The sequence below is a fragment of the Aedes albopictus genome, chromosome 3 (assembly GCF_035046485.1).
Source record: "Aedes albopictus strain Foshan chromosome 3, AalbF5, whole genome shotgun sequence".
In the NCBI taxonomy this organism is placed as follows: Eukaryota; Metazoa; Arthropoda; class Insecta; order Diptera; family Culicidae; genus Aedes; species Aedes albopictus.
The window spans coordinates 157,235,439-157,379,617 of record NC_085138.1 but is presented as its reverse complement, the minus strand read 5'-3'; the positions used below and the strand labels follow the sequence as shown (position 1 = coordinate 157,379,617).

At 40.3% G+C, this 144,179-nt stretch overlaps 5 protein-coding genes and 1 pseudogene across 5 annotated transcripts in view; 3 read left to right on the top strand and 3 right to left on the bottom strand.

The window, feature by feature from the left end:
• The first annotated feature begins 29,556 nt into the window (after positions 1-29,556).
• LOC109422557 (protein Fer3-like) lies at positions 29,557-45,411 on the top strand. The gene is made up of 4 exons (XM_029872105.2): positions 29,557-30,253; positions 30,388-30,511; positions 44,773-44,972; positions 45,042-45,411. Exons 1-4 carry the CDS (start codon positions 30,203-30,205, stop codon positions 45,267-45,269), a joined length of 603 nt encoding a protein of 200 aa, XP_029727965.1. The 5' UTR covers positions 29,557-30,202; the 3' UTR covers positions 45,270-45,411.
• Positions 45,412-45,902: 491 nt separating this feature from the next.
• LOC109412330 (uncharacterized) lies at positions 45,903-57,791 on the bottom strand (annotated as a pseudogene).
• Positions 57,792-68,686: 10,895 nt separating this feature from the next.
• On the top strand, positions 68,687-87,120 carry LOC109415804 (uncharacterized). The gene is made up of 4 exons (XM_029872025.2): positions 68,687-69,503; positions 69,569-69,718; positions 85,264-86,755; positions 86,815-87,120. The coding sequence occupies exons 1-4, from the start codon at positions 68,814-68,816 to the stop codon at positions 87,051-87,053; spliced, it is 2,571 nt and encodes an 856-aa protein (XP_029727885.1). The 5' UTR covers positions 68,687-68,813; the 3' UTR covers positions 87,054-87,120.
• LOC115266099 (uncharacterized) lies at positions 87,107-115,951 on the bottom strand. The gene is made up of 5 exons (XM_062842330.1): positions 114,743-115,951; positions 114,516-114,684; positions 114,312-114,458; positions 87,593-87,724; positions 87,107-87,526 (listed from the first exon to the last, which is right to left on the bottom strand). Exons 1-5 carry the CDS (start codon positions 115,108-115,110, stop codon positions 87,107-87,109), a joined length of 1,236 nt encoding a protein of 411 aa, XP_062698314.1. The 5' UTR covers positions 115,111-115,951.
• Positions 115,952-126,150: 10,199 nt separating this feature from the next.
• LOC109412339 (uncharacterized) lies at positions 126,151-128,248 on the bottom strand. The gene is made up of 5 exons (XM_029872106.2): positions 127,781-128,248; positions 127,054-127,222; positions 126,840-126,986; positions 126,650-126,781; positions 126,151-126,595 (listed from the first exon to the last, which is right to left on the bottom strand). Exons 1-5 carry the CDS (start codon positions 128,194-128,196, stop codon positions 126,176-126,178), a joined length of 1,284 nt encoding a protein of 427 aa, XP_029727966.1. The 5' UTR covers positions 128,197-128,248; the 3' UTR covers positions 126,151-126,175.
• Positions 128,249-141,584: 13,336 nt separating this feature from the next.
• Positions 141,585-144,179, top strand: part of LOC115266173 (uncharacterized) — a gene marked incomplete at its 5' end in the record, with an annotated part of 7,208 nt that continues 4,613 nt past the window's right edge. The window contains one exon of the mRNA XM_029872142.2: positions 141,585-141,909. Coding sequence (XP_029728002.2) covers positions 141,585-141,909 — 325 coding nt within the window. The remainder of the gene's footprint in view (positions 141,910-144,179) is intronic.

Genomic DNA, 144,179 nt, shown 5'->3' with positions numbered 1-144,179 from the left:
GGCTACGAAAAATGACTAGAAATCGATATCTATATATATAAAAATGCAGTGGCATACGTGGGACCGCGCATAACTTGCGAGCGGATGGTCCGATTTTGATCGTCTAAGTTTTGTTCTGTTAGTTATACCGCATTTAGTTCACCACTGGACTGCGAACTGCGACTTCATAAGTGCGAAAACGTAAATAAAAGTGCGCGATTGCATCAAATCAGGTTGATGTCTTCGGCGCACTATTTCATCAATCTATGGTGAACAAGTGCTCTGAAGACACCGAGTTGATTTGATGCTATCGCGCACTTTTATTAGCGTTTTCGCACTCGTAAAAACTAGTGCGATAGTCCAGTGGTGAACTAAATGCGCTATATCACCCAAGGAAGGTTTATGAGGCAAAAACATGGAATAATTGAGCGTTTTTGAAAATCGATCTTCCATACATTTTGTGACCGAAGATTTGGGCTTGGATAGAAACTTGAAACGTTAAAAAACGCAGTAGGCAAAACAGTTCTCTACATGCATCCTAGAGGGTTTCTGTCTTCGGCAAAGTTTTCGGGACCGATTGGTACTACACTTTCACGTCTCTGGTTTTGGTCTAGATCTGCTGTAAATGATCTAGACAAGTTTTTTTTTTCGATATGACTCTCTGGAATTCTCGATATCCATCCTAGAACCAACCAATCGAAAAAGTTCACTGGATTGGTTGGCACAAAAAACTTCACGCTTTCGATTTTGATCTAGATCTGCTATAATTGAAGAAAATAAGTTATTTTTCTATATGATTTTCTAGAATTCATATGCAAAGGGTTGCAATCTTGCACAAATTCAGCACTGATTTGGTTGCTACCAATGTACGAAAAACGCAATCCAGCCGCAGAATTCCCACTATAATCAAACAACCATTTATTTTACCAAACATTTTAAATACTTCAGATCCATACGCGCCAACTTGTGACGTAGTTGGGGGGGCGAAGCTCTCCAAAATTGGCCAAAATTCAACTTTTTTGAGTTCAATACACTAGTTTTCACGTAAATAAGCCTAAAGGTGAACTGCGTCGAAATTTTCCGAATTTGATTGATTTTGAGAGGCCTCGCCCCCCCAACTACGTCACAAGTTGGCGCGTATGGATCTGAAGTATTTAAAATGTTTGGTAAAATAAATGGTTGTTTGATTATAGTGGGAATTCTGCGGCTGGATTGCGTTTTTCGTACATTGGTCCTTCAATGGCGGACATGCTTGTAATGCATCACCGATGCACTTCAAGGGCTGATGACAATAACGATGATAAAAGTAGTCAATTCAAGATTTTTTTCAATGAATGGCTGTGTATGTGTAGACTAGGCTAGCCTAAACTAGAATATTCACTGTTTTGAATTGGCATCCCTTTTAGATGAACACATGGCACTACACTCTTACTTCTTGGATTATGGTATTGTTCTGATGGCACTGATCTAGAAGGGTTTCATAATTTGAAATATCTCTTCAATGCTCTTGTAGGTTCATAGTTTTGGGCGAAGTTCCTAGGATTGACTGGTAACATGTGTGAATCTTTTGATCTAGATTAGCTCTAATTCAATTTTATCTTTCTGATTGTATCTCTAGTGTTCTAGTGTCCACTAGGGCTCCGGATATGCTTTCTGAAAGATTTCTTTGGCCTAGATCAGCTGTGGCTGATCTAGATATTTACATATCTTTTGTAATGACTCCCTAGTACAGCAACCTCCAAGTTATCATCCATTTATTATGCAACGCCAAAATACATTTTTTTTGAAATTCATGACAAAAAAACATTTTTATCTTCTCTTGACTAAGGAGATTCTGCAAAAATAAATTTAAAATGAAAACTTTTACATTAAATTTATTATTGTGATTGTGTTTACTACTGATATCATTTTCGATTAGCCACGGACTAGGCCACGGATGACTGTGAACATGATATATACGTATATGAGCATGAGCATGAGCATGAGCATAGCATAGATGACCGCACACTTCGTAGTTGCTACTCCGTGATTGACCAGAGCAATCGAAATTGCACAAGGAACCAATGAATAGGGCTTGGGACTAGCTTACTATTCTCAATGTACACAGTTCGAGAGCTCTCAACTTTAATAAGGTCAATAACGGCGCCGGCCACGTCCTTACGGTCATCGAGGATGGAAGGGAATGTTAGTAAGACAAACGTTATTATAAAGACCGCGACTCGCTGCATCTCCACGTTTGTCTCAGAAAGGAATTTTTTGTTAGTAGGGTAAGGTACATTGTCAGTCCGGGAGTCACCTATGGTTGGTGATATGATTTGACAATGGATCAATAGCATAGCATAGCATGAATACTTGCACAAATCTTGGATGGAGTTGCAAAGTTGAATATATCTATTGACATTGCTGATGTCGCTACTATCTACAATGTCATAGACCCACTCAGCTCCACACACCTGGCCAAGTCCTTGCAAGCATTTATAAATCCCTTCATCAACTTAGAAAGAGCCCAGAACTGAAGCAGCTTCCAATAGATGAAAGGATGTTGAAAATAGCGAATTTTCAACTTACAAGTAGTTATATGCCAATATAAAGTATAAAGAGTGTAATCAGAAAGGTCTCACCAAGTTCCGCGTAGTCCACTGATCTGCTTGAAATCGATCTCTTCCGGACCCGTCTCCGAGATCCGACATCCGAAACACACATCTTCAAACGAAGACGATTCTTCCAAATTCTGAACAGTTAAATGCACAAATTGACACACTAAAAGTGTTTACGTCCATCTCCACTAAGTCGCCATACATTATCACAGAAAAAGAGCACACCTCACTGATCCTCTTCGGTATCACACGCGGAATCTTTTCACCGGCCGAATTGAATTTTCAGCGGAGACGAGCAAAAACGTGACAACTAATCGAAAACACGTCCATCCGCGCGCACAGCTTACTACGATCGAATATGATTTGACAATGGAGCAATATACACAAACCGCCGTTAACACCCGACCACTTTTCGACGCAAGAACTAGGCAAATCTATCGCGCGTCTCCACTCCACTAGGGAGCAGAAACCTTTAGTCTATTCCACACAGAAATACACTGAACGCGACTCACTTGTCGGCGCCCGGATTTTTTTCTCGACCGGCGAACCCGAACTAACATTTTTCACTCTTTTGTGTAAATGCAAAAAATGAAAGAAAATATTTATTATCAACTAAAAGTGTATTGGAAACTAACGTCGATGGGAAGCGAAAAATTCGGAATCGACACAAACCACGGCGCGCCCAACGCACACTCGTCCCGTCGTCGGAGCCCCGCAAAGAAAAAAAAAATCGCAAAAATCTAGCAAAGCGAGCGCGCGAAGCTTTGCTGCTGCCGAACTACCGCACACTACTCTGTGAACGTGATATATACGTATAATATAAAAATGTACACGCAGAAAAATGGCGCTTGTTTAAAACAATAAAACGCATGGTTGATTTTCAAACTGAGAATTTACTTATTCCAAAGTTATATTTAATTGTTTTCATTTAGAGTTTATCGATAAAAACAACCGATTACCATCATTTCATATAATGTCAAAAATTTCATTTGTTTCAACAAAATAAAAACCATAAACATGGTCCGAAACTTGGTCCGAAAGCACTCACACACCTATAAAATGCTTACCCCAACATCGCCACAACGAAGAAGGTGCAGCAAATCCATCACGCCAACTTCCAAGTGCAGCTTTGGTCGTGATGGATAACGCGCAGGTACTCTCGACAGCATCCACAAAAAGTTGATCGGCTTCGCCTTTTTTTTGTCTTTTTTTAGTCGTTCTCCTCCCCATCCGCTCACAGACGGTCTAAAAATAGATTTCCGAGCTGCCGCAGGAGCTGCCGTCACCAACACAATCACATTCCGGCTTTGTTAGTCACAAAAGTGCAGTCGTTTAAAACAATATGTTATTTTATGTTGAAACTACCAAATCTCTGTTTGTTCTGACAAACTGTCAAAAATTTCGTCAAATGAAAACATTTGTATTATCAAACAGTTGCAACAGTTCAGTTTAAACTAGAAATCAGTTTGTCGCTATAGTAAACGGAAAAATCGGTTGATTTGAACTAGAATTTAATTATGTTTACAATTTATTTTTCTGCGTGTATGTATTTTATAAACGTATCGTCGCGAATCACTACGTACACGAAACTACAAATCAACCCAAATGTAAGTTTTTTTTACGCAATCTCGCCCCTTCTTGGAATTACTCAAAAATGCTTCAAACGGCGATAGTCTTTGCTTGATCGCGGAAAAAAAATCACCCTGTGGTAAATTATTTTCACCCATGTAGAGAATTCTACACACTTAGAAATTCTGGAATTTGCACGAAACGGAATCACCAAGAACGTAAACGTTTTCAAGGCTGAATCACAAATTGGACTCAATTTTACGCGCATCATGTAAGTGCTTGTTGGTTGCGTTAAATGTCAACAAATCCGTTTCACCAGAAACGTCGAATTAGTATCACGTTTATCAGCCACCTTCTAACTCGGTGAAATAGCCGAGAGGGAAGAGATGGGGCTCACGACCAACAGATCCGGTGTTCAATTCTAGTATGGACAGTATTTTATTGAGTTTCTCAAAATTTATTAGACTACTGTGCAAATATTTTTTGCACAGTGATTATTTGCACACCTCACTGAACACCTACGTTTCCTCACGGTTACCCCGACAACAACTTTTTTCCTCACTGTTAGGATTTTTTCACCCAACGTTTGATGAGTTCAATTGTTTTGATTACCGTCGAATACGCAGCCAGCGAAAAAAAAATCGAAATGGAGCTCATGTATTTAGGGTAAAAGGGTATAATGCGCCCCACCGGGGCAAAACGCCCCTCTTCATTTTCTAGCGATTCAAGCGCTTTTCGCATGCGTGATCGATTAGAAATCTCAAATATTGGAGAATTATTGCCATCAAGCTGGTCCGTTAGTGGATTGGTACAGAAAAGCAATAAAAATATCAAAAAGTCTGAAATGGAGGCTTTTGGCGTAATATTTTACCTCTTGCGAGCTGACTTCACTGTAAACGAAGCTAGTTCTGTTCGCTTGTGCTACTTTGCAACTTTTATGCAGTTAAACACTTGTTGAAAGACCCTCGTAGGATAAGCATGTGGTGGAATTATCCCCTGGGACAGTTTTATCACGGGGCTGGAAGTTTTTCTTTGGATGGGGCATATTGCCCCGTTTGTTTTGAAAAGGCAAATTTTGGAACGTTTTCGAAAAACGTTTCAAAGCTTCCATAGCCACCTCTCCGATGGCAAAGTTCGCATGCAACACTTCACTAACTTTAGTAACATCGATTTGCAGTGAACAATAGATGGAATAAGGCGCCAGTTTCAGATATATTGCCATTTCTGCTTAGGGGGGGCATATTATACCTGTTTACCCTAGGAGTCTCGGAGTAAATTGTAATGAATCTGGGCCTCTGTATAGTTTTGGTGAACCAGCTGGTTGAATTTGCGGCATCTGGAAACAATGAGGGGGTTCCAAGAGCCGGAAACAGCCGAGGGAAAGTTGGGGGAGGATGGATTTTAGATCGAAAGCTACTACTACTACATTCTTAGTAAACTTGGGGATGTATTCAGTCCGTGGAGGTATGCAAGGATACGTCGGGTAGAAACTGTTATTTTAGTTTTGCAAGAAGGCTCATGGATTCAGGAGGGATACGATTATGGGTCAAAAAACGGCACTTTATTAGTTGCATCATACTGGCCGGTTTAGGGTAAATAGGAGGCAATCAGTGAAGTACTAGATTGGAAGTAGTGAGCTGGATTTTTGTATGGTGAGATGTTCAATTCTCCATTTCTGCAATGAAATGGTGCAAACAGCGTGGGTTATATGATTTCTTGACTAATTTGATGCTGTTTGAGCAAAAGTTTGGGTAACTGTGTTGTTGAAGTTGCATGAAATAAATAATACAACAACAAAGTTATCCAAACTTTTGCTCAAACAACATCAAATTAGCCAAGAAATCATATAACCCACGCTGTTTGCACCATTTCATTGCAGAAATGCAGAATTGAACATCTCACCATACAAAAATCCAGCTCACTACTTTCAATCTAGTACTTCACTGATTGCCTCCTATTGCCAGCGCATACCACCCGGGCAAAACTACTCTTTGACTCTCGTTTCACTTCTGGTTTTACCAGGACGTAGCCAGACCGAACCCGATACACGAAAAATTTCCCCAAAACAAGTGTCGCTGAAGGTTGTCGTCTGTGAGCTCGCTTTTTTTGTGTTGTCAAATATTTTGATGCACACGCCTACTGATATTAGTGAGTGTGCAAATTGTATCTCATTCCAACAAAACTGCACTAGAGTCTAGAAATTCATGCAATCGTCAATACTTTTCTATGTTTTATCTGTCAAATCGGTTCTAGCGATTGCTAGACGCTATGAAAAAATATGTTTTTTTGAGTGTCTTGAAAGACGTACATTTACATGTTTTAACCTCTAAATTTGTGTTTTTGAGGATGCTCGTATATGTCAGATTCAGGACACTTGAAATTACACGATATTTTCTAGGTGTGTAGATACTAATTTAGACAAATTATAAATTACAGCAGATCTATATCAAAACCGATGAGGTAAAAGTGAAGTACTAACCAACGCAGACAACTTTGCCAAAAACTGCAACCCTCATAGCTAGAATTCCAGAAAGTCATGTAGAAAAATAAAACTTATCTAGATAAATTACAGCAGATCTAGGTCAAAACCATAGACGAAAAAGTGAAGTAATAACCAATCCAGAGAACTTTGCCGAAGACTGCAACTCTATAGGATGCCTATCGAGGATTCTAGTAAATTATATAGAAAAATAAAACTTATCTAGATCAATTACAGCAGATCTAGATCAAAACTGAAGACGTCAAAGTGAAGTACTAATCAATTCAAAGAACTTTGCCGAAGACTGCAACCTTCCAGAATGCATATCGAGTATTCTAGAGAGCCATATAAATAATTTAACTTATCTAGATCAGTTACAGCCGATCTAGATCAACATAGCATATGTGAAAGTGTAGTACCAATCAATATAAAACACTTTGCTGAAGACTCGAACCTTCTAGGATGCTTATCAAGAGCACTAGAATACTTGCCGGTCGGGAGCCGTGTTCATTTGTAGCTAGGGATGTTCAAGATAGCTACGCAAATAGTTTACTGCCTCTATATCCCTTTCGTGACGAACCAACACAATTGTGCTGTTGAGCGGTAACAGTTTTGCATATTTTTTTCCTCTGTTTAGACTTTGTTTTATATGATGTAAATTGTTCCACTAATTCAGCCATTACTTATACTTGTATGTGTGAAATAAACTTTTGTTTACGTTGCCTGAAAAATTTACCACAACAAGGTAAACAAAAAGTGGGCAAAAACGGTAAAACATGAAAAAGTTTTATCTGTCGCATATAATTTATTTCCGATTTATCTACGTAGTCAACGCTAGAAATCAAAAGATAAAGAGTAGTTCTTTCAAATGAGTAAAAATAATAATTACTTTTTTGGGAAATCTAAGAGTTCTGGAGAGCCAAAGTTGAGCAATTTGTATGGAGATTTCACTTTTTTGCGCTCCGTCACGAAAGGGATATCATGCCTTTTTTGCCAAGTATACCGATTTCTAGTCATTTTTCGTAATCACTCTTAAAATTTGGAACGCCAATCAAAAATAGTGAGGTTTTTTAAAAATGTTCCTTACTTACGCAAGTCTGGGGGAAAAATGAGCATCCCTAGAAACATATTTTTACAGAACACAAAAATAGAAGAGTTGGGTAGAAGATCCCTGCAAAAAAAATTTGAATCGGACCACAGACGGCTGAGAACGAGCTGCTCAAAGTATTGGGTTTCTCATTAATGTTTAGACTACTGTGATAATTTGAAAATCCACTGAATCATCATTTCCCAGCGAAATTTCACACTAATCAAACTTATTTTGTTTACCTGTTGTGCATCCGACGCCCCTGTCATGAACTCAACCGAACTTAAGTACGCCAGCCGCTGCGAAGTCGTGTGCGAAATTCCACTGTGATGATAATGAATTTCGGTCGAGTCTAAATGGGTGCAAATGTCGCAATAAAAGTTCCAACTTTTTTCTGATCACGGTATTCCGCGTAAGTTTTTTTTTATCACGGTATTTGGAGTGTTAAAGTTGCTCCCAGCCCGGCCCCCGGTTACGATATTTGCTGGGGAAAAAAATGATGACTTCAATGGTGTCTACGTATGGCTTACGCTACCAGAAAAAAAAAACCATGATCTGATCAAATTCGATGGAATTTACCATTATTTTTTTAATACTGATGACCCAGTCTATTAGGGCCCATATAGCCGAGGCGGTAAACGCACGGGTATTCAGCATGACCTTGCTGAGGGTGACGGGTTCGATTCCCGGTCGGTCCAGGATCTTTTCGTAAAGGAAATTTCCTTGACTTCCTTGGGCATAGAGTATCTTCGTGCCTGCCACACGATATACACATGCAAAATGGTCATTGGCAGAGGAAGCTCTCTGTTAATAACTGTGGAAATGCTCATAGAACACTAAGCTGAGAAGCAGGCTTTGTCCCAGTGAGGACGTTATGCCAAGAAGAGAGAAAGAGAGAGAGAGACCCAGTCTACTCTATTGTACTTTTTATAGTACTCCAGCAAAAATAATGAACCCAAATATGGGAACATTGATACCGTTTTCGCCACAACAATTTGATACACCGATTATATCAATATATACGCGTATGTTGAAGTTCTCACGCCAATTTGATGGCACAAAAAGTCAGCAGGGGTGCATCGTTTTGTTCTAAAGTTGACTTTCAGACATTTCAACAAGTTTAAACCCGTCCACTAGTCTATTTATCCACCCTTCTTGTAACCTCTTCTGAAAGAATCCCTCTTACCGGGTAGATTATCTCTTTCGAAGCGTATGCTCGGAAAATTGCTAATATCCTGTCCGAACAACACCCTCCCAGCTGGAATAATCCTCCTTATGAACATGTGCTCGGGTAAACTTTGGCTTTTCACCTTCCCCTATATATTCGGTTCGGTAGTTTTGTTCGCATTAAGGAATCACCCCTCCCAAATTAAGAACCAATTTGTCATCTGGGTGCAGCTCTTTTTTTAATAAAACTGTCATAATTTCTTCACGCCATAATTGGAATCTCTGTCACTGTTTCATAATCGGGGCAAACGAGGTTTCTCATTTTGTACCTAGTTGATTCGGGTAGGGTGATTTGATGTTTGATTTATTCAATTTCCACAGAGGTTACGATATTTTGGACTTCGTCTGTTAGCAAGTGTTCCAACCGTAGCGAATACGTCAGTCATTACGTGAAGTCAGGTGCATTAGTTCACATTGTGGGTGCTTCGATACTTCGTTATGCGAGGAAAAGGAGGAAAACGCCTAGACTATTGAAGCACACAAATTGACCGGATTTTGTGAAAATCGTTCCCCGGCTGTTGAGCCCGGCTCGTCGCATCACAACTTCCAGAGCGATGTTGAAGAATAAGCATGAGAGTCCGTCACCTTGTCTCAGTCCCCGGCGAGATTCGAATGAACTGGATAGTTCACCCGAAACCCTTACGCAGTTTTGCACACCGTCCATCGTTGCTTTAATCAACTTTTCTGGGCCCATCTTGATGAGTTCAGCTGCGATACCACCCAAGCAACCAAAAGTTCGGATAAAACAGCATGTTTGGGCTTGATCAGCTATTCGAAGGAAGATGAATAGCGTTCTATACAGCTCACTTTTTAAGTAGTTAACCGAACTTCAGTTCATAAAAAGTACACTTGTGCCGCTGAAAGGAACGCTATTCAGCTTAAAAATAAGCTTCCGTAAAATGAAAAAAAGCGCTTAGTCTTCAAAAGTAATTTTTGATTGAGAGACATTAGCATATGTGGAATCCTTATTGACTAATATCTTGAAATACTTTTTCGATGTTTTTTTAGTTACTGAGACTTGAACTCGGGTTCTCCTCGTTGAAAGCCGACGCCTTACCACTACTCCATGTTTGGATTGTTAAGCACTGAGGGATTTTACTCAATGTGCTGATATCGTCGGTTTCCTGCAATAGGGGCACAACTCAAAATTTGTCATTTTTGAGGTTTTGATGGCAAATGATGAAAAACCATGCAAACTTTCATCTGACAAAGACCCGTTCCGAAATTCGATGAGAAACGCGAGATTTTTGCATTTTCACCAATTTTCCGCAGTAAAGGCACAACTCAAAATCAGTCAACTTTTTCAATAGTCGATGAAAAATAGTAATCCAAAATTTATGAAAGAGATAGTCCTTCAGTCCCTTTCCATGATACAACAATCAAAATTCGTATACTTTTGTCTAATAATGAGAGAAATAAGTGAACTTGTAGGATGTGCTTCAAGATTGCAAATTTTCAAACGCTAATTCTGAAAATTCACATTTTTTGAGTTGTGCCCCTATTGCAGGAAACCGACGATATCATTTATTAGTGCTCAATCAGGTTCGCGTGTGAACTTTCTCTGAACTTGAAATACTCTGCGAGACAAACACTTTGAAGCCGAAAGTTCGGAAGAAGTTTACGTGGAACTTTTTGTGAACTTACACAGTTTGACAATTTCAGTTTGTTTTGGTCCGCAGTTTAGGCAAGTGCAAAGCAATAAATTAGTGCCAGTGTCGGTAATTCTAAAAAGATTATAAGTTTTAGTGACTACGATCGCGTCGTTCACCGGTGCGCTGTGCGCGACAAGTGAGACGGGATGGAAAACATCACCCAAAACTGGAAGCCTTTTGCCGTAGCCGAAAAAAACTCCGGCGGAACACTGGGTGGAGCAGTTGCTCGCTGAGAGGGCAGTCCTTGAGCCACACAACACGGATTCTTTGCGTGGATTTCAAGTAAGTACGTTGAAATATAATAGTGAAACAAAGTGTACTTGTGAAATTAACACAAGCTGTGGCTGCTAAGCTCGATTGCCGAGTGATTTAATTGAATGTGAATTTCTCCCGAGCTCCGCTGTCTCCGAAGTTCATTTGAAGTTCACTTTTGGTACGGTTAATATTTATCAGAACTTTGAGTAGCAAGTTCAAAACAAGTTCAAAACAAGTTCGGAACGGAACATTTCAAGTTGTTGGTATATGTCCATTTGAACTGTATTTAAACTTTAGTGGCACGCAAACGTTCAACATGAGTTCGGTTAAAATTTGATTGAACTCTGCCCTAAAGTTCAAAGAAAGTTTTTTTCTGAACCTTTTTTCGACTTCAATGTCGTTTTGAAGAGAAGTCAAAAGCTTGTATATGTACTTCCAAGTTCATAAACAAAACATGAGTAACTTTTTGGAGAATCAAGTTCAACGAAACTGAAATTGAACCAAATTTGAACTTCTGAGTTCGTTCTTCAAGTGGAATCCGAACTTTTGGTTGCTTGGGGCATCCTTACCAGCTGCTTTGTTGGTTTTGAGCTGATGAATGGCATCCTTAACTTCCCTCAGCGTGGGAGTTGGTTCATTTCCGTCCTCCGCTGCACTGGCGTCGTCGTTTCCTCCGTTGCCATGGGCTGCCGTGCCTACGTTCACGACGCCGTTCAGGTGCTGATCGAAGTGCTGTTTCCACCTCTCGATCACCTCACGTCCGTCCGTCAAGAGGCCTCCGTCTTTTTCCCTGCATATTTCGGCTCGCGGCACGAAGCCGTTGCGGGATGCGTTGAGCTTCTGATAGAACTTCCGTGTTTCTTGGGAACGGCACAGCAGTTCCATTTCTTCACACTCCGCTTCTTCCAGGCGGCGCTTTTTCTCCCGAAAGAGGCGGGTCTGCCGTTTCCGCTTCTGTTTGTATCGTTCCACATTATGTCGAGTCCCTTGCTGCAGCATTACCGCCCTCGCTGCGTTCTTCTCCTCCAAAACCGTTCTGCACTCTTCGTCGAACCATTCTTTCCGTCGATTCCGTTCCACATATCCGATGGTGCTCACGGCTGCGTCGTTGATGGCTGCTTTCACTGTACTCCAGCAGTCCTCTAGAGGGGCCTCATCGAGCTCGCCCTCGTCTGGCAATGCGGCCTCGAGATTCTGCGCGTATGCTGAGACGACATTCGGCTGCTTCAGTCGCTCTAGGTTGTACCGTGGCGGTCGCCGGTACCGTACATTTTGGGCGCAGTTTGACCATCACCAGATAGTGGTCGGAGTCGATGTTGGCGCCATGATAGGTCCTGACGTCGAAAATGTCGGAGAAGTGCCGTCCGTCAATCAGAACGTGGTCGATTTGAGATTCCGTCTGCTGTGGTGATCTCCAGGTGTAACGATAAGGGAGGCTGTGTTGGAAAGATTTTTGGAGGCGGCGAAATCAATGAGTCGTAGGCCGCTTTCGTTTGTCTACTGGTGGGCGCTGAACTTACCAATCGTCGGTCTGAATTCCTCCTCCTGGCCTACCTGAGCGTTCAAATATCCTATGATGATCTTGACGTCGTGGCTTGGGCAGCGATCGTACTCGAGCTGCGCGTAAAATGCGTCCTTGTCATCGTCAGTACTTCCGGAGTGTGGGCTGTGCACGTTTATTATGCTGAAGTTGAAGAATCGGCCCTTGATCCTCAACCTGCACATTCTTTCGTCGATCGACCACCAACCGATCACGCGCCTCTGCATATCACCCATCACGATGAAAGCTGTTCCCAACTCGCGTGTGTTGCCGCAGCTCTGGTAGATGGTATAATTACCATGGATCCTGTCCAACACACCTCCTGCAGCGCTACGATGCCGAACCCGCGGTCCTTCAGCAGATCGGCGAATATGCGGGTGCTCCCAATGAAGTTGAGAGATCGGCAGTTCCGCGTACCGAGTTTCCAATCGCGAGTCCTTTTTGTTCGCTGGGGTCATTGCCGTATGTCTCAGTTCGTATTATACACTCATTGCACAATTATGGGTCACTCAAGGAACAATCATTTCATAATATGAATCGTTTTACATACAAAAATAACACTTTCATTATTTTTATTTTATATTCTCTTTATTGAAACTCCTTTTTATTGTTTTATATAAAAATTTGCTTGTAAAATTCACTTTAGACGATGAAAATTACTAAAATGTTGGTGAATAATGAAAACCATAATAATGGGTCAAAATTGGCTGTGTAACAATTATGGGTCAATTTGTTGCCTATTATGGGTCACTCAAGAGGAATCGGCTCAACAATAATGTTTTGTCTTTTTTTTCACTGATTGATCACTTATTCTCGATAGATCAACTATAGTAGAATCTAAAACTGGTCTCAAACCTCTTAACGAAGCGTGTTTTCACGATTTGGAATCAATTTTTCAAAATTGGGACAAAATCTTCAACACAACCACCGGTAAACGCCTAAAAGTATGTAATGCCCATGTACGCAGAACTGTCAATATTATGCTGCACGAAAAGTGACCCATAATTGTGTGATTTACGGAGTTCCTTGGCACAATAATGAGTCACTAAAATTTTGACAGAAATAAGCTTTAATTAGCTGCAGTCACATGAATTTCTACATTTAGAACGTTTATTATACCTTTGTTCTGGTGACGATACCATTTTGCACTTGAAAATCACTGAAGCTCGCTTTTACAGAGCTTACGAAAGCAACGCACGCACTTTCCGATATTCACAATCGAAGCGTTACTTTGACATATGGTTTTGCGCCGAACAAAAAATATCGAAAAAATGTATGTTTTGACGTATAAGCCCGTGTGCGATACGTATAATGACACAAAACAAACCAACTTATGAACGAAAAATGATAATGGCTAACAAAAGCTTGCTATTAATTAGTATTTATCTATTAAAGTGGGAAGTGACTAATAATTGTGTTTGACCCATAATTGTGCTATGAGTGCCCGCATAGTAAATTACAGTTTGGATTAAGTTCCAAACAGTATGTCTCCTGTTTCTGTTAATGTTACTGTACCACAATCAGGTACTTTTCTGTTGAAAACTGTGAAACTCGAATCATTTGACCATCAGGAACGGTCTAAGTAACGCATACACATTTGTAACAGTATGTTATACTGTGCAGACATTGTCAGATATTATAGCGATGAAAACTTGTGAGACATGGTGGGAATATGGAATGGCCATTTCTCAAATGGTTTGTGATTATGTTTGCGCAACACACTTATACATGTGTATATCACTGCATGCAACATAAATTTAACAGTTAGCCAAACTGTTGCACACATTAGTATTTGTAAAGACCAAACATTTGCAGTTTGCAGTTTCTTAGCAGAAAAAAAACGAAATCTTTCGTGAGGTCACTCGTGTGTTGGAACTCAACTCCAAATTTGCTGCGGTAAACAAGCAGTATCTGGAGCAGCCTGGCATAGATAGGGGTAAGTTTTGCATGATTATTCTATCATATATTTTGGTGGTACATATAACTCATCGGATTTTAATTATATTGCAGAATTCGTCAATAACATAAGCCTCATTCCGCCTTACTCTGTGCGGGATTCCGCAAAAGGAAGGTGAGAGGGATCCCTCCTGTTGCATGCAGATATTGTACAGAATCCGTCCCCATCCGGACGAAGTTCCCGTAATCATCGTAGGTGCCACCGGATCCAGGATTGCATCGAAAGTCGTTTTTTTCCGGACACTATTATGCGTGGAGGGCGACAAAATAATGCGCTTTGTAGTTATAGCCGAGGTGGAATATTTTTTGAATAAAACATTCTCTGGTGAACGCAAAACAGACTTTTTATTTTAACGGTTTAATTGTAATAGAACCATATACCATAAGTTTAATTTACCATAGATGAGCATAAATCAACAATACCACATACATTGTTCGTTTCCGTTCTAGATTTATTGTTTAACTGTTCTCTAATCATTTGCCATGCAGTGAACTGCTTGAAAAACGGGATAGTAAATTGACCGTATCCTTAACTGTTTTGCGAAAAATTTGTTCGAGAAAACGAGCCATTTTTTATGGTAACCTATCTTAACCGCCTATACCTCATACTGTAATTTGGCGGATTACCATTTGTCAAACTGGCAAATCTGTACGTGGTATGGTTAGCTTACTGTCAGTTCGGACAGTTCGAAAAATGGTTAAATGACAATTGTTAATAGTCATCTACAGTATGAGAAACGTTGCATTTACAGTTCGTGATTATGCGGGTGTACTGTTGGTGATTTTCCGTTACAATGGTATTTTATGGCTGGCTCTTAAGGTTGGTGTACTTTCCGGAGGACCATAGTGCACAGTTGAACTTAGAGTCCTTCCCTGGCACTCGGACGTAGATCAGCCGCCCCTAACATGGGGATCAGACGCTGTTGTGAGCCGCTCCTCCTGGAGAACAGACGCTGAGGTTTGTCGAAGCAAACCCCCCTTTCCTTGTCAGCCTACGACCAAATTTCCCACCGGGGTTAGTTACCCGATCTTCCCTAAGGTTGCTCATAGTTTCCGGCCGATATCACGAGGAGGTAGGGATAGGAGCTGCTGGGCAGAGGCTAGTGGATCACAATGGGATCTGAATTGCGCAGCATACCCAGCCTTTACCGTGCCAATTAATAAACTTATCTCCGGTGATTTGTGCTCGTTCCCAATCAGTGGGATGAAAAAAGTGTAAAGTTTATACATTTAAGCATTGTTTTGAATAAAATGGAACACATTTTACACATTTATTTGGAAGTTTCAATTTTACATCATTTTAGAAAGAAAATACGGAACCCAGGGGGTGCAGTAAAGCAAAGCAAAAACAACAAATTGGTCGATCATTTCAACAATTAAACCCCGTTTAATTTGAACGGTATTCCGGTAAGTTCAACCGCCATGTTTTGGTTTGAAATAACTAATATTGATGTTCGTTTTCAGAGCTGTCATATCGAACAATATACATTTTTGTTGTTTTGAATGGATGTTTGTAAGAATAACTGATGATTATGAAAATCTATCAACATCAAGGGCGTAGCCAGCTTTTCGGCCAGGGGGGGGGGGCGATCACCCTTACACTGAAAACCACTTTGCAGTAACAAGGAGTTCAAATACTTCATCATTAAAAACAATAGTGAAGTATGAAATATGGGTGATTAACAGGAATGGTTCAATGGAAGAATCGTATATGATTATAATCCTGAGAAATTCCTCAAGATATTGCTTCAGGAATTTCTTAACGAATGCCATTATGAATTTGAATTTATCCAGCAGTTTCTCCAGATTTTTTTAAAATATTTTTCCAGGTTATTTTAATGTAGATATTCCAGCAGAAATTAACTTCGGAAAACTTGCAGTAATTCCTTTGGGAATACCTTCAGAAATTTCTTCAATAATTCCTCCAGAAGTTTTATTACGAATTTCACCATGCATTCTTTTGAGAATTTCCTCAGTAATTCTTTACAAATATCATTCTTAATTCCACCAGAAATTCGTTTGAGAAGCTCCAGAAAATACTTTAAGAATTTCTCCCGGAATTCTTTCAAAAATTCCAATCAAACTAAGATTCCTTTCCTTGAGGAATACCTTAAGAAATTTTTGGAGAAATTTCTTCGAAAAATCCTTTAATGAATTCCTTCGGAATTACCGGAAAAAATTCTTTGAAAATTTCTAAAGGAATTCCTTTGGAAATTCCTGGAGGAATATCTTTGGAAGTTGCTAAAGGAATGCATACGGACATTTTTAAAGGAATCAATTAAAAAATAATTTCAGGAATTTATTTCGAAAATCCTTGAGGAATTCCACCGGAAATTCCTTGACAAATTCTTCAGAAATTTCTTGAGGAATTCCTTCATTTCTAAAGCTCCTTGAGAAATTCCATAAGACATTCCTTCGAGAGTTCTTCTACGATTTCCTTTAGAAGATTCTTCGCGAATTCCTTGAGGAATTTCTTTGAAATAGATTTAGAATATTCCTTGAGGAACTATTTCGGAGTTTTCGTGAGGAATTCTTCCGAAAATTCCTTGGAGAATATCTTCAAAAATTCTTGGAGGAATTCATCCGGAAATTTATGTGAGAATTCCTTCCCAAATTCCTGAAGCAATTCTTTCGAAAATATTGAAAAAATCCACTAAAAGTCTCATGAGATATCCCTTCTGAAATTCCATAAGGAATTTCTTTAAAAATCTTTCAAAACTTCATTGAAACAATATTTCGGAAATTCCTGAAGAAATGCTTTTTGTGATTTTTTATTTCCTAGAGTAACTCATTCAGAAATTCTTTGAAGAATTCCTTTAAAAATGCCTTGATAAGGAAAATTCGGAAATTGTTAAAGGAGTTCGTTTGGAAATTTTTTTGACATATGTCAGAAATGTCTTGTGGAATACCTTCGGAAATTTCGTGAGAAATTGTTTGATAAGTTCGTTGAGGAATTTTTTCGTTTTTTTTTATAAATACTTCTTCAAACATTCCTTCAGAAATACGTTTGGGGATTATGTGAGAAAATCCTAAGGAATTTTTTTGAGGACAACCGTCAAAAATTTTTGGAGGAATTCTTTCGGAAATTTTTGGAGGTATTTCAAGGCAAATCCATAAGAAATTTCTTTGGAAATTCCGGGAGGGATTTTTTGGGAAATTCGTAGAGGAATTCCTTCGGAAATTCAGGAGAAAATCCTTTAAAAATTCCAGGAGAAATTCCTTTGAAAATTCCTGGTGGAATTTCTACGGAAATTCCTGGACAAACTCCTACGGAAACTCATGGAGGAATTCTTTGGGAAAATCCTGGAAGAATTCCCTCGGAAATTCTTGGAGGAATTCCTTCGAGAATTCATGGAGGATTTCCTTCGGGAATTCCTGGAGGAATTTCTTCGGAAATTCCTGGAGTAATTCCTTCGGAAATACTTGGAGAAATTCCTTCCTGAAATTTCCGGAGGAATTCCTTCGGAAATTCATGGAGGAATTCCTTCAGAAAATCCTTGAGCGATTCCTTCGCAAAAGTCCTTGAGGAATTCCTTCTGAAATTTATGGAGGAACTCCTTCGGAAATTCATGAATTCCTGGAGAAATTCTTTCGAAAATTCCTGGTGGAATTCCTTCGGACATTCATGAATGAATTCCTTCGGAAATTCCGGCAGGAAATGCTTTGAAAATTCCAGGTGAAATTCCTTTGAAAATCCCTGGAGGAATTCCTTCTAAAATTGCTGGAAGATTTCCTTCGGAAATTCTTGAAGGAATTCCTTCGAAAATTTATGAAGTAATTCCTTCGGAAATTCATGGAGGAACTTCTTCGGAAAATGCTTTAGGATTTCCTTCGCAAAATTCCTGGTGGAATTCCTTCGGAAATTCATGGAGGAATGCCTTCGGTATTTCCTGGAGGAATTCCTCCGGAAATTCCTCGAGAAATTTCTTCGGAAATTCGTGGAGCGATTCCGTCGGAAAATTTCTGGAGGAATTCCTTTGGAAATTCATGTAGGAATTCCTTCGGAAAATTCTTTAGAAATTCCTTCGCGAAATTCCTAGAGGAATTCATTCGGAAATTCATGGAGGAATTTCTTCGGACATTTATGGAGGAATTCCTTCGGAAATTCCAGGAGGACATCCTTTAAAAATTCCAAGAGGAATTCCTTTGAAAATTCCTAGTAGAATTTCTTCGGAAATTCTTGGAGGAATTTCTTCGGAAATTCGTAGAGGAACTCCCTCGGAAAGTTTCTGGAGGAATTCCGTCGGAAATTCATGGAGGCATTCCTTCGGAAAATCCTTTAGAAATTCCTTCGCAAAATTCCTGGAGGAATTTGTTCGGCAATTCATGGAGGAATTCCTTCGAAAACTCATGGAGGGATTTCTTCGGACATTCATGAAGGAATTCCTTCGGAAATTCTAGGAGGACATTCATGAAGGAATCCCTTGAAAATTCCTGGAAGAATTCCTTCGGAAATTCCTGGAGGAATTCCTCCGGAAATTTCTAGAGTAATTCCTTCAGAAATTTGTGGAGGATTTTTTCCGACATTTCCTGGAGGATTTTATGCGGAAGTTCCTGGAGGATTTCCATCGGAAATTCCTGGAGGAATTGACACGGAAACTCCTGGAGAAATTCTCTCGGAAATACATGGAGAAATTCCTTTGGAAATTTCCAAACGAATTTCTCCAGGAATTTCCGACAGAATTTCTCCTGGAATTTCTGAAGGATTTCTTCCTGGAATTTCAAAAAAAAAAATCCTTCAGGAATTTCCAAAAGAGTTTCTCCAGGAATTTCCGAAAGAATTTCCAAAGGAATTCCTCCAGGAATTTCCAATGAGATTCCTCCGGGAATTTTTTAAGAAATTCCTCCAAGAATTTCCGAAGGAATTCCTCCAGGAATTTCCGAAATAATTGCTCCCAGAATTTTAGAAGGAATACATCCAAGAGATTCCGGAGGGATTTCTCCAGGAATTTCCGAAGAAATTCCCCTAAGAATTTCCGAAAGAATTCCTGCAGGAATTTCCAAAGGAATTCCTCCATGAATCTTTAAACGAATTCGTCCAGCAATTTCGGAAGGAATTCCTCCCGGAATTTCCGAAAGAATTCCTCCAGGATTTTTTGAAGAAATTGCTTCAGGAATTTCCGAAGCAATTCCTCCCGGAATTTCCGAATGAATTCCTCCAGGAATTCCTAAAGAAATTCCTTCTGGAATTTCCGAATGAATTCCTTCAGGAATCTTCAAAGGATTTCGTCAAGCAATTTTCGAAGGAATTCCTCCCGGAATTTCTGAAAGAATTCCTCCAAAAATTTCCGAAAGTATTCATCCAAGATTTTTCGAAGGACCAAGGAAATTTCGATGGAAATCCTCCTGTAATTCCAAACGAAGTCCTTCAGGAATTTTCGATGGAATTTCTCCAGAAATTTCCGAATGAATTCTTCCAGGATTTTGCGAAGGGATTCCTCCTTGAATTTTGGAAGGAATTCCTCCAGGAATTTCCAATGGAATTCGTCCAGCAATTTCCGATGGAATTCATTCAGGAATTTCCGAACGAATTCCTCCAGGAATTCGTAAAGGAATTTATCCTGGAATTTCCGAATGAATCTCCGGGAATCTCCAAAGGAATTCGTCCAGCAATTTCCGAAGGAATTCCTCCAGAAATTTCTGAAAGAATTCCTTTAGGATTTTTTTGAAGGAATTCCTAATGGAATTTCCGAAGGATTTCTGCTAGGAATTTCCGACGGTATTCCTCCAGGAATTTCCAAAAAAAATTTAAAGAGAATTTCCGAAAAAAATCCTCCAGGAATTTCTGAAGGAAATCCTCCAGGAATTTCCGAAGGAATTCCTCCAGGAATTTCCAAAAGCATTCGAACAGCAATTTCCGAAGGAATTCCTCCAGTAATTGCCGAAGAAATTATTGCAGGAATTTCCAAAGGAATTCTTCCTGGAATTTCCAATGAAATTCGTCCAGCAATTTCCGAAGGAATTCCTCCCAGAATTTCCAAAAGAATTCCTCCAGGAATTCCTAAAGGAATTCCTCCTGGAATTCCAAAGGAATTCGTCCAGCAATTTCCGAAGGAATTCCTCCCGAAATTTCTGAAAGAATTACTCCAGAAATTTCCTAAGGAATTCCTCCTGGAATTTCCGAAGGAATTGCTCCTGGAATTCCGCTAGGAATTTCCGAAGAAATTCCTGCAAGAATTTTAAAAAATATTCAAAAAGTATTTCAAAAAAAATCCTCTACGACTTTCCAAAGGAATTCCTCCACGACTTTCCGAAGGAATTCTTCCAGGAATTTTCAATGACATTCGTCCAGCAATTTCCGAAGGAATTCCTCAAGGAATTTCCAAAAGCATTCCTCCAGGAAGTTTGGAATTATTTTGTCCAGGAATTTCGTAAGGAATTCACGTAAGGAATTCCTCACGAATTTCTCTATGGATTTCTGAAAGAATTATTCCAGGAATCTCCGAAAGTATTCATCCAAGAACTGCCCAAGGAATTTCCGAAGGAATTCTTCCAGGAATTTGCGAAGGGATTCCTCCAGGAATTTTGAATGGAATTCCTTCAGGAATTTCCAAAGGAATTCCTCCAGGTATTTCCGAAGGAATACCCTCAGGAATTTTCGAAGATATTGCTCCAAGAATTCCCGAAAGAACTCCTGCATACATTAAAAAAAATACGAGGATGCAGGAGAATTTTATTTTTACTAGTCAAAAACAGCTCTGATCATCTAAGTTTTTCGGTAAAGTTAGAATATAGTTGCCCGGTCAGGGAGGGGCCACGGCCCCCCCCCTGCCCCCCCCCCCCCCCCTGGCTACGCCTTTGATCAACATGATATTTTAGTTCGTTGTACAGCCGATATAGTTTAACTCCGATTGTCGTGAAACTTGGTGGGTTTGTAGTTCTTCGGAAATAATTAGACCCGTATTTTTTTTTATTTCATCATTACGTTGCCCAATTTTCAGATAGGGTGGTCTTGAAAACCAAGGTTTTTAAAAACTTAAAATTATAAAAAAAACATAACTTTTAAACCAGTCAACCGATTTCAAACTTTTTTTTTGTTCGAAAGCTATTGAAAACTGTTTTCAGGAAAAAATATGTCGAATGGGCCAAATTGTGTATTTGTGCAAAAAAAAATATGCAAATATATTATTTTTTTCACGTTTTCATGGTCAAGGGACCAAAGAGGTACCCTGGTTTTATATTTTTATCAAAAAGTTCAGGAAATTTGGCGTAACATATTAAAAATCAGAGATGTATGTTTTTTAGTTTTTGAGATATGATTTTTTGAATATCGAGAGTCATATATTTTAATACGAGCTGCTCTAAAATTGCCTGATATTAGTGATATTGTATTGCTTCCTGGTCTTTTTGGTATCCATACATGTATAAGGATTCAATATAAAATATATATACTACGGTTCTATTTTTTATCGTTGCATGAACTTTAGAATATTCAACTATTAGAAAAGTCCTCACTGTACTTCTAGCCCAACAACACCAAGTATGACCCACTAATGTTTCCACAAGTTTTGCTCCAGAAATTAATCCCATCAAATGATTTACTTTTCTCCCGCTTTAGCAGCATCCACCCACCCCAACCTAACGCCACGCATTGCATCTCCGCAACCAAGGGCAACAGATTGGATTCCATACCTACCTACTTTCGATAAACTCCGCCCCCACAAGTAGCACATTCCGGCGAGCTGGCGGCAGCCAATGGCGAAACGTGTTCACCATCCGTGCCCAGTGAAGCGCAGACGGTGCCGATGTCTGTGCAATATGGTTCCGGTATCCTCTCCCTCTGTGCGGATGGGTGTTTGTTTGTATGAGTTTCGCGATATGCGGGTTTCCAGGACACTGCGAGAGGAGAATGATGAAATTAAGGTGAAACAACTGAAACATGGTTTCATAGGACTTATTATATAGCTTGTACTTTTTCTCTTTTTTTAATTAGAGTGGTTCTTATTTTCGAAGAAATTAGAAACCAAACTTTTTTTACGGCAAATAAATAAAATATTTGCAAAAATATTCATAAATCATTCTTCGGCAAAATTGTAGATCTATCAATTTTGAGAAATTCTGCTGAAGACAGTTAAAACTACATTAAGCTTTAAAATTAGCCTATCCAGAAATAGATTTCTGAATACGCTTGGGGTCGTTCACTTGAACCGTTCACAAAACATCGGTTTTGTGGCTGTAACTTTTTCAGTTCCATGATAATAGTTCTTAGACGACTTTGATAAGAAAGAATGAAAGAATTAGATAAAGCGACAAACGATTTGTTCAAGTTCCATCCAATGAAAACTATGGGAAAATGCTCCACATTTGGTCAAAACAGTGCTGTCGCTATATATATTTTTTTTATTTCAAATTTCTTATTAAAGTGTTCTAAGAAACACTTTTAGAGCTTCCAAAAACGTAATGTTTGTGCGCTTTCTGAGTCATTCCGTTGATAAGATATTGACGATTTTCTTGAAAAAATGGGCACTTTTCAACTATACTTTTTTTTTCTTGAGTTACATAAATAACACCACTCAATTTTTTAATATGTTTTATAACATTCTTCTTGCCGGGACCCGTGGCGCAAAGGTCTCACGTTCACTTCATAGCGAAAGAACGCCAAGGCCGCGATAGAGCGACCGAAAACAGGAGGAGCCAAAGCCGTAGCCCGCCAGCGCTATTCGGCTCTCGAGAAGGAAGTGAAACGCTCATGCAGACGGGACAAAAGAACGTGGGCGGACTCCCTAGCCGACGAAGGCGAGAAAGCCGCAAACACCGGCGACATTCGTCTCCTCCACAATGTTTCACGTTATCTTAGTGGGACTAAGATGAATGCTACGATACCCGTGAAAGACACGTCTGGACAGTTACTGACCGACCCGGCTGACCAGCTGAAACGCTGGTTCGAGCACTTTGGAAACATTTTTCAAGTGTCGGTCACGACATCAACACCTCAGCATGATCCGCCAAGGGTTCGACGCATTATCCGTGTCAACACCGAAGCTCCATCAGTGCAGGAGATAGAAACAGCCATCCGTAGCATGAAATCGAACAGGCCCCAGGGGTCGATCGCATATCAGCTGAGATTTCCGGCCGACTGAATGCAAGGCGTCTTAGTAAAGGTACCCAAAAAGGGTGACCTGACTATATGCGGGGCATCATGTTACTGTGTACCGTTCTCAAAGTCCTCTGCAAAGTGATCCCTAACCGGATACAAGAGAAGATTGACGCAACTCTCCGACGGCAGCAAGCAGGATTCCGTGCCAGATGATTCTGTGTGGACCATATTGTCACGCTCCGTATCATTTTGGAGCAAACCAATGAATTCCGAGAGTCTCTCTACCTGGTGTTCATTGATTACGGAAAAGCTTTCGACAGTCTCAACCACGAAAACATGTGGGAAGCCCTTTGGCGCAATGGTGTCCCTGGGATAATCATCGCCCTCATTGAAGCGCAGTACACTGAAGCCTCCATTTAGGTAGGATCCATTTAGGGAAAATCTATTTAGGTCCCTCCATTTAGGTAACGTTACCTAAATAGAATTTGATTGTGTTCAGAGCAGTTGGAGTACAAATAAAGTTTGTTTACGAGAAAAAAAAGCAGAATTAAGAGTTAATCAGTGATCTATTGGAGCATTGTGAATGGAATTTATGTTTACACAGCCTCATGTTGCGTTGTCTAGTGATGAGTTCGTTGCTAGTATGAGGATCTCCAAGAACTTCCTTGCGTATAGGTCATCGGATCTACTAATGATTCTTTAAGGTTCTCCAAGAACTCCGTTGAGTATAGGTAATCGAATCTACGAGTGCTACTAGTTGTATTCAAAAGCATTAATAATGAGGTTTATACTCACACAGCCCCAGGCATCTATGTTCTATCAAGTGGTGAGTTTTATGATTGAATAGGAATATCCGAGAACTTCCTGGAGTTAAGGCCATCTGATCTACAAGTGTAATCAGTGATCTATTGGAGCATTATGAATGAAACTCATGCTTACACAGCCTCTTGTAGCTATGTGCTCTGAAGCCCCCTAAAACCCTCCTAAAACCTCCTGAGACTCCCTGAAACGCATTGAAACCCCTTGAAACGTTTTTAATATGCTTTGAAACGCTCTGAAACGCCTCTAAAATCCCTATAAAACCTCGGTAAAATTACACTGAGAGCTTTTGAAGCCCCCTAAAACCCCTGTGAAACCTTCTGAAATGCTCTGAAACGCTTTGAAACCCCTTGCAACGCCTTGAAGCGCTTTGAAACGCCTCTGGAACCTACGTGAAATTTATCTGAGAGCCTCTGAAGCCCCCTACAACTCTCCTGAAACCTCCTGAGACGCCCTGAAGCGTATTAAAACGCCCTGAAACGCCTTCTTCTTCTTATTTATGGCTCTATGTCCCCACTGGGACTTGGCCTGCTTCACCTCAACTTAGTGTTCTTTGAGCACTTCCACAGTTGTTCATTGAAGGGCTTTCTTTGCCTGCCATTGCATGAATTTGTATACTGTGAGGCAAGTACAATGATACACTATGACCAGGGAGTCGAGAAAATTTCCCGACCGGAACGGGAATCGAACCCGCCATGATTTCAGTGTGCTATCTTTGGCGCCATATGCAGCAATGTTGCCTGCAGGGAAGCTGGAGGATCATAGCTAAAGTTTGCCCAGTTGGATACAAATCGATAACTAATTAATGAGGCGTCCGATTTGAATGCGGTATTCGGCAAAGTTGTAGCTAATAGAGTAGCCTAGTATTACCAAGGGTCGACTAACGCAATAGGGCACTTGTGGAAATGCTACGGTTGATTGAATGAAAAACATCGATTTCTCATAGTAATTCCCATACAAACTTTGGCGGGCTTGTGTAGTCTCAATTTTCAACCAAATGAACCGACCAAAGGAATCGAATAAGCGGTGTGGAGCAAAAACGATTTTTTGAACCACGCTAGTATCTACTAGCGAGAAACTTTATCATTAGGTACCATTTCGAGATGCCTCAGGAGGCCATGGCATATTTAACGGTTATGTACTGACAATGGTTTATACGAGCATAATACACAATCAAACGCACGGCACATTTTCTATATCATTTAGAAGGTGATACATTTCGCAAAACATGCCGTTTTGGTTTTCAATGATGTTGTTCAAATCGTTCAAAGACATGAATAAATCGTTCTAGTAGTCCCTATCATTTTAATCAACATATAGGACGATAGAAATGACGTCATTTGTTTACGTCCAAAACTGTTGTTTACCAATAATAGCCTACCTTGTCTTATTGTATGCCGTGTATGTGTTATGGTAATCAAATTGTTCTAACCTTGGTTAACATTACGTTAACTCGCTGGTTCATCTTATCCCACCCGTTTCAATTTGCCTCGGTGTATCTTATTTTCGGTGTTGATAAGATAGTTCAAGTCAGTAAATGTAAAAAAGACATGCTCTGCTTTTTAGAATGTCTTGAATTGGAACTTAGTATCTAAAAATTGGTACCTATTCTTACGTAAAATGTTCGTAATCGCGATTTGAATTTGGTATGGATCAACGTATTCGCCTTTATTCACTTTGCCACTGTTTCCTGGGCTGTATCACTGATCCAGGACTCATACGTCTTCGTGTAGAAAAATAATTGAGAATAACGACAGGAAAGTGAGATAAAGGCGAAAATATGGCTCAACATTTTGTGGAGAATATCTTTAAAAAATCAATAGGCAGTACGAAACTTGTCAAGAGAACTAGCTTTTTAATAAATTCTGCTAGGTAATTTCTATATGAAGGGATTGAATAACAAAAAAAAATCAATTAATGATGTCACCATAATTCCATAACACAATCGAGACAAAAACTTGTTGATCATACGTGATTTTTTTACTTTGTATGTGTTTTTGAGAAGTTCTTATGTGACATTTTTAGAAAAAAATATCTAAAAATTCAAATTTCACCAAATAGTAAATTGTGGATAGCTCTCAAACGGATAGAAAAAACGCCATGCTGTCTTCGGCAAAGTTTTTCCTCATAAAATTTCCTATCTTTTTATGGAAATTGTTTTAAATTAAAATTAGATTCAGATACTTTTTATGATGGGTCAAATGCACAGTATATCAAAAAATGACAAATTTTAGTAAATTCAAAAATTCAGTATCAAAAATTTACCTGCAAAACATGTCGTTAATTATTTTTCCCAGATAGTTTGGATCTATATCAAGGTGTAAAAAATATAAAAATAATGGGTATTGCCAATTTTTGTACGGTAAAAAATATTTGTATGAAATTTATTACGAAAAATGGGCATTTTTCAAAAATCTCGCCGGGGCGACCTCTAAACGTCATTTCTGAAAGTTGCCGTCATACAAAAGTTTGTTTCTAACACTCTTAGCTATCATTTGCAGGGTGAGCCCCCAAGCTTTTTGACCATGTGCAATTTTGGGACAACCTACTGACCACCCACCTCCCCCCCTCTGACCACCGCCCACCACCCCTTTACATCTGAAAGCCTTTACCCTCCTCTCCTTTGCATCTGCAAGCCACTTGCCCTTCTCAAACTTCTTTGCAACCTTCAAATTCATTTAGGTAATGAACTGAATCCATTTAGGTAAAAATTCTATTTAGGCAGTCCTGACTCGTTACCTAAATGGAGGTTCGGGTGTACAGAGCATTTTCGTGCAGAGTACTGCACAACGGTGTTTTGTCCGATCCCATCCGGGTCGTTGCTGGAGTGAGGCAAGGATGTATACTATCACCGCTACTGTTCCTCATCGTAATCGATGAGATCCTGGTTGGTGCGATTGACCGTGACGCAAATCGTGGATTGCTGTGGCAACCCATTACCATGGAGCACCTAAATGACTTCGAACTGGCTGATGACGTTGCTCTCCTTGCTCAACGGCGCCCTGATATGCAGAGCAAGCTCGATGATCTTGCCAATCGCTGCTCAGCGGCAGGTCTTACCATCATCGTCAACAAGACCAAATCGTTGAATGTCAACACGGTCAACCCTTCCAACTTTACGGTAGCTGGGCAATCAGTGGAGAATGTTAGAAAGCTTCCAATATCTTGGTAGCCAAATATCGGCCGATGGCGGCACCAAGATTGACATAGGTGCACGGATCAAGAAGGCGAGGGCTGCTTTTGCGAGTTTAAGAAATACATATATGGAAAACCAACCAGACTTGAACGTGAAATCTGTGCTGCTATACGCCAGTGAAACCTGGTGTGTATCAGTGGAGAACACTCAACGGCTGCAGGTCGTCATCTAAAAATGCCTGCGGGATATAATTCGTGCATGGTGGTCCATCCATCGTCGATGTCATCAAAAGCCGATAGGTAGCGATAGAAATTCGGGAGTGAAAGTGGAGGTGGGTCGGCCACACTCTACGCAGGGGCGGAAACGAAATCTGCAAGCAAGCGTTAGATTGGAACCCAGCAGGACATCGCACCAGAGGCAGACCCAGAGGCTCGTGGCGGCGCAGCCTCAACAACGAAATCAAGCAAGTCGGCAGAAGTTTGACCTGGCCATAGGTCAAGGCGATGGCTGGCAATTGCCCAGGATGGAAATCTTTCAATTCGGCCCTGTGCACCACCGTGGGTGCTTAGGACTGAAAGTAAGTATGGAAATGGTTCATTCCTGCAAATGATTTTTTGGCGATTGGCTCTCTGGCAAATACCACACAATCCTGGTTCACTACGTAAATCGCACTAACGTTCGTTCAGATCGTACGAAAGCTTCAAATTCACTGTAAATAGACACAAATAAAATGTAACGAAGTTCATTTGGTCACCCTACTTTCTTTCGCCAAGCAGAGCGTCATATTGCGCCCTGTTATCCTTCATGAAGCGAAAAATCCCCGAAAAGGGGTGGTGGCCTGGTGGCGCAGCATCACACAGGGGATAAAACACATCCAAACAACCTGACGCCCATTGGCGCATCCCGACCTGGTCCTTGCTATAGTGGTTGCTGTTGTGTGAGTGGAGTGAACATCACCTTGTGCCATGCTGGGCTCTGTGTCGAATCGGGAGCAAGGCACAGATGGAAGGATATTTAAATTATATTACCATCGGGTTTCGCGAGGACGAGCCACGGGGATGAGAGGAGGGTGGGTTTTGCGTGAAATCTCTGGGATGAGATTTAATATCGCAACAACCGTTTGGTGCAGCATCCTGCGTATCATGAGGTGCCGCATAGAATGAACATTTATGTCGAATTCGTTTATTTGCACCGCCTGCACCGCTTTGCCACCGGGTGTAGCAAACTTGCACCGAAACCGTTCGTTTATTCGCAGGTACTGTTCTGTTTTGACACTCGATTGGCACCGGTGCAAGAAAATGCTACACCCAGATTGAGCTCGGTGTAGCAGGTAAAAAGCTAGTTTTACCAATACATGCATATCGCTGAACTTGTATCGTGGTTTTGTTTTGGTAGGAATGATGATTTTTTTTTCGGCATTAGGTAAATAATTTTCTTGGATTATTTGTTTATTTTGAGATGTTTTGATTCCAAACAGCAAATCTGTGCATTTAAAAATATTTAAACTTGATCGGCTTTCAACTTCTGAGGAATCTTCAAAATTTATCGGTGCTACAACGTATGTTTTTCCCATCACTTTTTTTTTTGTTATCGCAAATATGAGGATGTTTTTTTCAAGGGAAATCACATTTTCTTTGCTAACCGGAAAAATCCGTATTTATCCGTTGACAACCGTCGTTAACCGCGTCTAACTGCTGCTCAGTTAACAGCGGGTAACGACGGTTAGGAACAAATAAACGCGGATTTTCCGGTTAGAAAAAGATATGTCATTCCCCTTGATTTTAATGAGAAATGTGAAATATTTTTACCATTAGAATTTTCTGTCCCAGGGTGATCTATTAAAATTTTGACTCAATAAAATTTTGATAAGCCTAGAACAGAATAAAAATCTTTTAATTTAAATTGGACTAAAATATTACTGAAGTAACATTTTGTAGCTACAGAAAATTTCGAAAACCGAAAATTCTATTTTTTTTTTCAAATACATTGAAAGTCAAACAAATGCCACAAAAGGATGGTTAAAGAGTTTTTTAAATGAGTTGCGTTTCAATAACGTTATGTTATAAAAAGCATTATTTTTTTTTCTTTTCACGTTGTAGCTAACCGTTTTCTATTGAACTGCCTAAGGTGAATGAATATATAACGAAGCCACACCTCCAATTTTCAAGAGCACAAATCTGAGGAACCAAAAGACGGATTGCGCTGAAAAGTTAATCGTTTGGTAACCCGCTGGTGATGACCAATCGATTAACTTTTCAGCGCAAACCAATCCTCGGTTCTATAGATTTGTGCTCTTGAAAATTCGAAGTGTGGCTTCGTTATATATTCACTGTTAGTGTTAAATTTGTGTACGTTTAAAATTGTATGTTAGCAATTTTTAATTGGCCAACGAAAATGTTTAAATTCTGTAAAGTTGCTTTTAATTGCAAAAGAGTATTAAAACATTGGATAATAATTTTCAAGTATCATTGATCCACAGACAATTGATCATTATAAGTTTATCATGTACAAGTGGATTACTAAAACATTTTAAAATTGTTTAATTGGATATAGGAAGTAAAAAATTAAATTAATTGAAATAATTTTGTTCATCACTGAATCATGAAAACATTGATTATGTTTATTTTCGACATTTTTCATTATGTTCATTGACGCTCTCACCCGCTCTTACTAATACCATCATAAGCTATCAACAAATTGCACCGAAACCGTTCGTTTTTCCGGTGTCAATTGCTACACCGGTGCAGTGCACCGTCGGGAATAAACGAATTCGACATTAGTCCTTCGGCAGATTCCGAATCGATAGGAACGGTTTCGGAGTGGAAAACTATTCGTTGTGAGAACGCAATCGGTGGATAGAGGAAAAGTGATGACCACGTTCCCCAGTGATCCTCATCATCATTGGGAGAGTGCCAACGGTGTATGTGATCAATAATTGATAACTTCATGTGCATGTTTCCGTGAAAGATTACAACAAGTGTTACAGTCAAGTGCAATAACCAAACTATCAATAAATTTGTCTATTTTATCACTCTGGATTAATTCTGGCTGAAGCATATGGAGCCACCATTCCCGCCGGAGGTTTCACCATTTACGCCGATTTGGGGACAGGAAAATCCCTCTCCGATGGTACACTATCCTGAGTTGATGGCTGCTGGATTTCCTTGTGCTGATTTAGGTAATTCATTGAAAAAAAACATGTATGTGTAAAACATTGTGACCAAAGTATAACAAAAAAATATGGATAATTCTAGCAATACAATTGTACAATTGATGAATTACGCACTTGATATAATTCATTGAACAATGCATTAAGAGGAGATAAAATTTAAGATGTTCTGGCATTTAAAGATACTACATCTTCGAGGCCGGAGGGGTCATGTGATTCCAAAAGATGAATGGCTGTAGAAATTCATCCAATTAATAAAAGTAAACCCTACTTACTTACTTTCAGTCCTGAGCACCCATGGTGGTGCAGGTCCCGGACATGGTGGCCACGAATGTTACGTCGTCGCGGCGCCATTTGTTATATTATGCATTATAAGATAATTGCCTCTATCATAATTTCGTGACACGTTTATTGCAATCTGTGTTACATTTTTTGTAACAAAACTCTTTCAGAATTTGTAAGATTTTTTGTAAATAAAAAGAAAATCGCGTTAAGTACTGTCCCTTTGAATTCCACTAAGAATTTGCATCCTTTGACAGATACGTATTTCGACCTCAACTGTAAGGTCGTCTTCAGTGTCTTGTACTTGACTCGACAGTCACAGTGTCTTGTACTTGCATTCCAGTATAAATTCGTGCAGTAATCTATTGCTACTCATCAATTACGACGAGTAAGAGTAGCGGAGATAGTATACATATATCCTTGCCTCACTCCAGCAACGAGCCGGATGTGTTTGGACAAAACACCGTTGTGCAGTACTCTGCACGAAAATGCCCTTGCTTCAATGAGGCCGATGATTTTCTCAGGGACACCCTTGCGCCTAAGAGCCTCCATATGTTTTCGTGATTGAGACGGTCGAAAGCTTTTTTTGTAATCAATGAACACCAGGTAGAGATATTATTGGAATTGATTGATTTGCTTCATGGGGCTATATGGAGCATGACAATATGGTCCACAAAGGATAGTTCGGCACAGAATCCTGCTTGCAGCCGTCGGAGAGTTACGTCAATCTTCTCCTGTATCCGGTTAACTCTCCAACGCCCAGTGTCACCTCTAGGTGACACCTGTTTTGTTTTGATAGTTAAAAATCGAATCCTTGATCAAATCTTTTGCAACTGGTTTTAAATGAAAGCAATACTAGTCTATTTTAATTTTTGGCGGAAGTGGTCCAGGTCAATCTGGAGTGACCACCGGGAATCGACTACAAGCAGAATATGGCATTTTTCTATAACCTGTCATAACACAAAGACGAAATAACATTATGATTCAAACTAAACGTAATTTATATTGGCTTCCGATGTGCTTCAATTTTATCTGGTGTAGTTGAAAGTTTTTTTTATAGTATGTTCTCAATAATCCGATTTTATCAAGGAAAATTTTCGTTAATTAAATTGACTGAGCAAACTATATAAACTGATTCAAAATATTAACTGCAGGAAGCGATGCATATTGAATGTGGGATGTATAGAAAAATCATAAATGGCCATTGCCGCAATGGTTCTGGTACCTGGAACCGATTCCAGGAGCCCCCAAATAGTACCTAACGTGTTTTCGGTCAAACAGCAGTGATTATACTCAATTGTTAAGTGCAAAAAGGCCAAAATCATTTTATTTCGTTGCTAATTAGCTAGCACATTGCAAGACCAGCATGGCCAGTAACATGATCAATATGATACCCGCCGGAAGATCCGGGACATCCGTAAAAGTGGTCAATTCATAAAAAATGTACTAGAGCGTCGCGGTTTTGTCTAAACTGATTTGTTTCAATAACCTAAGGATGAAATCATGTTTGCGACTAGTTTGTAAGCCTGTGTGGCCACTGAATTGGCCTTCGGGATACTCGGAACATCCGTAAAAATGGCCAAACCATTAAAATTGTGCTACAGTGTCGCAGTTTTTTCCAAGCTTGTTTGTTTTAGCAACCAAAAGTTAAAATCTATATTATGACTGATTCAAAATACGGAGTGGCCGCTGGATGGACCTTCGGGTTATCTGGAACATCCGTAAAAGGGTCAACTCATGAAAAATGTGCTAGGTTGTTGCAGTTTTCCTCAAACTCATTTGTTCCAGCAATCTATGAATGAAACCACTATTGCGATTAGTTTGTAACTCAGAGTGACCACTGGATGGGCCTTTTGGGTTTCCGAAACATCCGTAAAAGTGGACGATTCATGAAAATTGTGCTAGATTGTCGCGATTTTTTTTACCGAACTCATTTGTTTCAGCAATTTTAGATTGAAATCAATGTTGCGACTGATTTATAAATGGGAAGACCCCTGGATGAACCTTCGGTTTATCCAGGAAATTCATAAAAGTGATCAATTCATAAAAAAAAATATGCTAGAGTGGCACGGTTTTTGCTGGTTTTGAAGACCCCGTCCGTAACGCTTTTTCTGTATGAAAGCCCTAAGGATGAAATCATTACTGTGATTGCTTTGTAAATCAGAGGACCCATATGATGGACCCTTGGAGTATCTGAAACATTCGTAGAAGTGGTCAATTTATGAAAATTGTGCTAGAGCGTCGCGACTTTTTCCAAACATATTTGTTTCAATAATATAAGAATAAAATCACTTTTGTGAGAATTTTGGAAATCAAAGTGGCCACTGGATGGACCATCGAGTTGTCCGGAACATCCGTAAAAATAGTCCATTTTTGAAAATTGTGCTAGAGCGCCACGATGATTTCCAAACCCATTTGTTTTAGTAATCTAAGGAAGGAAGCAATGTTCCGTCTGATTTATTAGGTGGAACATTCATAAACATTTAAAAAACGATCAAAAGCACATTTGAATTCGTACTTGGTGGGTGTTTCGACTCATAAACCTGTGCCCACTGTACTTGTTTGGTCCTCAGAGAATTCGGAATTTCCGTAAACATGGGTAATTCAATAATAAATAACTACCCAGCTAACACAAAGTCTTATATGATGATGTGCATGACGCTAAAGTGGAGGGCATATGCGTACATGCTTCCATTTACCCGCGTGTAAAGTGTACGTATATCGCCTCCACCGATGCATCCTATGCAACATCACATACGATCATGTGTTTGCTGGGTAGAAAGTCCTGATTCTTTTCAAATTGATTTGTTCTAACAATTCTATTTTCAAATTGATTTGTTCCAACAATTCACACTATGACGAGTACATAATTGATCAGATAGTCGTATAGTTGAATTACTGGCAAATCCATGGACATTATCAATTACTTTTTGTACATTTAATAAAAGAAAGAACATCTTTCACGTGACCTTTGATTTGACAGTTTTCAGCATTATGTTTAATATATTTCAACGTCAATCTCCCACCAACTCGAAACTAAGTTCGGGGCCTCGTGGTCGTGTGGCTAGTGTCACCGTAGGAAAAGATTTCGGCTGTGCCACTGGGCATTGAAGTTAGTTCGTTGTCTAGTATCGTGCTTCGTTCAAAGAATGAATAACTCACTGGAAGCATTAAACGTGTCCGTATTTTTTTTAAGTACGTTACTGTTATGACGATGTGACTAACCGGATAAAAATTTAACTAGCTGAAGTCTAAAAATTTAAACAATTAAATTTTAAAATACAGTCATAGCATAATCATGGGTCACCCAAAATTATGGGTTCCATTTGAATAGCATGGCGAACTGTCTGACTAATAATTGTTACAGAGTGACTCATAATTTTGCAATGACTGTTGTATCCTTTATAACGAACCGCATAAGCATAATTTCTTATTCATGGTATTTTTTTTAACTTTTATTTTTTTTTATGAAATTTATTCGTCACCACACAAGGAACAAATTTGCCGAGAACACCATAATGATAAGAAGTAACAATTTTTTGCTTTAGTTTTTTTTTGTTTTTATTAATGTGTATTTTAACTTATAGCTAATTCTACACTTTTTTGTATTGATGCATTGTCGAAATTCACCCTATCTGTGATTTTTGTATCAATAGTTATCATCAAAAATTTTCAATAGTTGTTGAAGATTAAAATGTGGAGAAATATCTGAGATATGGGAATCTAAAGTTGACTACATAGTTTGTAAGGGAAAACGGTTTTAAGGCATTTCTAATGTTCGATACTGTAGTTATAAGTGAAAATGTCTACGTTATGTTTGATAAAATAAATAAATAAATAAAATTACTTAAGTCGGTTCAAAAGTGTATCGGTCAAACGAACCGGTTCTTTTTGTCGTATGAACAATTACAAAAAAATACATTAGAGAACTTCAACGTTTCTCATACTAGACAATAGTGCATTTTAACCGATTCATAACTAGATTAGTATTACCTGCCAGTTTGCAAAATCTTTTAGTCTCGTTGATCTATCATTCTTCAAAATTTTTTTTTTTCAATTTACACAGCATAAGAGGGACATTTTTTTCTTTTCAAAAGTTCAATAGGATTAGCGAACCGGTTTTCCTTATCACTTTCTGTCCTATGTTTAATCGTTCATTAAAATAAATTATGAATCTCCAACGGATATCAAGCGGTACAGCAAAATTATTTTACCCGTTCACTATTTATTATTTTGATGAACCGGTTCCCAAAATCATGTTTTCTTGTCGAATGGGCATCCATTTATTACCGTAATACGCAAAATATCACCATAATACTAGTGGGATAAAATTCTTGATTTTACCGGTTAAAAAATGAGCCGTTTTAGCGAACCGGTTTTTGAAATCACTTATTTTATTATTTTTTTGGAAGGTCTGCCATGAGAAGTGATAAAACTATCGTGAAGCGATAATATTTAAATATTTTCACCGGTTCAGAAATGAATCAGTTCACCGGTTCCGAACCGGTTCAACAAATAATGTATTCTCCACTCTTTTATCATCATAATATGTAGAACATCAGCATAATACCAATTTCACGAAATTATTGATTTTACCGGTTCAAAAGTAAACCGGTTGAGAAAACAAGTTCACTCAAACACATATTTTATACAAGTGTTCAATCTCCCATGAGAATAAATTATAAAAACTGAACGATTCCTAATCGGGACAATAAAATATTTTTTACCGGTTCAAAAGTGAACCGGTAAAATGAACCGGTTCGGTGAAATGAACATTTATATTGTATGATTCACCTCCCACTCAAAAAATCTGGTTTCTCCATTGGTTCCTTTTTGGGCGTTGGAAGGTTAAGGATCATTTTGCAGAGGAAGAACGATGCGCAGCAACATGATACCCCGTCAATTATTGCATACAGTTAGGTCACCTTTACTAAGACTCCTTGCATCCAGTCGTTCGGAAATGACGTGATTTTCCATATGTTGCAGTATAATTGATGCAGTAATTGTCAGATACTGCGGGGTTAACTTTAGGCATTTCGGCTGATATGCGATCGACCCCCTGGGCTCAGTTCGGTTTCATGCTACTCTATTTCTGTCTCCTGCTGGGGCTTCGGTGTTGACATGGATAATGAATGCGTCGCACCCTTGGCGGATCATCAGGTATCAGGTATCAGAAGGCCGGCTCCAGAGGCACGTTATCCTCCATTTGGGACATTTGTGCCATCGCCAAAATAATAGCCTATTTCATCATCTCCCTGAGGGAAAAGGAAGAAAATAAGGATAAGGATGGGGATAATGACAGGTAGGGGGAAAAAAGCTGGAAGAGGGTACTAACGCATAAGCGTACCACAAAGGGTTGAAACAGCGCCCTGAAAAGGGCACTGAAATAACCCATAAAGCGAAAGAGAACCTATAGCTCTTTACCACAGCTGGTTAAGAACAACAGAATATCCTGAAGATTCAGGTTTCTGAAGTCAGTTTCACTTAACAAGTGTTTACCAAATACTCGGAAACGCAGTTGCGCAAAAACTGGACAGTTACATATCGAATGATACGAAGTTCCATAATCGGATTCACAGCTATCACATGCAAATGAATCAGCTTGCTGAATATTCGCCATGTGATAGCTGAGTCGGCAGTGGCCAGTCAATGCTTTGACCAGAATGCTGCAATACTGCTTTGACAGATTTGTAAGATACTTCGCCACCCAGATGGCTCAGTACAATACAATTTGGTTTGACGGCATGACTCCAAACTATTCCAGTATTGTCTGTGTCGAGTGGCAACCCAGGTGTGAATCTGAAGCTTTACCCAACACTTCGATATCGGAATAGCTGGCTCAGGGCAAATAAAGTCATGTGATGCTCCAGTGTGAGCTAATTCATCAGCCAATTCATTTCCAGCGATGGAAGAATGACCAGGTACCCATACAAGGTGCACAGCGTTTGCCGAATTCAGCTCCTCGATTTGAATTCGACAAGCGATAACTATCTTCGACCTAGAGTTTGCCGAAACAAGTGCTTTAATAGCAGCCTGGTTATCTGTACAGAAGTATATTACTTTGCTCATTACGTGCTGCTGAAGTGTCAATTGCACTCCGCACATAAGAGCAAAGATTTTGGCCTGAAAAAAGGTGCAGTGTCTATCAAGTGAGTAAGACTGATGCAGCCTTAGCTCACGAGAACAAACACCAGCACCTGCTCGACCTTCGAGAAGAGAGCCATCAGTATAACATACGATGCCGTCTGAAATACTTCTTTCCAGATATCCAGATGCCCACTCTTCCCGTGGATTTCGTGGAAAATGTCCTATATGGGAAATCACAAGCAATTGTCACTTGGAGCAAGGACAGTTTTATCCCAATTCACCAAAAGTGGAAACAACGAGGTGTGTGTTGATGTGCGGTTCACAGGAGTTTCCTCTAGTAGACCGAGTACTCGTAGCCGGTAGGTACAAGAAAGTGCTTCTTGTTTGAGATGAATGTGTAGTGGAGCAACGTCAAAGAGAACTTCGAGCGCTGCCGTGGGAGTTGAAGAGAACGCTCCAGACATCGCCATTAGGCACATCCTTTGGAGATAGCGTAACTTTGATTGGACCGTTCTCATTTCGCCATAGACATCCATAGACCAATATTGGCCGAACCACAGTTGTGTAAATCCATTTGATATACTTGGGTTTTAGACCCCAAGTTGTACCAAAGGTTCGCCGGCATTGCCCGAAGGCCATACAAGCTTTCTTGATTCTGAACTCAATGTGAGGTGTCCAGGAAAGCTTGGAATCAAGAATAACTCCAACGTACTTTACCTGTTCAGTCATATCGATTTCAAAATCAAAGAGACGCAAAGGTCGAACGCCATTACGGTTTCGCCTTTCCGTAAAAAGAACAATAGATGTTTTACTCGGATTATCCGAAAGGACATATTTTCGACACCAACCCTCAACTACCTGAGGGGCACTTTGCATAAGGTCGAAAAGAGTACTGATGCACATACCGACTAACAATGTTAGATAGTCGTCGGCAAAACCATAAGTAGGAAAACCGCTATTATTGAGTTGCCTCAATAGCGTGTCTGCTACGAGATTCTACAAAAATGGTGATAAGACTCCCCCTTGCGGGCATCCACAAACACTCAATTTCCTAATCGCCGCTTGACGCTATGTCGAGAAGAGATGTCGGTTTCGAGCATTTGGTGAATCCAATTGGAAATCATTGGAGATATACCATGACCCCGTGCGGCTTCCAATATGGCATTGAAAGGCACGTTGTCAAAGCCACCCCCGATATCTAAGAAAACACCCAAGCAGAATTGCTTTTGAGCGAATGCTTTCTCGATATCGTAAACAACCTTATGTCAAAGAGTCACAGTGGGCTTACCAGATTGGTAGGCATGTCGGTGCACATGAAGAGGCACGTTGACCAGATGAACATCACGGATGTGATGATCCACAATGCGTTCTAAGCATTTCAGAAGAAAAGAGGTCAAACTGATAGGTCTGAAGCTCTTTGCTTCTTCATACGACGCACTGCCCACTTTTGGAATAAACTTTACAGTAATGTCCCGCCAGGATTTGGGAATATACCCCGTAGCAAAACTGCAAACAAGTAGTTTTTCAAAACATGTTTGAAATAATCAAATCCCTTCTGAAGCAAAATAGGATAAATCCCATCTGCCCCAGGAGATTTGAAAGGAGCAAAGCTATTAAGAGCCCACTCAATCGATTCTATAGTTACAATACTCCGAGCCGAAGCTAAAGAATCATAACTACAAGAAAAGACATCAGGATCATCTGAAGATGTAATATCCACACATCCAGGGAAGTGTGTGCTGAATAAGCATTCCAGAACTTCCTCATCAGAGGAAGTCAGATCGCCATTTGGGAAACGAAGTTCGTTCACTCGGAAATACTTAGATTTCGCAAGGATATTGTTCAACCGACTGACTTCACTCAAACTGGAAACATTTGTACAAAGGTTTTTCCAGCCGGATCGTTCAGCAGACCGAAGAGCTTTCTGGTAGGCCTTGCGAGCCGACCTGAAAGCCTCCGATCCAGCCGAACATCGTCTGTTCCAACTCTTTCTACATTGTTTCCTAAGCTTCGCCAGATCGGAGTTCCACCAAGAGGTTTCTCTTGTGATCTTTACAGACTGTAGAGGGCATGCTTCTTCAAAAGCTTCCATGGTGAAGGTCGTTGTAGTATCAACGGCATGGAGTGTCAATGGTGAGTATCCAAGAAATTTGGCCGCAACCAAATCAGTAAAAAAAAATCCCAGTTTGTTGACCGGGGATTCCTGAAACGCAATGTTTGCGAAGTAACATTTAAATGTTCAAAAAAAAAAAAATGTAGCGATGGTCAGATAAAGATTCTTCATCTGACACATGCCAATTGGTCAGCTCGTGACTAATTCTGCTAGAGCAAAGCGTTATATCTAACACTTCCTCTCTAGCAGATACCATGAAGGTTGGGCGGTTGCCTATGTTAAGTAATGCAAGATCTGTACTACTTAAGTACTCCATCAAACTGGAGCCTCTCAAGTTAATGTCTGAGCTGCCCCAGATGATATGGTGAGCATTAGCATCACTGCCAACAATAAGCGGAAGGCCTTTTGAAGTACAGTAAGCAATGACTTGCTTGAAAGCATCCGTAGGGGATGGTTCATCATGCGGTAAATAAACCGAACAATAGACGTATTTCCTGTTGAGGTTTCCAACAGATACATCTATTGTGATAGCACATACATCTCTGGTGATTAGTTCAGAGATGAGTGTAGCAACTATTGCGTTGTTGACAAGTACACAGGCTCGAGGCATGACACGCGAATTTGCCATTTCATGTTTACTGAAAGTAGCAAAAACCGGGTTCACAAGGTTTCCTAGATAGAAATTTCCCTTACGAAAGTAAGGTTCTTGTACCAAAGCCACTTGGGCTGTACCATTTTGCATAAGTCTGCAAAGATTGATCGTTGCTGTTCTTTTATGCTGAAGATTGATCTGAGCTATCCTAACCGTAGCCACTACCCAAACTAGGTAAGATTAAACTCTTCGCAACAACAGCACAACAAGAAACAGCAACAATAAAACCAAATCGGTATCGATTGGAAAACGCCAAAGGCGAGGATACACAGAATACACTGTGTAAATCACATAATGCGAAACCATATAGGTGAAAATTTAAACTAGTTAACAACATCTTCATAATCCCGCCCTTATTTAGCCTCAAGTGAGACTAGAGAAGAGCAGCTGATTGTCTCGGAGAAACACAAGGTCCACTGCACCATTGCTCCGGTTAGCACAGTAAGGGCTACATACTGTGGAGGGCGCCCTGGTACTCCACAGGCTCCGTTAGCGGTTAGGTTTTTATTAGACCTCCCTAGCCATTCATTCCTAGGCACGGTAAGCATAAAGCCGCATCACACCATGAATTAGGGATCACCTGTTGGTGGATTCTTGCCACCGGAACAGGCGGTCCGTAGTGTTATTCTTAGCCAATTGAGACAATCGCTACCGACACTACACAGCTATCTAGGCTGATCGAGAAAAGAAATTAATATTGATGATCAACTTCATACGGACTCGAACAGCCGGATCATTATGTTGGGGCTTGATCCACCGACCCACAACACGTAAGGGAGTAAGGCCTCCGGAAGAACAATTCCTTGGGGGTAAGTAATTGGCTGCCTATCTCCACGATCCATATTTGAAGATAATTAAGCTCCCCTAGAGCTTCCTACTGGATCCTTCCAGCTTTTTCCATTCTTCCACCAGTCACATTAAAACAGTGAGTTTACATTCACACTACATATTTATTACACAAACTACATTTATTGAACTGGTCAATTATGTACATTTATTTACATTAGTCTTCTGATAAAACTTGGTGACCGTTCACCGTATAGCCTAAAACGACAAAATGTACGTTATATCGAATTCGCTATATCGAGGGTACGCTATATCGAGGGTACGTTATATCGAAGAATACCTGTATAATAAATCCATAATTGATAAACTGGCAACACTGTCATATTATTACTTTTGCATAGTTTTCTATTCTCCTTGGCCCAAATCAGCCTAAATCACCTTTAAATTGCTTCGAATAATGTTTTCTTAGCGAAACTTGTAAATTGGACTTATTTTATATATTAGAGAAAAACGGTTTTCAAGCTTAAAAACGTCGTATCTCTGGAACGGCCAAAAAGACCTCGGGGAGTTAAGCTTTTTCGATTGGAAAATGTCTGATAAACACGATGGAATAAAAATTTTTGAAATCAAAATATACTCATTCGACGAAAAATCGATTGTAAATTTTAAAATTCAAAAATAACATGTTTAGCAACACTGTATCGAAAAAATAATATTTTTTCTGGATTCCTCCAACAATTTTCTTCAAAAAAGCCGAAGGTCACAAATGTATATATACATTATATAGTTTCAAAGCTATAAATTAAGAAAAGGAATGAAAAACTTGGATTTTTCATGAATTGGCAAAGACGAGGGGTGCTGCCATGGGCCGAGGGGTGATCCGATCGGCACCAAAATTTGGCTTTTTTCTTCCTCCATTTGAACAAACATTTCAACAAAATTTGGTCAAAATCCGTAATGGATCGATAACACGTTTCCACTTTTTCTCGGTCACTTCATATGGAATGACCCATATTTATCCGTGGTTACTGGACCAATCTGAAGTCTACTTTTTTATTATAAACCTTTGGGACATTCAGGTTTGTCCAAACTGTTCTAAAATTATGACCTTCAAACCTATAAGAAAAACTTTGTGTTTCCACATAGCATAGCATAATCTGCTACGATCCGTGAAGCTCTTGAAATCTCAAATGTCATTTAGAGACACTATGGGAATGTTCCAGGTCAGCCAAACTATCTATGAGTTCAGAACTTCATGTCTACACTCGTAACATCAGATATATCTGACAAACTGAGTAACGTTCCATAATCAATCGCGGTGCCTGGACCAACCTTTGGGCCATTGAAGATCGTCCAAACTATCCTGAAGTATAGCTCTTGATAGTAACAGTAGTTAGTCCCACAATGAACTTTAGACTGGAATCTGTAATCTCCCTGGTATATCATGAGTCATTTCAAGATAGTTTTGAGATATTCCAGATCAACAACACTACTCTGGAGACCATAGCTTCAGGTCTACACTTGTGATAATAGTTTTTGCCACTACGTTAACTAGTGTTACGCAATCCACTATACTTACCAAAGCAGTTAGAGGAACAATATGCGTTGTTCGGATAGGGGAAAAGTCTAGTAGCAGCAATTGTGTTTGCAGCTCAAAGCTTGCAGCTTCAAAGGTTTTTATTAGAAAGTGCGTCGAGAGAGTCATGTGAAATTTAGTACATTTAGTCTTGCCTTTGCCGTTCGTTTCCCCTCGGACACGATGCTTTAGGAAAGCGTTTGTTACCGTTACCTATCGGTGGTATCAATCAATACAGGACACGATTTATCTATCATTCATAATTTGAACATACCTAGTGGTACTTAGTATACCTATATGCGCGGTCGGTTACCCTGCAAAACGAGCCTTCACGACTCTACAAATAATAATAGAACATTCGTCTGTTCAGCTAACCTATAAGCAACTGGAATATACAATCATACCTATATCCACTCAAAAATAAACGAATTCAAAAATATAATCGGCTTAAACCCACGGTGGAACCATCAATTAGCTAATTCATAAGCATTAATCCATACTGCACAATTTGTCATAAAAATATCAAATTTCAATCACGTTGAACAATAGCAACCACACGTTTATCGGCATCTGCGTCTGTGCAATGTCAAGTCATTGTTGATCGTAGACATCTGTCCGATGAGTAGGATTCTGTATTCGGCGCTGGCAATCGTCGTCCGTGCTGCCAGAACATGCGTTGTTATATATTTTAGGGATATTATGGGCTCCCTACTGTTATGAAGCTTATTTGATAAATACAGTCACTGTAACTTTCAGAAGACTTGGTGGACATGATAGATTACAAATCGTAGCTTTTAATGAAAGAAGTTACCGTTACACCCCACGGTGTCAAAATTTAGATTATTATCGAACTTTCATGTACCTTGGATTTTTCTTCATAGAATATTAGAATTTCGGTTATACTTTATAAATGCAAAATTTGAAAATATTCTATCGGGGAAAACCATACTAAAAATCAATAATTACTATTTTAGCCCAAAAACGTCCCATACAAAATGTATGGAAAAATTTTCTCCGATGAAATATTTTCTGGTTTTCCGATTATGAATATATAGCCCAATTACTAATCATTTTCGAAGAAAAATTCTAGGTACATGAATGTTCGATAATAATCGAAATTTTGACACCGTGCACCCGTAGACTTTAGGATTTAAACTCAAGAACAGTTTGGATGACCTAGGATATCGCGACTGACCTGATACTGTCTATTAGCCTTTCAGAAGACTTACTGGACATGATAGATTACAAATCGTAGCTTTGTATAGTGAAAGAAGTCACCGTTCCACCCATAGACTTAAGGATCTTAACTCAAGAATAGTTTGGCTGACCTAAAATACCCAGAAAAAAATATTTCGCATTATATTCTATCGTTTTTATACTATTGACCTCCAAAACTCCAGAAAAACGTAGAAAAACCTGCAGAATAACGCTTAGAAAAATTCCGGCTTCAAAGGGTTAAAGCATATCGAAACCCATTTTTATGAAAAGTGTCCTTTGGGTGTATAAAATATACATTATTATACCGTCAAGGCACCATTCACCGTGGATCTAAGAGGATTCAGGGCAAATAAGGGCTGTCATTTGACACCAGTCTTATAAACATTGTTGGTGCCGGTTTTAATTGCCTTCATTATAGGTTAAAATTAAAGCAATATCCACAGAAGTAGAAAATTTTTCACAAAATTTGGTGATATAGTACAATTAGTAAAGGGTAATAGGGTCGCCTAATTCCTTGGTAGGTCACCATTCACCGTGTATGAGAAATTTTTTCTACTTTGTTTAAAAATGATCAAAACAACCCAGCCAAGAAAATTTTCTTCGTTTAAATTCATTTCAAGTAATAACTTGCAAGATTTTATTAGAAAAACGCATGTTCAATTTCTCATTTTTTTTCTAGATATATGGGATAATATGGGGCACGGTGAATGGAGACCATTGATTTTTAGGGTACCCATTTACCGTGCCTTTTTGTTTCAATTAAAAAGTACGAGTAATCGTACTTTCTTGTTAAACTTACTTCGGTAATGCAAAATACATATCTGATATGTGAATTTAATTGCTTCTTGGTGGAATAAAAACGTTACTACATTTAGTTTATCGCTTAAATCACCTTAGCGCGGTTTTCGTTTTTTCACTATGAATGCAGTGAACGAGCAGAAACCCGCTTCATGTAAACACATTTTAGTGTCAAAATGATACTTTTAAATGTTTCTAATGAGCGTTTTGACATGGTAACAATGCATTCGTGTTGTATTGGTGAAATTGAAGGGAAATTGTCATATCATTCAATCATAATATGGAAATAATGAAAAAATATTCGAAGGCACACGGTGAATGGCGCCTTGACGGTACTTAACATTGACAAAAAATAGGTATAATGTTTTCGAACTTTAACATGCAAGCAGGCATATTTGAAAATTATCAATGGAAATTTCATTTTTATAACATAAAATGCTATTATTTCACCTAGTTATTTAAATATGTTACCAGTCAAATTTTAAGTAAAACAAATGGTTTTCCTGAGATTAAATCTACTCTTTTTCATATACTGGAAAGCTTGGCGCAAAAAAATCAGTTTGAAATTTCACATACTTGGCGTAGAAGTGCGTGGAATGTGTCTAATTGTAAAAGTAAAGAATTGTATCGTCCTTCGTTTGTTCTTTGCTCCCTTCCTGGTTACTCCGTGATTGACCAGATCAATCTTCTAAACCACCTTTTTACTGATGAACTAAACAATCCAGTTTTCCTAAAAAAACAACTCCATTATTTTACAGCAATTTGGCCCCGCCAGCAAGTGGGCAGCTTCGTCAGCCAACGCCTGTCTCCACGGGGCGCTCAACCGGCCCCTTCCCAATCGAGCACGAAGAAAACTCGCCGTCGGGTGGCATCGATGGCCCAACGCCGGGCAGCCAACATTCGCGAGCGCCGCCGAATGTTCAACCTAAACGAGGCGTTCGATAAGCTGAGACGGAAGGTATTCGCTTTTCTGCAAGGACATCTCTGTAGTTGATAGTACGTAACGCAGAATTACCATATATTTTAGGTCCCAACATTTGCCTACGAGAAACGACTTTCTCGCATCGAAACGCTTCGTTTGGCTATCACTTACATTGGGTTTATGGCGGAATTGCTGAACGGAACACCGACGCACCATGATGGGCGGTCTCCGGAGCTGTATCCGAACCTGGTTCATCCGCACCATGCAAACCACCTGCATCCATCCTTCCATCAGCGAGAATACATCTCTCCGTATGGGACTCATACCGGATAATTGTTTTATTTTTAGGTTTTGTACTATTCTAAACCAAAGAGAATTATGTTTGTGATGTTTCAATACTCAGACAAGACCCATTTGTTCTTCCATTAGATTAAGTCTTAACATAAACATGTGAATAAATTTGGGAAACTGAAAACTTGATGTTGTTCCATCCAGCGTTGCACGTATCATTCTAGTTAGTGTATGACAATCTAGAACAAAAGCTCATTTCATTACACTGAATCGAATGCTACTTCAGAACCAATGAACAGATGGTTCTTGTGCACGTCGCACTCCACATCCAGGTCTAGGATAAACTGAAGGGTAAATATTGTTTTAAGATATATTGTCTGGAGCTCGTTTATGTGCTCTTTAACCTAATCTAGTATATTGGTGATTTCACCCAACAACTATGTTAACCCTGCTCTTGGATATACCTTCACTGTTACTATGCAACAAATCTTCAAAGTGCTCCATCCAGCTGATTGCTGCCATTGTTTTGTTGACCAGCAAATTTCCTACCTGTTCATTGCACATGGTGCACATAGCGAGCACTGGCGCAGTCTTCTACTTCCCACCATTGACAATTTCATAAAACAACCGCATATCGTTCCATTCCGAAACTAAATACAACACTTTTTTTCAATGTTTGTCACAGATATATTTACTCAAAGTCCAACAACCCCCTCGAATCAAAAAGCTTCAAAAGTGCACTCAAATGTTTGTAATACAGCGGGTTCCCGTACACGTCTCGTCGAAACTTTTGATTCTCTTCGCTTTCGCCGAAAAATCCGTCCATATTGGCGTTCTCGCTCTTGTCGGCCAAAACCACCGGGAGAATCCCATACAGGCACTGCATTCCGAAGAAGCCCCGTTTCAACATGTCTATGTGCAAGTCTCGCAGGTTGGGAATGGTGCCCGGGTAGGCTAGCTTCTTCAACGCTTCGGCCAGTTGGGTGTGATAATACTGAACCATTTCATCGAAGCGGGTTGCTTTCACCTCCAGCGACGGTGAGCTCACAATATAGTAGAACAAATCCGACACGGGGGACCCGTAGAAGGGACCTTGGTAGTCGATCTGGAATGAGAAATGTGCACGTAAGGACAAGTTGATCTGTAGTTCTCGAAGAGAACAGAAAGCCATTACCAGTAAAGCGTCTTTGGGAGTTCCGGATGTGTGATAGCTGTACATGTGATTGTTCGTCCACATGTCTGCATGACAAATCGTAACGAAATCCGAATCGTCAAAAGTGAGAGCCGCAGTTGTCTTCTCGAAATCATTTTCCATGCTTTTTTCCTGGAAATTATACACAATAAAACGTATATCAGAAGGACTATAAAACCCCCGTTTTATGTTCTTCAACATTACTTGAATAAGTATAATCATTGCTGTTCCTTTCAATTTGGCCCTTTAATACTTTTGTTTTTTTTTGACAGATACTAGTATATCGATTACCACTTGTAATCTTCCTCAGTGTCAGTTACCCACGAGTGGACAAACCACGTAGACCAAATCTCAGACCCACCCCATCGTACAGCTTGGAGCTTGGATTTTGACCAGACACTCCCTCCCCCCAAAAAGAGGTTTCAGCGGGGTACCAAGAGATCTCAGTTAGGATTTCGGGGGTCTGAGGGGGTTTTCGAAAGCAATGTAGAGAGTTTCAGAGGATTTTCGATAGGTTCTGTAGGCGTTACAGGTACGTTTTTGTGGATATCGGAGGCATTTCAGGAAGTTTCAGAGCATTTTCGGCGAACTTCAGAGACGTTGCGGAGGAGTTTTCTGGGGTTTCGGACCGTCTCAGGTGCGTTGCATGGGATCCGAGGGTTTTAAAGGGGATTTTGGAGGCATTCCAAGAAGTTTCAGAACATATTCGGCGGGAGTCAGAGGCGTTACGGAGCAGTTTTCGGAGGTTTCGGACAGCCTCAGGTGCGTTACATTGGGTCCGAGGAGGTTTAGGGGGATTTTGGAGCGGTTTCAGGAAGTTTCAGAGCATTTTTGGCGAGATTCAGAGGCGTCACGGAAGCGTTACAAAGGATTTTTTTGGGGTTTCGGACCGTCTCAGGTGCGTTACATGGCGTCCGAGGGGGATTTTGGAAGCATTCCAAGAAGTTACTGAGCATTTTCAGCGAGATTCAGATGCGTTTTTTTCCTCCCCTGTTGGGGAAATTAAGATACTGCATCCAATAAGCTGATGTTTTGTGGCATTTCAGAGGCGTCTCGGAGGAATTTTTGGGGGTTTCATGTGCGTTACACGGGGTCCGAGGAGGTTTAAAGGGGATTTTGGAGGCATTTCAGAGCATTTTCAGCGAGATTCAGAGGCGTTACGGAGGAATTTTTTAGGGTTTCGGACCGTCTAAGGTGCGCTACACGGGGTCCGAAAGGGTTTCAGGGGGATCTTTGAGGCATTTCAGGAAGTCTCAGAGGGTGTTAAGAAACCCCACCACAGTATCTTTTGAAACACCCCTGAAATACCCTTTGTTTTAAAGATGCTCTTGAAACCCCTTGATACGACCTTGACCTGCAATGCCTCGAAACGCCACAGAAACCTCCGTAATCCCATTGAACGTCCTTGCAATCATCATAATTAATTTTAAATGCATCTGGAACCCTTTTGGAAGCCTTTAATAGGGTCCATAAGCCCCCTGAAACTCACCTGAAAACCCCTTAAAACACCCCTGAAATGCTATCAAACGCCCCTAAAACTTCTAAAAACGCCGTTTAAATGTTCCTGAAACACTTTGAAACTCTCTTAAATGACTGAAATATCTTGAAACGCCCCTCAAGCCCGTTGCAACGCCAACGCCCTTTAACCTTCCTTTTGCATCAGGTTGGGAACAGCTCGCTGACGTAGTGTACAGTTTGTACAGTATGTACAACGCTTCCCAAACTCGGATTTCACGGCGCCCCAACGTGTCACAGGCTTTTTTCCAGACCTTTAAGCGAGCCTGCAATAGGCTGGTGCGTTGCCAGAACGGAGTTTGGGAAGAGCGGCTTTACAGGCTCTTGAGATCTCGTGAATTGCCCTTAAAGCCCCTTGAAACGTACCTGAAGCCCCCTTAACCCCCTATTGCAATGCCCCATAATCCCATTAAAACACCAACAAATCTTGACAGAACGCCCTTAAAAGTTCCCCAAAACCCCAGAAACAGACCCTAAGAAAGCCCCTGAACCCCCTTGGAACCCTTAGGAGAAAGTAAGTAAGTAAGTAAGTAAGTAAGTAAGTAAGTAAGTAAGTAAGTAAGTAAGTAAGTAAGTAAGTAAGTAAGTAAGTAAGTAAGTAAGTAAGTAAGTAAGTAAGTAAGTAAGTAAGTAAGTAAGTAAGTAAGTAAGTAAGTAAGTAAGTAAGTAAGTAAGTAAGTAAGTAAGTAAGTAAGTAAGTAAGTAAGTAAGTAAGTAAGTAAGTAAGTAAGTAAGTAAGTAAGTAAGTAAGTAAGTAAGTAAGTAAGTAAGTAAGTAAGTAAGTAAGTAAGTAAGTAAGTAAGTAAGTAAGTAAGTAAGTAAGTAAGTAAGTAAGTAAGTAAGTAAGTAAGTAAGTAAGTAAGTAAGTAAGTAAGTAAGTAAGTAAGTAAGTAAGTAAGTAAGTAAGTAAGTAAGTAAGTAAGTAAGTAAGTAAGTAAGTAAGTAAGTAAGTAAGTAAGTAAGTAAGTAAGTAAGTAAGTAAGTAAGTAAGTAAGTAAGTAAGTAAGTAAGTAAGTAAGTAAGTAAGTAAGTAAGTAAGTAAGTAAGTAAGTAAGTAAGTAAGTAAGTAAGTAAGTAAGTAAGTAAGTAAGTAAGTAAGTAAGTAAGTAAGTAAGTAAGTAAGTAAGTAAGTAAGTAAGTAAGTAAGTAAGTAAGTAAGTAAGTAAGTAAGTAAGTAAGTAAGTAAGTAAGTAAGTAAGTAAGTAAGTAAGTAAGTAAGTAAGTAAGTAAGTAAGTAAGTAAGTAAGTAAGTAAGTAAGTAAGTAAGTAAGTCCTTTAGATGTACTATTGCTTAAAGTAATTGATTTTCCATAAACTCACCAATTTTGCTTTGTATCGCTCATCTTCCGGTGTCGAGCTAAGTATCCCAAAGAATTCCGGCTTAATTACTTTGTAATATTGGTCCATGAAATCTTTTCCCGCTGGATCAATCAGCATACAATCGTACAATGGTGTTGTCCGTCCATGCTAAAAACACACAAGATTTCATTTCCTGAATCACCTTCATCCCCCAAAAAAAAAACCAAACCTTCCGATACAGCACGGCACCAGCAGCGTGAAACTTGGCCAACTTCTCCAACAGTACGTGAACGTGCTCCATTCCGACACCTTCCTGCCGGTTGGCCACACTGTATCCTTCATCGCTCAGATCATCCAGCACGATGATATCCGTGTCACCTTCCACAGTTTTCCAGCAACGGGGGCCAAACCGGACCGATTCACCGGCCTCTGCCCACAGCTGCTCCATGGCCGGTAGCGTTTGCTCGTAGACGTGCTTCTCCCGGGCGAACACGCTGAAACTCTTCATCTCCGGCATGGTGATGATGGCTTTGATGATGACCGATAGGGTGTTTGTGCTGCCATCTAGGGAGGAATTTTTAGATTAATTATAGCTGATTATCAAGTAAATCATACCTAGACCCTCTTTGTGATTTTCCAGGAAACGCATAAGGAATTCCTACTAATGTTATTTAGGAGTTTGAAAATAAAAAAAACTTCGATTCTTGAACAATTTACCTAAAAATTATTTTAATGATATTTCATCCTAAAATCTCCCTGTACCACTTTATTTTTTTGAAAACCCTGTATACAAAATGTTTTTTTTTTCAGATTTTCTTAATTTTTTTTGTTTTGTTTTTGTTCTTAAAGATTATTTTTGGAATTTCCATAGTAGGTTTGGGGCGGTTGCGATTGGGATCTCGATCGCGTTGCGTTCGGAGGAAAAAGTGAAAAATGACGCGTGTTTGGGGCAGTTGCGATGGAAATTGCGGTCGCGTTGCATTGTTCGAAGGAAAAAGAAAAAAGTGACACGTTTTTGGGGCAGGTGCACATTATCCTACCTCGTGAAGTGACAAAAATGGATACAGATTTGGTCGCACAGTATTGCAGAAAATTGAAGGAGTCAAGGAGTGGCAACTTTGTTGAATACGCCAAGTTTGTAACTCCGTTACTTTTCAAGATACGTTACGTTTTCTATCATCAGCTCCTTGAAAAGGGTTCGCAAAAACTTTCTAATAACTGATTCTACATTTTCCTCATGTTCTACTAAGTATATGGGATTTATTTATATCTTCAACATATTTATTTGACAGTTCATGTCATGGGGGATTGATCAATTTCCATAATAGTTCAAAAGAAGCTCCTTATGATAGTGAAAAACTATCTCGAAGACACCATGACGCTAAACGCCTTAGTTGAAAAGTTAAGCGCGCTAAAACGACGAAATCAGCTACAGTGCAGCGTGGGTATTCAGCACAACCTTTCCTAGGGAGACGATTTCAATTTCCGGTCGGTCCAAGAACTTTTCGTAATGATGATTTTCTTGACCTGCTTGGACGTAGAGTATCTTCGTGCCTGCCACACGATATACACATGCAGAATGATCAATGGCAGACGAAGCTCACAGTTAACCCGCAAACACCCGGGACGATCTACTTTTGGCAGAAAGTAGATTTTTTTATAGTCAAGGGGAATAGTTGTGCTAAGAAATGCATGGTACCTCCCCCCTTTGCACCCTCCCCCCTTTTGCGGAGAGGCGAAAAAACGTGGCTTTTTTGTATTTTTTATAAATTCTGTTTTTGCTGAAATTTCATCGTTTTGCTAATCATCAATAGTTTTCACTGATCCTAGACATGCAATGTATTACTACCCATCGTAGTCTGATGAAGTTTTATCCCAGAGCTATTCTAAGGCCTCCAAAGTACTCCGAAGTTTGTGACACAAATCTAAGATTCTCAACCAAATTTTATACACGATGAATGATTACAGAACATTGTCTACGGTACTCAAAAAGCCCCAAAGAACCCCTAGAAAATTCATGGTACATGAATTGGGTGATCTAGGTCATCCAAACTACTCTGGAATTCATTTTCTTAAGATCTAAAACATCTACCATCGTTTGTGTTCACTCTGTCCAAGAAATTTAATCACGTTAATGTCCATTACACCTCACAATGCTATGAGCAACTTGATATTGTGGTAGTTGGACATTCCGTGAAATACAAATGGCCTCCAAAACACTTTGAAGTTTGGCTTACGATATCTACATACTGTCACATGCTTTAGTTGTGAAAATTTTTCGTGGAATGTAGTCTATAGTGCTGATGGAACCTCAGTGCACATCTATAATGCTTTTGGTACATTCATGGGATATTCCAGGCTTTCCAAACTATTCCGGAATTAGGAACTTCAAGGTCTACAGGCTCTACTCTTGTTTTTATTCACTCTATTGGCATAATTCTTTCACGATTGTGTCTGTTGCACCTCATTATATTACGAGTATCTGTATTTGTTGCTATTTGGGTGTCCACTGGCATACAAATGGACCCAATGTATTTTGAAGTATGGGTCACAATACAGATAATCTTAGGATATTTTTATTGCAGCGAATGCTCGCGGAATATAATCTACGCTACTGTTAGAACCTCAGATTGCAATTCTGATAACTTAATTAGCGACATTCACTTGCTGATCTAGGTCATCCAAACTATTCTGGAAATAAGACCTTCAAGCTTTACACTCTTATATCTCTTTACTTTATTCTTCCACGATTACCTCTGTTGAATCTCGTAATGTTTTGAGAATTTCTTTGTGCTGCTTGTGCATCCACTGACATACAAATGATCTTTATGGTATTTGAAAGTGTTGGAAATTACCCAAGCATTCCTCTAGGTGTTCCTCGGAAATTCCTCCAGGAGTCCCTCAGAAATTCATCGTGATGTTCTCCGAGAGCATCTACGAGTTCCTAGGGAATGCCTCAGGACTTCCCGTTAAATTCTTCAGGAGTTTCCTAGCAGTTTCTCGAAAGTTTATTCAGGAGCTATTCTGGAATTACTTCAGGAGTTCCTCAGGAATTACTTCAAGAACTTTTCCAAAAATCCTACAGGAGTTTTCCGGAGAACTCCTCCAGAAATTCCCCGAGGATTCCACAAGAGTCCTCCAAAGATTTCGAAGATCTCCAGTCATCCCCTTAAAACTCTTCAAGGAAATTTTTTCAAGAGTTCATCCAGAAATTTCTCCTGGGATTCCTCCAAGAAGTTTTCCAGGGATTTCTCCAGGAATTTTCTTAGGAATTCAATTCCTCCAAGAATAGACACAGACACGTTTAATGCTTCCAGTGAGCTGTTTGCTCTTTGAAAGAAGCACGACACTAGACAACGGACTAGCATGCAACGCCCAGTGGCACAGCCGAAAACTTTTCCTGACAGCTGCGGCGGGAATCGAACCCGCGCTCCTTAGCACGATGCGACTAAAGGCTTGGTGACCTTAGCCGCATGACCACGATGCCCACGAACTGCAGGAATTTCAACAGGAATTGCTGTAGGAATTACTACATGAATTTCTCCAGAAATTCCTTCAATTCCAGTTCTTGCGGGAAATACCTCACGTGAATTCGGAATTACTCGCATGAATTACTCCATGAATTCTTATAGGAAATAATTCATGAAATCCTCCAAAAATTCCTTCAGAAAAAAATTGAAAAATTGAAAAAAATTCTAAATTTTCTCGCAGTTCAAGGAAATCCTTAAGAAATTCCTCTAAGAATTTCCCTGGGAAATTCTTTAAAAATTCCTTCACAAATTACTACACGAATTCTTGCAGAAAGTACTCCAGGAATTCCTCCAGGGTATTCTCCAGAAATTCTTCAAGAAATTCTTGAAGGAATTCTCGGAAGTATTCTTGTAGGAATTCTTGGAGGAATTCCTGGAGAAATTCCTAGAGATTTTTGGAGGATTACCTGAAGGAATTCTTGGAGGAATTCCCGGGGATGTTCCAGTAGGCATTTCTGAAGGAAATTCTGAAGGTATTTATTGAAAAACCCTGGAGGTTTTCCTAGAGAAATTTATAAAGGAACTCCTGGCCAAATTCCAGGACGGATTCTTGGAGGAATTTTGACATAAATATTGGAGCAGGTCTTGGAGAGATTCTTATTAGAGTTCATGTTGGACTTCTTGAAAGAATTTCTAAAAAAAATCCTTGAAGGAATTCTCGGTTGAATCCCTGAAGTTATCCCGGGAGTATCTGCTTGAGGAATTTCTGGAGGTTTCCTGAAGATTCTAGGAGGTATTCATAAAGGAATTTCTGGAGGATTTTTTAAATGAATTTTCAAGGAAATTTCTTGAAAAATCCCTGAAGGAATTTCTAGCGAAATTCCTGAAGGGATTATTGGCAGATATCTTAAAGGGTTCTCTGGTAAAATTCTTGGGAAGGTACAGTAGGAATTTTTGGAATTCCTGGAGGGATTCTTGGAAGAAATCTGGACAGATGTCTTGGAGGAATTTCTGGATGAATCCTGAAGGAATTTCCGGAATGGTTTCTGGAGGAATTGCTGGAGGAAACTCTGGAGGAACTGCTGGAGAAGTTTCTGGAAGAATCTCTTGAATCCTGAAGAAATCCCTGGGTTAGTTGCTGGAGGAAATCTTGGAAGAACTTCTGAGGGAGCTCTGTAGGAATTCCTGGAGGAATCCATGGAGGAATCCATGCAGGAATCCCTGGGGGTATTCCTGAAGGAATCCCTGGAAGAACTTCTAGAGAAACCGCTGGAGGAATCCCTGGAGAAATTCTTAGGAAAATTCTTGGAGGAATCCCTGGGAAATTTCCTGAAGGAATTCCAGGAGAAATTTCTGGAGGAACTCTTGGGAAAACTTCCTTGACGAGTTTTAGGGAATGGATGAAGAAATCCTTGTGGGACTCCCGTGGAATCCTCGGGGAATTTCTGAAGGAATCCACGAGGAACTCCGGCAGGATTTTTCGAAAAGTTTTTGAAGTAATTCCTGAGGAATTCCTAAAAGAGTTCCTGAAATGCTCCTGAATAAATTTTCGAGAAACTGCTGGGAAACTCCTGAAGAATTTAACGGGAAGTCTTGAGACATTCTCTAGGAACTCGTAGATATATTCTCGGAGAATATCACGATGAAGTTCTGAGGGACTCCTGGAGGAATTTCCGAGGAACACCCAGAGGAATTCTAGGGTAATTTTCGACACTTTCAAATACCATAAAGAACATTTGTATGTTAGAGGATGCACAAAGTAACACAAATACTCAACAAATTATGAGGTACAACAGAGGTAACCGTGGAAGAAGTACATCGATAAAATAAAGATATACAAGAGTAGAGCTTGTAGAGCTTGAAGGTCTTAATTCCAGAATAGTTTGGATGACCTAGATCACCAAGTAAATATTGCTAAGTTATCAGAATTGCAATCTGAGGTTCTAATAGTAGCGTAGATTATATTCCGCGAGCATTCGCTACAATAAAAATATCCAAAGATTATTTGTATTGCGACCCATACTTCAAAATACATTGGGTCCATTTGTATGCCAGTGGACACCCAAATAGCAACAAATACAGATACTTGTAATATAATGAGGTGCAACAGACACAATCGTGAAAGAATTATGCCAATAGAGTGAATAAAAACAAGAGTAGAGCCTGTAGACCTTGAAGTTCCTAATTCCAGAATAGTTTGGAAAGCCTGGAATATCCCATGAATGTACCAAAAGCATTATAGATGTGCACTGAGGTTCCATCAGCACTATAGACTACATTCCACGAAAAATTTTTACAACTAAAGCATGAGACAGTATGTAGATATCGTAACCCAAACTTCAAAGTGCTTTGGAGGCCATTTGTATTTCACGGAATGTCCAACTACCACAATATCAAGTTGCTCATAGCATTGTGAGGTGTAATGGACATTAACGTGACTAAATTTCTTGGACAGAGTAAACACAAACGATGGTAGATGTTTTAGATCTTAAGAAAATGAATTCCAGAGTAGTTTGGATGACCTAGATCACCCAATTCATGTACCATGAATTTTCTAGGGGTTCTTTGGGGCTTTTTGAGTACCGTAGACAATGTTCTGTAATCATTCATCGTGTATAAAATTTGGTTGAGAATCTTAGATTTGTGTCACAAACTTCGGAGTACTTTGGAGGCCTTAGAATAGCTCTGGGATAAAACTTCATCAGACTACGATGGGTAGTAATACATTGCATGTCTAGGATCAGTGAAAACTATTGATGATTAGCAAAACGATGAAATTTCAGCAAAAACATGTAGAATTTATAAAAAATACAAAAAAGCCACGTTTTTTCGCCTCCCCGCAAAAGGGGGGAGGGTGCAAAGGGGGGAGGTACCATGCATTTCTTAGCACAACTATTCCCCTTGACTATAAAAAAAATCCGGGGTAAAATCTTTTGAAACAAAGAAGATATTGCATTTCTGCCAAAAGTAGATCGTCCCGGGTGTTTGCGGGTTAATAACTGTAGAAGTGCTTATAGAAGACTGCTGAGAAGCAGGCTTTTTCCCAGTTGATACACGCCAAGAAAAAAGAATAAGAAGAAGAATTGACAACACGGATTGGAACCGAAACTTTTCACTTTGAATATGCCAGGTAGCATTTCGATTACACAAGATCTAACAAAAATCTTGTTTAAAAAAAAAGCAAACTATGTCCTAGTTGCGATTCACACCATATATAATGAAAAAGAACAAACTCGAGAGCAAATAAATGAAACACACGTGTAGAAGACCAATTACTACTCTAACTGATATTGTCTCACATCCAGCAGCTTCAAATTAATCAAATAGTTGCCCTTAGCTACGGTGTATCAAACAATTGTCCGTACAGCAATTTTTTTGTCAAAATAATTTTTCATTCAAATGTTAATATTTTTTTAATGCGTCAATCAGAAACGCTGAAATTTTGACCAATCATGAATCATATATTTAAGCTCCATTGGTAAAATTTTGAGCGAGATCGATAAAGTTTTCTGAAAGTTATAGAACTTTTAGTAAAACTTACAAGGTTTTTGAGCACATTTTTAAAACATTATATCTCAATATGTACTCGATGAATTTTTTCCATTTTTTTTTTGCGTCACATCTTATACCTAAGGCTTTCATATGCAGCCATGTTTGGGGTTTTATATTCACTACAAAAAATATGAAAAATGTGCGTATGTAGTTGGCGATATTTTAAAATTTACCATATTTTGCACATATAATCTGACAAACGTTTTCCACCAATAAAAGTGCATTGACTGAACGAAAAATCCATAGGACCTACTCTTCATATGTTGTTCAGTAGGTCCTGTATAAAAATACAACATTAAGAGAGTTTAAAAAAGTTGAAAACACTTGGCACTTCTATTGATCAAAATATGATAAATTTCCAAATGACACTCTGAACATATACAGATTTTTCATATTTTTTGTAGTGAATATAAAACCTTAAACGAAGATGCATATGAAAGCCTTAGGTATAAGCTGTAACACGAAAAAAAGTGAAAAAGTTTCATCAAGTAAATATTGAGATATAATGTTTTAAAAATGTATTCAAAAATTCTATAAGTTTTACTAAAAGTTCTATACTGCCGTGAATCGCAAGTCAGTCCCATCTGCATTTTGGGCAAAAATGAGTTAATGACCGTTTTCGAGCTTTCTTCGGATGATCTTTCAGCTGCGTGCATAAAAATATATAGTTTGTTCAGTAAAATTGAAAAACAACACCAAGTCAGATTGTCCCATAATGAAATGTAATCGCAAGTCAGTCCCATTACGAACTTGTGTGCCCTACAGTACAAGATTTAACACTATTTTAGCTAGTTTTACATTTTTCACTGTTATGTTTTAACGTTTGAAACAATATGTGAAAGTTTCATGATGATCGCAAAAGTTTTCAATTCATAGCGATTTTTTAGAGTTTCGTATAGAAATCGAATTTGAAAACTTCAGAGGCCATTTTCTCAATGCCTACTTTTTACATATGGGACTGACTTGCGATTCACGGCAGTATAACTTTCAGAAAACTTATTCGATCTCGCTCAAAATTTTACCAATGGAGCTTTAATATATGGGTTATAATTGGTCAAAATTTCAGCGTTTTTGATTGACGTATAAAAAAGTTATAATCATTTAAACGAAAAACTATTTTGACCAAAAAATCGCTGTACGGACAATTGTTTGATACACTGTAGCTCGACCAACTTAAGTTAATAGATAACACTTACCATCGCAAACGGCGTCCACATTGGCGCGATACAGCGACGACGTGTAATTCTCTCCAGCGCCGCCCGTCGGAATGATACGGTTAATTTTAACCTTGAACTTGCCCGGAGCGAGACTATGCTGACTGACAAAGATCTCCTCAAAAAAACGCCTCATTCAACCAGTCCGGTAGCTTCACTTCTGCTGGCTGTTTCGTCTGCTGATCATCAGCTGTACCGTTGTCGTTTGGAGCCATTTTTTGCTCGGGAGGATGCTGAGTTCTAGTAGAGTACGCACTAGTAGAGACAATCGTCGAACCGCGCAAACACCCGGCCGCGTTCACTGCGAAAGATCAACTGCGCAACGTGCCGGGCAGTTCGGCGATATTTGTTTTGTATAAAACCTCATTCAAAGTTTTATCTAACGTCCCATTCATGACGACGGTTACTGTCTAGAGGCTGGCCCACAGAAGCGGAGGTTTGCAAATAGATTGATTGTGGCGAGTTTCAGCAGTAATAATGGGATGATGTGTGGACCAGGGAGGGTGCAGGCACGTCAAACTCGAACAAACTACGCCTACCTAACAAGCATCGAGCGGGCCTTCCCAAACAACACAATGCGATTTCGCGGGCCATCCCCATCGACAAAACAAACCGATTTCCAAGCAGGATTCGACCAGACTTCTGGTCGCATTGCCAGTCACACTAACACACTCGCAAAAGATGAACAGTACACGGAGAAATCAAACTACCTAATTTTTGGGTCGATTTTACTCAAAGCTGAGTATATCGAATATACTAGTTACCCAAAATTAGGTTGTTTTCCCTCTTTCCCTCACCGATGTTTTCAAAAACAAACAGAGATGCATCTACCCAACGGGGGTCCTTGAGCCCAATAAGCCAATTTTGGGTAAATGCAGGTTTACTCAAATTTGGGTTGAATGAGGGGGGGGTCTTGGGTTGAATTTACCTACTCTTAAGTAAATGTTTTTGCTGGAGGTGAAGGCAATTTACCTAGTGTGAGTTTAATCGATTTACTCAAATTTGGCTTATTGGGCCGAACTATGGGATTGCGTCAAAAGAACTCAATTTTGGGTAGTTTGGCGGTTCCGTGTAGGCCTACCTTGCCGCATGCGGGTCCCCTGGTGTGGACGGAGTCGTGTGATGATGAGCAGGGTCAACGCGCAAACTATAGGTGGTGACGTAATGGAGCACTGAAATTGAATAACTTTGTTCCCTTGATTGGTTGTTATTTTCTTACCGCAAGATTTATTTAAATTTATCGGGGGTTTTCCTACAAACCCCCCGTGAAATTTAAATAAATCTAGCGGTAGTTCACTAGAAGAATGCATTTTTTGTTAGTTGCATTGAGTGGCCTGGCCAGCCGTTCCGGATTTATTGCCATTTATGTAGGTGTTCCAGACCGGTACCCCATAAAGGGGTCAAATATGCAAATGCTACAAACCAATGCATGCGACACATCGAGCTGTGACATTTTCGATAACCTGATGAACGGTAAGCAGGAAAGTGATCTTTGACCATATTCGAACCGGTATTGTTCCGCAAACGGTTTTAGGTGTCCCGCTGGAATGAACCAAAGCCATCCATGCGACACACCAAATCGCGATTTTTTAGGTAACCTGATAAATGATTAGTAAGAAAGAAAAAATGAAATGGGTTTTTAGGTAACTTGAAGAACGGTTAACAAGAAAAAAAATCTAAGATCATATTTGAGAAAACAAATAGTGTAATGGAACCGGTTCCGGGTGTCCCGCCTGAGTGGTCAAATGTAGAAGAGAACCGAATCCATGCATGTGGCACATAAAATAGCGGTTTTTTCGATAACCTGAAGGAAGGTCAGCAAGAAGTAGTCTCATACCACATCTCAGACTACAGACAGTGTCGCGGAACCGGTTTAAGGTATCCTGCCGGAAGTGGTCAATTGTAAATGTAGACCAAACTCATATATTGAACTTTTAACATTTCCCAACTTAGGGACAGCCTAAGCACCATCTTCGTTGATCTTGGGCAATGTTCCTCCAGTTTCCCTGCACGTTTAGGGTTTCCAAGACTTCTTCAACCACGTGCAACCAGCGCGTTCGCGGCCACCCACGACGTCACCGATCGCTACCGGAATTCATCCTGAATATTGTTTTCGCTATTCTTTTTTTCGACATTTGGACACTAAAGTCTGCCGTATTTTACGCGCTTCACAGTGTTCGATTCCATGTATCCTCTAACTGTAGATCGTGATTCATGCGTCTGCGTCACGCACCATTTTATTTCTTTGAGAATAAAATTCTTCAGCGATTCTTTGTGGAATTTCTTTACGAATGTTCGACACATTTCTTTAAAAACTCATCCAGCGGCAGAATCTTTCCAGGTATTTAATCGAAATTTCTTTATAGATTCTTTGCGGAATTTTTACAGCGATTTTATGGATTACCTCCCGAAACTCCTTTGAGAATTCTTCCAGGTAAGTTTAACTTCTGCATAATCACACGTGCATAGCCCTCACTCCATAAGCACAGATAATGACAAGGACGCATTTGCCGCGCAACTTGAAGGCGAGTGCAACTGCTGCCCAAGCCGCGAAATCTAGAAAATATCATCATATGAGACGTAAACGCCCCGGCTTACGTTTCCTAAGGGTGATCCATAAAGCACGACGGTGTCTCGATAGTGTGACGAGCAAAATGTCTTAGGTATTGGAAAACCCCGTTGGAAAGGGCCAGCCTCTTTGGAAAATAACAGTGTGGCAAAGTTGAATATAATAATATTCAAATGAAGTGTATGGAAAAAGAATTATGATGATGAAATGCATAAACAATTTTGCTCCAAAACGCTATGGAAACCGTATTTATGAAATCGATGACTTGTTAAAAGTTTATCTTCTAAGGTATCAGTGCTCTCCAAAAAAGGAGGTGAATTGTTATCAGTATATGAACAGTTCAACGTACGCTCCATATAAGGGATGCTGATAAGGATGAGATTAGAAGTAAGTAGGTATTCTACAGTGGACAAAGCCTTGGTCTCTTTTTGTAAATAATGTGACGTTGTTGTGTGAACCAGGTGTTATGATTGATATTAACTGTCCAACGTTACAAAATATTCTTCAATATTGCGTCTTCTTGTGCTACGTCATTAATGGATGACGCTGACCAGAACTTGTTTTGGTCTATATAGTGGCTTGCGCACTGTATATTAGTATCTGTTTCTTTAAAGTGCAAATTACAAACACAAACTGTGATGTGTTCCCAAGTGGTCGGTGATAAGGCATCAATTAGTATGAACTCGTAATTGTTTTATTTGTTTTGATGGAATTATCTTTTTTGTTGATATCGCTAAATTATAGCGAAGGGCTGGATTGAGTTATATATGCATTATAAAATAGTTTTTTTTTCTGCTAAATTAGGGACGTGTTTCAAGCAGATAAAAAAGTATAGGGTAACGAACCACTTGGGCAGCGGCCGGTATTTTGGGCACTCTTCGCTATAACTCAGTCTTCCAAACCAATTGACTTGAAATTTTTGTACACGGCTAGATACTATACGTATCTCATCGCGTTCCAAAAATTATGCCAATTGGTTCAAAATTGGCTGAGCTATAGCAGAAAAGTGCCCAAAATAGGACCGCTGGCAGGGTAAGAACCAGTTGAAGATATTTTGATAAAAATGTATCACCTTGTTCATCACCCATCTCACCCTGACAACGCCTATGGTAAATTATTTTTTTTTACGAAATCATGTATTCATGCCTGTTCTGCCTGTTTCTACTACAATACATTTTGAAATTTGAGTTTTGATGACGTTTGAGCATTTTCAATAATTGTTGCGAATAGTTCCTATACGTTAGGCTCTTTGTGGAACTGGCAACCCTGAAGCAAGAACGTCGTGCGCCGCCGTAGCTGCCTATAGGATTTGAGAACGAAGAGCAGTGCATTTTAGTTCGCGATAGGTGGAAGAAGTACGACTTGTGCGCTGTTGTTGGGTGACTTGTCCGTGAGCTGATACTACAATGTATTAGTGTTTATATTTGAATTATATAGAAATTAATTATTCTTTAATAAATTTGCAGTTATTGAAGCTGCTTGAAATATAAGCTGCTCTCAATATGGTATCTTAGCTCCGAACGTACCACACGCCCCAACAATAATGTTATATTTTGCCTAACTACACCACTGGCCCATCACCCGAAAGCCTTTGGATTTATTCATATTTCCACATGTAGAATGCAACAAAAAAAGTCCGGACCGGATGAAATCCCCGGGGGACACCATCGTAACGTTCCCTTGTCAGACTAAATGGAAGCTCCAACGTCGTACTGTCGCTGACCATCACGGTTTTATCCCTCAAAATTCCGTTGAAGCTGGCAATAACTGGATTGCCGTGGGTTCCCTAGCTGAAGTTCCTTATTCCATGCTTCCGATTCCAGGATTTGCCGCGACTGGTCTGCATTTTTTTTTTGCCTATTGGATGAACTAATATGGGATCGTTGTAATATTCAGAATTGCAGTACCCAAAAGTTTTGCATCACTCAAAATAAGGTGGGAAAATATTAGAGTAAAGCTAGAATCAATTAGGTTGTGGTTACGAGTTGCATTTTCAAAGAGAATTAGGGAGATCATAAATAAGTGATTTGTGCCTCAAAGACCTGTAATAACCACATTTTAGGGTGAGTCAAAATGCAAATGATTGTGAAAGCACCCGGACCACAGTGGAAGCACAAAGCGCTTGCAATGATCGACAAAATAAAGAATAATATGAAAAGGGCGTAACAACTATTTTTTGCTCCTCCCGTTCCTCCTGAGCTCATTTTCAATTATAAATGCTATCTCTGATCAGTAACAGGTAGAGCAGACTTTCCTCTATCTGATAAGGGGAAAAGTTTTCATAAATAAGTTGAAATACGTCTTGGAGGGACGGAAGAAGCTGAGGCGTGTAATGGTTGTTCCGCCCTTTTCACATGTATTGCCGAAGAAGCGGAAAGAGGAATGACGTCCTGGATACACATTGCTATAGCATATGCTGTGGTCTGGAAATTATGCACTTGCTTTTGGTAGTAAGAACAACAAATGCTTGATTTGGAACTACTAATTTATAGAATTGTAAATCAACAAACGTGATTGTTGTTTCAAACTACACTGTTTTTTCTACGTATATGAGTAGGTCTCACACATTTTAGTGATGAGAGGTTTTAGCGTGTTTGATAAAATATTGGAAATTTCAACGCCAACCAATTCCTGGATGTAAAAACTAGAAAGATTAAATAATGTTAAATAGAAGGAAATGTTCATGATGATCATATTGGTAGTTAGAATGTCTAAAACTTCCTCAGAACTCTTTTGGTCATGACCTTTCGACCCTTCCGGCCAGATGGAGCTGGATTGTGATGCCACTGCTGTGGAAGTGGTCATAGAGCACTAAGCTGTGAAGCAGGCTTTGCCCCAGTGGGGACGTTACGCCCAGAAGAAAAAGAAACTGGTTGAATCCATTTCATGCAAGGGCGTAGCCAGCTTTTCGGTCAGGGGGGGGGGGGGGGCAAGCACCCTTACCAAATTTATGCCTACTTGCTTCTATATCTTTACGCAATACGATGAAATATGAAAATATAATAACATTAGGGTGCCTGTACCAGTTATCGCACCACCTAAGAAAAACTATTTCTACAAAAATAAGAAGAAGACCGACGAATGTAAACAATAAGTCAAATGAATGATAAGTTTTCATACTTTACAGGAAAAATATAAAAACGGAGCCAAAACTACTTTTAGTATTTATTACGGCGAGAGATCTCATAAGGAAATCCTAGATGAAATTCTAGATAAATTTCTGGAGAGTTCCTTGGAGGAAGTTCTGGAGAAATTCCTGGAGTAATTCTGGGAGGAATCCCTAGAAAAAAATCAGAATAAATTTCTTGAGGCATTCCTAGAGGAAATCTTAGAGAAATTTAAAAAATCCTTGGGGGAGTTCTTGGAGCAATCTCTGAAGGAATTCCTGGGGGATCCTTGAAGAAATTTGTGGAGAAATCCCTGAAGAAATACCTGGGGAAATCCCTAAAAAATTCCTGAAGGATTTCCAAGAAGTTCTCCTCCTGGAAGAATTTCTGAAGAAATCCGTAGAATCTTTGGAGGAACTTCTGGAGGATTTCTTGGAGGAATCTTCGAAGGATTTCCTGGAGGAATCCATGGGAAAATCCCTGGAGAAATTCGTGCAGAAATCTCGGAGGAATTCCTGAAGCAAATTCTGATGGAATCTCAGGAGAAATTCCTGAAGAAATGCCAATGGAATTGCTAACAAAATTTATGAAGGATGTCCTGGGGTAATTTCTGGAGGGATTCCAGGAGGAGTTCCTGGAGAAAGTCCAGTGTAAAATTCTGGAGGAATTCCTAGATGTATTTCTGTGGGAACTGCTGGAAGATTCCATGATGAAATTCCTGGGAGAATCTCTAGAGGGATTCTTGAAAGAATTACTGTATAAGTTTCTAGAGGAATATTCAGAGCAATTCTGGCAGATTTATATTATTTTTCTATTTCTGAAAAAAATCCCATGAGAATTTCTGGCGGAATTTCTGGAGGAATTCCTGGAGATCCCCCAAGAAATTCCTGAAGAATCTCTGGGGGAATCCTTGAATAACTTTGTGAAGAAATCCCTGGAGGGATCTGTAGAGAAATTCCTGGAGGAATACCTGGAGGAATTCCTGAAAAATTACTAATGGTATTTCTGGAGAATTTCCTGCAAGAATTTCTGAAGAAACCCCAAGATGATTTGCTGGAAGAATCCTTAGAGGAACTTCTGGAGGTTTCCCGGAGAAATCTTCGAAGGATTTCCTGGAGGAATCCTTGGGAAAATTCCTGGAGAAATTCGAGGAGAAATCCCTGAATTCCTGAAGCAACTCGTGAAGGAATATCAGGAGAATTTCCTGGAAAAGTACCTGAAGGAATCCCTGAAAAATCCCTGGAGATTTTCCTGGAAGAACTTCTGAAAAAAATCTCAGAAGATTTTCTGGAAAAATTCCTGGAAAAATTGCTGACATAATTTCTGAAGGATGTGCAGGGTCAATTCCTGGATCAATTCCTTGAGTAATGATTAATTCATGAAGAAATTCTTGGGGTAATTTCCTGGAGGAGTTCCTGGAGATAGTCCTGGATTAAAACCTGGAGGATGGACGAATGTCTGGAGGAACTTTTGGAGGTTTTCTTTGAAAATTGCTGCAGGAATCCTTGAATAAATTCCTGAAGGAATTTCTGGAGAAATTTTTGCAATAATTACTGGATGAATTTTTTGGGGAATCTCTAGAGCAACTCTGGGAGAAATTTCTGAAAAAATCCCATGAGAAATTCCGGGAGGAATTTCTAGGGAAATTTCTGGAGAAATTTCTGGACAATTCCTCGAAGGAATTTCTGAAGGAATCCCTGGCAGAATTCTTGGGGAAATTCGTGGAGAAATCCCTGGAAAAATCCCTGAAGATGTTCCTAAAAGAATTTTTAGCGAAATTCCTAAAGGAATCCATGCCTGGAGGTAAATCTACAAGAATTCTTGAAGGAATTTCTGAAAAATTTTTAGAAGGTATATCTAGAGAAAATCCTGGTTGAATTATTGAAGGAATCCCTGAAGGATTTCCTAGAGAACTTATAACTTATGATGGAATTCCTTGATTATTCCCTGGTGAAATTCCTGGAGGAATCCCTGAAGAAATTTTGAAGAGGAGATCCGGGAGCAATTCATGGAAGAAATTCTGGAAGAATGCCTGCGTGGATTTCTGAAGGAATCCCAGGAAGAAATCTTGAAACAATCCCAGGAGAAACTCCTGGAACAACTCCAGGGGAATTCCTGGAGGAGTTTCTGGATGAATCCCTGAAGCAACTCCTGGAGGAATATCTGGTTGAATTGCTGGAGGAATCGCTGATAAAAATTCCTGGAGAAATCTCTGCAAGAATCCAAGGATGAATCTCTGGAAGAATGCCTAGGAGAATTCCTAGTGGAATTCTTGGAGGATTCCCTGAAGTAATTCCTTCAGAAATCTTTGGATGAATTCCTGTAGGACCCTCTGGAAAAAAATCCTTAGAAGAATCCCTTGAAGATTCCCTGGATAATTTTCTGTAGGAATTTTTGGTGGAGTTCTTGGAAGAATCCCGGAAGCAATTATTAGAGGAATCTCTGGAGGAATGCTTGGAGGAAGTCCTGAAGGAATGTATTGAGGAAAACCTGGAGGATTTCTGGGAGGAATCTCTGAAAAAAAAATCTTGCATGAATTCTTGGAGGGATCCATGGAGGATATCCTAGAGGCATGCCTGTAGAAATTTCTGGAGAAATCTTCAGAAGAACTTCTGAAGAAATCTCTAGAGGAATTTCTGGCGGAGTTTTTGGAGGAATCTCAAGACGAAATGAAATTCCTAGAGAAATTCCTGAGAAAATTCGTGGATGGATCTCTTAAGAACTTCGTAGAGGAATACCAGGAAATATTCTTGAAGAAATCGCAGATGGAATTCTTGGAAAAATTCTGGAGGAATTCTCAGAAGAGTACCTGATGAAACTCCAGAAAGAATCCCGGAAGCAATTTCAAGAGCAATTCCTAAGGAAATTCCTAAACAGTTACTGGAGGAAGTACTGAATTATTTCCTGGAGGAGTTCCTTAAAGAATACAAGGATGAATTTGTGAAGGAATCTTAAGAAGAGTTCCTGGGAGAATCTTTGTAGAAATTTTTAAAATAGGTTGTCCCAGAAAGAATCACAGAAGGTATTCCCGTGTTAAGCCCTGCAGAAAATCTTAAAGGAATCCATGGAGGAATCCATGGAGGAATTCCTGGAGGATATTCTAAAGAAACGCCTGTAGGATTAACGGAGAAATCTCTGGAAATACTCCTGGAGGAATCTCTAGAAGAATTCCTGGAGGAGTTTCTGGAGGAATCTCTAGAGGCATTTCGGAAGGAATCCCTGGATGATTGTTTAGAGGAATCCCTGCAGAAATTCCCAGAGGAATCCCTGGAATAATTCCTGGAGGAATCTCTGAAGAAATTCGTGGAGGAATCCCAGGAAGAACTCCTGAAGAAATTGCAGATGGAATCCTTGAAGAAATCCTGAAGGAATTCTAAGAAGCGTTATTGGAGGAACTCCTTCAGGAATCCCGTTAGCAGTTCGTGAAGGAATCCCTGCAGAAGCTCCTGAAGAAATCCAAGGAGGAACCCCAGAAGCAATTCCTAGAGGCATTCCTAAGGTAATCTCTAAGCAGTCCATGGAGGAAATACTGGATAATTTCCTGAAATAATTTCAAGAGGAACTCCTTAAAAAGTGTTCCTAGAGGAATCGTTCAAGGATTTTTTTAAATAATCCCTTGAGTTGTTCCTGAAAGAAACACAGAAGAAATTCCCTGGAGGAATTCTTGAAGCGAAACATGGAGAAATTTCTGAAATAAACCATGAGGAATCCAGGAAGCAATCCCATGAGGAATTCCTTAGGAAATCCCAGGAAAACTTTCTTAACAAATTACTGGAAAAAAATATGGAAGAATGCATGTCTACAATAATTTTTGGCCGAATTATTGTTGGACTTTTTTGATGGAATCAAAAAAAAAAAAAATGTTTTGTACAATGTTTCAAGGCACTGCTGGATTTTTTTTTTAGCAAATCTCTGATAAAATTTCCTGTAAGGGCTTCTGGAAGATATTCCTGCTGAAATACTTTGAATTATTCCAGATTGAATTATATCTCTAGTGGAGTTCTTGAAGGAATATATGAAGAAATTCTTGAAGAAATCTCTGAAGGAACACTTGCAGAAATACCTAAAAGAATTTCTGTTGACATTCCTTTAAGAAACACTGAAGAAATTCCTGGAGGAAACCTCGAAAAAACACTGGAACAATCATTGGGGGAATCTCTATAGATATCCCAGGATAAATTCCCGGAGGAATGTCTGGTATAACCCATAGAGGAACTCTTGAAAAATTCTCTGGGGCAATCTATGATGGAATCACTGACTGGAAAAAATCCTGGAGGAATTCCTCGATGCATCCTTGCAGAAGTATCTATAAAAAAATCTGTAGGAATCGTGGGAAGAATTCCTGATGCATTTCTTGGAACAAAACTTGAAACAATTACTATCGGAACCATGCAAGATGCCCATGGAAGAATTCACGAAGGAAAAACTCCTAGAGAAGTCTCTGCAATTTCTGAAAGAATCCCTGATGAAGTTTCTGAATAAATGGTTAAAGGAATTTTTGAAGGTGTCCTTAAAAGTATTCGTAAAGAAATCCCAGGTGTTTTGCTCTTAGCATGACGTTTTCTTGAATTAAATATTAGTGAAATTTCGAGTTGCAGTATCACATAACTGCACTCTATAGCAGCATATGGTTCAACAAAGTCCTTCCTTTTCCCTACCGGATCCGGCATATCTGGAAAATTTGGCATGCTGTTTGTATTCCATGAATAAACATCACCAAATTTAGCCATTCAACCAAGCTTGTTATTTAGTAAAAAAAAAACTAAGATAAGATTGAAGTGGTTCTCTTGGAGAAATATTTGGCGAAATTTCCTGTGGTTCTCGAGTTAAAAAGGTTTTATAATTGTGGATAAAAACCTAAATTATTAAAATATTAATTGTTTTGAGAATTGTTTTCCGGAACTCTGAATTATTGATAATCTTTGAATTGGCTCAATATTTAAAAAATCTTGCGGCCAGGAGGGAGGCCACGGCCCCCCCTGCCCCTCCTCTGGCTACGCCTATGATTTCATGTAAGATAAAATGAATTGTGACCATGACAGAATGTCAATTCAGATGAGATTTCAGTTACACATAGCAAGACTGGGTAGTTCTCCAATGATTATACCCCTTTAAAATAGCGAGGTTTGACCAAAATTATCTCTAATTGGTATCTTTCAGTTGATACGAACCCGCTAATTTGGAACGCACACGTCTGGCAACAAGTCAAAGCCACGGTGGTGGTACACACGTACCCACACGGCTAATCTCTTGCTTCTGTTGTGAATTCTGTCGAAGTCATCGTATCGTATCGCCATGGTCCGTGAAATACCGCTCGCGCGACGATATGAGATATTGTGTTCGCCAAATCTAAATAAACGAAACAAACACCGAGACAATAAGCATGCTTATTAATCCCGATCGCACAGCTGGCCGGGGTCTGTCCTTTGATTACGTAAGAGAAGTTTAATTATGTTTTTACCGTCTTCCTTTTGGTCTCATGGTAAGATTGTTTTTATGACGCGCAAAAGTGCCCCATAAACGCTTACGTAATTAATGGACGCCCCTCTGGGGTCAGTCCGAGCCTAGTTGGTCGTTGCTTGATTGAGACGCCATCGTCCGTTAGATTATTTACGGGTTGTGTCGATTTCGCACCGTTCAGTCGGCGGCAGGTTGAGCGTAGAACAGGATGGCACAAATTCCGAGCAGCGAGATCCCCTCGTGGATGACTAAAGAGTATTTCAGTGACGTTGTGGCGCAGAAGCTGGGCATCGCTGAGAGTGAAGTGCAAATTAGTGCTCTTGATGTGAAACCTGCCACCGAGTCTGGGGATAACTTCGCTTCGAAGCTGTACCGTGTGGCGGTCGAGGTCAGCTGCAGTGATGGATCCTCGAAGAAGGTGCCTTTGATTGTGAAGGCCTTGCCCAACCTGGGGCTGGCCGAAGAGATGATCCAGATGTTGAACATCTTCCCGAAGGAAACTGCGATGTACGTGGATCATTTGCCTCAGTTTGAGGAATTGTACCGCGAGAAGGGCGTTGAGGTGAGCTTCGGGCCAAAGTGTTTGAAGAACAGCACCAAACCAACGGACATCATCGTTATGGAGGATCTCAGCGAGAGAGATTTCCGTATGGCCAATCGACGCGAGGGGCTCGACCGGGCGCACGTGGATATGTTTTTGAAAAAGTTGGCGCAATTGCACGCTGCATCGGCCGTTTATCACGAGAAGCATGGTGAATACAGTGCTCAGTTTCATGAAGGCATGTACGCGGAGAGATCGCTGGTGATGTTCGAAGGACACATGAAGTCACACATGGAGTCGGTGTCGAAAATCATTCGAAACTCTTGGCCGAACGGAGAATTCTACTATGAAGTTATGGTATGTGTGTTTTAAAAGAATTGAAGTCTTCGGGGTTGTAAATGACTTAACATTTTCTCACGCAGAATGATTTCGGGCTCAACATGTTCTTCGAGATGATCAGAATCGTAAAAGCCGACCCGAATGCATTTAATGTGCTGAACCACGGTGATGCATGGTGTAATAATTTCCTGTTCCGATATGGGGAGGATAACACGATTGAAGAAATCACTTTGGTGAGTATATTTGTTAGCGTCTATAAATTAATAAGTCCTCTATTTCTTGGAGAGTTGACTCTTTTAAAACTGAGTCTCAAGTTTTCTCAATAGTTATTAGCATATTTGAATTCTGAGTTATGATGAAATCTGAAGTTTTAATTTTCAATTGTTGATGGTGGCCAATCGATTAACTTTTCAACGCTTCGATTCTTCAGATTTGCGCTCTTGAAAATTTGAGGTGTGGCTTCGACATATCTTCATCTGAAAGCGAATTTGCCTTTGGAACTTTTCCACCTGCAGCGAGTGCGGAGTTATCGACCACCGTGAAAAATGCGATAGTCCGGCGTTATCTTGCTGCTATCAATGGAACGATATTTACAAGTTTCAATCGCAACTGAATGACATCACTCAATGATTGCGATAGCAGAAGAAGATAGGGGTTTGAACTCAAGCATCGTTCAAATTCATAAACAACAAGATCCCTTGGTCATGCTGAGTTGGTCGTTTGCCATTATAATGGTTGAGATGGTACTAGCATTGATTTACAGGGGATACTCAAAATAACTGGGACAGGTAAAATTTTCACTTTTCAAAAAATGTTCAATTCGCTGTAACTTATCGAAGAAGGCATCAAATATTCTCAAATTTTTACTGTAAGTTCATCAACTAGTTGTGTATCAGTGGTTCAAATTTGGAAAATATCGGGCTATTTTACACAAAGTTATAAAAGTTCTAGAAAAAGGTATAATTATCCGATAGCCAACTTTGAGCTGTTATATCTCCGGATTCAATGATCCGAATGCAATGAAATTTTGATCATTTTTGACTTATATAATGAGCTATTAAAAACATTTAACTAAACTGAAAATTCTTCACACGAAAGAAAATTATTTCGATTAGTTTATTTTTGTAATATAACACCAATTTATCCAAAAATTCATCATCGTTTCAAAATTCGAGATAGTAATTATAGTTCATTTAAATTCCCTCTAATTGAATTGAATATATTTATGTTTAAAAGGAAAGTAACCAAATAGCCGGCATTAAATTGAAAAAGTAATGGGATGCATATGAAAAATAGATAAATTTACAGAAAACACATGGAATAAATGAAACCGCCAGAACTTTTTTTCTTATTAATAATTTCAAATTAAGTCAATTGTTTTTCAAAGTTCATTATATAAGTCATAAATGATCAAAATTTCATTGCATTCGGTTCAATGAATCCGGAGATATAACAGCTCAAAGTTGGCTATCGCATAATTATACCTTTTTCTAGAATCTTTAAAACTTCGTGTAGAATGGCCCGATCATTTCCAAATTTGAACCACTGATACACAACTAGTTGATGAACTTACAGTAAAAATTTGAGAATATTTGATGCCCTTTTCGAAAAGTTACAGCGAGTTGAACATTTTTTGAAAAGTGGAAATTTTACCTGTCCCAGTTATTTTGAGTATCCCCTGTAGATTCAGATAACACTGGAAGGAGAAGGCGCAAGTTAGGTGAACGCTAAAAAGAGAGGTGCGTAAATTAATGCGGTGCATATAAAGAGGAAAAATAGCTCTCAGCCTAACTCTCTTTGCGAGATACAAGCCAATCATGAATTTATTTTCAACTATTTGCATGATTTACAAGAACTACAGGGTCCAACAAATAATTAGCTTGTGTTCTGCCTAAATTTCACCTTTTCTAAATGCTTCGACTAGAAACTCATAAATTTGAAGTCTTGACTCTCCCCATTCTGGGAGAGGAAGGCGCATTGATCACCATTTTGACTGAATTCAGGATACAAAATAGAGAAGATATACCATGCACAATGGTCCACGAAACAGATTTACGAGGAAAGATGCATTGAGCGCCTTCAAATGATTTTTTAGATGTGTGTGTGTGTGTGTGTGTGTGTGTGTGTGTGTGTGTGTGTGTGTGTGTGTGTGTGTGTGTGTGTGTGTGTGTGTGTGTGTGTGTGTGTTTTTTTTTATTCTAGGAGTCCAAAAATCTTCAAAAGACGCTGTGTGGGATTCGAATGTGCGCCTACCCACTAAAAACACTCTCCTAGTTCACCTCCACCTTAAATTCCCCTCCGGTACCACCATGCAGTATTTCTTCGGAGGGGAGGCGTTATGTGCCTTGTGCACCATCACCAATTTGTTATTCTACGCTGTTATTGTTAAAATTTTCTATGCTCTTTCGCTACCTCCATGCTAAGCCATTTAGCTCTTGTTGTTAATTTGTTAGGTTTCGCCAATCAGCAAGCAACATGCGTCATGCTGAACCATTTAGCTCCTGTTAGTAATTTGTTAATTTCCTACATTTTTCGCCATTCAGCGCAGACCCGCCCGGAGGCAGACATCTTCTACGCCTTGCGGACATTACGAACTTACCGGCAGGGTGCCGAAGTCACTCCAGCGATGCCGGTGGGTCCTGGCGTCCGGTTCACTGGCGCTCCGACGACCCAGACCGGTGCTACGACGCGTTCTACTCTACTAGCCCTCGGCTCTACTCCGTCAGAGAGTTTCCCGGCGAAGGAATGTCTCCCGAAACCGATCGTTGTTCCTCCCGCCAACTTTGCTGTAGTACAACCATGATCTGAACTACAGTCCTGTTAACTACGTTCCACTTTTCTTCGTCGCTGCACATACGTTCGACGATATTTTCCACATTTACGTCGACGCCGACAATTGCTGCCATTTCTCCTCGCGAATGCGCGAACCTTGGACAACTGAAGATGACGTGCTCCGGTGTTTCTTCTGTGTCCCGACACTCAGGACAGATCGGTGAACTGGCATGGCCGAATCTGTACAAGTACTGCTTAAAGCACCCATGACCAGACAGAAATTGTGTCATGTGGAAGTTAACCTCCCCGTGTGCTCTGGTGATCCACATCGACACGTTGGGAATTAGACGATGAGTCCACCTGCCATTCGCAGCGTTATGCCACTGCTGCTGCCACTTGTGTAGTGTGCTGACTCGCGCTTTCTTCCGAATTCCTGTGTGTGTGTGTGTGTGTGTGTGTGTGTGTGTGTGTGTGTGTGTGTGTGTGTGTGTGTGTGTGTGTGTGTGTGTGTGTGTGTGTGTGTGTGTGTGTGTGTGTGTGTGTGTGTGTGTGTGTGTGTGTGTGTGTGTGTGTGTGTGTGTGTGTGTGTGTGTGTGTGTGTGTGTGTGTGTGTGTGTGTGTGTGTGTGTGTGTGTGTGTGTGTGTGTGTGTGTGTGTGTTACAAAAATAAATCACGCACGTTTCTCAGCCGTCTCAGGTGGCATCCATTTATTACGTATCGCTAAAATCGACATTTTTCGATCCCCCCTCCCCCCTCCATAAAGCTTTTTTGTATGAAAAACCTTAAATTTTTGTATGGGCCGTTACGCTCGGCCATACTCCCCCCTCCCCCTAGAGCGTTACGTAATTAGTGGACGGCGCCTGATATCCGATTTGGATACTCTTAGTTGCAAATGAAAGCTACAACATCCTTGTAGAGCCCTATTGAATTTTATTAAGATCGGACATTTGGTTACCAAGATATCTTTCGAAGAGTACTTTGAAGTAATATAGGTTAGCTTTTTGAGATCCTAGTTGAACGCTCTGAAATTTTATTTCGATTGGACATTTGGTTACTAAGATATCTTTCGAAGAGTACTTAGGAGTTATACAACTAAACTTTTTGAGATTTTTAACAAAGTGTATTGACACATTCTACGGGCCATCATTAATAACAATTTTTCAAAGTTGAGTTATGGCATATTAGACATTTTTATCACATTCTACATTACATTTGTCATCCAAAAATGTATTCGACATGATATTAGTTTGACAATAAATATAAATTGAACGACGATTAAGATTAACATAAAAATCGTGATTTTAAGTCTTTTAGGCACACTTTTCATCCAAACTATCGTATTTTAAACACCAACACACTGATTTTTCAAAAGTCTTCCGTCATTTGTAGGTAAATGTGTGTAGATTTTTTAGCATAAAAAGATTTTTAATCGGAAGACTTTACAACTCTGAAATATGGCTGATCATAGTATGGGTTTTTATTGCGTTGTAACGTCACGAAAAATCAACATTTTTAAATTTTATTCAAATACGGAAAACGTTACAAATATGAAATTTTGTATGCTCTTTGTACTCGAAAAGATCTTTCAAATGAGACTAAAAAAAAGAAAATCGGTTCACGGAAGCCTGAGTTTCACCTGGTTGAAGTTTGCGTTGTAACGTCACGAAAAAAAAGTTCTGTGGAAAAGACCAAATCTTTCTGGCTTCTGAATTGGACAAACGCAGTTCTATATTCAAAACAGTTTCGTTCTCATAGTGTATGAGCTCTTTTTCGAGATATCGTTTATAAATTGCGTACCATTGCCGGTTAATAAACTACGTAGACTTTTGAAGGACGGGGGAGATGGTGTTTGGCCAAAATCTACGATGTAATTGTACTGCGATATTGTAAAATTTTTAAATCGTAATCTAATACCACTCAAACCGAAAATGTATGTGATATGAGTGGCCAACAGACGAAACACTGACGAAATTACAAAGTTATTGAGTTGGTCAAAGACCTACAGTTGACGGATAGTTTGATTTAGAGTTCCACCAACAGGCGGCGCTAGAGAACTTATAAATTTTAAATTTCATACATCTCAGGATCCCTTTTACATAGAAATACGATTTCTTCGGCAAAGTTGTTTGGTAAGTAAAGGACTTGCAGTTGATTTACCAATATATGCGAGATTTTACCACTAGAAGACGTTAGTTTCCATTTTGCAAGAGCAGGCAAGGGATTAGGGGAAAGGATTAGAATATATAATTCTTAACTTTAAAAATTTAATTTGATTTGATTCACTTATTCCTTAGATATAAGAGTTAATAGAACACATTCAAAAAATGATTCTGCTTAAAGCGCTCCATCTTTGTGTAGAGCTAACCAATCAAGTCCAAAATTGTAGAAATTACAGATAACAAGATGAGGAACTATCAGTCAAAATTTGAGAATTTTTGATATATTTTATAAAAAGTTACGGCTTGTTGAATGTGTTTTGGGTAATTAATAAAATTGGCATGCTTTTGAAAATTTGCAGCTACCACCACTGTGTGGCAGAAATTAATACCATACGGCTATTAAACTGAAAGTTTAGTGATCCACCAAACAACTTTAATTAAGCAACCATCTTTCCTATTAATCACGATCCTGAGATAAGCAAAACTAAAAATGTGTATGCCCTCTAGCGCCTCCTAGTGGAAGGATTTTAAATCATACGGCCCATCAATTAAAAGTTCTTGGCCAGCCAAACAATTTTGTCGAGGACACCAACTGTCTAAATAGTTTGGATCTTGAAATATATGGGATGGATATTACGTCAGTGTTACATCTATTTTTGATATAACAAGAATCACCGACAAACATACGTAACACCTACGAAATTGAAACTCGTATATCGCGGGACTCTAATTACTTAGACTTTAGACTTTTAGAATGTTGATGTCTTTGGAAAAGTTGTTTTATCTTGCCAAGAATTTTCAGTTTACAAGCCGTTTGGTTCATGTTTCTAACTGACTAGTGGTAGTTGAAATTTTGAAAAATAATGCACTTTATATTTATTCAAAAAATATTCAACATGTTGTAACTTCTTATAAAGTGCCCAAAGATTTTGCCAAGAAATAGTTTCTTAACTAATCAAAATTTGTTGAAAAGTTTTTGAGAAATTCTAAGCTATTGTAAACTTTTAATAAGCGTCGCCCAGTATGTCTGAATCTCACATCCAATAGCAAATCTGTAAGTTTTTGACTTATCAAACAACTTAGCCAAAGAAAATAACTCTCTAAGCAATTATGACTCTGACATATACAGGGTGTTAGGTTCATGAGTGCAAACTTTTTAAAGGGTGATAGAGGACCATAAATGGTGAAAAAAAAAATGTTCTACGCATATGGTCAAATCTCAACCGTTACGTAGTTATTGAACTTCCCATGTTTTTGACTCTTATTGCTTTAACTGGCTATAACTTGAAAATGGTCAAACTTATCGCAATTTTTTGGCTCTTATTCGAAAGATTAATGAGTTTCAATCACATGCCATCTTTGAATCGGTTGGTTCAGTTAAATAACTAAGTTTTCTAGAGCAAATAGCTCAAAAGTTGTATGTTTTAATTTGTTTTGGTCAATTATCTTTGAAAAATGCGTAATAAATTAAAACTTCTTCTTTGGCAAAGTTGTGGCCCCTGTTTCACTCTACAATTCGTTCTTTGACATCAAACTTCTATCTCGTATCGTTTTCTTGCAATTTCGATTTAAACATCGCATTTCAGATCATAAATTTGCAACTGTCAAGGTAAGCACTTTTTTGGGCATAGTGCGCACATTTAAATCAAAATTGCAAGAAAGCAATAAGAGCTAGAAGTTTGGTGTCAAAGAATGAATTGTAGAGTGGAACAGAGGCCACAATTTTGAAGAAGAAAGAATTTTAATTTATTACGCATGTTTCAAAGATAATTGACAAAAACAAATTAAAACACACTACTTTAGAGCTATTCGCTCTAGAAAACTTAGTTATTCTTTATTACACCAACGAACCTAACCTGAAAATGACTGATAATTCACAGGTCATTTTGACAGATGCAACATGAGCATGAGAAGGACGGCAACAAGATCGATAAAGTAGAATATATGTTCCGTCTTTTTCCTGCATGTGTGTCGTCTGTCAAAATGACCTCAGAAGTGTCAAACGTTTTCATGGCTTGCTTAGTTGGTGTAATGAGGAATTTAACTAAACCAATCGATTCAAACAAGTCAATAATAATCAAAAACATCAAAAACAAGGCAATAATAATCAAAAACATGGAAAGTTCAATAACTACGTAACGGTTGAGATTTGACCATATGCGTAGAACAATTTTTTTCATCATTTATGGTCCTCTATCATCTTTTAAAAAGTTTGCACTCATGAACCTAACAACCTGTATTCGATGCATTTTTTTTGACAGAATTAGGTCTAATTGTCTCTGGAATCACAGAAATTGATGCCCCTAAGTGGTATGCAGATCCTCAGGTATGTCTTTGGTTCAATAACTGCTCGCACATCTTTTTTAATTGCGTTTTTTAAGCGTTTTTAATTGAATCAATGACATTGCACAAATTATTGAAAAAATGTTTATTTCGACGGCGTGATTAGTTTTATGCTGCAAAATCTAAATATCTGGCGGTGCAAAGTAATGAATATGGACATATTAGATGAATATGGGTGGTACTAGGCCGAAGATGGGTACCATTAACCTTCATGAAGGAGTTTTCATACTGCTGATAGCAATAACTTGGCCCTCCGAGCCATTTATCACAAAACGGATTTTTAATAGAATAAAGTTGCTCTTGGAGCAGTAAAAATAATGCAATAATATATTCACAAATTCGTGCAATTTTGTCTGATTATTCTGATTCAAAAATGATGTGCATTTTCGTGACGTTACAACGCGAGCAGAACCCTGTTTGAAACTGAACGGGCGTTGTAACGTCACGAAATGTAAAAGTCAATTATTCAAAAACAAATCCGAAATTCAAATGTTTTATTCCATTGAATTGAAGAACAAACCAATATATTTCAATGGTGGAAAAAAATCAGAATATCATAAACATCCGAGCAGATTTTTCAAGATGTTGGTAGCGCGTTAGAGAGGGTCGGATTCTAGCGCGTTGTAACGTCACGCTACAAATACGCATTTTGAACACGTTTTTCTAATGAAAACTAAATGCTCAATAGGCCAAATATATCAGAAATTTTACAAGAAATCCGAATACGAAAAAATATTTTGCGGTTTACGCTCGTTTTCATGAGTTATAGAGGAAAATCTGACTACGAATGCGTCAAAACGTTGTAACGTCACGGTAGAATAAGTCATTATACTAAATATCTCAGCCGTGTATCAATCGATTTGGGTTCTCTTGGCACCAAATGAAAGCTACAACATCCTAGTAGATTGCTCAGAAATTTTATTAGGATTGGACATTTGGTTACAGAGATATCTTTCGAAGTGTACTTAGGATGTATTCAACTAAACTTTTTGAGATTTTTGACCAAGTGTATCATAATAATACAGAAAAACTTGTAGTTAGAAGACACAGAATGTTGCTAATTGACAAATTGAGGGATGAATTTTTGAAAAAGCCGAAAGAGAGATAGATGGTTCTTGAAAAAGTGAATGTTCATGGTGAGGGCTCGGGTTCAGTTTGGCTTTCTATTCCGCAGAATTATCACCTGTTCTGTGGCTTAGTTGGTTAAAGCACCGGTCTAGCGAATACGGGGTCGTGGGTTCGAATCCCACCAGAACGCGATATTTTTCAAAAATTCATCCCTCAATTTGTCAATTAGCAACATTCTGTGTCTTCTAACTACAAGTTTTTCTGTATGTTTATGACATACCAGCTAATCTGGTAAATGCCAGTAAAGGGCAACATATATCAGTGTATCATAATAAATATCTCAACCGATTTCAGTTCTCCTGCCACCAAATGAAAGCTATAACATCCTAGTAGTACCCTATACAATTTTATTAGGATTGGACATTTGGTTATCGAGATATCTTTCAAAGAGTACTTGGGAGTAATACAGGTTAACCTTTTGAGAGATTTTTGACCAAGTGTATCATAATAAATATCTCAGCCGTCTGTCAACCGATTTGGGTCTCTTAGCACCAAATGAAAGCTACAGTATCCTTGTAAAAGGCCCTGAAATGATATTTCGATTGGACATTTGGTTACTGAGATATCTTTCGAAGAGTATTTCAATAAATTCCTTTTTTTATTATTATATTCGTTTGTTATCTTGAATGAGCTTTTGACCAGTCTATGGGAAATTATTGTTCAATCAATAATGCTGACCTCATATAAAGTGTATACTGGCAGGTTCTTGTTTTCAATAAAGTTATAAATAACAAATTACAAATAAATAACAGGAATTCTATGAAAACTAACAATATGTTAAATGAAAGCTTTGAATTTATATATTGTGGGAAAAATGCAAGAACTGGACAGCCAAAATAACTAGCTAATTCCAAAACTGATTAGCATAGTAGATATATTATTTTTATCCTTTTTACACCATGAATACCAAGTACTTCGGAGCTAATTTATTCGACTGATTAAGAGATATTAGACAAAGTGTATCTTGCTGATTTTTTTATCCATTTGTTAATCGATTCAAGATCTTTTGGCAGTTAACAAAAGATACAATATTCCAGAATATTTAAGCTATTTTTTTTTTAATTTCATACAAGATTCTAGAAGGTGTCTGGCATTTCTGGTAGTATAGTCCATGGTCTATGATGCTATTTTGGAAACCAATCCACTAGATGCCAAATCCACAATATTTTCTAGAACTTTTGATCCATCACACAAAATAAATATGTTAAATACAAATAATACAACAATAGTTTTGATAAGGGTAAGAAGGGTTCTGTTCACCATAGGTGGATTGAATCGGGTTTTTATTTGCAAGAATAACTATATACATTCTTCGGGAAAGTTGTGAATCTATCAATTTTGAGCAAGTTTGTTGAAGACACTTTTTATGTAGCTTTAAAATTGAGGTATTTTTTCTGAATATGCTTAGGGTGGTTCAAGAAAACCCGGTTTCTGTCGTTAACTTCTTCAGTTTCGGTTTTTCATCAAAGTCGCCCAAGAAACATTTGTAGAGCATTTGAAGACGCGTCGTTTTGGCGCTGAGATGGTCGTTATCTCTTGTGGTTCAAAAGTTACAGGCGTTTTTCTTAAAAAATCATAGTTTTTCAGAAAAATGTTATGACGGGTTGTGGCAAACATAAAAAATATCTTTTGCCCGCATTCAAAAGAATAAATGTTGTTATAAAACATATCAAAAAATTAGAGGGGTGTTATTTTTGTAACTCAAGTGGAAAATATTTGAAAAGTGCCTATTTTCTCTAGAAAATCATCAATGTCTTTTAAACGGAATGACGTAGCAACATTCTCAGCGCACGAAAATGCGCGTTTTTGGAAGCAACATAATTTTGGAATTCTAAGAGAGATAATTGCTAGCATTCTCGCATACGTATAGAGTAATGCGTTTACAATTGCTTTTAACGGTATAACGCAGGAGTTCCTAACCTTTTTTAGGTTGCGACCCCCTTTAAAAGTTGTCAAAACATCTGGGGCCCGGTGAAAATTTTTAGAAAAAAATATATGAATTAAATGAACGAAACTGAGTTTTTGGGTACAGTGACGTAGCCAGAAATTTACTGTGGTATTAGTGCAAATTGGTATAATTTGCATAAAATAGAATAAAAATTTAACAATGTTTTGGTAACATCGCGCCCCCCTGGACTGGCTTCACGGCCCCCCAGGGGGCCGCGGACCATCGGTTAGGAACCCGTGGTGTAACGGTATTAACGATGTTTCAAGGGGTTCCAGGGTGCTACTAGGGGTCTCAGGAGCGTTTCAGGTGGTCTCAGGGGAGCCTCGAAGGATCTCTGGAGTGCTTTAGGGGATTAAAGGAGCGTTTTAGGGGGTCTCTGGAGGGTTCCATGGGGTTTAAGCGGCGTTTCTGGGGATCACAGGGGGTTTCATAGGGTCGCAGGGATATTTCAGGGAAACTCTGGAGCGCTTCAGGAGTCTCAGGGGTTTCAGCGAGTATCAGAGGCGTTTCAAGGGGTCTCAGGGGCGCTTCAGGGAGTCTCAGGGGAATTCAGGAGTTGTAGTAGAAGGTCTTAGGGACGTTCCAGGGGTCTCAGTGGCAGTTCAATGAATCTCAAAGGCTCTACGGAGTCGAATGGACTCTTTTAGTATTTTGAAGGGTTTCACGGTTCTTCTTATAAGCGTATGGCTTCTTCAACTGGTTTTCCCTGAAAAACTATTTTGACGTAGAATGAACCTAAAGCTTCGACATCTTCAGCGGATAAACTCTTATTGATTATGTGGATTGTTTGGAATTCTTAAATACATTCAAATTAGAAGAGACGGTATTCTAATTCCTGCCAGGGATCCCCACAACTATTTCCCCCACAATACCTTTGTCTATCTACGTCTCTAATTCTGATTTCTCTTATGAATGGGTGATCCCAAGTCTTTTACACTATGCTAACTGGTGCCCCTTCCACGGGCTTAATTAAACGTTATTCCAAAAAGGTTTGTGCGATTCCTACTTATATTTCTTCAAATTGAAAGGAATTATTTTACGAAATCTGCCAACCTCAAAAAGTATTACCCTTTTTATTTATGCTTTGAGAAATTTAAGATCCACTCAGAAACTCACAAGCACAGACAAACAGACAAACAGACAAACAGTGGAGCGGATCTGGTGTGATGGTTACGACACTTGACTATCACGCCGAGGACCTGGGATCGAATCCCACTCCCGACAAAACTCGCAAAATGTGAGTTCTTCCTTCGGAAGGGAAGTAAAGCGTGGGTCCCGAGATGAACTAGCCTAGGGCTAAAAATCTCGTTAATACAGATAAAAAAAAAAACAAAAAAAAAAAATAAAGACAAACAGACGTAACACCTTGAACGATTTTCATGGGAATCCATCGCCCAGCTCACACTACCATCACCTGGTGGAAAAGTTGCACGAATCACTGTGTTGTGCAATATCGTCCACAGAAGGCGCTAGTGTTAAACGTCAAACGCATTGAAAAATGATGCGCGCGCCTCTGGTTGTGAAAGCCACAACTATGAAAATTTGAAATGATCGTTAAAAGCGTGGTCGATGGAAATTTTGCAAGTGTTACGTCTGTTTGTCTGTGTCACTAGTATTCAATGATTGCGAGACCTGGAATTTTGAAATTCTGAGAATTATAAGCACTGTCTCTATGTATTTCAAAACGTTACTGTTAATTGTATTTAATCTTTTGGTTTTAAACTAATTCGTCTTGAAGCTGCTCACTATTCATCAATTTTGTATAACACACTAGTGTATCTGGAAGACATCTGCATTGTAATCCCAAGCATTGTAATAAAATATCAAACCAAATAAAAATCATTTTTGAATTAGAATCATGCTCTTAGTTCGTAAATGCGAAGGACAAAAAAATACAGTAGAGTGGAAATGTTTTTGACTTTCCATACAACGCAGGCGATATGAAATTGATGTTTTGTTTTATGTTGAAGTGAAGTTGGTCATTTTAAATATTATAGTTCTCCGTAACCAAAGCTCCAATTGAGCTGGAGTTTTTACTGTTACTCGCTGATATTTTATACCGTCGTTTGGGGTGACATTGGGCCTAGAGAGTAACATTGGTCCATTGATCCCACGGATTCAATATGATTCAGAGGGTGTCCGGCCATTTGGCCGAATGCCATCTGGCCGAATGGTCGTTTGGCCGAATGCCATTTGGCCGAATTATGATCAAAATAAATCAGAGTAAGTTTTTGACATTCTAACTAACAATATGATCATCAAAAATATTTCCTTCTTTCAATCATAGGCTTTTCTTTCTAGTTTAGACATTCGGGGATTAGTTGGCGTTGAAACTGCCAACATTTTATCAAAGATGATTTCTTCTTTGAGACATAGGCTGTTTTTTCCCATGATATGATGCGGGGAACAGGGGCATGGTCACTTAAGTTCATCATTCATTTTTCGGCCAAACGGCATTCGACTAAACGAACCTTTCGGCGAAATGGCGTTCGGCCAAATGACCCGACTCCAATTCAGAGAAAATCCGACGGTGGATGCAAAGTATCTTAGAATTATGGAAATCTAGTAATCTAGCACACAATATGCACATATTCTAAACGCGCGGAAATAGTGGCCGACACCTCACTTTGGCCCAATGACACCCCGCATGACGGTTCTTCAAAAGAACGACGAGAGAGAAAAAAGTAATTGTATTTTTTTTTTTTTTGATAAGTAGTTCTGCTATGTTCTGCTTGGTGGTTTGAGAAGGCTTTGAAGATGTTTCAAGGGGATCAACAATACTCTCCAGAGGGATTCAGAGAGCTCCAGAACTGCACCTTAAAATATCTCGAATTAACCTACGACTTCCTGGAACGCCCCGAAAACCTCCCAGTAGCCAACGTTACAGAGATCTGAAATCTCTAATAAAGCCCACAATGCTCACTGAAACATCTTGTAATTCTCCAGAAATCCGCTGGAATATCATTGAAACCCCCTGAAATGCCCTGAAATAGTCCTGGGAAACCTTTTGGGATTCTTTGAAATACTCTGATAAGTCACCAAAATCCCAGAAACCTCTTAATGCTGAAACTAATCGGTCAATACTACAGTGCCAGGCCGACTCAAGACACAAGAGACTCTCCGGTAATCCCAGGGTCGGCTAGCTACTGGGTAATCAAGGGCACTTTCGCGATACAAAAACACTAAACACAGAGAACTTTCACGTTACTTACATAATTTTATTAAAATTCCTACTTGTGGCGTATGCGTGTTGTTCTGTGTAATAATAATTTAGTGTAAATTTGTTAATGTGTGACCTAATCTATGTTCGGTGGTACCGGTACATACCGCTGCTGAGTTGATGGTGGGTTCGATGGCCGACACAGCGACTCCTGTCGAGCTGTGCAGCCGGAAAACTCGCCGGATGGCGGGGCGAGCGGTGTTGTGGGCCGGTACTCGGCCGACGGACCAGCGGGCGTTGCTGGGGGGGGGATCACAGGCGTCTTCCCTCGTGGGCGCAATCGACCGACCGTGGCATGGCCACCTTGGGAAGTCGAGAGGGGAAAGCTCCTTAATAATTAAGGCCTTCGGCCCGAGCTGTACGTCCTCCTATGAGAACTGCGGTTCCTTGTCGGTTAGGCGCGGGAACCGTTCCCGGTTCCGCGGGCCGAGCCGTGTGCTGGACGGTGGAGACCTATTTTAGGTCCAACAAAAGAGGTCCTATTGGACGCAAACACATTACAAAATGTTCCAAAGAACAGTACAGGATATTTTAATTACCTGAGCAGGATTTTCTCCCAAGCCTCCACTTAGCTCTTGCCAAGGAAAAGGGGGGGGGGGGGGGTTGGTCGTTTTCAACTGCCTTATCACTGCACTAAAACACGTCTGCAGCACACGGACGCCTGAGTATTTCTGCCTAATTTTAAGCAATGGCCGTTCATTTACAATATTCTCCCTTTCCCGTCATTCTTATTATTTCATTACTGCTCATTTCTTCAGCCATGTTTTGTAATTGGTAGCAGACAACGAATTCACAGCGGTACGGGACCCTATCACTACTGTGGTATTTCTACTGTTCTTACACAAGAAACGTGAAGGGTCCAACAAACAAGATTAAATACAAAACAAAAATCCACAATTTGTAACCAAACGGTTACAATGCTCCTGAGACCTTTTAATCCCCCTGTGTGTCACTTGAAACGCTTCTGAAGCAACCCCTTAAACCCACTGAGATACCCTGAAACGTCATGTAGCTCCTTCAAAGACACTTCCCCTGAAACGTCTCTGAAGCCACACCCAGAACGCGCGCTCCTGAAACGCTTTTTGAAATTCCCTGAAGTGCCTTGAAATGTCCATGAAACCCTATAAAAACCTCCTGAACCTCTCTAAAACCCTACTTAAACCCCCTCAAACATTCGAAAATTCCACATGAACTTCCCCTGCATCGCCATTGAAAGCTACACAGAAATTCTTTGGAACCTTCTTGACGCCTCCTGAAGCTTCTTGATAACTCCTGAATCCAATGTAGCCCTCTGAAAGCGCTCTTTAAAGCCACCTAGAATCCCGTGACCTGTCTTCCCTAAAATCTCCCTGAAATCTCTTGAAACGATCCTGTACCTATCTTGATAATTTGTTGGCTGCAAAGTAGCTTTACTCCCGCGACCCGCACCGAGCGAAAAGTAGAGCACCATCTTTATTGTCGGAGGAGAGGGTTCCCAGATCTTCTACAACTACGTGCGGCCATCCACGAAGTCGCCAACCTCTACCTGGTTCTCTGCTGAATATTGTTTTCGCTATTTTTTCTTCCGCCAATCGTACAGCGTGTGCAGCCCACTGATGTTTGCCGTGTTTAATTCGTTTCACAATATTCGCTTTTTGTACACCTAATACGAAAAATGCCCGATGCACAGCTATAATACGACGTTTAATTTCATGACAATCGTCATTATCATATTTGACAAGTGAACCAAAGTAAACAAATTCTTCAACTTTTAAGGAATTCAAGTTGTACAGATAGATTTGCAGGATTGTAAGATATCCTAGGTGAAGACAAATACAGTCAACTTTCGCTCGTTGCACTAAGCTCTTAGCCCAGTTAGTGAAAGACTTTCACTAGGTGGGCTGAGTTTTGAGCTGTCAAATAATCTTTAACAATAGAGATTCAGGGCTACCAACCTTGACAAATCGTGCTTCACGTCAAAAAGTGACGTTTGACTTCGTTTTAACTGGGCTATAGCCCACCTAACGGACGCCCAGTTAAAACGTAGCCCACCTAAACGTAGCCCAACGACCGAAAGTTGACTGTATTGACCTAGAATATCTTGGAGGTTAGATATAAGTACACTCGTTAAAGTGCTTTAACCTCCCCAGTGTTTATCTAATCTTGTAAACCTGTGTTGTTGTGCAACTCAAAATCTCAACTTCAATTTAAATTCATATTCTCCACAGGTCGACTTCCAAATGTGCGTATGGTCATCGCCCGTCATCGATCTGCACTACTTCATCTTCACGTCCATCAACCCCACGATTCGGATGCCCCAGATGAACAACATCATCGGGTTCTACTACCGCCACTTGGTGGACAATCTGAAACTGCTAGGCTACTCGAAAGCCATTCCAACCCTGAAGGATCTCCACCTGGACTTCATCGACAAGATCCTGTATGGCTTTTCGTCGTCGTTTTCGGTGCTGCCTATCTGTCTGATGGAAAAGACCGACAATGCGTCCATCGATACGATGATGTCCGACGGGGAGGCCGGTCATCTCTTCCGAGAGAAGATGTACGGCAACCCGGTGTATGTGAAGCAACTGGAGGAACTTTTGCCGTACTTCTACGATAATGGGGCGTTCGACTGTCGACATAGTGGCTATCAATCGCCAAGTAAGGTGTGGAGTGATTACTTGATGCTGCCGGGATGGATGCGGAAGGAGTTCTTCGGGGAGGTTGTGGAACGGAAGCTGGGTCTGGATCGGGATCAGTTCTCGATCGAGAAGATTTGGGTGGAAATGGCAACCAAAAAGGGAGACAACTACGGATCAACCATGTACCGGGCTAAGCTGGATGTGTTGGTCAAGGCCACATCGGCAACGAGCCAGTTTTCCGTCATCGTCAAGAGCCGTCCAACCGGGATGGCTGCGGAGTTCAGCAACAAGCTGGATATATTTGCCAAGGAGATCGAGATGTACCAGAAGATCATTCCAGCCTTTGAAAAATTGTACGAGGATAAGGGCGTGTACGTAGAAATGGGGCCACGATGCTTGAAAATCTGTCAAGGAGTTCCAAGTGACATCATCGTAATGGAGGATTTGTGCAGCTTAAATTATAAGCTCGGTGATAGACAGGAGGGTGTCGATCAGAAGCATGTTGAATCGATTCTTCGGAAGCTAGCCGAGTTCCACGCTGCGTCAGCGGTGTATCATGAGCGAAATGGCAGCTATTCAAGTTCCTTCAACGAAGGTCTGTATAACAGGAGCAACCTATCGACGATGGAATACATGTTCAGACCAGCTTACGAGACAGGTCTTGAAGTCCTGAAAACACATGCCTTTGCAAAAGATTACCTAGACGACCTGGAGAAGCTCCGTCCCGTCGTATTTAGTAGAACACTTGAAAACTTCGCTCTCGACCCAGAAGGGTTTAACGTGCTGAACCATGGCGACTTCTGGATCAACAATGTGATGTTCCAGTACGACAGTGAAGATCGTCTGATTGATTCGAAGCTTCTGGATTTCCAAGTGTGCTTCTATGGATCGCCAGCTTTAGATTTGAACTATTTCTTGTTCTCCTGTGTTAAGCTGGACATCCGCCTTTCCAAGCTGAACTACTTCATCCGATACTATCACGAGAAACTCGTGGACAATCTAGCGCTGCTCGGTTACGGCAAAGCATTGCCCACTTTGAAGAAGCTGCAGTACGATTTCTACGATCGTATGGTTTACGGTATGAGTTTTGTAAATTAAACTATTCTGACCTTATCTAGTGACCATTCTTTTCCACAGGATCATCCAACATGTTCGGTATCATGGCTGTTATGTGTCTCGACCCATCGGAAGACATCAGTTTTGAACTTATTCAACAGGATAGTGAAGCGGGTAGAGAGTTGCGCAAGCGTATCTACAGTAACGAGCGGTACATAAAGGCGTTGGAGCTTCTGCTGCCATACTTCGGAGAGCGAGGAGCCTTTAAAGAGGGAGCAGAATTTTGCAGTTTTACCAGAAAGAGTAAAACAAGTGTTTAGCTTTTTATCCCAACTGAAACGACATTTTTATTAAACGACGCCTCACATGAACTTCACATCTGAGAAAAATTAAAAAAGCCTCTTTTCCACATGAACATCACAAGCCTCTCCAGCGTTTTCTCAAACTGCACATTGGCGTACAGGTTCCGCCGGAACTCGGCTCCGTCCGGTCCCGTTGACCGGAACAGCTTCATATCCAGTTCCAGTTTGGGCATTTCCAGCGTAACGGCCAGTGCCTCGATGGATTTGAGGCACATCAGAAATCCATGGGCAGCGAGATCTTCTCGAAGCTGGCGTTGAGTAGGTATAGCAGTCATCACTCCTAGCTTCTGTAGACCGGCCTTCAGGTGCTTGTAGTAGTGGTCGATTAGGTGATCGAATCGGTCTATCCGGGTGCAGAAAGAAGCCGACATCGTCAGGAAGTAGATCAGGTCGAACGCAGGCGATCCGTAGAATGAGGTCTGGTAATTGAGCTGTGAAGCGGGAGAAATAGGATGGTGTTAAAACCTACGTTGTGCATAGTAGCATGAAGTACTTACGAGTAATTTGTCAAATTCCCTGATATGAATATTGGTCATTCGTAGATCACCATGATTGAGAACGTTGAACTTTGTAGGGTTGAGTCGAAATAGGTTGCAGGTTGTTGCGTACGCTTTTCCTTTCAGAGGTAGCTAGAAAAAAGAAACGTTTAGTACATCTCAGCTTGTGCTTTGATAATAGCGAGTAACTTCAATTCATGTGCAGTGAAATGAGGAAGCCGTATTCACTACAGTAACTTATTTTCAGGGCATATTTAGTTAATCTCAGGGATATTTTCAAAAGCATTTCGAAAGATTTCATATGATTCGGGTGTTTCAGGGGCATTTCAAGAGGTCTCAGGGGAGTCTGTTTCATGAGGATTCAAGAAGTTCAAGAGTCTCAGGGGAGTTTTTTAGGAGGATTCAGGGGGTTTCAACCGAAATTCAAGGAGAAATTCCCGAAGGATTTCTAGAAGGAATATTCGAAGGATGTTTAGGAAGAAACCTCGAAGAAATTCTAGGTGGAATGCCCGAAGGATTTCCTTTCGTAATCTCCAAAAAAATTCAAGAGGAAATTCGAGGAAAAATCCCTGGAGGAATTCCCAGAGGACTACACGAAGGTCTTACAGTAGGAATTCCTGAAGGATTTCCAGGAGGCATCATCGGGATATTTCCTGTAGGAATCCCTGAAGGATTTCCAGGAGGATTACCCGAAGGATTTCCAGGATGAATCTTCGAAGGGTTTCCAGCAGGAATCTCCGAAGGATTTCCTGGAGGAATCCCATGAAGGATATCTAGGAGTAATCTTCGAAGGATTTCCAGGAGGAAACCCCGAAGGATTTTTAGAAGGAATCTTCGAAAGATGTCTGAGAGCCATCTCTGAAGGATTTCCGAAGAATTCCCCGAAAGATTTCCACGAGGAATTATCGAAGGATTCGGCTCTTTTATGCCCATGTAGCGCTCGAGCCTTTAAAAAATAAAAAATCGAATAAATAAAAAAAAAATCATCGATTTCCAGGAAGAATCCACGAAGTATTTCCAGAAGGAATCTCTAAAGATTTCCATAAGGAATCTTTGAAAGATTTCCAGGAGAAATCCCCGAAGGATTTTCAGGAGGATTCCCCGAAGAATTCCCAAGAGAAATCTCCGAAGGAATTTATGGAGCAATCGCTGAAGGATTTCCAGGAGGATTCCTCGAAGAATTCCCATGAGGAATCGCTTAAGGACTTCCATTAGGAATCATCAAAGGATCTCCAGGAGGAATCCCCAAGGATTTCCAGGAAGAATTCTCTAAGATTTTCCAAGTGGAATCCTTTAAGGCTTTCCAGGAGGAATCACCAAAGGATTCCCAGGAGAAACCTCCGAAGGAATTCCAGAAGGAATCGCTGAAGGAATTCCAGAAGGAATCGCTGAAGGAATTCCAGAGGGAATCTCTGAAGGATTCCCGTGAGGAATGCTTGATGGATTTCCTAGAGAAATCGTCGAAGGTATTTCAGGAGGAATCGCCAAGGATTTCCATGAGGAATCCTCTAGGGATTTCCAAGAGCAATCTCCGAAGGAATTCCAGAAGGAATCGCCGAAGGATTTCCAAGAGAAATTCTCGAAGGATTTTCATGAGGAATCCCATAAGGCTTTCCAGAAGGAATCGCTGAAAGTTTTTTTTAGGAAGAAATACCGAAGGATTTCCAGGATGAAATCCCGAAAGATTTCAGGAGGAACCCCTAAAATATTTCCAGGAAGAATCCCTGATGGAATTTTAGGAGAAATCCTCTAAGGGTTTTCATGATGAATTCTCTAATGATTTCCAGGAGTAATCCCCGAAGGATTCCCTGAAGTAATCTCCGAAGGAATTTCAGAAGAAATCGCCGAAGGAATTCCAGGTGAAAGCATTTTCAGGAGGATTCTTTAAAGGAAATTTTGGAGGAATCGCTGAAGGATTTCCAGGAAAATACCCGAAGGATTTTCAGGAGGATTCCCCGAAGAATTTCGGAATCGCTTAAGGATTTCCTTGAGGAGTCGTCAAAGGATTTGCAAGATTAATCCCCGAAAGATTTCCAGGTGGAAATTCCCTAATCTCTGAAGTATTCTCAGAAGGAATTCCTGGAGGATTTCCATGAGGAATTCCCTAAGGATTTCCAGGAGGAATCTCCGAAGAATTCCCAGGAGAAATCTCCGAAGGAATTTCAGATGAAATCGTCAAAGGATTTCCAGGAGGAATACTCTATGGTTTTCCATGAAGAATCTTCCAGAAGAAATCGCCGAAGAAATTTCAGGAGGAATCGCCGAAGGATTTCCAGGGGGAAATATGAAGGATTTCCATGAGTAAACCCAGAAGGATTTCCAGGAGGAATCTCTGAAGGATTTCCAAGAGAAAACCTCTAAGGATTTCCATGAGGAATCCTCTAAAGATTCTCAGAAGCAATCTTCGAAGGAATCTCCGAGGTATTTCCAGGAGCAATCCACGAAGAATTTCCATGAGGAATACATGAAGAATTTCCATGAGGAATCCTCGAAGGGTTTCCAGGAGAAAGGAACGAAGGATTTCCAGGAGGAATACCCGAAAGATATCCAAGAGAAATCTCTGACAAATTTTTAGGAGGAATCCTCAAACAAACTAGGAGATGTTCCCGAACATATTCCTGAGGAAATTGCGGAAGGAAAACCTAGAGGATTCTCTGAAACACATTCTGGAGGAGCTCTTAGAGTAATTTCATGAGGAAATCCTGATCCTAAAGACATTTTTGAAGTAACTCCAAGAAGAATTCCTGAAGGAAGAAGAAATCTCTTATGTAACCCTTGGAGGCATCCCTGAATTCAACAGGAAAAAAAACTCAGCATAAACTCCAGTAGCGATCCCTGCAAAAACTGCTGGAAGAATGTACCTTTAGTTGGTTAAGATTTCTGGAGAAATCTTTGAAGTTGTTTTTTGAAGAAATTAGAAGGGTCTCCTGGACTTATCCCTAAATCCCAGAAGTTTCTTCTGAATCCTGAAGAAACTTCTGGAGAATTCCTGAAAGAATTCCGGAAGATATCTCTGAAGAAACATCTACACGAATCCCTGAAACTGGTTGAGGAATCTCTTAAGGATTAAGTTTCTGAAGAAACTTCTGGAGAAATTCCTGATGGATCTCCTGGAGGCATCCCAGAATCCTCCTGGAAGAATCTCTAAAGAACTTCTGGAGGAATAGGGTAATTCATGTATTTTGGACAGGCTGAAGACAGCGTTAGAAAAATCGTCCTCTAGCTTCCTTAGAAAGCAATTAATCATTTTGCAAAGTCACTAATACGCTTATAGTATGATTGTACTTTGCGTTCCTGGTGACAAAAATCTTAACGAAAGCATTTTAAGCTAAGAAAATCACAATTTCCAATCGCCTGTTCGAATAGCATTTTGGACACCGAATATGTGTTTTGGACACCCTCAGGTATATATAATTTGGACAGGGCAATTATCTCAATGTTTGGCCATGAATACTGCTAAATCATGGAAGTAGCATAAATTAACAAATATTTTCTTGCAAATAATCAAATGTCTCCGCTTAACAGGCATCTATTTTGATAACTATTACAGTTTTTGTTAAAATCGAGGAAATATCGCCAGAACCACAGAAAACGCCTCCAAGTATGCAATCGCACAGCATCCCCATGTAGTTCGTCAGATGACTAAAATACATTTACAGTAGAAAACTTGTAATGTATTTTGGACACCACCTATTTTAAGCGTTCTAGATGAATGTTAAGAGATTGGCTGACTGATGCTTCTTTATTGAACATGTTTCGTTGCAATAAGGCTTTCAAATTTCTTACAATTATTAATTCAACGATTTTGAAGTGAATATTGTATTTGACTGTGAAGTGTATGTCGTCTTGCATACCTGTGCATTTGAGGGGTTTTAGTGAAACAATTTACATTTTTGATAATTTCGAAGTAAATTCTTAATTGTTAAGCGTATTTTCAACGTAAGTCATCAGAATAGGGTCTGTTTGATCCAATAATCGATATTGAGAAGTATCCACTTTTATTAGCTCTCCGGAACAAGACATACATCGCCGTGCATGTCCAAATTACATACATGTCCAAATTATATTTTTTACCCTATCTGAGGAAACTTCTGAAGGATTGCCTGAGGGAACTGTAGTGTAATAGACGACCAAGAAGAAACTAAATAAAGCTAATGTAACCTCGTGAGAAATTAAATAACGAATCATTTTCAGTGTAGTTGTTTAAGCCAGTCGATAAAAGTGTATCGCATCGCCCAATGTTGTTTTGAACGAATATGAATTGTCTCGTTCAACAACGACTGGCCGATGATGAGTGAAAGGATGGCTTTTGACAATAGAGTTAATAAACTATAGAGGACGAATGTCGCTGCTGTTCCCTTTGTTCTCGTTCGCAAACATCTCGGGTATCTATCTGTCAAACTGCATACTTTTTCGCTTTGACACTTATATCCCTCCCTATCTTCGCCAGCAAGAGATGTTGCTGCGATGACGCCAGCGACATTCTCCCTCTATAGTTTATTACCTCTATTCTTTTGACAGAGGAATGCGTTTGAGCAAGAGGAGGAGAGATGAAAATGTGTTGGGAAAAAGGAAAGGGAAGCTGGTATGAATAAGAAGAACATCGTTAATCTATTGAAGAAATTCGTGATGAACGGACGTTTGATTGCGTGCGGTTATGGTGTTTTCGGTTCGGAAGTGGAAAAATAGGAGAAATTGTGTTTGGTATGGTTACGAGAGTGTGAGGTGTTTTCGGAATGGATACGACAGGAACATCTGGTGACATCCCAGAATCCTCCTGGAACTCCTGGAGAGATCCCTGAAGGAACCTCTGGAGCAATCTCAACTGCTACTTAAACTTCTATATTGCAGGAATCCTCGAAGGAAACTAATAAAAGACCTTCTAAAAGAAGCTTAAAAAAATCCCAAAGGAATTCCAAGAGGAATATCCGAATGAATTACACAAGTGATCGTTGCCCAAGCAACAAATTGATGCCTTATTTGCATTCAAGAGGTTTTGAAAACCGTCATAAAACCAATATGATTTTATTTTGGCCTCATGATGGTATTTATAGCCTCTTGGAATCTACTCGACGTAAACATATTTCTTGGGTGAAGGAATTCCAGGAGGAATCCCAAAACAGAACTCCTGTAGAGACCCTTTATGGAACTCCTGGTCTGATCCGTGAAAGAATTCCTGGAGCGATCCCTGCAGTAACTTTTAGGAAGATCCTTGAAGGAACGCCAGGCTGAATCCCCGATTGAAATTCTAGACTCTAGAGGAATTCCTGAAGAAAATTCTGGAAGAATCTCTATAGGAACTCTATAGGACTGAATCATGAAGGAACTTCTGTAGGAATTCCTGAAGGAACTTCAGAAGCAATCCCCGAAGAACCTCCAAGACTAACCTTTTGAACCTCCTATAGGAATTCCATAAGGATTTTCTGGATGTATCACTGATAGATCTCCTGGAGGCATTTTCGAATCCTCCTGGAAGAATATCTGAAGGATCTGCTGTACTGCCCTCTTCGCATGTCAGTCCCATGATGTTTTTCAAAGCCCCTTTCTTTTGAACTACAATTCCAATTATTTTCAAAAAATGTATTCACTTTATGCGTACCCTTTTCATGGCATATTGAGCTGTGAAATGAGGCGGAAAAATATCAATTTTGTTTTAAATGACCTCGTGAGTGACAAAAACATGAATCACATTCGAAACCACATGGGACTGACATGCCAAGAAGAGCAGTATAGTAATCTCTGAAGTAACTCCTGTCAGAATATCTGAGAAATCTACTGAAAAAAGGAGGAGTCTTTATTTAAGAAACGAATGAAGTATTTATATGATAGCGAATGATCTTCAATTCGACGTAGAGCCATTTGCAATATTAATTGTAGGAAAAAAGGAATTTATTAAAATTACTCCCAAATACTCTTCTAAAGATATCTAAGTATTTGAACGTCCAATCGAAATAAAATTCCAGAGCGTTCTTCTAGGATGTGTAGCTTTCATTTGGTGCTTAGAGAACCTAAATTAGTTGATAAGCGGCTGAGAAACGTGAGTGTTTTTTACACACACATACAGACATTTGCTCAGTTCGTCGCGCTTAATTGATTTAGCTATATGAGACTCGGCCCTCCAAGCATCGGTTCGATGGTAGTTTTTGGTGAGATATCAATACCCTTCTCATAAGCTAGGATTTCTTTCTGGAGGGGGCCCAGAGGGGGCCTGACTTGAGAAAACTTCTATGCAAATCGACATTGAAGTTTTGAGGAATCAAAATGACTGGGTTTGTTTCTAGTTAACTGATTTTTTCCATAGCTTACTGCAGTAATTCCATCTTGAATACCTCCAGAGATTCCTTCAAGAATTCATCTAGGCATTCAACCACACATTTATTCGGGGATTATTCCTGGGATATCTTTAGAGGTACTCACAGAGATTGTTCAAATACTGTTTTCGAAGTTTCCTTTAAGGTATGGCTGCAGGTATTCCTTTAGAGATTTCTTCAGGGATTTCTCCGTATATTCCTTCCAGAATTGCGCTAGATATTGCTCTAATAGGTCCATCTGGAATAATTCAAAGTATTTCTGCAGGAATGTCTTCCACAAATTCTTTCAGAAAATTTTACTACAGATTTTTCAAAAATTAAACCAGAAATTTCTTTTAAAAAAATTGTACAAAAATCCTTTGGGAGTCCTTCCAAGTAATCCTTCGATAGTTCGTCCAGAAATGACTGCAGACATACAGGGGATGGCCAAAATGTTTGGGATAGGCAACTTTTTTTCTCTCACAAAAAAAATCAACATGCTGTAACTTTTCATAGAGTGCATCAAAAAATCTCAAATTTTGACTGTTTGTCAATCTATTATGTGTGCATCATTGGTACAAATTTGGGCTCGATTGATTAATTTTTCGCGAAGTTAGAACCGTTCGCGTAAAACACTATTTTTTAGACAACTCATTTTTGAGCTGTCATAACTCGGAAACCAGTGAATCAAATTGAATGAATTTTTTAACGTTTATCAACAATATATTGATACTCAATACAACGTTATAAAATGTAATATTTTCTCACGGCGAATTAAGTTATATCGGGTTGAAATTTTTACCCATATAGAGGAAAATAAGTAAAATTAACAATACCACACAAAAATTATTAAATGTGTTTTTCCTTCAATCTAAATAGGCTCTAATATATCTGATTAGAGATATTTTGAGAACAGATGTGGAAAATCTTTGGATATCAACACTAAAATTTATTCACATTAGTGTAAAAAAATTACTTTTTTTCGAGAAAAGTCCAAAAAGTGTCAATCCATGATAACTTTTTTCAACGTTTAAAAAGTATCTATGTTTTAATAGTTTTTGAAGCATTTACATATTGTTAGTGTACGTTCAAAATTTCATTCACTTCGGTTTACTGGTTTCCGAGATATGACAGCTCAAAAATGCGTTGTCTAAAAAAAGGTGTTTTACCCCAACGGTTCTAACTTTGCGAAATATTAATCAATCAAGCCCAAATTTGTACCAATGATGCACATATAATAGGTTGACAAACAGTCAAAATTTGAGATTTTTTGATGCGCTCTATGAAAAGTTATAGCATGCTGAACTTTTTTGTGAGAGAAAAAAAAGTTGCCTATCCCAAACATTTTGGCCATCCCCTGTAGATTTCTTCAGATTTTTTTATCCAAGGATTCCTACAGAAATTCTTCCAGAAATTCGCTAAGAAATCTCTCATGAGATTCCCAATGGAATTCATCTTGGGATTGCTACCGGGATTCATCATGAGAATTCTTCACAAATTCCTCCAAGAATTCCTCCAGGAATTCACTCGGGAATTCCTTCTGTGATTCTTTCAGGAACAACTTCCAGAATTCAAGAACTCTTCTTGGCATTCCTTCAGGAATTCCTCCTGGAATGCTTTGTAAGTATCGGGTCAGCCAATCGGGAGCGTCTTAGAGACTCCCCGACTCAACTGCCTCAGGGTCGGCACGCCTACCCTTAATTTACCGCGGGACAGGGAAATTTCGCACTAGACCCAGGAAAACCACAAGCACTTCACTTTTCAAAAAACTCCCACTTTAATTCTGTCTTTCTTAACTGTTTATTCTGACACAAGTTTGGCCTACTCCTTATCCCACACTTCTTCCCACTTTCTTATGCGCTAATCTGACCTTTTTCTCTTCGTCGGGGCCCCTCTGCTCCTCACCAACCACCTGACCACGCTTTCCTCGCAGCCTGGTAACGGCCGCCGATGTTCTCCGTTGGTTCTTCACGGCTTCGGCCACGTCTGGCCACTGTCTGCTTCTGCGATGGCTCTAGGGGTTCTCGCTGCGGCTTCCTGGGACTTTCCCACGCGTCCTAGGCTACCGATATTGGTGGATCGGTCTTCGGCCAACAACGATGCCGGAATTCACCCAGAATGGGGCCCATATAGCCGAGGCGGTAAACGCACGGGTATTCAGCATGACCATGCTGAGGGTGACGGGTTCGATTCCCGGTCGTTCCAGGATCTTTTCGTAAAGGAAATTTCCTTGACTTCCTTGGGCATAGAGTATCTTCGTGCCACACGATATACACATGCAAAATGGTCATTGGCAGAGGAAGCTCTCAGTTAATAACTGTGGAAGTGCTCATAGAACACTAAGCTGAGAAGCAGGCTTTGTCCCAGTGAGGACGTTACGCAAGAAGAGAGAGGGGGCACTAGGACAGCGTAGGGGCGGTAATAGAAATGTGGTGGTTCCTATACCAAAACGGCGGGGTCCTGATGTGAATGGAATGGTCAAACCACGGTAATAGAAAAATAGTGGTCCATGGCCGTTACCTGATGTCCACTTTCCGCTCACTTCTTCCTCCTCTCTTTCCACTCTTTCCACTATAACTTCTGTCTTACAAAATTGGCTCACAGCTTTAAACTTTTCTTCCAACTAATCTCTGGGACTGTCTTTAGGCAAGTGAGCGAGTGTAATTTCAGTATTGGCCTTCAAGGTTCTTGACCTGAGCCATCGGTCATTACCCTTTCATTCGGGTTTGTTGCAATGGCCCCTATTTCGCCCTCCTAATGGCCGCCTGAATGGGCCGCTCGAAGACCTCTGGTGGTGGGTTTCTAAAGCTGGTAGGTGGTGGTAGTCAGGGTGGTTTCGCCTACTAGTGCCCTACTCGTATGCCAGGTGGGTCAGCTAGGGAAAAACCTGAATATCCAACACAAAATCTACCTGTCCTTAACACATTTCCGCACATACAAATACAAAATCCCTTCAACACAACCAATTAACAAACCAAACACTTACAGCTTTCAGAAACTTCTCCGAGAATTAATCCAAGACTTCTTCCAGGAAATGCCCTTAAGAATTGATCTTGGGATTGCTTCCGAGATTCCTCCTGGGTTTTTTTGAGGAACTCTTCCAGGGATTCCTTCAAGAGCTTTTTTTATTTTTATTTATGTGTATTTTAACGTTTGCTAATTCTATACTCCCTTCAGGAACTGCTATAGAGATTCATCCAAGAGTTTCTCTACGCACTCTTCTAAGGATTCCTTCAGGATTTCCTCAGGAATTTCAACAGTTTCTTCAAAGTTTCGATTTCTTCAGTACTGCCTCGTGGGATTTCTTCAAAAACTCCTACTAGAATCGCATCATAAATTGATCCTTGGAATTCTTCAGGAATTCATCCAAGAATTCTTCCAGGGATTCTCCCAAAAATTCCTCTGAAAGATCCCACAGGGATTCGTCCAGAAATTCCTTTACGAATTCCTCAAGAGATTCCTACAAGTATTCCACTAGAGATACCTCAAGGAATTCCTCTACAGATTCCTCCAGGGACTCCCCCAGGAATTCATTTAGGAATTTTCTCAAGGGATTCCTCCCAAAAGTGCTCCATTGGTTCTTCAAAGAAATTCTCTAGGAATATCTCCAGGGATTCCTCGTGGACTTTTCTACAGGGATTCATCCAAGAATTCCTCTAGAGATTTCTCAAAAAAAAAAAATCTCAAGAGAATCCTCCAGGAATTCCTACAGACATGACTCCAGGAATTTCTCCAGGCATTCCTCCAAGAGTTCTTCCAGGGATTTCTATAGGGATTCCTCTAGGATTTCACTCAGAGACTCCTCCAGGAATATCTTCAAGAATTACAGCTGGAATATCTCCTGGAATTCCTTCAGATATTCCTCCAGGAATTCCTTCAGAGATAACTACAAAAATTTCTCCAGGAAATCCTATTAGGATTCCTTCAGCATTGTCTCCCGGAATATATCCAAGAATTATTCCAAAAAATCCATCAGGGATTCCTGCATGAATTCCTCTAGGAATTCATTCAAGGGTTCCTTCAGGAATCCTCCAAGAAATCCTTCAGAAATTCCTCCAGGAATTTCTCCCGGAATTTATCCAGGAATTATACCAGGTCTTCTTCCAAGCATTCCTCCATGTTTTCATCCACGAGTTTTTCCAGGAATTCTCCCAAGAATGCCGCCAGGAATTATCCCAGGTATTCAGGAATTCAGGAATTCCTCCAGAAATTTATCCAGGAATTCTTTCGGAAATTCCCAAAAAAAAATCTTCCATGGATTTTTTCAGAAATTATTTCTGGAATTTAATCAGGGATTCCTCCTGGATTTTTTCCCATGGAATTCTCCGTGAATTTTTCCAGTATTTCCTCCAGGAGTTTATCCAGAAATTTTTGTACAAGAGATTCCTTCATAAATTCCTTTAGGAATTTCTTTAGAAATTTCTCCAGGGATTCCTCTTAGGATTCCTCCAGGATACCTCCAGAAGTACCTCCGGAAATTCCTCTACGAAATCCTCTAGTAAATTTATCTGAGATATTTACTTCAGAAATTTCTCCAGGGATTCTCTCTGGAATTCCTCCAGAAATTCCTCGGGGAATTCCTATAGGAATTCCTTAAGAAACTTTTTCAGGGATTTCTCCCAGATTCATTCAAGGATTCCTCCAGAAGTTCTTCCAGGGATAGTTCCACGAAATTTCTCCAAGAATTCTTCTTGGGATTTCTCCAGGTATTGCTCCTGGAATTCCGCCAGGAATTTGTCCAGAAAATCCCCCAGGCATTCCTCCTGAGCTTCGTTCAGAAATTGCTTCAGGAATTCCCCCAGAGATTTCTCCATTAATTTCCCCAAGAATTCTTCCAAAAATTTCTTCAGAAATTTCCCTAAGGGTTCCTCCAGGAATTCCTCCAGAAGTTTCTTAAGAAATTTCTCCAGGGATTCCTCCCAGATTTCCTATAGGGAATCTTCCAGGAATTCATCGAGGGATTCCTTCAGGATTTCTTTCAGGGATTGCTATAGGAATTCATCTAGAAATTTCATCAGGAAGTCCTTCTCCTGAATTTCTTCTAAAAATCCTACAGGGTTTCCGTCAGGAATTCACCACATATTTATTAATAAATGTCTACTATAGATCTGTGATTGTCATTAAGACAGTGGTTTTCAGATTGTTTTTCTTATTTCCATATATAAAATCATGAAAAATTTCAAGCTACGCCAATGACCCTTTTTAAGGGTGTAGGAAAGGCGGAAATCTGAGTTGTTTGTGGAATTTTAGAAAAAAAAAAACTTAACTAAAATCTAAAAGAATTAAGAATTTCCAAAACTTAAATTACTTTGATAATATTTGGAAACACAATTAACTAATTAAATGATTTAAGATTTTTTCGCAAATCAGTACCAACATATTGACCAAATATTTAGGTGGAAGCCAGTCTGGCTTCATGCAAAGGGCGCTACATATATGTAAAATTAGGAATTTACGCGTGACGTAAACCATCAACGTACGTAAACATTTCATGACTGAATGGCAAATTTGACTCAATTTTACATCCATCATGTAAGTTCGAGTTGGTTGCACAAAATGTCAACAAACCTATCTGAGCAGATAGGTAGAAACAGTTTTACATTTATCGTTTGTCACACAATTCGGTGATACAGCCGAGAGGTATAGTTCGTGCCTCTCAATCAGCGGACCAGAGTTCAAATCTTGTTCAATATTTTACTTACATATGTTTTATCTCTCGCTTCGGCTCTAGCGATTGCTAGCTCCACCTTTATTTGTGATAGAAGACGTAAATTTGTGTCAAACGTGCCGCTCCTTTTATGTGCATCCAAGTGAACTTAAATTTACATGATTTTTTCTAAGAGTGTACCGAACGTGGCTACGCAAGTTCATGCGGATGTCAAAGTGCTTGGGAATGGCTATTTGACAAATATACTGTTTTTGCGAAGATTGCCTTTAACCCTCTAATCATATGCTGATTTATCGACCGTATTCTATTAATAACTTGATGATTTTGTGGCTATATCGGTCTCTTTCTACTCATAGTATAAGGGAGTAGAGATCAAAGTGGATAATGAAATGATAGATATGATAGAATTCGCTAGGGCACCCTATCCAATAAGATCGAAAAAGCTAATAGGAAGAACACGCCGCGATATAGGCATACCCCTATGAACGGAGTGCGAATTCCGAAAAAGCTACCGATCGATAGAATTTGTGATGAAAACAGAACAATACATTAGGCAGTCGGGTGCCTGAAACTTTTGCCAGTCTTGGTAAGGTGGTATGAAAACTACCAACCAAGCCGATCTGTTTAAAAGCACAGGTCGCACGGCAGAAGTTTCACGCATTCGATGTATTCGTTCAATACATGGCATACTTGCCTAATTTCACCTTCTATAAAAAAAATTTCACACTTGTTCGCTACCTAGCGAATTCTATCATATCTATCATTTCATTATCCACTTTGATCTCTACTCCCTTATACTATGAGTAGAAAGAGACCGATATAGCCACAAAATCATCAAGTTTTTAACCCTCTAATACCCAATCCCGCCTTTAGACGGGGTATAGTTTGAGCATTTTTGTAATTTTTGTTCTGTGGAAAATCAATTTTTTTTATATTTTTGGCTGATATTTAGGACTGTTCTGTATATTTCAAAATGGTTTTTGTTGTATTTCAAAGCGTATTTACATTTTTTAAAAATCATTGAAAAATTGATGTTTTAGTCACCTTTTAGAAGTCATTGTTTATTTTGTATTAAATCGCTACAATTAACATATTTTTAAATTTTCCCAAATCATTCTATCCTTGTTTAATAGTTTAAGGGAATCGAATGCACTCTAAAATTATTTTCCTTAAAATTACACGGAAAATAAAATTTTCTGCGAAAAAAATTTAAAATAATAATATTTGAACAATAATCATAAGATCTCAAAATGTTTTCATCTCAAAAAATCCGTTCCCCAAATTGGCTTCCAGGAAAAATATAAAAGTGTGGGGATGTTCAAAAATAAAAATTAGAAAAATCAAAAACTGAAATTCACGAAATCGAGAATTAAAAAGAATCATCTTCCAAAACATGTTTAATTCGATTTTAGATAACGAAAAATGATATTTAGATCAAAATCAAAAATTTGGGTATTAGAGGGTTAAGGTAAATTGAGAGCAGATCCGAGTGCATTTTTGACTCGCCATTTCAAGAGCACCGATCTTGTCATCCACGAAATCGAAAATGCTACTCAATATTAACCACCAGTGAGCAAGTAATGAAAAAACATTATAGCTCTGTGTGCTGATTGGATGAAGAGAATCGTGATTTCAAGGCAGCTATTTTGTCGGCCATCTTTAGATTTGGTCATGTTGAAACATTCGATCGTATTATCTCTTTGAAAATCCTAATTTCGTATTCGCGGTTTTCCGCCTTAACAATGACTAGCTCAGTTAGATCTCAGGGCGAACCAAAGGGAAGAACATATAAATGGACACTTACCCGATCGTAGAAAGTCTTACAGAAGTTGAGGTGCTCTCGTTTGGCGCTAATAAATAAAATCACTGTCATTAGGTGCACAAATTGTATTAACTAATTCATTGGGGTGGGTTTTAGAGTTCATATTAAGATTCGTTCTAGTACACATGCGTTAGATTCGTTGGCTAGCTTTGAGGAGGTGCGGCCGTCGGTCGGTTGGGCGCCGTCGAGGTCGAAGGCTCCACCCGGACTGTCGATCGTACGATCGGGGGAGAGCTCACAATGTTGCAGAGCGGTTAGGGGTCACTCACATACCTGGGTCAGCGACTAGCCGGTCGCTCTTTGGATGATACGGCTGGGTAGTGGGATCGCCGAGCGAGATACGCCGATCTCGGTGTAAGGGTGTTAGATGACGATCGTCTAGGGTCGTGGTTCGTCGAGCACGCTCGGAGCACGTGCTTCAATGGGGTTGCCACGACGCTCGTGGCGTTCCTGGCCTCAGGGCGTCCAAGTAGCGTCTTCCTTGAACGTTGGCTCAGACTACGTTCACTGGGCTTCTCACTTAACCGGTACACTGTACCCGAGACTGGATATTGACGGCCAGTCTTGAAACTTTCACGACTCGCGAGACTATATGTTGACGGATAGTCTTAATAACTCGATTCACACCAGATTTGGGGTCTATAGTGCACTAGAGTGGGTTTTACCGGAGGGAAAGGTTAACTTTAATCGGGCACGTGTCACGCAGTCTGATCTCTAGCGTTCCCAGAGGTATCCGATCAGAACTGCCGCACTATAATCCAAAAGGACACCACTCATCACAACTTTCACCTCCACTTACTAAGGAACTTGCAATATTCCAAATGTTAGCACTATTTGCACGCCCGATGTAGCTTCGAAGATTCTTCAATCACACAACTCGAGTTAAAATCGCGGAGCCGGACTTACTGGTGTATTTCCTTATCGGAACAGAGGGCGATCCTCAGGTGGTCCATCGCTTTTATAATCGTGACTCTCCCACTACCTTAATTTTGGAAACTCTCTCCCCCACTCATACGGTAGCTCCATCCGGTGTTAACGCCAGGTTTGTAGATGCCAAATTTTCACAGCCGATATGTCGATTCAGCAGTCGTAAATGGTAAGCGTTTGCATTGGTTTTTGTATTGGCGGTTGGAAATATTAACAGCTACCCTAGCTTTTTTTAATAGGAGTGATCTTGGCGCGACTTTTGTTAGTAGGCTATCTTCAGACAGAAATTAAAAGACGATTACTTGGGGTATACATAACCCTCTTAACATTTAGCAAAACATTTAATTTCTGTTTAAGTAAATTAGTTTTTTTTTTACAATTGAATAGTGGGTCTCAATTTCATCATGGTTAGCCCTGTATTAAATTTTAATAGTGCAATTTGTAGATCACTCCCCTTCCATGAAACCTCATCCAACCGGTTCCAAACGTGGGACAAAATACTGAGAACGTGTCCGGACGTTTAGTAGCGACATCGTTCGCACATAGTAGGATGAGCTATCATGGGAATTTCAAATTATGCAAAAGTTGAAGATATATTACGATTTGGATTATAATTCATGTTTTTTTTGGCTTTCTAAGATCAAGTTGTAACCCGTTCGTTACAATACTCCCCGGGATAGGAGAAAAAAAAAAATAACGTATGTTGTTTTTTTAGTCAAATACATTTATCTAAGCAATCTTGCCCATACTTCAAAGGCCCTTTGCTTCAACTAACAAAGTTCAGCGGAATCTGGTGAATAGAGGAATTTATATAAAATACTAAACAGAACCTTTTGTTGGGACAAGCTTTGCCCCCCCTCCAACTTCAGGCCCCTGCCTTTCCAAAGAGATCCAAATTATACGGATAACATCGTCTTTGGGAGTCGGACCGCAAACATCAAGCAAAATCTGCGTTCATACCTGCTTCATATCTGCAATATTTCTAAATAAAACTATTCTAAACACTATTCGTACACTCATTCCATTTCATTCATACATCTCTTGAGGCCTCTATACACATCTCTTTCAATCTTATGACATTCATTCTGCACACACTACCCTATTTTTAGATATCCACACGTATGGTTTAGTGACGATACGGAGGGGATTCTTACCTACTTCGGTCGACCTATCAACTACAGTTTGAAACCTACGCTATTAAATTTCGTCCCGCGTCCGGAACATTTTTAACGATCGGGTTCCCTTACGTATTCTCTAGTATGCATACGAATAATGTGGTACCTCTCTCGGTTTGTTGAGAGACTCGTACCCAAAATGAGCACTCTTAGGAATGAGTGCTCGGGTGTGACCAAGCGGTATGAGCTAGGTCTCCGACGGCAAGGCTTCAGTCACAGCTGAACCTTCGTCGTGTTCGATTTCCTCGTACAACTAAATTTATTATTCTAGAATATTGCTGGCCTGACATAATCTGGCCCAAACGATTTTCTTTCTCTGGTTTCTGATGAACTGTGACGGCACGTATCTTAGTGCCTCAGAACTACTTCTCACGACAAATCCTACTCTGAGGCTGGACTGGGGGTCTAAAACTGAAAACCTTGATCTGACATCCCGATAACCAAGCGAGTGCAATGACCTGCCGTTTTGGTATCCTAGCAAATATCCAGTTTCAACCCGGCTTAATATGGACTGCTGGCCAAATCCCTAGGGGTTTACCATCTAAGTCCTCGAGATCATACGAAGATGTCCCAATTTTGGATTTTATTTTGCAAGGCAAATATTGAGCGCCATATTTAGCGTTGTATTTATCTACGGCGCTAGATAATCGCATGTTCTTTCGGTACACTAATTGACCGGGTGTAAAAGCATTTGGAAATCGACGATGCCGAAGATTATAGTGCCTTCGACACGTTTCGTTAGCTTTTGCTAAATTTGACCTAACATGGGCGTACAGGTCACCAAAATGAATCGCTTTTTGTTCTTCTGATTGATTCACGGATAAAGGGCTGATTTCTTGGGTTCTACGGTGATCGGACCCTTCAATGAACATTTCGTGTCCGTGCGTAACAAAAAACGGGGAAAACTTGCTAGAGCTGTGAATACTGCTGTTCAAGATCGCTTCGATCTCGCTTAGGCGCGTGTCCCATAAACGTTGATCACTACGAGCGTAAGTCCTAATGGCCGCGTTCACTGTTCTGTTCACTCTCTCTACCGGATTTGCCTGCGAATGATAACGGGAATTTCGCCAATGTTGTATTCCAAATTTATCCAACAGGGCTTTAAATTCGCGAGATAGAAAGCAGGACCCATTATCCGTGATCATGATTTCCGGAGTAGAATTGCGGTAGAACCACGCATCCTTTAGCGCCGCGCACAAACTCGCACTTTCAATTCTTTTAGTAGGGACGAGCATCGTCCATTTACTAAATAAGTCTGAAACGACTAGAAGATATTGATTTCCTTTTTTACTACGCGGGAGGGGACCTACGAAGTCTGCAGATATGATTTGCCAGGGATGCTCTGCTATTCTCATATCGCCCATCGGTGGAGTCATTGGTACCGAGGGTCCCTTAACTTCTTTACACGTTCCACAATTTTGAATGTGTTGCTTAATTTCTTTGGCCATCTTTGGCCAGTAAAACCTTTGGCGAATCCTTGCTAACGTTTTTTCGTAGCCAAGGTGCATGGCATCGTCATGATTCGCCTTTATGATACTCTGACAATGACTGGGAGGGGGAAATAATTTCCATTCGTATCGCCGATCGTAGAGCGCTTCTCCGGCGGATACGAATTTAAACAATTGACCATCCGTGACTCGGAAATCGACGTAGTCGTCCGGATTCTCAACTACTTTTTCTTTTAGGGAAGTGTACCACGATGAATCTTTGGAGTTTGAAATTGCAGCGACACTCCGCGAAAGGGCATCCGCCACTACATTCTCCTTGCCTTTACGGTGGATGATAGTCATGTCGTGTTGCTGCAGATTCAAACTCCATCGACTACACCGGGATCCCACCTTCCAGGAAGTAGTCAAAATGTGGGTTAAGGCGGAGGAATCGGTTATCAGAGTAAAATGGCTACATTCTACATAACCACGAAATGCTTCTATCGAAAGTAACGCCGCTAAGGCTTCCTTTTCAGCAGGGTGATAATTTCGCTGCGGAGTTGTTAATTTGTGGGAAAAATAGGATATTACATGTTCTTGCCCGTTTTGGTTTTGAGATAGGATGCCAGCGACGGCCACGTCCGATGCATCCGTTTGAATTATAAACTCCTTCCCAAAATCCGGACTGCTCAAGACAGGAGCTGTAATCAGGCGTTCTTTCACATTAGTAAATGCGTTTTCAGCCTCTTGCGACCAGCGAATAGCTTTAGACTTTGTTTTGAGCATTTCTGTTAAGGGAGCCACTATCCCGCTAAAGTCAGGTATAAAGCGACGGTAGTAGTTTGCCATCCCTAGAAACCTCCGTAGTTTTGTGACAGTCGACGGCCTTTCATATTCGACTATTGGACGGACTTTCTCCGGATTCGGCCGTAATCCGTCAGTTGAAAGGAGGTATCCAAGGAATGACAACTCGGACACGCCAAACTTTGACTTGTCCAGATTGATCGCCAAATTAGCGGACGATAGACGCCGAGAGACTTCTAAGAGTAACCGTACGTGCTCCTCAAACGTTTCGCTTACGATGACTATGTCATCTAAATAAACGAAAACGTTTGGTTCCAGTTCCCCGAAACCCAGTACTCGGTCCATTAACCTAGACAGCGTAGCTGGACTGTTAATGAGGCCGAATGGGAGTCGGGTGAACCGGAACAACCCTTTACCCTGGACGCAGAACGAGGTATATCTTCTAGAACTCCTCTCTAGAGGGATTTGTAGGAACGCTTCCGACAAATCTATGGTGGAAAGATATTTGGCCTTTGGGAGCTGGCTCAATATGCGTCCAGGGTGTGGTAAAGGGTAGGAGTCACGCACGGTTCTCTCATTAATCTTCCGAGCGTCCAAACACAACCTAACTTTACCACTTGGCTTTATTATAGGTACAACGTTTAGGGCCCAATCCGAATTGGTTCGTTCGATTATGCCCAGACTCAACATACGTTCAAGTTCCTCGGAAACAAGGCCTTGAACTTTTGGCGACATTACATAAGGAAATTGCCGGACTGCTGGCTTATCTTTCCATTTCTCCTTTAACTCAATGGAGTGGGAGATTAACGGAGTTACGCTAAGCTGGCCGGTAATGGCAACTTTGAAGGATTGTTTAATCTCGTTAATTTTACATTGTTCTACGGAGGTCAGGGTTGATTCAGGGCTGGGTTTTGTAGCTGTTAATTCTTCTGCAAAAGCAGTGTACTGGATTGTCGGAAAAATATCAAATTTTTCCCAAAAATCCATTCCACACAAACAATCAACTGCAAGCTGTGGTACTACAAGAGTTTTAACTACTTTCGTTTGATTGTTCAGTGTGAAGGGAGCGTATATCTGTCCCTTGACTTCTAGAGTATCGCCACCTGCAGTTTTTAAAGTTACTGGGCGGTCTAGAGGAAGGAGACGAGCCTTTGTTTTACCAAAGATATAGTCACTTATCATGGTGGACTGACTTCCACTATCAAGCAATGCTAGAGTGTGGATACCATAAAACTTGATATGGGCGTAGGGTCGATTGTCGTCATTGTCTTTTAGAGTTATTTGGTTCACTTCTTGATGGGGAGCATACATGTGTTCTGAAACCATCTCCCATTCAACAGAAGGATCCATCAGCTCGCTAGAAGATTCTAATCGCGCGAGGGATTGGACGAACCACGACTTTGGTTCGTCTGAATCCCGTTTTTTCGACAGTATGGACAGTTCAGTGTCTCAAAGCCTTTGAAAGCACAGATCAAACAAAACACTCGTTTTGGTTCGGAGCATTCTTCGTGTTGATGATTTTGCTTTCCGCAGTTGTAGCATGAACTCATTCCTGGTGGACGATGCTCATCTACCAATTTCTCTAACACTGATGGTAGCTTTGCAGTTTTATGGGGGTTATTTCTCTGTGTGGTTCCAGATTGGGTAGGTTGGGATGAAGTTGAAGAACTGGCTTGATTGATTTTGGGGGGGACGCGAAGGGCATTACTTCCCAAGTTTGATGGGGGTTGATTAATATGGCCGGAGTTTTGGGATTGACGACCGAAATTACCAGGGTTTCCTGGTCGATGGTCAGGTCGCATTGGCGCCTTCTTAACCTCCTGCTTCCGCTCGGCGTCGACTGCTACAGCGTTAACCGATTTCTCTGTTCCGAACATTTTGTTGTAGAGGGAGAAATTGTTCGCATCAACTCTCCTTCCCGCAGCAATGAGGGATGGGAGATCATAAATAGGTAAAAAGGTCAATTGTTTTCGATAATCTGTCCGCATATTTTGATTTACGATCTTCATTTTTTCATCCTCCGGGATTTGACAACTCATAGAGCGAAATAATTTTTCCAGATCATAGTAGTATGATTGGAATGATTCATTCCGCTGCTGCTTGCGCAGGTATACTTTCATCTTGACCATATTGTCAAGATCTGGATGCACAAAAGCACAGCGCAGTTCCATGACCAAATGGTCCCAACTGAAAAGACGACCAGTCGTGCGCATTGAGTGATACCAGTTTAATGCTGGCCCACTAAATAGATGCAAAGCAGAATCGAACAATTCCGCATCTGACACACGTTCAGAGAGAGCTAGGCTTTTCACCTTAAATAAAAACTCGTTTAAATTTAATCCCTGGTCGTCTCCTGAATATTTGTCGATCGCCCATTTCGACACCGGCAGGGTTCGGTGCTGGGGATGTCCCAGATTCCCAGGATTCCCCGGAACCGGAAAATTTGGAGCTGGATTCCAGCCACTGTGTTGAGAAGTCCAAAACCCTGTCGAAGGTGGAACACCCGGGGGCTGAGGTGGAGCCGAGTTGTTCCACTTGGGAAGGGAACTCCTCCATCCTGGAAAAGGCTCTGAGGAGCCTGGAATATTGAAGAGAGTCGGCTGAATAGAAACGGAGGGAATGGGATTAGTCCACGAGGAACGTGTAACATTAGTGGCATCAGCGTATGGTGTCCACCCTAAACCTGAATTGTAGGTCGAATGCCCCCCGAAACTGTAACGTGAATTTAATTCTCCGCCATCTTTCCATGAATTACCTTGGATCGATGTCGAGGGACCAAGAGCAGCCGGATTGGCGGAAGTAAATACTACCGGCGGCCTTGGAACAAGATCTTCGACTTCATCAGTTTGGACCTGTTGATTCCAGGTTTCCTTGTGATGAATAAATTTCTGCAACTGACTCGATAGATTTGCCACTTCCACCGTTAGACTCTCTTCCGCTTGTTCGGCCCGCAGACGTCGTTCTAACTCTTTTAGCAACACTAATCGCGGAACCTTTACCAGCTCCACTTCACATTCCGTCTCCCTCAGAATATCTTCTAAAGTGGGAATGTCTTCCATATCATCTCCAATCGACTCTGCCCCCTCTCCTTCTACGTCATGTTCGAATCTTACTGACTTGTAATAAAAAAAATATAGATGGTCCGTCACTCTAACGAACATTTTGATTAATTCATCCTTTAGGTCTTGGGGTGCATGGCACAACACCAATTTAATTCTCGCGCCTAAGTGGAGTAGCCGATCTTTACAAACGGTGGTCGCATCTTCGCGAAGCATTGCTTCCAGTTCAGCAAGCTTTGCCCTGCACTGTTCAATGTCTTCCTTCGGGTCAGATTTCAAGGTCCTTACACTGCTACCCTCGTGTCTCTCTACTTTCAACCTAGCTCTCAAGCATCTCCGTCTTTGCGAGCGATCTTTATCGACTGCTATATCCCTAACCGCTAATTCAAACGCGAGTTCATCATCCGTGAGAAGGTCTACCCGTATTTCGTAATACCATTTGTCAAACGTTACCTCTCGATTGAGAGAAGCTGGAAAGGAGTTGTACGATTCCATTATTCAAATGTAAATTCAATCGTATGGATGTCCTTGAAAGGTCAAAGCTATTGTTTGAGGCCGAGCAATCAATCGTCAAACCAACTATTGTTCTGAGTAGTACCTATTAAAATCTCTATTCGGGTGATTCAGCTGTACATTGCCAACATTCACAAAAATGCCCCTAACGACGAGCAATCATGCTAGAGTCCATGTAGACTTCTCGCGATAAAGTGTCTATTTATCGTTCTTCCCTCACCGTTAAAAAAAAAATTTCGCAAAAATTTTTTTTATACAATAATTTTACGCTGCGCGCCAATTGAAACATTCGATCGTATTATCTCTTTGAAAATCCTAATTTCGTATTCGCGGTTTTCCGCCTTAACAATGACTAGCTCAGTTAGATCTCAGGGCGAACCAAAGGGAAGAACATATAAATGGACACTTACCCGATCGTAGAAAGTCTTACAGAAGTTGAGGTGCTCTCGTTTGGCGCTAATAAATAAAATCACTGTCATTAGGTGCACAAATTGTATTAACTAATTCATTGGGGTGGGTTTTAGAGTTCATATTAAGATTCGTTCTAGTACACATGCGTTAGATTCGTTGGCTAGCTTTGAGGAGGTGCGGCCGTCGGTCGGTTGGGCGCCGTCGAGGTCGAAGGCTCCACCCGGACTGTCGATCGTACGATCGGGGGAGAGCTCACAATGTTGCAGAGCGGTTAGGGGTCACTCACATACCTGGGTCAGCGACTAGCCGGTCGCTCTTTGGATGATACGGCTGGGTAGTGGGATCGCCGAGCGAGATACGCCGATCTCGGTGTAAGGGTGTTAGATGACGATCGTCTAGGGTCGTGGTTCGTCGAGCACGCTCGGAGCACGTGCTTCAATGGGGTTGCCACGACGCTCGTGGCGTTCCTGGCCTCAGGGCGTCCAAGTAGCGTCTTCCTTGAACGTTGGCTCAGACTACGTTCACTGGGCTTCTCACTTAACCGGTACACTGTACCCGAGACTGGATATTGACGGCCAGTCTTGAAACTTTCACGACTCGCGAGACTATATGTTGACGGATAGTCTTAATAACTCGATTCACACCAGATTTGGGGTCTATAGTGCACTAGAGTGGGTTTTACCGGAGGGAAAGGTTAACTTTAATCGGGCACGTGTCACGCAGTCTGATCTCTAGCGTTCCCAGAGGTATCCGATCAGAACTGCCGCACTATAATCCAAAAGGACACCACTCATCACAACTTTCACCTCCACTTACTAAGGAACTTGCAATATTCCAAATGTTAGCACTATTTGCACGCCCGATGTAGCTTCGAAGATTCTTCAATCACACAACTCGAGTTAAAATCGCGGAGCCGGACTTACTGGTGTATTTCCTTATCGGAACAGAGGGCGATCCTCAGGTGGTCCATCGCTTTTATAATCGTGACTCTCCCACTACCTTAATTTTGGAAACTCTCTCCCCCACTCATACGGTAGCTCCATCCGGTGTTAACGCCAGGTTTGTAGATGCCAAATTTTCACAGCCGATATGTCGATTCAGCAGTCGTAAATGGTAAGCGTTTGCATTGGTTTTTGTATTGGCGGTTGGAAATATTAACAGCTACCCTAGCTTTTTTTAATAGGAGTGATCTTGGCGCGACTTTTGTTAGTAGGCTATCTTCAGACAGAAATTAAAAGACGATTACTTGGGGTATACATAACCCTCTTAACATTTAGCAAAACATTTAATTTCTGTTTAAGTAAATTAGTTTTTTTTTTACAATTGAATAGTGGGTCTCAATTTCATCATGGTTAGCCCTGTATTAAATTTTAATAGTGCAATTTGTAGATCAGGTTCCGCGATTAGTGTTGCTAAAAGAGTTAGAACGACGTCTGCGGGCCGAACAAGCGGAAGAGAGTCTAACGGTGGAAGTGGCAAATCTATCGAGTCAGTTGCAGAAATTTATTCATCACAAGGAAACCTGGAATCAACAGGTCCAAACTGATGAAGTCGAAGATCTTGTTCCAAGGCCGCCGGTAGTATTTACTTCCGCCAATCCGGCTGCTCTTGGTCCCTCGACATCGATCCAAGGTAATTCATGGAAAGATGGCGGAGAATTAAATTCACGTTACAGTTTCGGGGGGCATTCGACCTACAATTCAGGTTTAGGGTGGACACCATACGCTGATGCCACTAATGTTACACGTTCCTCGTGGACTAATCCCATTCCCTCCGTTTCTATTCAGCCGACTCTCTTCAATATTCCAGGCTCCTCAGAGCCTTTTCCAGGATGGAGGAGTTCCCTTCCCAAGTGGAACAACTCGGCTCCACCTCAGCCCCCGGGTGTTCCACCTTCGACAGGGTTTTGGACTTCTCAACACAGTGGCTGGAATCCAGCTCCAAATTTTCCGGTTCCGGGGAATCCTGGGAATCTGGGACATCCCCAGCACCGAACCCTGCCGGTGTCGAAATGGGCGATCGACAAATATTCAGGAGACGACCAGGGATTAAATTTAAACGAGTTTTTATTTAAGGTGAAAAGCCTAGCTCTCTCTGAACGTGTGTCAGATGCGGAATTGTTCGATTCTGCTTTGCATCTATTTAGTGGGCCAGCATTAAACTGGTATCACTCAATGCGCACGACTGGTCGTCTTTTCAGTTGGGACCATTTGGTCATGGAACTGCGCTGTGCTTTTGTGCATCCAGATCTTGACAATATGGTCAAGATGAAAGTATACCTGCGCAAGCAGCAGCGGAATGAATCATTCCAATCATACTACTATGATCTGGAAAAATTATTTCGCTCTATGAGTTGTCAAATCCCGGAGGATGAAAAAATGAAGATCGTAAATCAAAATATGCGGACAGATTATCGAAAACAATTGACCTTTTTACCTATTTATGATCTCCCATCCCTCATTGCTGCGGGAAGGAGAGTTGATGCGAACAATTTCTCCCTCTACAACAAAATGTTCGGAACAGAGAAATCGGTTAACGCTGTAGCAGTCGACGCCGAGCGGAAGCAGGAGGTTAAGAAGGCGCCAATGCGACCTGACCATCGACCAGGAAACCCTGGTAATTTCGGTCGTCAATCCCAAAACTCCGGCCATATTAATCAACCCCCATCAAACTTGGGAAGTAATGCCCTTCGCGTCCCCCCCAAAATCAATCAAGCCAGTTCTTCAACTTCATCCCAACCTACCCAATCTGGAACCACACAGAGAAATAACCCCCATAAAACTGCAAAGCTACCATCAGTGTTAGAGAAATTGGTAGATGAGCATCGTCCACCAGGAATGAGTTCATGCTACAACTGCGGAAAGCAAAATCATCAACACGAAGAATGCTCCGAACCAAAACGAGTGTTTTGTTTGATCTGTGCTTTCAAAGGCTTTGAGACACTGAACTGTCCATACTGTCGAAAAAACGGGATTCAGACGAACCAAAGTCGTGGTTCGTCCAATCCCTCGCGCGATTAGAATCTTCTAGCGAGCTGATGGATCCTTCTGTTGAATGGGAGATGGTTTCAGAACACATGTATGCTCCCCATCAAGAAGTGAACCAAATAACTCTAAAAGACAATGACGACAATCGACCCTACGCCCATATCAAGTTTTATGGTATCCACACTCTAGCATTGCTTGATAGTGGAAGTCAGTCCACCATGATAAGTGACTATATCTTTGGTAAAACAAAGGCTCGTCTCCTTCCTCTAGACCGCCCAGTAACTTTAAAAACTGCAGGTGGCGATACTCTAGAAGTCAAGGGACAGATATACGCTCCCTTCACACTGAACAATCAAACGAAAGTAGTTAAAACTCTTGTAGTACCACAGCTTGCAGTTGATTGTTTGTGTGGAATGGATTTTTGGGAAAAATTTGATATTTTTCCGACAATCCAGTACACTGCTTTTGCAGAAGAATTAACAGCTACAAAACCCAGCCCTGAATCAACCCTGACCTCCGTAGAACAATGTAAAATTAACGAGATTAAACAATCCTTCAAAGTTGCCATTACCGGCCAGCTTAGCGTAACTCCGTTAATCTCCCACTCCATTGAGTTAAAGGAGAAATGGAAAGATAAGCCAGCAGTCCGGCAATTTCCTTATGTAATGTCGCCAAAAGTTCAAGGCCTTGTTTCCGAGGAACTTGAACGTATGTTGAGTCTGGGCATAATCGAACGAACCAATTCGGATTGGGCCCTAAACGTTGTACCTATAATAAAGCCAAGTGGTAAAGTTAGGTTGTGTTTGGACGCTCGGAAGATTAATGAGAGAACCGTGCGTGACTCCTACCCTTTACCACACCCTGGACGCATATTGAGCCAGCTCCCAAAGGCCAAATATCTTTCCACCATAGATTTGTCGGAAGCGTTCCTACAAATCCCTCTAGAGAGGAGTTCTAGAAGATATACCTCGTTCTGCGTCCAGGGTAAAGGGTTGTTCCGGTTCACCCGACTCCCATTCGGCCTCATTAACAGTCCAGCTACGCTGTCTAGGTTAATGGACCGAGTACTGGGTTTCGGGGAACTGGAACCAAACGTTTTCGTTTATTTAGATGACATAGTCATCGTAAGCGAAACGTTTGAGGAGCACGTACGGTTACTCTTAGAGCTATCATGGGAATTTCAAATTATGCAAAAGTTGAAGATATATTACGATTTGGATTATAATTCATGTTTTTTTTGGCTTTCTAAGATCAAGTTGTAACCCGTTCGTTACAATGTTCGTAATAGGTTGGTATATTGTTTAAGTAAACAGGGGCAAGTTGAAATAGCAACCTTTATCTAACCGTTAACTAATCTTGATCGAGTATCATAACACATCATTTTTGACCCAAACAATCTATCGGTGGTAATACCCTTTTACAATTATATTGAGTTTTTTTTATTTTGTGTTACATCTTGCCGTTTCAAATTGTCCCGATGTACCTTTTACTGTTTAGGGAAGTTGGAAAGCAGGGTACCGGCTTTTTCAACTACAGGAGACAACATTAGCCTTAGCCCTGCTTAGCAGTGGGGCTCTATTTTGCGTAAGATCGCATAATACAGCCCATGGGTGGCCTTAATCTATTAATTTCTTACCAATTTTTCCAGTATTTTTGGGTGGTATTTCAGATCATCCAACATCTGGTAGAATGAATCGAACAACGGCGTGTAGTAAACTTCGTAAGCCTTCATCGTTTTGTCGTTCAAAGTGCCAGTTTTGAATTGATCCGAAAACGACCCTTTCTAAAATTTGAAATGACGCTAAGTATAGGAGTTTTAAAATTTTGATCATTAACTTACTCTTTCGATATATTGAACTGAAGCAGCGTGAAACTTGGCCAACTTTTCCAACACTTTTTCGCAATCGGATGTCTTGAATCCCCTCAGACTCTTTTTGGTTCGAAATCCTGACGCTTTGAGATCCTCCATAACGATCAACCTGAACGGTGTTATTGTCACTTTGAGAACTCTGGAAGTAAATTGCTATCTACAACTGATTTCGAAATCCACTTTTGATCATTTCTCACCTCGGTCCAAACTTCACGTTTTCATTCGCCCACAGTTTTTCGAACCCCGGTAGGATTTGAGTATAGAGCTCAATTTCTTTGGCAAACGTGCACGAGTTCCCAGCTAATTCATGATCCTCGTCGGAGTCAGCTCGCTCCTTCACGATATAACTCACGTGTTTCGGTGAACTTCGACCATGGAAGTGAACCTGCAGCAACACTCGGTGCACCAGCGATACAGCTCCACTGTGTTTGGGAATGGCCGTTGAAATGTGAATTTTGGCGATGTTGAACTCGGAGGTTTTGATCTTGTAATCCGTGGCGACCACATTTTCGAAATAGTTGGCATTTCGCCAGGAGGTGATTTCTGAGTACACGCTTTCGGACATGCTGCGTATTTGACTACAACTGAATTCCACTGACAATCATTACGTACTGAGGGAGAATCAATCAATCATATGATATTGCATAAAGAACTTCACTGTAGTTCATGGCCAGGATACTATTCCCACTCTGTCGAAACGTACATGAATGAAAGGGGTGCCTGGATGCCCTTTCAACTGGGCAGATTTCGGGGGAGAGTTGTGCAAAATACAATGGCGAAATTTGTTCTACAATTTCTTTCTACCGTAGTAAAATGTGCAATGTGGAATAAACTGGATTGAGATACTTTTGAACTCTCATTGTAAATACCTCAAGTAGATATTAACTTCGAAGAACTAGTCTGCTTATTCAATTCAAAAAACGAATCAAAGACACAGTTTTAATTAATCACCGTTTGGCAGTCCTGCACCGTGTTCCCCCAGAAGGACTCTGTCACATTGCTCCTAATGGTCATTTGTTCATCGATTGTAGTTGAACGATGTTTATCGCATCCGGACGCCGCCGAAGTGCACGCGTGTTCGGTCAGCCCCCGCCCTCCCCACATATCATTCATATAAATCGTTCCGTGAATTGTTGTGTCGTGGCACCAAATTGTTCTGCATATTGACAATCCATTTCACTAGGATGCCTGCCTACGCCCAACCCCCAGCCACTATCCCACGGGGCCAGTGCGGCGTCACCGTAGTTAGTGGGCGAAATGGGGTGCAATACACGTATTCAAACTCGCTGCTAACAAAATACTAAGCATGAATGATTCGCATTGTCGTTGGGGATGAATATTTAATTAGTGTTTTATGTGACTTTGGTTTTAATAATAGTCTAAGTTTATCTGATTCTACGTCACCGTTTTCGTAGATTTGCGGTACTGCTGGAACTCAGCCTGCCCTTAAATGGTGTTGCTTGTTTCCAAACCAACGTGTTTTGCTTGTCTAAACGATGGGGGATAATCTGCTTAACATTCAACAGACACCCGAACGGTCCAGGTTTAGTCGGTTTGAGGTTTATGGATCATCCCCTACGGGCAGAGTGAAAGACAGGACTACAACCCCGAATCACTCAACACATTCCCATTGCACGATGGTCCACGAACCAGAATTACGAGGAAAGATGCATGCAGCGCCTACAAATGGTTTTTTTTTGGACAAATATGGTCTCTACAAAGTTGTCCCTAAAAATAAGGCCCGCTTTTCAATATACATGAAAATTAGGGTGGTCCATATTTTCAAAGAAATTGGTTACCAAACTTTTTTTTATTTGGAAGAATAACTGTATACATTCTTCGGGAAAGTTGTAGATCTGTTAATTCTGAGCAAGTTTGCCGAAGACACTATTTATGTAGCTTTAAAATGGATCGATCTAGAGGTATTTTTCTGAATAAGCTTAGGGTGGTTTTAAGAAAACCCGGTTTTCTGGCGTTAACTTTTTCAGTTTAGATTTTTCATCAAAGTCGTCCAAGAAACACTTGTAGAGCATTTGAAGACGCGTCGTTTTCTGCGCTGAGATGATCGTTATCTCTTTTGGTTCAAAAGTTATAGGCATTTTTTTTTAAATCATAGTTTTTTTTAAGGTGGCAAAATATCTTTTGCCCGCATTCAAAAGAAGAAATGTTGTTATAAAACATATCAAAAAATTGGAGGGGTGTTTTTGTAACTCATGTGAAAAATACTTGAAAAGTGCCTATTTTTCCTAGAAAATCATCAATATCTTTTGAACGGAATGACGTAGCAACATTCTCAGCAAACGAAAATGTGCGTTTTTTAAAGCTCTAAAACTGGTTCTTAGACAACTTTGATGATAAATTTGAAACAAAAAGGATAAAGGGTTTAAACTGTTTTGACCAAATTTGGAGCATTTTCCCATAGTTTTCATAGCGTGACGCTAGAACAAATCGTTTTATTGCTTTATCTTTTTTGTTTCAAATTTTTCGTCAAAGTCTCATAAGAAACACTTTTACAGCTTCCAAAAACGCACATGTTCGTGCGCTGAAAATGTTGCTACGTCATTCCGTTCAAAAGATATTGATGATTTTCTAGAAAAAATAAACACTTTTCAAGTATTTTCACTTGAGTAACTCAACACCCCTCTAACTATTAACTCAAATAACACCCCTCAAAAGTAACTCAAATAACACCCCTCTAATTTTTTGATATGTTTTATAACAACATTTCTTCTTTTGAATGCGGGCAAAAGTTATTTTTTATGTTTGCCCCAACCCGTCAAAACACCTTTTTAAAAAACTATGATTTTTTTTAGAAAAAATACCTATAACTTTTGAACCAAAAGAGATAACGATCATCTCAGCGCCCGAAACGACGCGTCTCCGAATGCGCTCTACAAGTGTTTCTTGGGCGACTTTGATGAAAAATCGAAACTGAAAAAGTTAACGCCAGAAAACCGGTTTTTCTTGAACCACCTTAAGCTTATTCAGAAAAATACCTCTAGATCTGTCAATTTTAAAGCTACATAAATAGTGTCTTCGGCAAACTTGCTCAAAATTAATAGATCTACAACTTTTCCGAAGAATGTATACAGTTATTCTTGCAAATAAAAAAGTTTGGTTACCAATTTCTTTGAAAATATGGACCACCCTAATTTCCATGTATATTGAAAAGAGGGCCTTATTATTAGGGACAACTTTGTAGAAGGCCATATTTGCCTAAAAACTCATTTGAAGGCGTTGAATGCATCTTTCCTCGTAAATATGGTTCGTGGACCACTGTGCATTGTCACCAAACCCTAAGTCTCTCTGGGACCACCAAGAAGGCATTGCTTCAGAGAGCAGCTAGTGTACACCCTCAAGGTTAGCTGCGTAGCCATGCAGTAACGAACACCGATGACTCACTATGGGAAGTCCACCAAGGCAGCATGCTGATGTTTTACGACGGTGTAGTGTCTTTTTTACCAGCCTCCCGGTGGTCCTTTACCACACCCTTTGTCCTCGGAAGGTGGGCGGGATCAACAACCAAGTCCGCGCTAAACTGTTCTTCATGCATCAAGAACTGATACTGCGTGTACAGCGATTCGACCTGCTGAAGGCGCAGGCCCTATCAGCTAGCACCAGAAGGAATTGTCAGTAGACCGACGCCACGACAGCAACGCTACCAGGATGTTCTCCCCGTGGCCACTTATGTAATCACTATGAGGGTCGATTTCGACCAAAGATCACTGGTACGACCTACGAACCTTTGGAGCACCTTGTAAGTGTTGGTTATTTTGTGTCGTGAGTATTACCGAGAATTTCGTGATTTGTGTTACGTGATATGTTGAATTGTTTATGGCAGGTAATACTCGTGGTTAGTGTAGGTGTCACCCAGCTAAAAAGCTCCCGATAGGCTAGGCAGGACAAGGCCAGGCTTCACCACCCTAAAAGCAACCATCAGCACGCTACACATCGTAGTTGGAAAACCCACCACTAGAGGGACTGATTACCACCAATTGGGCGGCCATGAGGGGTGGCGTAACGGGGCCATTGAGAAATGGGATGGCTGGAGAGGGCAATGGCCGAGAACGAGGTCATGGACCTCGAGGCGGTCGGCGACTCAGAGATCAATCACTTGCCCACAGTTCGTCGACCAAGATAGATTGAAGGCTAAAAGTTGAAACGAAAGAATTGATAGGAAAAGTTTGAAAAGTGGAAAGAAAAGCTTGAAAAGTGGAAAGAAGTTGAAGTTCAAGAAGTTTGTGGAAGTGGACAGAGAGAGTGCGCAGTGGACTACAGGTAATTCTACCACCACTTCCTGTATGTTAGCCCATTTGTAATGCCCTCCCCGTGTAACAGAACCCCGCCGTTTTTGGTGAAAAAGTGCTCGACCGATTTCCCTACTGTTTCTCCGTAACCATCTGGGCAAATTCCGGCACAGAACCCGCCGAAGGCCGATCCGTTACCATATTGGCAGGACGGAACACGTAGGAGGTTCAGGAGCCCGTGCGGTACAACCCCAAGCCACCCCAACCCGTAGGACGTCGCCATCGCTGATAGCGGTGTGAAGTACCGTGCGCCGCCATCGCGTACGCCAGCACCAGGAAGCTGTACGGAGACCTGCGCGCCGCCATCGCGCGAAATACCCAGGACGCAGAGGTAGAAGGTGACGACCAGGAGTGGTGGAGTGCTGCAGAAGAGGGGCCCCCAACGTGAAAGGTCAGGTTAGATTAAGAAAGTGGGAGATAAAGGGAGTAAGAAAGAAAGTGACAGAAATACAGGAGAGTAAAACCCGTAATAAAGTGTAGTTGTCCGTGAAGTGCTGTGGTGATTATCTGTTTCAAATTGCGAGAGTTCCCTGCCCGCGAGTTACGGGACGTGAGCGTGCCGACCCTGAGGCTATTGAGTCGGGGAGTCTCAGTACTGCTCCCGACCGACTTACCCGATAATTACAACCTTTTGTATAGTCTTTGAACTGGCCATTCTCTGAGCCCACGCTTCACCTCCTCTGAAGCTCTAAGACGATGTGGGTGATAGCCAATTGGCACCCTGCCACTTCCAAACCTCTGCGAAAACTCCCTCGGCCAGGCATTTCTGCATAGCTGATCTGAACATCTCGGGAGCCTCTGCAATAGCTACTTATAAGGCCAAGTTTGGAATTCCGTCCGGACCTAGGACCTTACCTACGCTTAGGGATTTTGCTATCCCCGCAAGTTCCACATCGGGCAGCCCCAGCCCCCGGCTGTCGTACGAAAGGAGGCCAAGGACTAGTATCATGACGCGAAAAAAGCCCCTCGATGATCCTTTTCAACATCTCTGGAGATTGCTCTGTAAGAGCCATTACAACTCTCGTCTTGGCTATCATGGTCCTGTAGGCATCACCCCACGAATTCGCATTGGCACTCTGACAGAGACCCTCAAAGAAGGCTTTTTTGCTCGCCTTTATCTTGGTCTTCAGCGCGGCTTTTGCAGCGGCAAACACCACCCGCCGCTCGTTTCGCTTTTCCTCTGATCATTCGTTCTCGCTGTATCCGCCGCCTAGCTCGTAGGCAGGCGCGACGCAGGTCCGCAAACGCTTGAGTCCACCAGTAAGCCGGCGGTCTCCCATTTCTAGATTAGACTCGCCTAGACATGGTCGCATCTCACGAACGCGAAAGCACCGCTACCAGCGCGTCGCCGTCTGAACCAAGTAAGTTTCGCTCACGGCGGAGCGCCTCCCTAAATACACTGTTCGTCGAAGTATGATGTTTTCCACCTGCAAGGGCTTGGCCTTGGCCAGCCGCCATTTCTTCTACCCGCTGCCTGCTGTTGTTGTAGTCGATACTGTAGCGAACCGTCAGGTGGTCGCTGTGAGTGTAGCTATCGTCTACTCTCCAGTTCGAACTACTTGTTAAGCCAGGACTACAAAAGGTCACGTCAATAATTGACTCCGCTCCGTTTCGACTATAGGTGCTATTGGTACCGTAAACTGGGGTGTAGTTGATCAGTGGGGTGAACCTGATCACTAAATTACCTGCAAATGTCGGCTATCAAGGAAGCAACAATTATATTTTAACCATTCGCAATCCAATGACGTAACATTAAAATGGAATGATAACTTTCTTAAACGTCGATATCCGTGGGTAATTGAGTGATGAAGTTCACCCCACTGATCAACTACACCCCAGTTTACGGTACCGACATTAGCCAAGTCGACATCTAAGATGGCCAGTGTTTCTAGCAGGATCTAACCTCGCTGGTTCGTGAAACGGCTTCTCCATTCCACGGCCCAGGCATTAAAGTCACCCGCTATTACCACCGGCCTTCGCTCTGTTAGCACGGTCGTTATGCGGTTCAGCATTTGCGTGAACTGCTCGATCGGCCACCGCGGAGGCACATATCAGCTACAGAAGAAGGCCTCGTTTACTTTGGCGACCACGAAGCCCTCATAGGTAGTAGACACCAACTTCTGGACAGGGTATTTACCCGTCGCCCATATCGCTGCCTCTTTTCTGGACTCAATTGCCGTTGCCGGCGGGTACTCGGTATGGGTCCGCTATGATGGCGATATCCAACCCCCACTCAGAAACTGCCGCACAAAGCAGTTGCAGAGCTACGTCACAATGATCCAGATTCAGCTGCGTTAGCTGCACTGTGATTTGTTCATTGGGTGGGCTTTTGCAGCCTTGTGCCTTATGGCCTTCGACGTCACATCTGCTACACAGTTTTCTCCTGTCGGGACCTTTACAATCCCATGACTTGTGTCCTGGTTCCAGACAACTGAACCAAACCTCCGGTGGCTCGTGGAATGTCCAATAACATACGCACCAGCCTACATTGATCATCCCTACTTTAACGGACCTTTTTACGTCCGCCAAAGGTAGCTGAGCCAAAGCAACCTGTGCCCTTACCGGTCCCTTCCGTAGCATTATGGCTGCAGCGGCCACCTGCACTTCGCACTGCTGCCGCAATGCCGTGACAAGCTTTTCTATTTCTGTGACCCCGTCTGCGTTTTTGACCTTCAGAGTCGCCTCATGTGTGAAAGCCCTCACCTCGACCCCTTCGCCAAGGACTTCTTCCGCCAAACTTTTGTAAGCAGCGCCCTTGCGCTCCCAATTGCGCTTGAGATCCTGGAGCTCTCGCCCGTACGAGTACGACGGATACTGCGAACGGCGGCTCCCAGATCCACGAGCTAGGCGCCGCTTCGCATCGCCTTCAAGAATCCGACTACTTAGACTGTTCGGTCTTGATTACGAGCACTTCGCCTTTCTCGCGCTTCGCCTTTATCGCGCTTGACCTGCCCTCTTACGCCTTCTTTTTTTGGCGTCCCAAATCTCTAGAAGTTTTTATTCTTCTTCCTCTTCCGCTCTACTTTCGCCCAAGGGGGGAGGAGGGGGATCCTCCCCTTGGTTCACCCTACTCTGTGGTTCAACGATCGCAACCCTCTGTTCCCCTCCATCCGGGACGGGCCAGCCTTTTCAGGCGCACCCTTCCCAGCTTTCCGGGATGCCTTCATCACTGCCTACCTTCGGGGTTAGTATCCTTCTGTCCTTACGGGCACCACCAGACAGTTCCTCACCTGACGGCTGCCTCACCCGCTTCTGCGAGCGCTTATCACGACGGAGTAGTCGCAGCTGTCACACCTTTTGGAATTCCTGCAAATGCGAAGGCCTCCGTCTGGGTAGACTTCGTAACCTTCACTTTCCTCGGTTCCGCCGCTGCTGCAGTCGTCACGAGTCTCACGTGATCCTGCTTGGCAACATCCATCAACTTACGAAGTCGCAACAGGGCCGTCTTCAGGGCCTTACTAATGTTGGACTTTGTGGACACAAAGTCAATGATCTTGCCAAGCTGCTGCTCAGCCTCTTCCATTGCAGATTCTCCCCGGCAGGGGATGAATCGGAGCTCCCACCCTGGCACTGTGTGCACAGCTTTCTACTCCTGACTCCTCACTTCTCCTTAACGAAGACCTCGCCAACCCAATTCTCACGAGAGGGTTAGCCTCACCACTACTACCACTTGATTTTTTATTTGATTTATCGAAGCACATTTTGGATCTCACAGCAATACGGGAAAGGAGGGCCACCACGCCAGAGCGCTGCATTACCGCGGTAAGGGACGAAATACTGTGGAGGGTGCCCAGGTACTCCGTTAACGATCGATCACTCATTCCTCGGAATGGGGGGGTCGCTTGATACCTTGAATTGGGGTTAGTAGTCCTATTCTTAGGCGGCGACTACGCGGCTGACTCGCAAGCGGGTGGGTTCGTCAGGACTCCAAGAGTTCCTTCAGGAATTACTCTACGAATTTCTTCGGGAATTTCTACAGGAAATCGTCTAGAAATTGTTCCGTGAAACATCCCAGGAAATCCTTTAAGAAATATTCTAGGGATTCCTCCAGAAAACACTGCAGGAATTCCTACAGGAATTACTCGCATGAATTTCTCCATGAATTCTTACAGGAAATACTTCATGAAATTCTCCAGAGATTCCTCCAGAAAATAAAAATTGAAAAAAAAAACTTCAAAATTTCTTCGCAGTTCAAGGAAATCCTTCAGGAATTCCTCTAAGAATTTCCCTGGGAAATTCTTTAAAAATTCTTTCACAAAATACTGCATGAATTCTTGCAGGAAGAGTACTCCAGGAATTCCTCCAGGATATTCTCCAGATATTTCTTCAAGAAATTCTTGAAGAAATTGCTGGAAGTATTCTTGTAGGAATTCTTGGAGGAGTTCCTGAAAAAATCTTCAAGCAATTCCTGGAGAAACTCCTAGAGAGATTCTTGGAGGAATTCTTGAAAGATTTGTTGGAGGTATTCCTGAAGAAATTCATGGAAAGAAATTCTAGAAGGGATTGATGGAGGAGTTCTTGGTGAATGTCTTGGAGAAATTCCTGAACGAATTCTTGGAGGATTTCCTGAAGGAATTCTTGGAAGAATTTCTGGGGGTATTCTTGTAGGCATTTCTGGAGCAATTTCTGAAGGTATTTTTTTTTTAAATCCCTGGAGGTATTCCTAGAGAAATTTATAAAGGAATCCCTGGCCCTGGAGGATTTTTGACAACAATATTGGAGCAGGTCTTGGAGGAATTCTTATTAGAGTTCCTGTTGGACTTCTTGAAAGAGTTTCTGGAAAAATTCCTGGACGGATTCTTGGAGAAATATCTGGAGATATTCTTGGAGGAATTTCGGAGAAAGTTTTGGAAGAATTCTTGGAGTATTTCCTTGCGATATATTGGAGAAATTTTTGGAAGAAGTCTCGGAACAGTTCCTGTGGAAATCCTTGAATGAGTTCTCGGTGAAATCCCTGGAGTTGTTCCGAAAGTATTTTTTTGAGGAAATTCTGGAGGTTTCCTGAAGAATTTAGGAGGTAATGAATTTTTTGAGGAATTTTTAATGAATTTTTGAAGGAATTTCTTGAAAAATCCCTGGAGAAATTTCTGGCGAAATTACTAGAGGGATCATTGGCAGAAATCTAAAAGCGTTCTGTGGTGGAATTCTTGGGGAAGGTCCAGTAGGAGGTTTTTGGAATTCCTGGAGGGATTTTTGGAAGAATTCAAGGTAGATGTCTTGGAGGAACTCCTGGATGAATTCTTGGAGAAATTTCTTGAGGAGATATTATTAGAGGAATCCCTGGAGGAATTTCCGGAGAAATTTCTGGGGGAATTTCTGGAGGAAACTCTGGAGGAATCCCTGGAGAAATTTCTGGAAGAATCCCTTGAATCCTGAAGAAATCCCTGGATTAGTTACTGGAGGAAATCTTGGAAGAATTTCTGAAAGAGCTCTGGAGGAATTCCTGGATTAATCCATGGAGGAATCCATGCAGGAGTCCCTGGGGATATTCCTGAAGGAATCCTTGAAGGAATCCCTTAAGGAACCGCAGGAAGAACTTCTAGAGAAATCGCTGGAGGAATCCCTGGACAAATTCTTAGGAAAATTCCTGGAGGAATCCCTGGAAAACTTCCTGCAGGAATCCCAGGAGAAATTTCTGGATGAACTCATGGGAAAAAAAAACCCTTGAGGAGTTTTCAGAGAACACCTGGAGAAATTCTTGGGGGACTCCCGTGGAATTCTCGGGGAATTTTCGGAGAAATTCCTGAGGAACTTTCGGAGGAATTCCCGAGGAACTCTTGCATGATTTTTCGAAAGATTCTTAAAGTAATTCGTGAGGAACTCCTGAAGGAATTCCAGCATAGCTTCTGAAAAAAATATCGAGAAACTGCTGGGAATCTCCTGCAGAATTTCATGGGAAGTCCTGAAGCATTCCCTAGGAACTTGCAGAGGCATTCTCCGAGAACATCACGATGAATTTTTGAGGGACTCCTGGAGGAATTTCCGAGGAACGCCTTGAGGAATTCTTGGGTAATTTCCAACACTTCCAAATACCATAAAGATCATTTGTATGTCAGTGGATGCAGAAGTAACACAAAGAAATACTCATCATATAATGAGATACAACAGAGGTAATCGTGGAAGAATTACATCGATAAAGTAAAGGCGCTGTCCATAAACTACGTAGACATATTTTGGGCAATCTCAGATTCCCCCTCCCCCTCCGTAGACTTTTGTTCACACAAAATTTCGAAATTTGCATGGAGCGTAGACTTTGGTCAGACCCCCCGTCCCCCCTACGAGTCTACGTAGTCTATGGACAGGCCCAAAGAGATACGAGACTAGAGCTTGTAGAGTTTGAAGGTCTGAATCCCACAATAGTTTGGATGACCTAGATCACCAAGTGAATGTTGCTAAGTTATCAGAATTGCACTCTGATTTTCTAAGAGTAGCGTAGATTATATTCCGCGAGCATTCGCTACAATAAAAATGTCCTGAGATTTTCAGATATTGCGAGCAAAATTCATTGGGTCCATTTGTATGCCAGTGGACACCCAAATCGCAACACAGAGATACTCGTAATATAATGAGGTGCAACAGACACAATCGTGAAAGAATTATGCCGATAGAGTGAAGAAAAACAAGAGTAGAGCCTGTAGACCTTGAAGATCCTAATTCTAGAAAAGTCTGGAAAGCCTGGAATCTTCCATGAATGCACCAAAAGCGTTATAGATGTGCATTTAGGTTCCATCAGCAGTATAGACTACATTCGGCGAAAATTTTTCACAACTAAAGCTTGATACAGTATGTAGATATCGTAACCCAAACTTCAAAGTGTATTGGAGGTCATTTGTATTTCACGGAATGCCCAACTGCCACAATATCAAGTTGCTCATAGCATTGTAAGGTCTAATGGACATCAACGTGACTAAATTTCTTGAACAGAGTGAACACAAGCGACGGTAGATGTTTTAGATCTTAAGAAAATGAATTTCAGAGTAGTTTGGATGACCTAGATCACCCAATTTTCTAGGGGTGCTTTGAGGCTTTTTGAGTACCGTAGACTCTGTTCTGTGATCATTCATCGTGTATACAATTTGATTGAGAATGTTAGATTTATGTCAAAAACTTCGGAGTACTTTGGAGGCCTTAGAATAACTCTGGGATCAAAACTTCACCAGACTATGATGGGTAGTAATACATTGCATGTCTAGGATTTGTGAAAACTATTGATGATTACTATTGATGATACTCGCTGATGTGCTGAAGGATCACGTGTTCAGTATCTTAGGTTACTTAAAAAATAGTGTAAATAGACGTCGTTCTAAAACAGCTGGAAAACTTTTATTCCATTCCGTCAACCAGGAACCCTTTCTCCCACATAAAAGGCATCAGTTTTTCGATCATCTTAACAAACCGGGCATTTGTAAAAAGTTTCCTCCGAAACTCAACCCCTGCAGGCTCCATCGATCCCAGCAGATCCATGTCCAGTTCTAGGTCGGGCATGGCCAACATCATTGCCAGTCCTTCCATGGATGTGACGCAAACCAGAAATCCATGGGCCTGGATGTCCGCATGAAGTTCTTGAAGCGACGGGATTGAAGTTTTTGCGTTCAGCTTTTGCATCCCTTCCACCAGATGCCGATGGTAGTGATCGATCAGGTGGTCGAACTTCTCCGTACGCACGTCGAGTGAAGCCGAGTTGATTATGAAGTACAGTAAGTCAAACGAGGGTGATCCATAGAATGATATCTGGTAATCGAGCTGAAATAGATAAAGTTTAGTGAACGTTTCCTTATGTACGCTTCTGTTACTCACTAAGAGAAGATCATGATCATTGAATTGAATGTTGTTAATCCATACGTCTCCGTGATTCAGTACGTTGAACTTTGCTGGATCCAATTTGAATAGATGACTGGCTTTTGAGTAAATTTTACCTCTCATCGGCTTCTGTAATCAGTACAGAACATCAGTTGTTAAAAACAGTTCGCACAAGATAGTTACTCACGAGAGCTTCGATGATTTGCGCTGGATACCGGAGCTCCCCCAACGCCTGTAGATACGAATCGAACAAAGGGGCATAGTACTGTTCGAACTCCGCTATCAGACCTTCAGAGAACATTCCATCTTTGAAGTCGTCAGGGTAGGGACCATTCTTCAAGAAAGAAAAGATTTTAGAAAATGCTGTTCACAAGCTGAAACACAAAACAATGCAGTCATACCTGCTCATGGTACACTACTGAAGCAGCGTGAAATTTTGCTAATTTCTGCAGAACTGTTTCGCAATCCTGTTGACTTAATCCAGCGTTACATTCCTTCATTCTGTAACCGGTCGGTTTCAAATCCTCCATCACAATGACAGTGAATGGAGTTGACGTGACTTTGAACACTCTGAAAATTTGGAGAAATATAGAGTTCTGTCAAAGCTTTCTGTTGAAATTATCCACCAATCGTAAGCAGTAACGTAACTAATTAGGTGAAAAATGTTCGTACATTCATGTCCGGTTTGGTAGTTCCATTAACTATCCTGCTACTATAGCACCATTATATGCAATTATTTCAAAAGCGGCATAACCAATTGGCTTCTTTAGCGGTGTTGAGATAATTCCATATTCAGAATCTGCATGCAAAACTGAGCTGAAATCCAAATTTTCATGAATTTTGGTGCCCGGGAACCTATTCAAAAATCAATTTGAAGTTTGTATGGGAGCGATTTGTCGAATCACCCCTCGTCGCATTTTGTACTGGGCGGAGCTGTCAAGCAGTTGGCCAGCTGTCAAAAGGTGATTTCGAAAAATTACTTCGAAAGCTATTTTAGGTACCAAAATGAAGTTCTAAAAATCTGAAAAAAATCATGGTGGTTCAGAAAAAGGTGCTCTTTCATATAATATCAAAAAATCGACACATTTTTCTTAATTTAAAAACCCAATTACACTTCTCAACACGCACCGTGGTCCAAACTTCACCTTATCACCGACATCCTCCCACAGCTTCTCAAACGCCGGCAACATTGTCGCGTAGACCTCCATCTCCTTCGGAAACGCTCTCATCATATCGACCATCTCCCCGCCAAATGCCTTTTCCGATTTCTCCTTCACGATGAAGCTCAGCCGTTTCAGCTGACTCTCACCGGTAGCACTGCTGGTTGCCTTTCGCTCGTGCACTTGAACTTGAAGCGTGACTCGGTGCATGAGTGACATGTAGCCGGCGGTTTTCTCCGTTGCATTCGCGACGCTCACGTCCAATATTGTGAAATCTTCAACCGGCAGCTGCAAGTCACTGGAAACCACATCTTGGAAGAAATCGGCGTTCCTCCAATCAACCACCGCTGTTTTGGTCGGCGTTATTTCACAATCGTTGTTCATCGTACTTAGCAGGGGAGATGCGACGATGGTCAGAGCGTTGTGGACTGAGCTACGCGTATGATAAGACTGACGCTGAGCGCTGAAATTGGCACGGTTGTGGAATACACCTGATTCGGCTAGGGTGGTACTTCAATATATGATCATTACTGGAAGCTTGTTGAAGAAGATGAATAATGGGAAGAGTAATTTTTACCGCTATTTAAAGGGATTTTCAAATTTTTACATCTCCAAGTTGAGGTGCAATAACTAAGATCTCGTAAAGAACATTCCAGATAATTTTGCTGAACAAAATTTTTTCCACTAATTTTCTAGTTTTTTAACACGTTAACGTTCAAGATGTGTCGCCATTTAAATGTTCATAATACAAAAAACATGACTTCATGAAAACATTGAATGTCAGTTGGTGCAGTTCAAAAAAAAACATCCTCACCATCTGATATTTTTTCTGACTTTATTTCAGCACAACTTTTACACTACCGTTGTATTCTGATCCGTATAGATTCAATGCTTCTTCTTCTTCTTTTTTATGGCTCTACGTCCCCACTGGGACTTGGCCTGCCTCGCTTCAACTTAACGTTCTTTGAGCACTTCCGCAGTTATTAATTGAAGGGCTTTCTTTGCCTGCCAATGCATGAATTTGTATATTGTGAGGCAAGGACAATGATACACTATGCCCAGAGGGTTGGAAAAACTTTCCCGACCGGAATGGGAATCGAACCCGCCGTCTCCGGATTGGCGATCCATAGCCTTAACCACTAGGCTAACTGGAGACCCAATGCATCTATAATGAGTGAAAGAGAGGATAACTTGTTGGCGGTAGTTCACCATGGCCATAGCGAGGCTAGCTCCGTCGATGTCTGTTTCTTAATACCGTGGGTACACAGTCATGGATCACTTAGTGGTATTTTTGACCTTCAAAATTCAATTAAAAATAAAAGAAAACAGAAAGTACGACTTTGAAAGCACCGTTGGCTATGTTTTGATTCGAACTTTTCATTCCCGATCCATTTGAAGTATAATCGCAAGTCATTTCCGCGTAAAAAAGGAGTATTTCACTTCTTACAAAATGCCTTATTATGGATCAGCTCCACAGAAATCCACACATTATGGATCAATTTTTGCCATATTATGGATCAGTGCAAAATTACACAAAATCCCAACTCTAATAATAAATTTGCGTTTGTAAGGCTAAACTACGCAGTGCATTGATTATTTTACTGATGGAGTACACGATTTTACAACAGGAATAAAGAGAAAACATTAAAAAGTCCCGAATCCATTTACTTCGATGGAGGTGCGCCACTAGGTTTCAGTGATGCTCTCCATTTTAAGTGCTCTTTTTACAAATCTGTGTTTCAAGACACCTGGTTTTCAAGGTTACATGTTTTTTAATCATACTTTTGATACTTTAAGGTAAGAATATTGTATCAAGAGCGTTGAGTGGAGCAAAAATCTATACTTGTTTAAAGTGATCCATAATAGCGTCAAACGATCAGTTTTTGGGTCACATTATGGATCACTGTTGAAAGTCACATTATTTTAGTATTTGAATCCCAGAATAAAACAAAACTTCTTTTAATAGATACATACATATCTTATCCAACGTGTACGAGCGATTTTTATATCAAAATTGATGGATTTCGACACTTTTAGAGCTTACCACTGCAGGAGTAGCTTCTTATGGAATTCGGCTGTTTACTGGCAGATGTGAGAGGACAACACTATTGTTGCATTAAAGTACATTTTATTTTTAGATTGAACTCTTGTAAATGACTTTTTATCTCAGAAAACAAATAGGATCATGCTACAAAAATGAATTTCGTGTCGAAATATATGTTTTGAGCAAGATATTCGACTTTAAACATCAAAGTGATCCGTAACTGTGTGTGATCCATAACTGTGTAGGGACGGTACAATGAAAAAAGAACGTAAGACATCTTCCATCAAACTAGACGGCTGTCGACTGATACCTCAATCAGCAACCGCTACACTCTTTATTCATTCGAGGTATATACAATTCAACAAACTTCTTTAATAACAACACACCTACGCCAACAAATCTACCTCGCTCCAATACTACAAACTTGTACCTGAAGGTTCGACGCTACCTAACTTCCAACATAACTACTCCCTAATAATTAAAAATGACACTGAGTGTAGCATTATCTTAAGTTGAAATACACGTAAATGAATAAAAAAAGAAAATGACTGCCAGATGACAACATGGTTTACTAGAGATGTATACTGCCGTGAATCGCATATCTGTCCCATTTGCATAGGAAATCCAGCAAAGATGGGACTGATATGCGATTCACGGCAGTATAGGTGCATATGAAAGCAACTCTACACTGAAAGCAGCTTTATAGTGAAAATTACTACAATGGAGGTTACAATTAACAGACTCGCACCAACGTTTTTCAACCGAAGTGACTTCATGTTTATGATAAGAAGAAAAGTAGTATTGTTTACTCTTGTTCTGAGTTTCTGTAGAGGTTGTTGTCTCTACTATTGAATGTACAATTCATCAGTCAAATATGCAACAGAACATAGTTATATTGACTATTTTTGATTTACTGCAGAATGGTAGTATTTTTGATGTATTATATTGTAATTTAAAATAAAAAAAAAATGTTACTTCAAATCATTTTATTTTATTTTTATAAAAACAGAAATGGTACAAATATGTAGGTATAAATCATTCACTTATAAATTTATTTATTTTTGAAACGTTGGCATCTTCTTGGTACACTGAAACCTCCATTTAAGTCGATGCATGGCTGATCGAAAATAATTTTTGCCGTACAAGCAATGACAAAACTAACGACTTTTAAATTTTTTAACACTTCGCATGACAAAGGAGATTTGTCAAAAAATATAAAACTGTATTGTTTAGTCATTGCTTCCACGGTTAAAATTATTTTCGATCAGCCATGAATCGACTTAAATGGAGGTTTCAGCCTGATAATGCTTTGTGCAACAATCAGAGGTACTAGCCAGTTTGCTGTAGTATCACCATGGAACCTTTCCGCATCAGACCAATTGCCGGAAACTTTCAGGAGCTGTTTTAGTATCATCAATCCTGAAAATAACAAGGCCCCTAGTAAGAAACTGAATCCAACTTGTTTCATATGGGCTGATGTAAACTTACCATGAGGGACTAAATTCTCTTGGTCAGCACGAAAAATCGTTGAGGTCGTTATAGCCCGGGACGGAAGCTTTCTACATCGGCATCTAAACCAACAAAGCAGCAAGTGAATAGTCTTAAATTTATATTTATGTGAAGCATTGACTTACCTTCAATAACGTTTTGTTTTGGTAACTTTCTATTATTTTCACCTATTCACTATGGTTTTACATATATTTAAAACAGTAATATTTTCTATTAAAAAGTTGCAAAAAAGAATTCTCATCTCTAAAGAACAAGTATTTGCATGTCAACAAACACCTAACTACATAAGCTGTAAAATTAACCACAAAATAACTTCGGTTGTGTTTTGTTGGTATAATATATTTAATACTACCACAAGCATGGTAAAATCGAGAGTGTGGAATCACAGAACTATGACTTTTTTTTATTATTTTTACCACGAGGATAGTAGTTTACACTATCAAATGTGCTCGCGCTAAGAAGGTATTTTGAAAACACCGAGTGGTTAAATTTGCCACACAATCGCGATGAAAAATGGGTTCAAGACAACTATTTCTCTCTCAATTTCACTGATTTTATGGTCTATTTAACTAAATTTTATGCTTGCGAATTTAACAACGCGTTTGTCGTTTAAATTACAATGAAATTAATTTCAGTGTAGAAAACTCTAGAAGGTATTCTTGGTTGAATTCCAGACAGAATATCTAGAGGAATCTAGGGAAATACAGGACAAATGTCCAAGAAGAAGTTCTTGGAAAAATCATGGGAGAATTTTCTTTTGGAATACAGACAGGAATCTCTGGTTGAATCTTGGAAGGGTTTTCTGGATGAATTATTTGATAACTCCAGGTTGGAATATATAGGGCCCATATAGCCGAGGCGGTAAACGCACGGGTATTCAGCATGACCATGCTGAGGGTGACGGGTTCGATTCCCGGTCGGTCCAGGATCTTTTCGTAAAGGAAATTTCCTTGACTTCCTTGGGCATAGAGTATCTTCGTGCCTGCCACACGATATACACATGCAAAATGGTCATTGGCAGAGGAAGCTCTCAGTTAAAAACTGTGGAAGTGCTCATAGAACACTAAGCTGAGAAGCAGGCTTTGTCCCAGTGAGGACGTTACGCCAAGAAGAAGAAGAAGAAGGTTGGAATATATGGGCGGAAACTTAACGGGCGGAGCGAAACAACGAATTGAAACCCGGAAGAAATCCTCGAAAAAATCCTGCAGGAATCCAGAGAGGAATTCCGGAAGTAATCATCAAAAGTATCCCGGCAGGAAACCCTTAAGAATCCCGAGAGAAATCCCCTTAAGAATCCCGAGAGAAATCCCGAGAGAAGCCCGGATTTAAATCCCCGAAAGAAAACCGTCAAAATTCCTAGAAAGATCTCAATAGGATTCACTCAAGCAATCCCAGGAGTAATCCCTGGAGGAAGATTCCCTGTAGAAATCCCGGAAGGAATCCCTATAAAACACAGAAGAAATCCCAGAAGAATCTCTGGTAGGATCCTTAAAGAATTCACGGAAGGAATTCCGGCTGGAAGCTCGGCAGAAATCTCTGAAATTAATTGAAGACATCGCTGAAAAAAAAAAAACAGGAAGAATCTTTCAAGGGTCCCCAGCAGGAATCCTGGTATGAATACCCAAAAGAATCTTACCAAGATTCCCTAAAAAAGTCTTTGAAAGAATACCAGGTGGAATTCTTTGGTAAAATCCAAGTTAGAAACCAAGGGGACGGCAACCTATTTTTTCACTATGGAGTTTGACAGATTGGATTGTGCCTTCTTACGTGGAGCATAAATTTATGCTCCAGCCAAAATATTCACCAACACAGTCGTAAAATTTGAATGTTTACCTTTTATACGAGGGATATCGGTGCAAAACGCTTACATCACATTAGATTTCATAAAAGTGTTGATCATGAAAAAGCGGCATTAATTGATAATTTTAAATTTCAGAGTGTCGATGTTTAGGTAAAGTTCCTACAGAGAGTGAGAATTGTTTGTGAAAAGACACACAACACCTCTTTTCGCAAACTTTGTTCGCCAAAATGCGTTTTTCCTTATTTCCTCCCGCTGCTGTATTGAGTAAATGTTGGTATTAGTGAGCACTGGTTGCGCATGATAAGCGGCAACAAAATCAGATCACCGTAGCATCCCCGTGTTAGAAACCTCTAAAGGAATCCTGTACGAAATCCCGCAAGGGATCTTCCAGCAGTAATCCCTGAAGTTATGCTGACTACCTACCTTGATTCCTTGTTGGCTACAAAGTAACTTTACTCCAACGCCGAGCGTATAGTAGAGCACCATCTTGGTCGATCTTGGGCGATCCTCCAGTTTCCCCGAACGTGTAGGGATCGTAGATCTTCTTCAACCGCGTGCAGTCAGCGAGTTCACGGCCGCCCACGAAGTCGCCTACCTCTACTGGGTTCTCTGCTGAATATTGTTTTCGCTATTCTTTCTTCCAACATTCGCACTACGTGTCCAGCCCACTGACGTCTGCCGTATTTTATACGTTTCACAATATTCGCATCTTTGTACTTTTGGTACAACTCGTGATTCATGCGTCTGCGCCACACTCCATTGTCTTGTTTCCCACCGAGAATTGTCCGCGTCCACGCTTCTTGACTGTAGAGGGCAACCGGAAGAATCAGTGTCTTATTAAGAGCGAATTTTGTTTGCGTTAGCAAGTTACGGGACCTAAGCTGGCTACGCAATCCGCAAAAGGCCCTATTCGCAGCTGCAATACGCCTTTTCACTTCACGGGAAACGTCATTGTCACATCATGTCACATTCTTTAACAACTTCAAACACTTCCCCATCAATCACTACCTCAGCACTAACACCACTAGGCCTGCTTCTGTCTCTACCCGCTATCATGTACTTCGTCTTGGTAGAGTTAATCGTCATGTCTATCCTCGCTGTCTCTCTCTTCGGAGGGGTATTAGTTTCCTCCACTGCCCTACGATCGATGCTGATAGGATCAATATCGTCCGCAAAGCCGAGGAGCATATGCGACCGTGTGATGATAGAGCCATTCTTCTGCACGCCTGACCTCCTAATCGCTTCTTCGAGTGCAATGTTGAACAATAAATTTGTAAGAGCATCCCCCTGCTTCAATCCATCCAAGGTCACAAACGACGTAGACACTTCGTCCGCGATCCGAATACTTGATTTTGACCCATCCAGCGTTGCGCGTATCAGCCTAATTAGTTTCGTCGGAAAACCATGTTCTGCCATTAGCTGCCAAAGCTCATTTCTTTTCACCGAATCGTACGCTGCTTTAAAATCAATCCTATATTCGCTGCTTTAAAATCAATTATATTCGATAACGGTATCATACAGCGCTGATACAGGTTATCATTTTATAATTATACATATTATCATACATTGGATTGTAAGCCAATTATAGCGTGAGTCATATGGGTGATAGCAGGTACAATTTTCGAACTATGTATTTATGATAGACCGAATGGGTTGTTAAGTATCGTTACCATTCAAAAGCGCCTTTTTTCACGAAAAAAATATTTATGATATCATTCATGCAATAATCACTTTATCATTCGCTATATGATACATGGAATCATCAAAACAAAGCCGAAATATTTCACAACTTCTGCATTATCGACTAAAAAATTGTTCACCCCTGCGCGCATTTGTTGCTGCCGTCAAATTGAGCTACCGTTGAGTTAATCGTTGTGTTACCAATGTTTTTTTTTTTCGCTAGTTGGTGATTGAACTCTGGATCCCGGGGTTTCTCCGTTTCTCGCCGCACGTTGTTACCGATTACGCTAGCACAGTAAGTGCTCGCGGGTGTTTTGAAGGTGATAATGTTGTGAAGTTTTTCTAAGGAAGCATTCCAAAGAAAATAATATGAAGTTAGGCCAGGAGGAGGATTACCGGGCCTTCGGGTCATGGACAAACTATGTGGCAAGCGAGTCTGGATGTCGAACGACAATGGAAGTTGCGTGATTGGAAGGAATCACGGCGGATGTTGATTTGCTAAGAATAATTATTTCTAAAGAAACGATTCTTCCTCGATCCCAGTCATGGTAATGTTCCGCTGCCGCACCGCCTACAACATGCGATACTAACACATTCCCCACAAGAACGCAACAGGGACAAAGCGCTGGGTGCTTGCGAATAGATATTTCCAGATAATTTCTACTGAATGGTGCCGATCGGGCATGGATCAAAAGGTAGGTCATGCTGTCAATTACGTTTCGATAACGACCTAATGCCAGAAAAAGTATCATTAATTGATTATGGTCAGGATGGTAATCGAAAACAAATTATTAAAAATTATTTGTAAATCATACCGTGAATCGTTATCATTAATACAATGATATTAAAAAAGTGCCGTATGATTTCGTTTCAGGAATATCCATTATTCAATCATTAAATTATTATTGAATCTATCATTATTATTCAGCGAATGAACATGTTATGATATGAGCGGGATGAACAGATGATGAGTCTGCAAGTTATATTCCCGAAATTTATCTGTAATCCCTCTGTAGTTGGCACACTCCAGTGCTCCATGTCGTGTTGTTTCTGTTCTTCACAGGGTAGTGCTTCTTTCGGCTTTCGTGAACGGCTGCTGGCGGCTCGTTGATCTCCACCATTTTCCTGATAACGTTGGATCTCTGTGCGTTTTTGCCTTAAAAATTGGCTGAAACACATTTCTGAGGTTTGCTTCATATCCGCGGCAGCAATGACACGTTGCACAAATTGGATGAGGTATGGAAACGTGTTCCTGAAGCTCCGATTTGGAGCGATCGGATCTGCACCATCCTTCTTCCTTGAATTTCCTATCCATGAAAACGGCTGCAACAACGGGGGTGCAACCAAACGTCGAAAAATTGTTTTGAAAAACGCTTTGCCGTCTTGCTTTCCATTCATATTGTACTCAGAATGGAAGAAGCGGAAAAGCTTGTCAGCGTAGGCTTTATTCTTCAATTTACCTTCCATTAGCATTAACGCAGCCTCGCTCAGAATCGGGCAGCATTCACGAACATCCGAAAAGTCTTCTGGTTCCACTTCTTTTTGAACATTGGCTGGCAGTGAGGGCTTGGTGGCATAAACTTGTCCATGTTGGCCGCGAAGCATAGGAACTGGTCCATGCGACGCTTTATTCCGTCTAGCCTGGCATTAACTTTTCGTAGTTAGCTTCGTCATTTCCGGAGCCTGTAGTCATCACTGTTTCCGGGGCCAGTGGCTCACTTGCCATGTCATCTACTGACAAAACGTCGAATTCAGCGGTATTAGGTTGCTCTTCGATGACCTCGAGGAAAAAACCATTTCCAAGACCGATATACTGCCGTCCATCCACTCCACGTATGATGTTCGCGTTTTGAGCCATATTGTTGATCTGTGAATACAATATAAAGAAAGCAATGAACGTTTTGTATGAAACACACTTAGATAATTCTTCCACCACATACTCATGCAAATGTTTAATAGTAAAACATAAAAGACTCAATGAAACTAACGTTTTCAGTAAAACTTATGCAATTGTAACTGCACTATGAGCTCCACAAGATGTAACACTCACCATCACTGTAGGCAAATTGTCCAAAATTACGTTCTAGTGCAAGCTTTTTGGTTGAAACGTTGGACTTATTCCATGTTGTTTACATTTCAAAACTATTAGTCTACACTGAAAATATTCTACACGTTCGAGCCACATGTTTCAAACATGAATTTTCACTACTTGGATAACATCTGAATTTAACGTGTCAATCCAGTCATAGACATACTTTTCGATATCATGTGTAAAACACGTTAGTTTGGTATCATAAATGTAAAATTTCTTAGAATATCAGTACCGGGAACCCTGCAGCGGGTTCCTGTTCACCAAAAATGAAGCATTCTTAGACATACTCAACGCGGGCGAGTTCGATGATGTATACATGTAATACATTAAGTTATAGGCGAACCATTTCCATTATCGATACATAAACACACTGTCAAACACGATCAAATCATGTGCAAAAGACAGTGGTTTAGAACCTAAATTATTCAACATCTGATTCAAAAGAATTACACGTTAATATAGCTTGCTATTTTAAACGATACATTAACGTGTAAAAGAACATGAATGAGACGTGTCGATTATTTTCAGTGTATTTTACGAAACGACAACAGTGTTGACTCACGGGCTAAGACGAGACCTGTCACATTTTCATTCATGAAATGAGCAATCAGCTGATCCGAAACGTTTCGTAAAATGGCATTTCGATTCATTACACGCTAAGAAAATGTTACTCTAAAATGAGTAAGATTCACACAAAACTGAGCTAAACTGGAACAGCTCAAAAAATGAGTAAATTGCATTTCCAGCGATAGCGCCGGTCCAAGTGCAAAAATCCAACCAATTTAGGCCGTATAATATTCTTCTCATCAGCAAAAATATTATACGACTTAAACTGATGAGATTTTCGCTCTTGGGCCAGTGCTATCGCTGGAAAAAAAATTTACTTATTTTTGAGTTGTCCCACTTTAGCTCTAAAATGAGTGAATTTTCTGACCGTGTATGCTATCGAATATAGACACAATAGCTATAATAGACCTGCAGACACAGTTGAGTGAAAAACATAAGCGTGTTTTAGACATTGATTAATCTAATTTGGCTGGTCATTTTTATAACATAACTTCTGGCCTTCGATTTAAATAGACGGTGTCCGTGTCTTTTAAAAATCAAATCAATTGGTTCAAAATTAACTGAGTTTTAGCTGCAGGTGCCCAAAATTGGTTACCCTGCCCAAATGGTTCCGGACCATTTATACGATGTTCTCTGTATTCGTTCACACTCCATATATATTTGAATACTCCAAAAATACACTTAACATTTATATGGACATTACGTAGGATATGTCTTATCTTAGCGCAATTTAAGCAGCTCAAACATTTTGAGTTGATACCGGCGCTGGCCAAGTTCTTACAGTCAGTTTGGAAGGGAAAATGTTAGAGTATGATCAAAAATTTTAAAGAACTATATAATATTTGGTATGATGGTTGTTGCAACTTGAGACCGAGAGCACTCTGCATTTCCACAACCTGCAGAAATCGGGTATTTGTTAGTAAAATGTCACCCCCTCAAAAACATGTCATTTTTTTAGGCCCATATCTCCGCCAATTTGCGTCCGATTTCAAAACCCTAGGTTTCATTCAAAAGATAATGAGTCAAAGAAACTTTGAACATGATTTAAAAGAAACTTTTTCAAAAAATTTTGTATGTAAACTTAACCCAAAGTTGCCAAATTTTCTAAAAAATGAATATAAACTTACGGCAGTGTCGCTGGAAGTTGGGTCGACCAAATTTTAAGATGAGAGCGGTAATATGACCTATTTTCTATTAGCTTTCAACTGCTTTTTACAGAACTTAGCTAAAAAATCTAGAAAAATAGTTATTAAGTAAATTAATCCTTGATGTCATCGACCAAAAGTTTGGGGTCACCCCTCAATATGATGTATCGGCCAAAAGTTTGGGGTCACTATCGTAAAACATGGAAAAGTGATTTGGTGATATCTTCGTCATCTATAGTTCAATTTTAATTATTTTTGGCTCATTTCAAAGATAAATAACTAAATTTACGTTTGATGTCTTCAACTTAACGTATTTAACGATTTTTGTATATAAAAATGTTATGTAAAGTTAGCACATTTTACCACGCTTCAAAAAATGAGGCAACTTTACGTTAAGTTTTAGTATGTAAATTTCAACAAATATGTGTGGTTCAATGTCTATGCAGTAAGTATCATTCATTTTGTTTCAAATAAGCCAAGAAGAATTAAACTTGAATGAAAGATGACAAAGATATCAACAAATCCGTTTTCCATGTTTTACGATAGTGACCCCAAACTTTTGGCCGATACAGCATTTTAAGGGGTGACCCCAAACTTTTGGTCGATGACATCAAGGATTAATTTACTTAATAACTATTTTTCTAGATTTTTTAGCTAAGTTCTGTAAAAAGCAGTTGAAAGCTAATAGAAAATGAGTCATATTACCGCTCTCATCTTAAAATTTGGTCGACCCAACTTTCAGCGAGACTGCCGTAAGTTTATATTCATTTTTTAGAAAATTTGGCAACTTTGGGTTAAGTTTACATACAAATTTTTTTGAAAAAGTTTCTTTTAAATCATGTTCAAAGTTTCTTTGACTCATTATCTTTTGAATGAAACCTAGGGTTTTGAATGAAACCTAGGGTTTTGAAGTCGGACGCAAATTGGCGGAGATATGGGCCTAAAAAAATGACATGTTTTTGAGGGGGTGACCCCAAACTTTTGAACAGGAGTGTATATAGTAAGATATATTTATTAAGGTTTAGTGCGAACCGCAAAGAAGAAAGCATATTCAATCAAATTTGAGTTGTGAGCAACATAATTCGTATTAAGATAACTTTTCTTATCAAAAACTTGTAGGAAAACATAATATACAGTTTTATAGGTATTTTAGAAAAGCATATATTGCCCATGAAATCTTCTATCACTCAACTCTTTAGTTTGAACCATTCAAATAATTTATTTTCTCGACACTTGTTTGAGAATCACGGCAAGTTCTCCAAAGTTATCACCCAAGTAACCAGGCTGGTCAAACCGTAATGCATGCATAAATATAGATGAACATTTGAAAATGGCCTATCTGCTTTTTGTAAACAGACATGTTTCTGTCTCTCTGGGGCCTATCTGCATCCACCCACGCAAATCAGCACCTTTAACAGATAGCATGAAAAACACATTTTCTGATAAGGGCGTTGATGTGCGTGGGTGGATGCAGATTGGCCCTACAGCGACAAAAACATGTTTTTTACGCAAAGCCGATAGACCCTTTTCAAATGTTCGTCTAGAAATAGGGTGCAAAAACAAGATAGCACCTTGTATGTAAAATCAAAAGTAAAGTGGGAGAGTGCCCCAATAAAACTAAATTAAAGTTATTGCGATATTTGCACCCATTTAGACTCGGCCCAAATTCATTATTACCATAGTCGAATATCGCACACGACTTCGCAGCGCCTGTACATTGGATTGGTTTTTTGAAATCGGAAACGCTTCTCTTTGAAAACATTAAACAAATACAGGCATACCTCGATAGTACGTACACCACCGCTTCGTTTAGTGTACGTACTATCGAAACGTACGTACTATCGAATCACAAATTTTTATTTCAAATTTCATTTTCAAATCAAAGAATGTTATTTCTAGAACGTCAGGATTGCCAAAAAATTACAAGTGGCCTAAGGGTCCCTTTATTAATTACGTAATTTTGCTTGTTTAGAATCCTATCTTTATTGGAAAAATCTTCTTGTGCTCTGGGGATGCTTTGTAGAGGCATCTCGTCTCTGGGAACTTGTATTGATTTTATTTGAATTATCTTTTAGAAACATCCAAACTGGTCTAGATATAATTAAATCGATCTAGATCAGTTATATCTTGTTATAGAAACATTCTAGAAATATTATCTCCTGCAATATTTATTGCAGTGATATTTGCAAAATCTTCTGAACATTGCTCCTTCTAGGACACCGCCAAGAGTTTAAGTTTTTTGAGAAGGGATTCCTAGAGTTATCCCGGAGCTCTTGAAGGAATCCCGCAATTCTTGAAGGAATTCAAGGAAAAATTATTTGATGAATGTTAGAAAGAATTCTTGTAGGAATCTGGGAATGAATTTCTGGAGGAATCTGGGGATGAATTCATGGAGAAATTCCGGAACGAAATACCTGGATGTATTCAGGAAGAAATTCCTGAAGAAATCCTTGGAATCCCCGAAAGAATTACAGAAGAAATTCTTGGTGAAGTTTCGGAAGGAATCTCTGGAGAAATCTCTGAAAGAGACCCTGGAATCTCATTAGGAATCGCAGAAGAAACTCCTGGAAGAATCCCTAAGGAATCCCTTAGGAAGCGGAATTTCGGAACTGAAAGAAACTTGAAACTTGAAGAAATCCCTAAAGCAAGCGAGAAAGCGAAATGTCTTCCCGAATCCCACAATTCGGGTTCACTCAGAAACAATTGAATTGGTACAGCCTATAGGACAATGCAAGCCGCGGTTGCTAAAGAATTTTTCTCTAAGTTTTTGATGTTTTGTGACCCTTTTGTTTACGTTCGGATTTCAATAGATTTCTTCCAGAATTTCTCAAGAAGTCCCCGGAATCCTCCAGGAATTTCATCCGAGATTCTCCGAATACTTTCTTTTAGGATGTCTCTGGATTTATTTTGTTTGGGCTTCCAGATGGTATTCCTGGAAAATCTAGCAACTTCACCCAGAATTTCTCTAGGATTTCTTTCGGAAATTGTATCAGAAATTCTTACCGAGATTACTTCAAAAACTCCTTGCAACAATCCGTAAGAAATCCTACAAGATCCCTGACAAGAATTTCATTCAGTACTCTTCTAAAAGCTTCTCCGAGATCTCTCCAGGAATTTCTTCCGGTTTTTTTGGGAGCTACTTCTGATTCACGTATTCCTTCTGGGATTCCTACAATAATTTCACCGGGTAATTTTTCTGGGATTTTTCCAGGGTTCTTTCAGAAATTCCATCCGGGATTCCTCCGGGAACTTCTTCTTGGTGACTGACCCATCCGGAATTCTTTCAGATGTTTGTTATGGAAATCCTCCTGGAGTTCATTATGAGTTTTTTGGACTATTTTGTTTTTGAGATTCCTCATGTAGTTTCTGTAGGATTTTCTTGAATAAATACAGGAAAAAGCAACTTAGTTATAGCTCTCTCCTAGAGAAATTCTAGAATAAGTTTGTGGAGAAACCACCGAAGGAATACCTGGAAGAGTTTCAGGAAAAATTACTAAGGTAATCCTTGAAGGAGTAATGTTGAAGTAATCTCGACATTAATTTCTACTCAAATCCAGGAATCTCTGGAAGAATCTCGGGGAACTTCCTGGAACAGTACTGGCAAGAGCTTTTAAAGGAACCCCAGGCGGAACCTGTCAGAAAAAAACTCCTGGGAAAACCCAAAGGGAACTTCTGAAGGAATCCTAAATAAACTTCCGGAAGAATTTCATTAAGAGCTTACGGAACTCCAGAAGAAAGCTCTGGAACAAATTTGTGGACAAACCACGAAGGGAGTCCCTGATTGAATGCTAGTGCAATCCCAGAAGGATCTCCATGAGGTGAGTCTGGCTCCCCATTTTGAATTAAATCCAACAACTCATGATAAGCTGGCGATTTTTTTAATGCGAGAGCTGACGATTTTTTTCTTAGCAACCGCGGCTTGCAGTGCCCAACGGTACTCATAGTTGTTTAAATTTCCGAACTCATGGAAAACTGTCAAATATTTTATAGGTATTCAAAAAAAAACGTTAACTGTTGGAAAACGAAATAAAATAACAAGTAAGTGAACTGAAATCATGGGTTTGGATATATAACTTGATGGGTTTGATTCATGTTTTGGAGAGAAATCTTCGCCGAGAAATTTTGTTTTTCAATTATCACACAAAATAGAATCATCATGTGCCTTTTTATTTTGCTACAACGTTATATTGGTAAAGAAAGCGTTTAGTTAATAACTGTGCAAATGCTTATAGACCACTAAGCTAAGAAGCAGTCCTCCCCAGTTTGGATGTAACGCCAGAATGATGATGCCAGATGTTATGACTGGCAGAAAATATCTCTGTAAAGCGAAGAATACTGCAATCATTACATCAAACGTATTCATGCCTTTCATTTCGCTACATTTTAAAACTGTTTAATGCATAGTTTCCCAAAGTTTTTAGGTGCGCGACCCTCTTTTGCCAGTTGACGTGCTTTCGGCGACCCACCATAGAAATTCCCTCATTTTTTGTCTGTTACAGTAAATTATTCAACTGACCCTCGCGACCCCCTTGATGAAGGCCGGCGACCCTCCTGGGGTTTACTGAAAATCCGTGTTATAGGAATCTGCATAACACAAATTCATAGTATTGGAGTCTCTGCTATACGTCTACTAATGATTCGAACTCATTTTGAGTATATTAATGATTAACTAAATTTTGGTGTACGTACTATCGAGGCAAAATGTACGTACTATCGAGGGTACGTACTATCGAGGTACGGCTGTAATTGCAATCTTCTGCGGCTGCTTGAGAGAGAAGGGCGATGAACGCCTCATGAAAGCTTCAAGTTTATTATTAAATGAGCACTAACGCATTCGTTGTTGACATGGATACATAATATCATTTAAAAACGATTGCTGAGTTCATGATTGATAATTGACAACTAAATTGGCAACAAAATATTTCACATACTTTTTTCCAGCACTATTTCAAAAACTTCCACCGGTACTGTTAAATACCTGCCATGTTATTTATTCGATGGAACCCTTGAAAAAAAGGCAAAACAAAAAAAAATTGGACACCCTTCACGATCATATTTAATTAAAACCGTGGCGCATGATTTTTTTAGAAGCAGTGCTAATAATTTCGCAATAAATCTGAAACCGCAGGTTGGACGTTCATACTATCTGATAATATGCTGCCTGTTTCGGAATTTAGCACCTGAGTAATAATTTATAATGACATCGACTTATAATTTGAAATAAAGTTTCCATGAGCGAGCTGTATAAATTCAGTACTTAACTAACGTCACTAGAAAATAGCTTGATTTCAACTAGAACATATTTTTTTTAGTAAATTGTGTTACAAATGGCTTTATGTTAGTTTCAATATTTGTAAATAACACGATTGCAACCAAATATCATTTGATAACTCATTGTTTACTTTGATAAAACATACTGTTATGTTACAAGTACGCTATTCAAACGTATTTTAGACGCATTTTTTAGTATTAGAAATGTGTCATGAAACATTATTAGAACTATTAGAGATGTTTTATAAGCCGTCATTT

Excerpts from the sequence above, each read along its gene's own strand:
- LOC109422557 (XM_029872105.2), top strand. The coding sequence starts at position 30,203 with ATGACCACGTTCCCCAGTGATCCTCATCATCATTGGGAGAGTGCCAAC. Across the intron at positions 30,512-44,772 it reads ATTTCCTTGTGCTGATTTAG|CAATTTGGCCCCGCCAGCAA; the intron begins GTAATTCATTGA and ends ATTATTTTACAG. Across the intron at positions 44,973-45,041 it reads TCGATAAGCTGAGACGGAAG|GTCCCAACATTTGCCTACGA; the intron begins GTATTCGCTTTT and ends CATATATTTTAG.
- LOC109415804 (XM_029872025.2), top strand. The coding sequence starts at position 68,814 with ATGGCACAAATTCCGAGCAGCGAGATCCCCTCGTGGATGACTAAAGAG. Across the intron at positions 69,719-85,263 it reads CGATTGAAGAAATCACTTTG|GTCGACTTCCAAATGTGCGT; the intron begins GTGAGTATATTT and ends TATTCTCCACAG. Across the intron at positions 86,756-86,814 it reads CTACGATCGTATGGTTTACG|GATCATCCAACATGTTCGGT; the intron begins GTATGAGTTTTG and ends TCTTTTCCACAG.
- LOC115266099 (XM_062842330.1), bottom strand. The coding sequence starts at position 115,110 with ATGTCCGAAAGCGTGTACTCAGAAATCACCTCCTGGCGAAATGCCAAC. Across the intron at positions 87,725-114,311 it reads CAAAAATACTGGAAAAATTG|CTACCTCTGAAAGGAAAAGC; the intron begins GTAAGAAATTAA and ends TCTTTTTTCTAG. Across the intron at positions 87,527-87,592 it reads GGGAATTTGACAAATTACTC|CTCAATTACCAGACCTCATT; the intron begins GTAAGTACTTCA and ends CCCGCTTCACAG.
- LOC109412339 (XM_029872106.2), bottom strand. The coding sequence starts at position 128,196 with ATGAACAACGATTGTGAAATAACGCCGACCAAAACAGCGGTGGTTGAT. Across the intron at positions 127,223-127,780 it reads AAGGTGAAGTTTGGACCACG|AGTGTTCAAAGTCACGTCAA; the intron begins GTGCGTGTTGAG and ends CCAAATTTTCAG. Across the intron at positions 126,987-127,053 it reads CAGTAGTGTACCATGAGCAG|AATGGTCCCTACCCTGACGA; the intron begins GTATGACTGCAT and ends TCTTTCTTGAAG.